The sequence below is a fragment of the Triturus cristatus genome, chromosome 1_2, assembly GCF_964204655.1.
Source record: "Triturus cristatus chromosome 1_2, aTriCri1.1, whole genome shotgun sequence".
NCBI classification, from domain to species: Eukaryota; Metazoa; Chordata; class Amphibia; order Caudata; family Salamandridae; genus Triturus; species Triturus cristatus.
Genome location: NC_140580.1, coordinates 419,519,088 through 419,663,266, shown reverse-complemented (window position 1 = coordinate 419,663,266; position 144,179 = coordinate 419,519,088).

Sequence of the window (144,179 nt, the reverse complement as noted above, 5' to 3'; positions counted from 1 at the left end):
TTGGAAACTTGGTGTTGTTTGTTTGATTGGGTCATTGCACCTACATTTCTTTGGTACTTTTCATTGTTTTTTTAAAATGTATCGTGGTGGGTGGCCTGTAGTTAAGTAAGAGCCTAGTTGTTTCTTTGTAAGTAATTTATCATCTTTTATAAAGGAAACATGTTGCACAGTTCACTGCATTTTCTCCACATTTTGAAATTAATTAATTTGCAATACTTATTTAATTCACTCGCCCAGTAGTCTGCCAATACTATAGGCATTTCAGCCAGTAGGTGCAGAGCTACTCATGGGTGCATCAAACAACTGTTTCTGTTGAATTTAAATATCATTTAGGGCCTGGATGCATTGGATTGAATAGCAAAATGTGTATTTTAGAGTATTTCACATTTTTTTGTGTGTGTTCAATAAATGCCTTTGTTGAATTTGTGCGGTGTGATTGTTGGGTAGCTTGCAAACCTTTTTTAGCCATGTGGTTTTTGTTTTTTCATTGTTGCATTAAAGCTGTGTTGGTTAGCATGCATCCTTAGTCTGGCCATATGGGGCCTGCTTGAGTTAATTGTTTTACAGGCCTCGTGCTTGTTGTGACTAGGAGTGACCATGTGGCTGGTGGCCATTTTGTGGTGTTAGTACTACTTAGTGTGCTGCTTTTGCCATAGGCCTACATGTCTTTCCTTTGTTCCTCTTGGCTTACTGCGTCCATCCCCATTGCCAGCTGCAGCTCCATGAATGCTGCATCCCACATGATGCACAATGCCAAACAGGTTCCATTACATTTGTATTATTTTTGTTCTTCTTTCCTATCCTTCCTGACTGTACACAGTACACCATGAACGCCCTTGTTGTCAAAGTCTCACAAATGACTACACTGTTGTTATGTTTTTTTATAACTAAACTGAGTTAATACATTTTTATAATATTAATAATAACACTAACAAGTGTGACCACACACTAAGTTATATATTATTATATTTATTTGTTTGTACTAGTAGGACTTGACCGTAGTCAAAACCAAATCCCCTTTAGGTATATTTCAATCAACAGAGCCAAACCCCTCTTCACATCTGGACTATCTTATTTTACTTTACCTGCATTTATGTCCATTAGTATTATACCTGACAACAATTCAATAGGGATGTTTATACACCCTAATCCAGGGTGGGTGGAGATAACATTGTCCCCCACTGGTCAGGATATTTTCATAATTGAATCCTCATGATTGATGTGTGTATGAGATTGGTTAAAGTTGTGGTATGTGAATGATAATGGGCTATATCACCAGGATATAAACACTGTATATACTTTTTCTGTATGTGAGTGTATAGATATTCCAAAGGCTAATTGATTGTTCTTTTGTATATCCCTGTTTTTTTTCAATACATGTATAGATTCATAAATCCATGTGGGAGTGAATATATCTGTCCTGAGGAAGGTGGTTTTTGAACACAGACATCCACCGAAACGCGTTGACACATACTATAAAAGGGCACACTGTAGATTGTGGTGACATATGTGAAACTACTAATTTCAAATGTATAAGATTGTCTATGTTGCACAAATGATCTTGATCTAGTGTGTGTGCTTTTTTAATGATTAGAAAGTTTCCTTTCTAGCAAATTCTCCCTATGATAAAATATGTAGATTGAATTGTGTGTATGTTTTTATCTTTTTTAATGATGTATAATTATCTTATGCCTATGAACAATTGATGATTTTTTAAATAAAATACTTTTATACTGTGCATATATTTGGCCTTTGAGGGTGTTATCTTCTGGTGATAGTCTGGATGTGAAGAGTGGTTTGGCTCTGTTGATTGAAATAGCCTAAAGGAGATTTGATTTTGACTACGGTCTATTTGGTGCCCTACCCGTTTGGTGGTTAAGGGGCCCCTCTCATTTGTTTTGACTGGTAGGAATTGAACCACAACAACACATGCCACATTTCACTGATGTTCTTCTGGCTTCTTTGCTTTTAGGTGCACAAAAAACTGAGGAGGAGGTGTCATCATCACCCGTTGTTACTGCCAGAAGGAAGTCCTGCTGTCCATGACATCACATGACGTGTGACCACAGACAGAGATCTCTTCAACTTGTGCCACTGGGTGCTGCTGAAATCTAAAGAAGATGGCCCGAAGAAAGGTACCTGGTCCTCCAGGACCAAGGAAGTTGCCAGTGATAAGAAGGAACTACTACTTACCAAGGCTGGCGTGCCACACAAGATGTTTTTGGGGAAATAAAAAACTGCGCCTGCAGCAGTGGTGTCCAGGGTGCAAGCTGGGAGCAGCACCCCCGCATCAGTGGACCCATCCCTTAAACCTAGGCCCAAGATCATGTCTGTCGCAGAAGCAGCCAGTCTAATTACGACAAACCAGATGAGCAGTGATGTTGAAATTGACTTATCATTTTTGCAAAGTAGTACCCAATCAACACAGGAAACTCAGATAAGTGGACAACAACAGCCGCAACAACAGCCACAACCACGGCCCACAATAGTAGTGTTCCTCCTGAAGTAGGGGCAGTTCAGGAGCTAGAGCTTCATGCAGAGGAAGAAGAGCAATCCACTCTTTCAGAAGATCCATTGTCTTCCAGATCCCCAGCAAGGAAAAAGATTGCTAGTCCATCCAGTTCTTCTGCAACGCCCCCTTCTGATGATCTCGATGCCAATTGGATGCCACCACCTAAGTTTGAGAGTGAGACATGCCACGAGTGAAGGCTAGGGAAAAGGAAGGTTGCAGAAAGCCTTAGAGTTATGGAGGTAGATGTAGAAGAGGAGGATGATGACGAGCCATTCATCATGGACATTAGTCCACCATGCCCACCTTCCGGTTCATCTGGCATTGCAAGTGGAACCCCCATCAGCACCAGAACGTTCACCTCCCCAGTTTGGGACTTCTTTTTGGTTAGCAGTAAGGAAGAGATTGTTGCTATATGCTCCATTTGTGGACAATGTGTTAGTTGGGGTAAGCTTTTTACAAACTATGGTACCGGAGGCCAGACAACCCATCTGAAAAAACACCACTTGATCCAGTGGGAGGCGCACCTTAAAAGCCCAAAAACTGCACCCATTGCTGGTGGTGGTGATGAAGAAGTAGATACAATCACGGTGGAAGATGGAAGGTGAACAAGAGTGAGACATTTTCTCTGGAACACAAAGTAGCCCTGTCCTTAGCAATGCGGTGGTACCGCCCACATCTTCATCGGCCTCAGCAACATCTCAGTGGCAAAGAGTAGGAGTCAGTCTGAGACACTAAAGCAAGAGAGTACAGCAACAAAAAAAACGTGCAGCTTTGAGCCTAACAACATCTGGCGCCAAAAAGTCACTGGCATCAGTGGCACCAGAAAAGAAAAAAATCCAGCTTACCATTCTTTGCATGTTTAGTTCGGAGGGGCAGCAACCACCCAACAGGAGGTTTGTACAATGCGAAGCTGGCTAAAATGTTACCACTAGACCTCCTCCCTTTTTCTGTTGTGAAAGGGGTGGGTTTTCTTGAAATTGTGACAGCCATCTGCCCCAAATTGAAGGTTCCCAGTCAGTCATATTTTGACAGAGTTGCAGTTCCAACACTACATCACGACGTGCGGGAATTGCTTGGACAAGCTTTGCACCTGACAACAGACATGTGGACCAGTTTCCAAGCCACTGATTATATGTGCATCACTGCACACTGGATCTCTTTTGTGGGGGTTAGAGAAAAGATATCTGAAAGTGTTGACACTGCTGAGATTTTTAACCCCTTCACCGCGGCACAAATTCTGCCGCGGCGCTGGGGGGGGTTTGGGGGCAGTGCGGCGCCGCTGTGCTTATGACGGAACCACGCCGTCATGAGTCACGGGCGAGCTGTGCTCATGATGGAGTGGTTCCGTCACGACTCCGCCCACTGCGCTAATCGCCCGCACAGGCAGGGAAATAGCGCCGCGTGGGCGGAGCGGCCGCCAACGGCCGCAGCATGATGGAACCACTCCGTCATGAGCACAGCTCGCCCGTGACTCATGACGGCGTGGTTCCGTCATGAGCACGGAACGGGTTAATGCCACTCACAAACATGCAACTGTAGCCTTGTTTGCCATGGAGAAATCTCATACTGCTGCAAACATTTTGGAAGAGTTTAACAGTAAGTTCTTTGAATGGCTGCACCCAAGAGGGCTTAACATTGGTTTTGTTGCCACGGACAACGGCAGCAATATAGTTAGGGCCATGTCCAATGGTTGCTATTTCAGGGTCCTGTGTTTGGCACACAGCATTAACACTTTTGTTCAAGAATTTCTGAAACAATAAGACTGATTCAGCAACTTACTGACCACCTGCAGAAGAATCTGTACACAGATAAGCCATTCTTTTAAGGCCCGGGAGCAGCTGAGGATGCTTCAACGTGAGCATAGAATGCCAGTTAAAGCACTCATCCAGGAGGTGCCAACACGTTGGAACTCAACTCATTACTTGCTTGAACATCTGTTTGAACAGTACAGACCAATCAATAACTATGTCATGCAAAGAGGGAATGCTACAGTGAAAGGCATGACCGTTGAGATGGACCAATGGAACCTAGTTAAATGCCTGACAGAAATGCTACTTCCTTTCGAGCTCTTCACACGGAAAGCTAGCAAAGAGGACTGTACTTTGGGACAAGCTATCCCATTGTTGCACTTGCTAAAGGAACAGCTGAAGGGGGTGAGTGCAATGTACGCAGGTGTCGAGGAAAAAAAGAAGCATATGATTTGGTAGAGAGCTTAACCCTTCGGTTATCTGAAAATACAAGGGTGCAAAGAGAAATTGTGTCATACAACCCTTAAATTTCTGCCACAGTTCTGGATCCATGGTACAAAGCAGTACTGAACACTAACACAATGATTCCTTTTTCAGAAGTGGATGTTGCCAAGTACAAAACTTGGTGAGCTGTGAAAGCCGGTTAACTAGAAAAAGAGCGGTCGGCAATTAGAGGCCCGCTACTCCAGGCCACAACAAGAACTGCAGGGGAGCTGGCGTCAACATCAACTTCAGAGCTTGAGGGCAGTACGGTTGGCTCACAGCAGCCAAAACCACCAACAAGACCAAGAACAACATCAACAACAGCAAGAACAGGAGCATCATCCCCACCAAAATCGGTACAGGAATGGTTTCTAAAGCAAGGGCTTGTTAGATCCAGTGCTGAAGCTAAGGCTAAAGAGGCCGATCAAAGTTGAGCACCCCTGAGCATTGAGTGGATGGTCCAGGCCTATCTGGATAATCCAACAGAGGTCTACATTGATCAAAACCCATTGCTGTATTGGAATGGGAAAAGGCGCCAATGGCCAGTGCTCAGCATGCTGGCAATAAAATATGTGGGTTGCCCTGTCACAAGTGTCTCATCTGATCGTGTTTCGTGTTTTCAGTGCTGCTGGTACTGTTGTAACAGTGAAAAGGACCAGTCTCTCACCCCAAAATGTGGAGAGGTTAACCATGATCAAAATGAATCAGCACTTTATACCACCAGATTACACCATACCTAAAGTAGCACAGCAGAAAGAAAATGACGGCGACTTAGGTCATGAAAGTAGTGTGTTAGGTGACCTACTTCTGGGTGAATCACCAGGGTTTGAGGACGAGCTCTTCTTCCCTGACAACTAGGCTTTCAACTTGTTACTTTCTTCCTTATTTACTTTTAATATTTGTGTGTGTGCCTGTCTTTCTGGTTCGAATCACAACAAATCCATCACCATCGTCTTACTCTTTTTATTGCTGTATTGGAGTTGAAACTGTATGAATTTATTAAAGAATTAAGTCCACTCCTCTGAGTCCTGCTCCATTCTGACTCACCCTAAATCCATTTCCTTCAAGCCAGACATTGGATGGAGAATAGTACAAGGAATGCGTGCCTGCCTCGTTGAGTCCCTCCAAAGAACATGTTTATAGCTATCCTCCTTTTTGAGCCGAGAGGGACTGCCCCTTAAGAACAGAACAACAGGTAATGATGGATGGCATACATTGGACACTGACTCTGAGTGATTGGTGTTTGTGTTGTTGTTGTTGTGCATGAAGTGAGTATTATTTAATCTACACACAAAAAAGTGACTCAAGTCAATGTTTCTCTTCTTGTTGCTTAATAACAAAATTGTTCTTCTACTGCAGGTCGATACATTGCATTTTTGAAAATGGAATCTATTCTGGACTCACTCGGTACACTACTGAGTTGGACACCATGATGATGATGACCATACTATACTCATCCCAGTCAGTCAGTAGCATCGGAGATGATTGATGGAATAACTCGGGGCGTTTCATGAAGTGGCCTAAAAGTTAAACAAGTCAACAACAACCACAGCAGACCTACATGTCTGAGTAGTGGTATGACTGACAGTGGTGCATTGATATAGTTTCTTAATTTGGAAAATGTTATGTTTCTGTATATGTGTGCTCTGTCTGGCTCAAAATCTAAGTTAAGTGGAGGTTGGGTGGGTGCCGTGGGCCTGCTCTGTCCTGTTGTAGTTGTCGGTTATTGCTGGAAACAGTGTAGTAGACATGATTTAGCCATGCCACCTCTGAAAGTTTTCTTGTAGCACTCCTCCGTAATTTATGCATTCTTTTCCTCCTTGATTTTTCAATATCCCTTTTGTTTTTACATCTACACCTACAGGCAGGCCTGTACCCTGTGCTATACTGGAAAAAACAGTTCACACTTACCTTACCAATCCGCATCTGCCAGGCAGGCAGTGACACCCAAGATTAACGGACAGGTTGTCCATAGAAGGAAGGACCAAGAGGAATGCCGCAATACAATTCCGCAATTTGACCAGGATTACATACGGTAACTCAGTATCATTCATCATCATTTAATTAATTTGATTCATTTTTTTCTCTTCAATCATTACGACTGTGTGTTGTTTTTATTATGCTTGCTCTTTGCTTATAATTGATCCCTACAGCTATTTTTTTATTTTCTTTGCTAGATTTAAAAGGAAACCCGGTAAATCAGAACATAAAATGCATGTCATTTGGGTCTCTTAGTCTCTGAGGGCAGACAGGCAAGGCAACTGCATAATAATAATAATTATTATTAATATACTGCTGCCCTGTGCTGTCTAGTAGTCTAGTAAGTACTACTTATCATTATCCATCAAGTCATCCTCATGCATGCATTTCCTTTATCTCCCTTAACAGATTTATGAAAATGATGGTCGTCTGCCAAGATTGTGTGTTGTCCATGTGTAGTGTTTGTCTTTGTCAAACCTTTCCCTCAAATACCCCTTCCTAACCACTCATCAAACCCTAACCCTCTTCCCCCAGGCTGTGTGTTTTATATTAAGGTGTGACTAAATTAATTTACACCAATAGTCGGTCACACACTTGCTGAGGCAGATGTGGTGAAAGTAACACTAACTCAGAGCAGAGCTAGGATCTTCTTCTGCTTGCCCACCCATGCTCAGTATTTGCAAGTCAATTTCTTTTCCATAGGAACATAATCTATCATAATTAATTGCAGGCATTGATTCATAATCCCTACAGCACTAAAGGTTACGCTTGTCCACTTCATATGTCGAGTCAACTACAGTTTGTAACTTGTACTAGGCTATCCCCACCACCATTATGTTTTATTTTACTTTAGCATTGCTAATCATTATTATGGTTTCTTGTTTGGCAGTTTTCTTGTGTACTGTACTGTAATTTGTGCTACTACTCTTTCCAGAGTCTCCCTCAGGTGACTGACTGTCTCATTTTCTTTTTTTGCAAATGCTACTGCCAGTTTCTACTACTACTACGACCACCATCATGGCATTGTGAGAAACCAAACCATCATCACCATGCAGCCATCACTTTGCCTAAGTTTAAATAAACATCAATCACAGGTAAGAGAAGAAGTTTGGGGAGGCATAATTAATAATCAAAATCAATTCATTATTTCACGCGGCCACACCCTTCCGAGTCCAGTTGCATACTGCATAGACTAGGAGGAGAGACTGACAGTACGAGTAGAACAAGTCACTCACAAGTGAGGGTACCGCATCTATCTGTTCGTGTGTTACACTATCGGCAGATTTTTTAAATGAAAAACTGGCTGCGGCCCTGCAGCAGCAAAGGAAACCATGTGAAGTAAAAGAGTAACCCCCCACAAAACATTTACATCGTATGTAAAGTTTAAGTATAAATATAATTTAATCCCCTAACAAAAGAAACTAATGTAAAAATCCCACAACACCTGACCCACCTCTCTCCCTAACCCCAACCAATGACCAAAAAGATAAAGAGAGAGTCCAACCAATGTCCGGGGAATTCAATTGTCCATAATAAATAATAAATATAAATCCAGACTTTTCCCTAACACCAACCTTCCAAATAAAAGATTAAAAAAGGGCAATCCAACGGAATTTCTATCGGCATGCTCGCTTGTTACCCTCCAAGGCCTTTTTCCGCTCCACAAGGCACCCGATCCGGAGGAGCATGCGCCGCTTGAAAGCTTTGCAATTGCATCCAGAGGGGGGCAGCAGTGTTGAATAATGAAGCGTGGCGGGCAGCTGCCAGACCGCGGCGCCGTACCACTGGAGGGTCCTGGCAGGGGCCGGGGCATTGGAGGAGGCTGTAGCTGCTGCCTCCTCCTCCTCTGCCAGAACCACCAGCCGCTGATATTCCTTTCAGATGGCCTCCAGCTTCCGGTGTCGGGCCATGGCTGCCAACTCCTTCCTGTCCGTTTTTGATTTTATTGGTTCGGAAGGATTAGTTATATCAAGAAAGAAAAAATTATATTTTAACCAATACTCTTAGCAAAACAGTAACACAAAATAATTCTATACATAGTGGTAGAGTAGCACTAGCAAGCACAGTACATAACATTTGTGATATCCTCCCACTTCCTCAGCCTCTAACATTTGTGGGAGTTTCGGGCATTATTACTACTAGGCACTATGGAGTAGACCAGTCTTCTTCTTCTCTCTCTTGTTTAGCTAAATTAACCTTGTTGTAGCCAGCATGCCAGCTCAGTCAGCTTGCGCCCTAGACAAACATACTTGTGTCACAGACTCACATTATTTTTATTTACTACTGTCTGCAGGTAGGAAAGCTGACTACACAATCATCTTATTTTTCTAATATTGGTGACCATACTCTTTTACATGAGGGCAACTGCTCAAATTCACTTTCACCCTGACTACTACAACAAGGCAGATGATATCTGATCCAAATGATCATTGATTATATATGGGACGACATGAGGTACTTTTGATTGATTGTGTAACCATGCAGCCAATCGGCCACCCACAGCAGACTGGCTAACACAGTCGAAAATAAATGATATAGGTAGGGAGTGGGCTTCGGAGTCGGAGGGAGGCGCTTCATAACATACATACACAATATATATGCTGTGCTTACAAACTACTGTAACTCAAGGGAGTATTCTGAAAATACAACTGAAGTGTCATAAATATTAAGTAATACCAACAAACAGTTAGTATTGAATTAAATATTTATTTCCTAAATATAAGACCCGCATACAGCTGATGGAAGAACGGAACCCACAGGAACCCAGTCACAGGCAGAATTGCCGTGCCCGTGAGTGACGTAGGTTAAGTAACAACCCAACATTCCAAATGACGTGAAAAGGTAACAACCAATGGGAAAACAGTACAGCCCCCGATGCACGAGGAAGAAAAACCTGTTACAATATACAACATCTCCCTTTCTCACATAAACAGACTTAATACATAATGAAGTCTCTAAATCTGTTAGGAACGCTGGTTAATCTACCAGAACTGGTACAAGACCCTTCTAAGAGATTTGAAGCAAACAATTCATTGTTCTCACTAAGGGTTACATTTGTTGCTACTTCCCTTGGCTCTTGCTTCTCTTGATCAGTTGATGCACCCATAGTTACACTGTTTTGTATTGTTTCTTTTCCAACCACCACTTGCATAGGTATACCTGAAGTTTCCTTTGGACTAAAGTTATCACTGGTAGATTCTTTTGTAACCGATGGAGCATTGTCTTTTTCGTTTAGATTACAGTCAAACCAACTATCACATTGATCAGAAACTACACTCTTATTAAGCGGACATGACATGAGTTCTTTCTGTCCATCCTTGAGCTTGATGACATCACTTTTGTTTCTCCACCCAAATTTATGGAGTCGAACAGAACCGCTTGAGACATCAATAACTTCAGTAGGTTCATAATACTTGGACTCTCCCTTATGCCTGACAAAAGGTTTCTTGACAATGACCCAATCACCCTTGCAGATCTCTTTTACAACAGCTCTATGAATCTTGTCATGGTATTCTTTAGATTTAATCTGTTGCCTTACAATCTTGTCTCTCACTTGTAGGTTGGAGTCATCTAACTTTGTCACTTCCTGAATACGATCTTGAAGGATAGAAAACTTTGGTGTAACAGCGGCGTTGCCCTGCCGTCCTCTCATGAGGAAAAAAGGCATATACCCTGTTACACTATTAATCGTATTGTTGTACATATAAACTCTTTCGCGAGTGAATTCAACTACTGGAAAACCCGCCGACAGTGCCATCTGAATACCATCTTTAAGGAAACGATTAACTCTCTCCACTTGACCATTGGATTTAGGCGAGTAACATGGAGTCTTTTCTTGACATATACCATTTCTCTTCAAAAATGTGACCATTAACTCCGAGGTAAGCTGTTTTCCATTGTCCGAAACCAAAACCTGCGGAAAACCTTCCAAAGAAAAACATGACTCCAAGAAGTCTATTACACATTTGGAGTCTATAGTTGATACAAATTTGACATATATCCATTTGCTATAGTAATCACATAATACGATTACAAATCTAGAATTATGCTCTAGTACACTGAAAGGACCTGCGAAATCAATAGCAAGCTTAATCCACGATGAACTAGGAATATCAACTAAGTGCATTTCTTGCACTCTAGGCTTCCAATGCTTATCTGACCTCAAACAAATGGAACATTTTTCTACAAATTCATTCACATCAGAGTCCAATCCAGGCCACCAATAATATTGCTTCAATATTTTTTTTGTCATGGTTGACCCTAAATGGGAGGTATGAGCTAACTCAATTAGATGTTTTCTTAGTTTTGCAGGTGGAATCAATAAATCCCCCCGCAAAACAAAACCCTTCTCAATGCTCAACTCTTCAGCGACTTGCACATACGTTTTTAATGCATCATGTACATTTCTGATAGGCGGCCATTTGCTCAATATATACTCTTTTACCTTGTTTAACACTGGATCTTCATCTATGAGACTTAACCATTCCGATTCTTTACATATCTGTTCCGATTTGTTAAAACCGTGAACATATGACACTACACACTCAGTTTCTTCTTCCATTTTGGACTCTACATTGTTCAATGGAAGACGTGAAAGGAAGTCTGCACTTACATTTTTCTTACCTGCTATATGTTTAATAGTAAAATTGTATTCTTGAAGTTTAGATAACAACCTTACTAATCTTGCAGAAACCTTACCATTTCCCCTGCCGCAACCATCCATTAAGAAAGTCAAAGGTTTGTGATCTGTGATCAACTCAAAACGTTTACCCCATAAGTACATTTTGAGTTTATCAACTGCCCAAACACACGCCAGGGCTTCCCTCTCTATGGTACTGTAGTTACACTCTGCATCCAATAAACGTCTAGAAATGAATGCAATGGTATGCACATTACCTGCTACTTTTTGGGAATAAACAGCACCTATGCCGATCGAACTTGCATCTACTGTGATGATATTGATACCATCAGGATCATAGGGTTTCAACGTTGGGGCTTTAACAATAGCTTTTTTGATTTCTGTAAAAGCAAAATCTTGACTCTCAGACCAAACATACTTCTCACCTTTGCGAAGCAACATTCGTAAAGGCTCAACTAAATCTGAGTAGTTTTCAACAAAACGTGAATAATACTCACTGAGCCCTAAAAAGGATTTAAGGGTATCCTTATCTGTAGGTTTTGGAGCATCAGATATAGCTTTAACTAAATTGAGTTTAGGTTTAATACCATTTCCACTCAATATATGGCCCAAGTACTCAATTTCAGTTTGAAGAAATTTACATTTGTCTTTAGCAACTGTCATGCCTCTCTCGTTTAACTTGTTGAGGACTGTATCTAAAATTTCATTATGTTTTTCAACAGTATTAGCATGAACGAGTATGTCGTCCTGAAACTTCTGAACACCCAAAACTCCTTCAAATATACATTCCATTAATTTTTGAAACACACTGGCTGATGAAGCCAAACCAAAAGGAAGTCTTACAAACCTATAAGCACCCAATGGAGTAATGAAAGTAGTTAGATCCTTTGATTCATCAGATAATTGTACTTGGTGATATGCTGATTTGAGATCTATCAACGAAAAATAATTAGAACCTTTAGTAGCCGCAAGAATCTCCTGGATTTTGGGGAAAGGGAAACAATCCACCAAAATATTTTTGTTTAACGATCTCAAATCAGCACATAAACGAACTTGGCCATTCTTTTTTTTAATCAGAACTATGGCAGAAACCCATTCTGCTGAATTTGTTTGTTCAATCACCCCTTCATCAATCAACTTGTCGAGAAGTTTTTGTAAATCAGCCTTTACAGATAAAGGAATTGGTCTTACCTTATGCTTTACTGGTATAGCATTTTTCTTCAACTTTATAGTATGTTCAAACCCCTTGACACAACCAATACGGTCTTCAAAAAGAGCCTCATATTTACTTAGAATTGATTCAACTTTGTCTAAAGACGACAAAGAATCAGAAAAAGAGACTGCATGAACAAAATTTTCATCCAACACAATAGGATCATCGGCACCTGGTTTGAGAAAAATTCCCAGTCGCGCCAAATCTTTCCATCCTACTATGTCTCTACCACGCTCAGCAACATATACCTTAGTAGAAATGATTCTTCCTTTGATATTCAAGTTATCTTGGAAATAACCCACCATATTTATGTCAAAATCCCCAAAAGCTTTGGGATTGACATCTGAGGCTAACAAATCAGTATTAGGCCAACATTTTTCATACTTAATATCAGAAATTATGGTAATAGGCGAACCTGAATCCGCCATGATATTAATTTCCACATTACCTATGTGTGCAACACCAAGAGGACCTTTTATGGTATCTCCAGGATCATCAATTGTCAAAACAATATTTGAGCACATGTCTTCGTCAAAATCATCAACAGAACTAACTTTTACTTTTTGAAACCTCTGAGCTCTAAAATTGTTGCACACACCAGCAAAATGTCCTACCTTAAAACATTTGGTGCATTTCCTCCCCTGCGCAGGACACCCTTGAAAATCCGCCTTATGATTCTTTGAACCACATCTAAAACAAATAAAAGCATTAGAATTTGGACTTTTACTAGTTTTCCCTCTTCTGTCGTAGTTAGGAACATGTTTCTTATGCTCTTGAACATAATATACATCATTTTTTACATTCTTATCAGAAGAAAGTTCCTTTGTACTTTCCAGAGAACGCTCTATACCCTTAGCAATGTCAATAGTTTCCTGTAAGGAAGGATTTCTACAAGCTAACAACCTTTCCTGAATTTTTTTTTCATAACAATAAAAAACAAATTGGTCTCTAATATATATATCCACCATGTCATTAAATTAACATTTTGTAGCCAAAACACGTAAACAAGCAATGTACTCTTCAATAGTCTCATTTTCTAATTGTTTCCGCGTTGTGAAACGATGTCTGCCAACCATAATGTTGGGTTCTTCTCCAAATTGTTTTTCTAGCCGTTTTACCGCTTCTTGGTATTCATTCATAGGAATAAACTGACCCGGATGTACTTCAAATTCCGGCAGACTATCAAAAATTTCTTGGCCTGCTGCACCCAACAACCCAAATAAAATGGCTTTTTTTCTTTCAGGCTCATACTTCTTTCCATCTATTGCTATTAAATAATTCTCAAATGCCCTTAACCAGTTTTTCCATTTCATAACTGGTTTACCTGGATCAGATAAGAAAGGTGCTGGTGCGCTGATATTTGAATTTTCTGACATATTATTTTTAGAATAAGTTTCCTCTTTTTTAAATTCACCAGCAATTTTGGAAACAGTTACTAGAAAGTTATTCAAAGAAAATATGACTTGCCACAATTTAGTGGAAATAAACACGATGAAAATCCTATTTGTGTGAAGCTATCATGCAAATTCTCTTCGTTTTAAAATATTTTATAAAAAACGCCAAATAAAATACTTGCAGTCAAAGTCACCTCACACTATAATGCCAGCACACGCACTTTCTTATGGAAATGTAATCCAAAATGGAGTCACGCAACGTGAATACGTACGTGTGGGCGTAGAAAACTACGTCACAAGAACTGACAGTAACTTCAGGACGTAGAGAGGAAACCGTTACAGCTGTGCGCAAACATACGTGCCAACGTGTACTAATACGTCACCTTCGATGACAGTTACAGCTGAACGTTGAAGAAAAACCGTTACAGCTGAGAAGAATTGCCGTTAACTGTAATAGCGATCGATGAAACACCTCAGCAACTACAGTGCGACAGAAAAACGTGCACATACACGGCGATTAGTAAATAATTAATCTTCCATGCCGTGAAAATAACATAGCAACTTGCCTTTGAATTAAATTCGATGCGGACATCACCCAACGAAACTTCTAAGCGTCTGTTGGCTCCGTAAATAACTACAGCGTAAAATCAAGAAATACGAATCCAATTATTTAGTGGTTAACTAGAATAAAGCAGTACACAGCAATAACTTGCCTTTCAGAATACTGTTGAAGTCCTCGAACACTGTGGACGCCAAAAAGTACTTCAGCATCACGGGTCTTCACTTGACACTCGCATCCCGTCCCTCGTCGCCAAATTGAAGTGTCATAAATATTAAGTAATACCAACAAACAGTTAGTATTGAATTAAATATTTATTTCCTAAATATAAGACCCGCATACAGCTGATGGAAGAACGGAACCCACAGGAACCCAGTCACAGGCAGAATTGCCGTGCCCGTGAGTGACGTAGGTTAAGTAACAACCCAACATTCCAAATGACGTGAAAAGGTAACAACCAATGGGAAAACAGTACAGCCCCCGATGCACGAGGAAGAAAAACCTGTTACAATATACAACAACAACCTTAAATCAAAAACCTTTCATCAAAAACAGTCCTGTTGTTTCTCTTCCCAGCAATTTTTCCATTTATCAATCATTGCATTCCTCTTCTAGCCTCATATTTTTTCTCTTCTAATCTTCTATTCTCCTTGGCTTTGCTACTCTGGCGCAGTTTAATTTTCTTTTACATTCTCTCCAAAGACTCTTCATCGAGTGCCAATCTCCACCTACTCTATGATGATTGAATACCATCCAGGCATCCATCAATTCAAAGTAAACATGCCTATCATTCTTCTTAATCTCTCAAGAATCCTTAGTTGCACCAACAACATACATTTGTTATTTTTGATAAAACCACCACCCATGCATCCTTCCTTCCTTGCTTGCCTTTGAGTTTGACCCATGAAACACCCCGGAGGATACTTCCTATCACCCATACAGTTTCACCCACCCAGGCAAGCATCTTTTCTTTCACCTTCCACCCATCCTTCAACCACCCATGCATCTAATTCCTATCAGCTACCTATGTATCATACGCATCCTTCTCTGTCAGTCATATATTACATCTTGCCCGTCCTTCCTCCTTCCATCCTTCTTTCCCTTTTCGTTCAACCCATCCATCAAGGCTGTCTGACTCTTAGTCTTTGCCATAAAACTTTCCCAGCAGAGTTGAAGTCAGATAGAAGAGGCCATTAGTTACTCAACTCCCGCCGCTAATGCTATTGCTCTAATGCTGAGTAAAGGGTGTCTTCTTCTTCAAGCATTGTTCACAACAACATAGTCGCTCTGAACATACAGTGTACACCCTTGCAGCGAGTGTGTTACTATTGTGAATAAGTAAGGAATATAAGTATAACTTACCACCACCCGCCACTGCTGCTGGCTCACCCTCCCCTGTAGCAGCTGCCGCATCCGCTGCTCCCTCCTGGCAGGCATCGCCTGCCCCGCCACTGGCCCCGGCACTGGTGGTCGGCACGCCTAGAAAAAACATTTACAAATTTTTTAGATGTCATATACACCTCCCCCTATTCTAGCAAGATTGAGAAAATAGTTAAAATACATACATACACCATATACATCACTAGTACAAATCAGGTACTAGAGTAGAGTAGACAGTAGTAGTATGTTGTATCCTATCAAATCTAGTAAAATATCTGGTTGGGCATTTTGTTGGTGGCAATTGTCAAAAAGCCTCTTAGGAAGACTAGCAGAGGACAACCCAAAGGACTGGACTCAGTGGCTAGAGCTATTGGTGAATCTGAGTTTTGAAACTTTTTAAAAATAAAGAGTGGCCAACTGGGCAAGCTCAGCTACAGACAGACTAATAGTAGTAGCACAGAGAGGCAGAGCAGAGGCAGTTAGAGGCAGGGATAACAAGGATTTAGAAACAGATAGATCACAGAGGATTTGGTAAAAAATAGAATTAGGAAACAGAAATAATAGTTCAGAAAAAATAAGCTGCAGCAAAAGTTAGGGAAATATAATTATTAATATGAACAACAGGAGGACTTACTGTGGCCAGCAGCAGAGCCCTCGGTAGAAGAGCGTTCCTGGCCCTGGGAGGCATCTTCTCCAGCTCCCGCCAACACCGACTCCGACCTCGTCTTCTTGCCCCTGGGTGCTGATCATGTAAGATATAATAAAGAAAGAGACAAACATTGATTATTGGTGGGAAACAAATAAAATATTTTTTAAAGCACTCAAAAAACATTTTTTTAAAACAGCAATTGCAATAAAATTGACCTATCTAATCTAATCGACTAGTAGTATTCGCGGACTGTCTAGTTATTATTTGTTAACTAATCCAGTGTTCCATTCTGATTCCAGAATCCTAAACCTAAGTAACACCTGACCTAACCCACCTATTCTAGATGACCCAATTGTTCACTAAGTCTGCATTTCCATTTATTTTAGTCCTCAAAAATGCATGGATGGAGGACGTATGCATAAACTTGCATACACCTAATTGTTGGTGGTTGCTGCTGATGTTCTGCTGATGATGACTTAGTTGCTATATTACTAACTCACTAACAAACTACAAAAGGTTCTACTAAGGACTGGAGTCAGCACTCAGCAGCACGTGATGTGACGGAGGATGAGTCATGCAGACCACTAAAAAATGACCAACTAATACTAAGTAACTAAACTACCTATCAATCCACCAATATGTTAGTGACAGGAGGCCAAAGGAATGGACTTGAGTCTCTCTAGCATTACCTAACTTAAGTTCTCTAAACTCTCTTACATAATCAGCCCAAGCGAATGCAAAGTTGCAAACAAGTAAGATTAGTAGTGCCGAGCACTTGTCTAGTGTCTAGAAGAATAACAATCACAGAAGATTTTTAAATGTAACTTAACTGCAATGTAAGCTGCGGCATTCTTGCTAAATAATGTTCGCAATAACAGTAACAAAGAACAGAACACACAATACCACTATAATTAGTTACTCACCAAGCCACACGACCTCAACACCTACCAACTCCAGCAGATCCTGCTCCAAGTCCAAGATGTCTGACCACCGGTGGGTCAGCTGGTTATGGGTGCGCCGGACCCCAGAGGAGCAAAACGCTGCCCGGCGCACCCTCGTCCACCGGCGGTGATGCTCCTGGGTAGCGTAACCGGAGCCGGACCTGCCGCCTGCTACCAAGGTCAAGGGGAGGTGCCGATGAACAAATATACAAGGGCAGCCACCTCCGCCTCGGTAAAAAGGGCCGGGGCTGCTCCTCTTCCGGGTGCCGTCTGCCGCAAGGAAGGTTGCTCTTCTTCGCGGGAGGCACCTTCCCCTTGCTAGTGGAGGAAGTAGTGGTACCCTTAGCCATGGTTCTGGGTGGGCAGGGAGCAGAAAAGAAAATGTAGGAGTAAAAAATAGAGTCAGGGGAAGAAGTAGGAGAGTAAAAAAGCAAGTAATATAAAACAGTGGAAAAAAGTCAGAAAAACACAGTAAAAGTAGAAAATAAACGCAAAATATACACTTAGGGAGAGAGAGGGACAGAAAATAAATAAAAAAGATCAGAAAAACAGTGTAAAAAACAAAGAATTGAAAAGATTAGAGCAGGATGAGAAACAGGTCCCAGAACCATGCAAAGAGTAGGAACACAAGATGGGCGCACCCATTGGCGACAGCGTGGTGAAGTTTGCGTGATATTTCCCCCGAACATGCAATCTGCACTGTTGAACATCAAAAACATCTTGTGAGCATACACAAGCATGCGTAACAAGCAACTCTGCATGCTCGCGTAACTCCGCGTAGCGTTGGGGAGTTTTTTTGCCACATCGCGTAGCCTCGGGGTTAATTACAAGTCACACTCCAGTTACATCTGCCGCAGTGGAAGGTGATACTGCTGCAGAGTTAAATTTAGGTCACTCACTGAGGGGGAGGACAGATATAGAGTCTGATGGGACCCATCTCTGCATCTGCTTTTTCAACCTACCGGTGCTAACCAAAAGCAGACCCCTGACCACTTCAAGCCCTGCTATACAACTATTCACTCTTTCCACTGTCCCTTCAGGCCCCCTAATGTACTGCTTCTCATGAAATATGTATTGGCAAGATGTCCGAGTGGTGCATTGATTTACTTACCGGTGGTAGCATCCACAATTGTGTCAATTTTGGGTGTCAATAAGCATGTACAGCTGCGGAAGGACGTTTACGATAGGCTCCATGCAGGCATAGGATGTGAGAAGCTGTGCACAGGTGAGCTTCGGCCTTCTATCCCACACTTTCCACCAGCTCAGATGAGATTGTTAGACTGCAACGGTTGGCTAGCAGGAAAGGTGCATAGTAATTGGGCAGGTGGTACGTAAGGTGGTCTGCTCTCCAACCAGCTCCATTGGTCCATTCCGACACCACTGCAGCCGAAATTTCCTGATGGAGTCAGAGGGACCTCGGTGGAGGGAATTCTATGAATACGAATGCATCATAATGGTGGTCAGAGTGACCAACCGCCTTCGTCAGGAATGCAAGTCCTTCGTCTTCCAGGGACTGGTAATCTCCCCTGGATCAATATGTCAGAGACACAGTGTCAAGCATGGGGTTAGTCAAACTCTGGAAAGTTCCTGGGGGCATTGGTATGCTAACTTTAGGAAATTTAAATCTGGTATGATCATGTCAAGCCTGGCCCTGGGTACTTTGATGGACTCCTTTTTAAGGCTAAAGGACATTTACAAACTGATCAGTTCCTAGTTGAAGTCGAACCAAATCTGGCCAGAAAGCTGTATGTTTAGTTTCCGCACGAGTCACTATCAATTCAATCAAGCATGTCGAAATGGGTGAGTTCAGATGAGCTGGCCAAGACGAACTGGCCATGTCGAAGAAACAGTAGCGCACACCCTGTTTTTTGGCCTCAAGTAAAGTAGAGCCAGGGCCAAATGAATAATTTCTATTAGCAGGAACCTGGGAACCACACAATGTGTGGAAGCCTGCAGAATTTTACAATCTGAAAAAAGCAGGCACATTGTATTTATGGTCTCCAGGTTCTTATTTGCTATGTGGCGAATGAGGAGAAAAATGTTTTACCTCCGGCCATTAGGAGAAGCTCACATGGGGGAATAGTGTCTTGGCAGACATTCCAAATAATCTCTTAACGCTAACCTACTGGCTTATTGAAAGCATTGGTGACTTGTATCAAGCTGAAGAACATAGTTTTAACCCTTTGAAAAGCAATGTTTCTTTTTTAACACGCAGCTTCACATTTGTGTATATATAATGTGAAATAATGTTTTACCGATTTTAACTATTTTTTATATATTTTAATGATGGTTGTTGGCCATTTGTTATCATTTTGTATATTGTACATAGCCACACTTCCTTGGTACCGTTGATTTTTTTAATTTGCACAACTCTTTTATGGAAATTGGCCAAAATAAAGAGTATTGACTGACTTATTACCCAAGCTAACTATAACGTAACTTTAATCATAATATTACCATGATTTATATTTATTTGTTTCTGATATATGTCCTTCAACTGTTCTGCTTTGAGTCAGACTCATTTTGCCATCAGTATGAGAGTCACAGCTTCCAATATTTATTTAGCTGTAATTTCCATTTTTTCCAGATATGGCAACCAAACTTACACTATTGTGCTTCGGTGTATTAAATTAACAATTTGGAATATCACACTGTTCCTTTGTTTGTCGATATCCAACTAGTACTTGGAACTATTGAACTTCCATCTGCTCTCATTCAATCAGTGGTTCCCTTCTGTTCAAATTGGTGTGTTAGGCAATTTATCCCTAGGTGTCAATAGTTACTGTACATAATGTAACAGCTAATGATGAGGGATCTTTATCTGCTATATGGTTGTGCCGTGCAGTATTTTCTTGCAGATTGTTAATCCTGAGCATCATCATAGGTTGCTTGAAATAGCATATCTGTCCCTTGAATGTTTGATTTATGTACAGTCAGTGGAGACATGGTATGACAGGCTCCATTCAAATACAAGCAATTGTCCGTGCCTGAAGTTGTGTAATGTAGTAAAACCATGCAACAAAATTAAAAGCTGGACATTTGTACACTGAACAAAATATTTGTTTAGAAAAAAAATGCCTGGCAGAATTGTGTTCACATTTACTTTTATATTATTTGGCTGTTCGGTTTGGGGAACTAATTTGATTAAGCGGGACGCTGGAAATATAATAGTGACTTCTTTTAAAAAAACTAATTAACCGAACAGCCATTTATTAGCGATGTAAATTCCAGGTGCAACTATGAGCCAAATGAGATTAAAGTTCTTTATTTGGAGGCAACATATACATACCTACGACAAAATCTTAACTAATCGAGTCACTTTGCTGGAATGAAAAAGAAAACAACTTTGAGAAAGCCAAAAGATTTGCCTTTTATATAGGTAATGTACTGAAGCATAAGCACAATATTAGATCACAAATTGAGATAAATTACACTTACGTAAATATGCAGATAGAAGTACACGCTCACAGACATCCATGCATACAAGGACCAATATAACTGCCGCCACCCACTCACAAATACTAGCAAATAGGCACCAGTGAACATAGACACAATGGCAGCAATGCACACACAGTCAGTGTCTACCATGACAGCCCCTCACACTCAGGCTGAGAAAGATGTTATACTATGGGGCAGATTGCGATGTCGGTTGGAAAGCCTCCAACCGACAGTCGTATTTCCCTAGACTGTGTCGAAACCCATCCACCTGACTCAGCAAGACTTATTACGAAGCTCACGGTCAGAATGGGAACCATTCGGACATTTCAAATTGGTTCTGACCGGCATTTGGAGAATCTGAGTCAGTCGGAGACGATTCATGCAGCCCAAAGGACAGCGTTTCCGATCAACTGAGTACAATGACGTATTCCAACAGCTTTTCCAACTCAGTCTGTCCAACACAAAAAGGATGTCTTAAACTGATTTTGGGGGCCCCTAGCGGGGATTTGGGGTTGAGGGGGTACCCAAAGGTACTCCCCTGTAAAACCATACACAGTGTGTCTGGCACTATGGGGTGCCCACTACAGGGTGCAAGGTTTTCCACAGACAACCATTTTCCCCATAGGAGCCTGTGTTGTGGGTCAGAACACTAGCTCCCATTGAAGTCAATGGAAGTCCTTTCGAACAGTGTTCAGAAGCATCATAATCAGTCTGGTGGAACCTACAACCGTGAGATGGGTGGAACCGAATCCAACAAGGAGCCAGGCGGTTTAGTTTCCGACCGACATCGTAATGACGCCCTATGTTGCATCCATAGTACTATGAAAGAAATATGAAAGGAAGGAACAAAAGCAAGAAACATGATTAACGAGCCTTGCAAATGGAATGACGTTTCCCCAAAGGCTATCCTAGGCATCTAGTTGACAAGGAGGAAGCAGAAGTGGAAAAGAAGTTGCACGAGTAGGAAGGAGGGAGCAGTTAATAGCAGTTCATGTAAATCTAAGAAGGTGTCAAAAATATGAGGAATCAGCACCTGATAGAGAGCTAGAAATTGTAGACTGCTCAAGAATTGCCAGGGACAGCCAGGTATCTATGTCCACACACCAACACACACACATACAATAGCCATGAATGCACACATTCAGTTTCATGCAACCCATCTATAGGCAAGCAACACAGTAGCAGGCATACGTTGAGGGACAGTGGGATGAAAAAACAGAAAGAAAAAATGAGATAACGTCTATAGATATTATGGAAACCTAATATTAGACCGTGCTTATAGAAGCAAATTTGAAAAGAAAATATTGATGTTAAAACTTATTCAAGACTGAACCTGTCTTCTGAAAGTTAACTTCTACTCAGTGTTGGTATACATCAGTCTTCATGCCCATTGTATCATTTCCCTCTTTGCACCTGTTAGTAAAAATGCAGCGCTCTGTGCATATCCTTAGGCCTGGGTGAAATTTTGCTGTAAATTTTGTAATTCTGCATAGTGAAAATCACCCAAAATTACAGTGATTATTCCATTAGGCGACATCACGTAGTTTTGGGAAGAAGATGAACTGTTCAGATAATGTTTTTTTTTATGTTTGAAAGCTTTTATTAAAGAGTTGATAACAAAAGAAAGATATCAGCATACATTGCAATAATACAGAAACCATTGAAAAACTTAACACTGCTAATATCACTGTTAAAAACCTACAAAGCATTTTAAGAGAATTTTAACATTGAGGGAGGCAATGGGAGGAATAGGATAAGGGAGGAAAAGAGGGGGAAAGGGAAAGGAAGACATAAAGAACATAATATAGACCATACATTATCTAATAATTACGACATATATTCAAATCGTATAAATCAGCGATGCAAAATTACCATCATAAAACAAGCAATAGTATTAAACAAAACTCATACTGGAAAGCAAGAAGAGAGAGTTCTAGACGTTCAAGGAGGTTTAAAATTTTCTGCATTGAGACATATAGGTTTCTTTAGGGCCAAGCAGTCCAAATAAGTGGTAAGAGGCAACCAGAAAAAATCAACATTACGAATAGGTTTACAAGTGGAGGCAAAGGAGACGTCCAATCTGTGAAAGTGGCATAATGAATTCCACCAGCCTTGTAAGGAAATAGAGGCTAGAGATTTCCAGTTTGAAGAAATGTGTTGGAAGGCAAGCGCAAGTGTCAGGTCAAAGAGACCGTGTAGATGAGCAGGGAGATTCAAGGAATCAGAGAGGCTACCCAAAAAGAGAAAAGAGTTTGTGAAAGAGGAAGGGAGAGGGAAGATACGAGAGAGGCATGACCACACTTTCCCCCAGAAGGTAGAAACAACTGGGCACAGAAAAAACATGTGAAAAAGGTCAGCATCAGAAGAGCCACAGGTCCAGCATTTAGAGTCAGAGGAGGGAGAAAAGCGGGATAAAGAAAGGGGAGAAAGGTAGAGCCTGTGATACAAATAAAATAAGGATTGAGTAAGAGAATCAGAGCGGGAAATTTTTAAAGATCTGGACCACAACTTATCCCACAGAGCAATCGGCCAAGTACAACAAAAATCTGATTCCCAAGAAAGCTCCACTTTAGATTTGACACGATTAGGATTAGGAGATACAAAAGATTTATAGATGAGAGATGCTTTAGGGAGTGTAGCAAGAATATTAAGAAGAGAAGGAGGAGGTGACGATGATGATGAGGAGGGAAGAGAATAATAACGATCAAGGATAATTGCCATGAGGGTTGTGAATTTCCGCAGAAAGGAACGAGGGCACCGAAATAAAAGTTGAAATTGGGGAAAAGAGCAAGGGGATACACCGTCAAAAAGTTGGTTGACCCACATTACGCCTTTTACCCTCCATGCTCTCCAAAAAATGGGTCTATTTTTGAAAAGAATAAGAGAGTTATACCAAATAGGAGAATTTAAGAAGGATGTACGTGTGACCTCGGAGGGAAGAACCAAAGGACTTAAAAGAGAAGAGGTATGTTTGAATAGGGGGCAAAGAGAAAAAGGATTCCTGGCAGAGAATCGCATCACCTCAGCAAAGGAGAAGGGTAATAGTAAAGATTGTTCAATGAGAAGCCAAAGGGGCGTAAAAGGAGAAATAGTTGATGAGATCCATCTCGAAGCTTGACGTAAAGAAAAGGATCTATGATAAAGACGGAAATCAGGGAAGTTAACCCCACCATTAGATTTAGGCTTGCGAAGGGTGGCAATAGAAATTCTGGATTTCTTACCTTTCCAAAGAAAACGAGAAAGGAGAGAATCAATTTTTTTAAAGTAAAATGTAGGAATAGGAACCGGTAACATAGAGAAGGTATAAATTAAAATAGGGGCAATCATCATTTTAATTGAATCCAAACGACCCCACCAGGAAAGAAAGAGGGGATTCCAGGCTGAGAGCGACTGATCAATCCTGGAAATAACTGCCGACAAATTCAATTTAACCGAGGATGAGATGGAATTGGAAAACAGAATGCCAAGGTACTTAATCTTGGAGCTACTCCAGGCAAAACCAGTAGCAGTGAAAAGATGGGGGAGGCAGGATGAGGTGAGAGGAAGAATTTCGGTTTTGTCCGAGTTGATCTTATAACCGGAAACCAAAGAAAAGGAGTGAAACTCGGATAAGAGGGGGGGAACTGAGGACTCAGGATCAGAAATAAATAATAAGATGTCATCCGCATAGGCAGAAAGTTTCAACTGATGAGAGCCATATGGGAAACCAGAAATGGAAGTGTTATTGCGAATGGAGGATAAAAAGGGTTCGAGAGATAAGACAAAAAGAAGTGGGGAAAGAGGACAACCTTGGCGAACACCCCTCTGAAGATTAAAAGATGGAGAGAGTTGTCCATTCACAAGTACCGAGGCCTTGGGGGCAGAATATAGGAGAGAGATAAGGGATATAAATTTGGGACCAAAGCCATGCCACCGCAATGAAGCAAACAAAAAAGACCAGTCAACCCTGTCAAAGGCCTTCTCTGCGTCAACAGAGATAGCAGCAAGAGGGGTTGAAAGTGAGGGAGCTTTATTTAGGACATTAAGAAAAAGGCGAGAGTTGTCCGAAGTAAGCCTGCCCTTAACGAAGCCGCATTGCTCTTTGCCAATGAGATGAGGCATAAGGGGGTCTAGGCGCATTGCAAGTAATTTGGCAAAGATTTTGTAGTCTACATTAACTAACGAAATCGGTCGGTAATTTTTACAAAATTGGTGATCGCGACCTTCTTTGGGGATCAGACAGATGGTAGCATCTTGAAAAGTGCCTTCAGCCTTGCCAGATGAGGAAAATGATTGAAAGAGGATTAAAAGTTTAGGTAGTAAAATGTCTGAAAAGTGCAAATAAAATTCCACAGGAAAGCCGTCAGGGCCAGGGGTTTTGCCTTTAGTAAGGGATGTCAAGGCTGCAGAGAGTTCATGGAGAGAGAGATCGAGGTCAAGGTCCAGAAAATTCAGGTGCGAATTAGACGGTTTAGGGAGTTTCTCAAAATAACTCTGAATAAGGGAAGGAGTGGGAGGACACTCTGGGGTATAGAGATTCTGATAGAACAATTGAAACTGCTCAAGGATTTCTTTGTCTTTGTGGAGAAGACTGCCAGCAGAAGAATATATAGAGTCTATAAGAGTGCGCTCCTTACGGGATTTAAGATAATTGGCCAAGAGCTTACCAGATTTATTGCGACCTCCGTAATACCGTGCACTACTGCGAAGAAGAATCGAAGAAGCATTATCCGTAGTTAATTTGTTGAATTCTAGTTTAGCTCGCAGGAGATCTGGTGACATAAGTTTATCAGAAGAAGTGTAGAACTAGTGCTCCAGAAATTTTATATGGGCCAGGGAGGACTTCCGCTTTTGAGTAAACTGTTTCTTCTTCCGAGAGACAAAGTCAATGATGAAACCCCTCGCAGAGGCTTTAAAGGAATCCCACAGAGTGTGGGAAGAAATGCTAGGGTCTGAATTAAGAGAAAAAAATTCCTCAACGAAAGAGCGAAAAGAAGAAGAAAAATTGGGATCTGTAAGAAGTGCACTATTAAAGCGCCAACGGGAGGGTTTAGGATGTGGTGGGAGTAGGTCAAAATCTGTCACGATGGGAGCGTGGTCCGAGATGACAATAGGTTCAATGGAAGAAGACAGAACATTCTGAGATAAAGATTTAGAGAGGAAAATATAGTCAAGGCGAGAGAAAGAAGAGTGAGGAGGAGAGAAAAAGGAATAATCCAACGTGTCAGGGTGTGAAAGACGCCAAGAGTCGATAAGGTGTGATTGTGAAATAGTATTAAGAAATTGTTTGTGGGGTTTGTGTGGTGTGAAACGGACTGTGGATTTACGGTCAAGGAACGGGTCAACAATCTGGTTGCAATCACCACCAAAAACAAATGATACATCCTTATATTGAACACATTTCTCTGTAATCAAAGGCCAAAAAGAACAGTCTGCTTGTACAGGCCCATAGACATTAAAAACAGTCAAAGGGATAGAGTTTAGCAGTAATTTGGCCAGTATCCAACGACCTTCAGAGTCCGTCTCCTGGGACAGAACCGTACATTTAAGCCTCTTGTGACAGAGGATAGCAACTCCATTCTTTTTGTTGTCAGAGGGTGAAAATAAAACTGTACCCACCCAACTTCTTTTTAACTTCAGAGATTCAACATCATTAAGGTGAGTTTCTTGCAAGAGAGCAATATCTGGATTGTAGGAGGCCAAATGGGACAAAACTCTCTGCCGCTTAATAGGGTTAATGAAACCTTTTACATTCCAGGTAATAACTTTGAATTAACAAATAACATAGAATCAAATAGAATAGAAGAGGTAAAGAAGAAGAGGCATACGCAAATGACAAGTCGAAAAGGAGAAAACTTTGAGAAGTATCGATAAAGTAGGTTGAGAAAAGAAGGAGAGAGGTAAGGAGAAACAAAGGAGAATCGGAATTGATCAACCAGTACAGGGAAGAGAAAAGGAAAATACTCTGAATTTAAACGCAATAGAACATGAAAAAGAGGAGATAAGAAGACAAACAAAGAGAGAGTGAAGAAAAAAAATAATAATAAATAGAACGGATACAAAGGGAAGAAAGAGGAAGGGTAAAAAGAGAAGAATACAAAAAGAGACAGTACAAATCCAAAAAGGACGACTGAAAATAACATACCTGAAGGGGACATGAAGAGGATGGTGGGGCAATGGAGAAACGAAACAAGAATGACCACCCGGAACCAGGAGATCAGACCGCACCAGGACGAAAGATGAGAGATGAAAAGAACGAACCATATAAAGGAGTAGGGGAGCACACCAATTGATCTGGATAAGAAAAATAAATATAAGAAACGCTTATAATGACACAACAGACCATCAAACAAATGAAAGGTGATATTAAGAATAGGATATAAGAGAAAGTAAAAAGAAAGGAAACCAGCAAAAATAGCAACAGACAATGGGAGGAAACGTAATAGAAACTATGAAAAGTTAGTCAAAAGGCCAATTAACAGTATAATAAACAGTATAATAAACAAGGGCAATATAAAAACACTAACAGAGAAAACCTGCAAGAAAAAAGCAGAGTTAAACATTCAACCACAAGCAGAAGTAGAAGTATCCATGCCGGCATTAGACTGAGTGTGAATAAAATTTTTAAGTTCGGCCGGATCTTGAAAAGTCCAAGTCTGATTTTGATGAGTGACTTTGAATGTGCAGGGATGGAATAAGCCATATCTGGCACCAAGAGAGCGCAAAGGGGCACGGAGGTTCAAAAACTCTTTCCTTCTTGCTGCAGTAGCCGTAGAAACATCCTGGGTAAGGAATACCCTCTGGCCCAACCAGGAAACTTGGCGTTTGGAGCGAGCCGCAGAGAGGACTAGAAGTAGATCTGTGAATTTCAGAAAAAGAATAATGACACCTCGAGGCTTAGTAGAGGTTGATGAACGAGGACCAAGTCTGTGAGCCCTTTGGATAGTGAGAGAAGTTGTAGCAGGCATGTCCAAAAGTTTCAGGAGGAAGGAGGAAAAAAACGAGACAGGGTCATCGCCTTCCAAAGACTCAGGTAAACCATAAATGCGCAGGTTATTCCTCCTATTTCTATTTTCCAAATCCTCAGTATGTTGCTGGAGGGCAAGAACGGATTTTTCCAGTGAGGAAATACGTTGAGAGTTAACTAGGATCTCTGAAGTCTGCTGCTCCACCGAAGCCACTCTGTTTTCCATAGTCGACCATTTCATTTCAAAAAGCTGCATTTTATTATTGGTCTCCTCAACAAACGGTCGTAAAGCACGTATCTCTTCCAAGAGAAGTTCCATGGAGATAGGAGACGACGATTTATCTAGAGGAGGAGAGTCCTGCTTCAAGCGTTTAGATGACGTGGTAGGAGGAGAGGACTTACTGGAAGATGGCTGGGATGAGGAGGGACGATTAGGGACTGGTGTCGCCATTTTATCGGTGGTAGAAGAAGAGTCAGTTGCTGAGGAAGAGGCAGATGGTGCTGAAGAACAACCTTTCGAGGGCACAAAAACAAACTTCGGGTTGCGTAACTTGCCCATAGATACGTGAGCGGACAGGCTGTATAATAGATGAAGGGAGTATTGCAGCACAAGCACAAGCAGAGACGTGACTAGAGCATGGAAGCGTCCACTAGAAATAGACAGGTTGAATATGTAGGAGTCACAATATAAGAAAGGATGCTGCGTATCAGAGACAAATACAAATAGGAATATGAAAAAGCTCCTCCAGATTGGTGTATTAGTTGTGTGCAAAACTGATCCCAAATATCAGAATTGAAGAGGCGCAACACAGCAGAACAGCACGACTTTTGCAGAGATTTGTCAATCAATGGCAACTGAGGAAAGATTCATGAGAAAACCAAGAGCCATCAGAAAAATCAATGAGGCAGCGCAGAAATCCGCCTAAGCACTAAAAAATCCACCTAGGCGGAATGGAGCATGGAAATCATTTGGTCCATTTAGTGGGTGTCAGAGATATGCTTCTGACAACGTGACTCAAAACACAGGAGCTTTAGTTGGTATCCTCCACGCCGTCTCAACTGCGCTGCGCTACTTAGTGAAGATCGAAATAGGATTATACATGAGGTTCTCACAAGCTTCCAGCTAAATCCATAAAGATTTCATCAGTAAATACCAGACAAAACCACAAGATGGCAGTCATAGATCAGTCAGAAGCTCACTGCATATTACAGCAGGTGACAAAATGATGAAAAGAACGATTTATAAATAGGAGGCATCAATACGTTATAGTTAACATTTCTTTTGTCATAGCGCAGTATGAAGGCACAACTTCCTGTGAGGAAAACTGAAGGAAAGAGGTCACAGTCCATTCACAGAGCGAGCCATGGAATAAAAATAAAAATTAAAATTAAAAAAGAGGAGGAAAACACACTTAGATGAGCATTTCAGCAGGCTGTGGGATTCTTCTTTGTTAAGATAGCGTTTCAGCAAGTGAAGCAATCCGAGTGAGGCGGTATTCTTTGAAGTGAGGACCACTCTGTGAGGAATACATCATACGGGGCACAAGATGGCGGTTGCGAGCGCCTCACATAACGTGCCGGTTATCACAGGCAAATTTAGGCAGGAATGCGAGCTTACCGCGGCAGAATAGATACGAAGATAAACTCGGTGGAAGTTCCGACAGTCAATTCTGTCATTAAAATCTTCCGAAAAGTCCTTTCATCGGTCCGCTTTCACTAGTGTCCTCAATATCGCCCCGGAGCAGTTCTAGCCGGCCGCCATTCTCGCTGACGCTCAAGCCACGCCCCCCCAGATAATGTTTTAATGCGAGCAGCATTTCAAATTGCTTTCTTACCAGAGAGAGCTATACAGGAACTACAAATTTGAATGCGAGCAGCAGTGTTTTGAGCCCAAGTGAACCAGAAATGACCTCTTAATTCCATTTTGAGTTGAAGTTTTAAATGAATGAACCCTTTGGCTAATTGAGTGTTAGATGCATTTGCGCAATTACACATAATTCTTTTATAATTTTGTGGTAATATACTGTAAATATGCTATAGCAATTGTTTGGTATATTTATATGTAGCACTGTGATTCTATACATTTATTCATTTATTACTAATATGTCTAACAACTCCATCTACATCATCAATTATCTATGAAATCCTGTACTTTCCCTTTACAATTCACTCCTATAAACAGGTTTGATTAATAGAGGCAGTAAAGACTGTGGTGGTGAGAGGTGTGGCGCAGCGGCAAAAGAGGCTTAGTCCAGAGCGCGAGGATCACAGTTTGATTGGCGGTGGCAGCTCAGCTAAGCATCATGTGACACTGGGCAATATCTCACTTAATCTCCCCGACAGCCCCCAGTGTCTGGATACCCTTAGGGGTCATAAGTCGTGCATTACAAATATGGAATTATTATTTCAAGTTTTCTGGTATGGTGCATTTGTGGTGGAGTTCCCTGTCTTACAAACTGATTTAGAGTTTGGTGAACCTTCATGCTTTAGTCTGCCAATCCCCCATTGTCTTTACCTGTAGAAACCTTAGATTGAGAGACCTACAGACATCAGGCCATGGGTCTAATGATCTCAGATCTGTAATCTCTTTTTTTAGAATGAACATGCTTATTTTCTTGTTCTGTACTGCCAGGAAAAACCTGATGTGCTAGAATGTATGGGTTTTTTTTGTAAATGATTAGTGTACTATTGGAGAAGACTACCAGGATGTCAGGGCCATTAGTTTTAAAAAATAAACTCTAGGTATTAGTGTTTTTAAAAAAACAAAACAGTTTGCTCAGTGGCTGCTCAGCAAACTCATAGTGCCTTCATAAGAGCCACCACCTTTGCAGCTCCAATGAAAGTACAGAGCTGTCAGCCAGGAAGGTTGAGGTATTTAAATATGGTGGGTTGTATTCCTCTAGCAAAGCGGACTAAATGCCTTCGCTGTCCTTGTGGAATGGAGTAAAGCTTGCCACACACGATGCCTGGAAAGCCTTAGCGCTGACCAAATCAGTTCCGGAAGGCATTTGGAGAGATAGAGCCCTCCGAAGCTGATTATTGCAGCTCCACGGACTAGGTTTTCCAAGTGAGCAAGTACGATGAACGATGCGGACAGCCTTTCCGATTCGGTTTGCCCAGATCAAAAGGGCTTACGGAATCGGTCCTTGGGGGCCCATAGCTGGCCCTCCTTCACCCTGGGCCCTCCAAATCGGGCCCGTGGGGATACCCATGGATCCCCTTTACCCAACCATGCCCAACCATGCACAGTATGTTGGGCACCTTGGGGTGCCCGCCACAGGGTGCGCACTTTTCCCCACCCACCCCTTTTTTACAATGGGAGCCTGTGTAAGCGTTCGGTACACAGGCTCCCATAGAGTTCAATGGGAGTCCGAGCGAACCAAGTCCGTCATTATACGGATGCATCGGAATCGGTCACACGGACTCCCGGAGCGTGATTCGCTTACGAAGCTCTTTAGAACAGAGTCGTTTGGAGAGCTTTCCTAAGGAGATCGGAATCGGGCTCAAAGTGTAAAAATAGAGAAGGGACAAGTGAAATAAAGAGTTGCACCTGAAGCCACCACATAAGGAGAGCAGTACTCTGCCCAAGGAAAAACCCTCAGCAAAGGACCACATGAAAGCCATGAGAAAAACGTATCAACTCCACAAAATAAATAAATTAAACATTTCAAATGTAAAAACATAGACCAGCATCTAAAATAATGTTATACATTAAACACCTCAAAAAATTACTTTTTAATATGAACAAAAACAATCGTGATTGCTAAATGGTAAAAAAATGGGACTGTAAGTGCCACTAAGACAACAGGCACAAGTAAAATGTAAGTACAGAATGAAAAGTATAAACAAAATTATAAATTAAAATGCTAAACGTAAAAAATGTACACAATAATTAAGGATTAAACATGAAAATAATAATTTAAAAAATACATTACGTGTAAAAGCAAATATTTGAACAACATATTTTTCATTTCAAAAGTGAACCAGAAAACAAGAAAAAAATGAAAACAAGTAGTAAAAAAGAAACAGGGCCAAATAAGAACAGATTATGCTAAATAAAAAAAATCCAGTTGATTTAAAATATGTATTCATATATTAAGAAGTATATTGCCTAGAAAGTATTTCAAATGTGAAAAGAAAATATTTTAAAAACGTCATTAAAGAAATAGGCAAATATGAATGCATTACAATATAAAAAATGTATCTATAAGGTATAAAATGTTGCATTTAATTTCCATAAATAAAAAGTAAGAACATATTACTTACACATGAAAGACAATAATGTAAGGAATCAAACATTGTCTTGTTTTTTTAAGAACAATTGAGACAGTATAAAAAGACTATAAGAACTTTAAATATATTGTATTAAAATATATACTAGGCTTCTCTTAATGGGTAGCCCATAAGCTACTGGTAGCTCTACAGCTACTTTCAAAAGTTGCTCTCCTGTGTGCAGCCCAGTCTACTAAATTAGAAACTTTTGCTAGGTTGAATTATGTATACTAAAAGTGAAAGTGTGTATGCAAGATGAAATTACGTCTATTTTCAGACACGTAAGCTGATGCTTAGAAAAAGTGTTGAATTTCCAAAACTATATTTAAGGTTCATATTTGAATGACAACCATGCAGCTCTGGGGAGACATTACTAATATTAATACCTTGGTAGCAGTGTCATTACTGCTTTGACTGTTATGTATTACCCATGTTTACACAGCTTTTCTTACATTAGTGTTGGTAACACTGCCTGATGCCCTGAGGTGATCCTTTCTGGTAATCTTGCATATGGTGGCCACTAAGGTAATCTTGTTTAGCATGGTCACTGTTACACCAGTTGATATAACTTTAAAGAAAAGTTACAACTTTAGCCTACATTGCAAAACTGCTGAATTCTAAGGGGCACATTTACTCTTCCTACTCTACTACTATTCTCCCTTCAAAGTTAGCCACATTGAGGTAAGTGTTAAGTTTACTGTTCTAACTCCAAACTTATAGCCTAATTATGAGTTATTTTCACTACATAGGACTGCCAAACCTGCGGTGGCATGGCAGCTACCGCTGCACCTGTGGTCCGACCTCCGTATTACAACTTCAGCAGTTGGATTGCCATTGGTCTGCTGGGGATCCACAGTCTTGCAGGCATTGGTGCGGCGGTCTATGGAAACAATATGATTGTTGTGCTGCTGCGCCACCTACAAGCATATTATGACTTTCCATATCTTCACACTTTTCATGATTGTTACCCAGCCATGAACAGTGTGCCAGTCAGGAAAGTAAGGGGTTCCAATAAGGCCCCTGGGTGCCCTTGTGCATGGTGTGCCCCCTGTGTGCATGCACCCCAGTTCCTGCACAGCATGGACTGCAAAGTCCATGCCTTGCAGGAACTTGCTGTGGCACTCCCTGAGCTCTGCAGTTTAAAGGCTCACATATGGGCCTTTGAACTGCGCTGCAGCATGACCCCTGTGCCGCTCACCCACCAGACCATGAAATAACTTTAATCTGGCAGGCGGGTGGCGGTTGACTTCGGCCATGTGGGAGCAGGGCACTGGTGTGGCAGCCTGCTCCTTCACCGCCAAAGTCATAATCAGTTCTTTAGACTTATTGAGGATTGTGTAGTACTCTAAAGAGGTCACAATTTCTACTCCAACTCCAAACTGAGCCACATTATGAGAGCGTTGGACAGTAAAAATGCTGGGCACAATGACAGGGTCACACTTACTATTCTCACTCCAACCTTAGCCACTTTTGAGGAAAGTGTTAGACTCTGTAGGGGTCAGATTTACTATTCACATGCCTAACAGAGCCACATTGAGAAAGTGTTAAACTTTAGAAAGATCATATGTACTATTAGCAACCTTACCATTACAGTAAGTAGAAAATGTGATTATTTAATAAACACAAAAATAAAATTAAGTATATTATAATTTAACAATATAGGGCCTCATTGCCTTGTCGGTTTCGTTTCTGACCGACTCGGGTTCGGAGAGTCTGACCGTCTGATTATGATATTTCCGAACACTGTTCGGTCGGACTCCCATTGACTTCAATGGGAGCTTGTGATCCTACCTACAACACAGGCTCCCATTGAAAAAGAGGGGGTTGTGGAAAACCTTGCACCCTGTTGCGTGCACACCATGGTGTCTGCCACACTCTGCGTGGTTGGAAAAAGGGGCCCCATTGGTACCACCACGGGCAACAACCGAATGCCTCAGGGTGAAGGGGGTCCTGCTATGGGCTCCCAAAGTCAATTTCCGACACCCATTCTGTGTCGGACAAACAGAGTCATAAAGGTTGTCTGAATCTGACATTGTAATACGTTGATCGGAAATGCAGGCTATAGGGCTGTACGATTCGGCTCCGACCGACTCTGAGACTCCGAATGCTGGTTGGAACCGTGTCGGACAGACCAAATGGTTGCCTTTCCATCGTAATCAGTCAGTTGGAAATGTTTCCGAGTCGTTTGGAAACATAGGTTCCGACACAAGTTAGGAAAATCTGAATCCCGTTCGGAGCGTTTCCGACCAACATCGTAATCAGCCCCTTAGTATAATTAAACATTACCAATAATTATAAATACATTTTTGGAATCACAAAATGACAATTTGAACTATCACACATAAATGAAAAGAATTTCAAAATGCATATTTAGAAAATAAGTAACAGTAACACATATCAAACTTAAAATTTTAATACACAACTCCCACCCAATCTCTCACTAAAAATATATTACTAGTTATAAAAAAGGGAGAAATAGAAATAAAAATGGTTTGCATTATATTTAGTTACTGTTACTGAAAATAGATAAATTTAATTAACAACCTACACCCATACAAAGTCAACAATCCATGAAAAAAAAGTTTAGACCTTAATATTAAATTATTGTATATAGCACATATTACAAACAAATTATAGATACCTCAGATATCAGATTCAAATTGTTACTATACTATTTGCTTAAATAATTAATTCACAAAATTACAGACTTAAGCAAATCTAATTTAAAAACATATATTGTTAACAAAACACCTAACCCATGTCCATACAAGCACAAGAACTTTTAATATTGAGACATCCTTTAATTCATTTACAATAAGTTAGAAATAATTTATATTACAAACCTAAAAATAAAAGATTTCACATTTCAAAGTATAATGATATAAATTAATTGTCTCTCAAACCCAAGAATCTTGCACATAAATCTAAATTGAATTTTGTTTTTATAAAATATCATACATTATTACAACAAAGCTAAATTAAATTAACCATCCAAGCAGTGACATTGGTCGTGCAGCTATCCCAAGAAATGCTGCTGAAAATACGTTTACGTACAAAACATGCATTTGGAGTTTGGATTTCTTGAATTCCTACTTTTACATGAGTTATGCATTTTTGTTATTTGCTACTACATTACTAATTATTTGCGTTTCTTTCACTATGATCACCTACCTGCATATGAATGCGACATTTCCTGACAATGGCTTCCATGCAGTTAACTACTAAAACATGGCTATCGCACTGAAAAAAGTCATACTACTAAACCCCCCCTAAGCATTATGTGGGTCATATAGATGTCAAATGTAATGTTTCTCAAACTGGTCTTCAAGCAGAGCCAGCAGGCAAACAAATGAAAAGAGCAGATAACAAATGTGCATGTAAAAGAAGTAAGCTCTTAAGCCATGACACTTGCATATCTTTTTCTTATCTATAAAATTGTAAAGTGATTCCATAGACCTGGCCCCTTGTTGTGTATTACATACAATACTGTGCTTTCAATGCAGCAATTGCCAGTATGGCATATCTAAAGAACAGCACCGGAGTCTAGAAGATGACTGTCTCTCCTCTGTCCATCTCTCTCTCTCTCTCTCTCTCTCTCTCTCATTCTTCTACTCTTCCAGTGATTATCAAGGCAATACATAGATATGTGCCAGGTATCTAAAGTCATATTAGAAACTGAAGTTGCAGTGAAGACAATATAGGTTACACCTTTAACAACTTGAACAGATGATAACATTCTGAGTCAAAGCTCAATTTCCCGCAAACAAAACAGTAGTTTAATTTTAATGTGGCATACATCTTGCTTCATAAAAAAGATATGCGGATTGAAAGAAATTCCCAAAGCATAGACAAATGTCGGTTGTGCTCTAAATTCCACTGACATTCTCTTCCATATGTATGCGGAAGATACGCAACTCTATCTGAAAATCTCCTCCCCGAATAACCTCATAGCACTCAACTCTACCCTAATAAATACTCAAAACTGGTTAACTGAGAACCACCTCTTGCTCAACACCTCCAAAACAGAATTCCTTCTCATTTCTCCCCTGAATCACATCCCCAAGATAGACCTTTGGATAAACCACAGCATTGCCTTCAACTGCTCCCCCCTCATTGTCGACTCAGCCAAATCTCTCAAACTCACCCTAGACAAGCATCTGAACACGAAAACTCATATCAGCAATGTGTGTAAGGGAGTGAATCACCTTATGAGGATACTCAGGAATCTCAAACCTTTCCTCCCACAAGCTGACTTCAAGCAAGTCTTCCAAGAGCTTGTTTTGCGGAGGCTAGACTATGGGAGTGCTACGCTCTGTGGCATCCCCAAATATACCTTGGCCCCACTAAATGCTTCACTTAATGCCACGGCCAGACTGGTCACGGGGACCAAAAGACACAAGCACTTAAAATCCCTAAATTGGTTGCCCTATAAAGCAAGAATTCAGCTAAAGATTGCCTGTTTATCTCACAAGCAGTCCATTTCAAAACTCCCAGTTATCTAGCGCAAAAGCTAGAATTATCAGGAGTGGGTAGACCTTCTCGGAGTGCTAAATCTCTCCTCCTGAAACCTCAGATCTTTCGCAAAAAGAGAACATGTCACCGAGCTTTCTCCGGCTCTGCGCCAAAGATCTGGAACTCTCTTCCACCGGAAATACGCAGAATCTCCTCCAAGGTTGCCTTCAAATTGGAAGTAAAAAGATTCCTCATGAACAAGTTCCTACCTTAAAAGGGTCTCGGATCCTCTGCTCTAATGCTTTGGACCTACACCCTAAGTCCTGCGTTTGGTGTTATTCTGCTTTACTAGTCAGTTGCTCCCCTCCCAGTTCCCTATGTTCCAGTTTTTATCTTACCCTTTACTGTCCCTTTCGATTGTAACCTTTTGTTTGATATGCATATATGATTTGTTTGGGTTGGTACCCCTTTTGACGATTGTACTGCTACTATTACCTTCCTTTTCCTCAAATTGTAAAGCGCTCAGATATCCTTCGGGATCATGTTCGCGCTATATAATACTTTGTAAATAAATAAAATAATAAGGATGTTAAAATTACCAAAACCTTTTGGTGTAAAGCCAGCTGCAATCAGTAAAGTTACATTTCTTTTTACACATGGCTTAGTAACAAAAACTACACTCAGAGGCCCATTTCAAAATAAATGTACTTTTCAAAGCTGGTAGGGAAGAATTATGTTCCAACCGATTTTAAACCTGTGATCAACAAAAAAACAGGATGCACGCCACAGAGCCAAATTGGTTGCCAACAGCCATGTATTATATTGCAGGTAACTGCAGCCAAAACCAGTCGCTAACATAACAATTGCGAATAAAGGCCACCAACACTTTGCAATATGTTTTAGTCTTTTAGGTGCAGGAGCTAGACTACATGGTATATATCTTTCTAAACTGCTAATAGTTTGCAAAATAAACTGAATAACTGCATACAATTAGGGAATACACAACATTATCTTATTGATTCTTAATCAGCTCCCAAGTCTTCCAACCAATCATAATGTGAACACCAGCTTATTGTTGTCATCCCCATGCATATTCTGATGTACAGCATATCTGACTGAAACATCCTCAAGATTTCTGTTTTAGGTACGTCACCAAAAAACCTGCACACATAAAAAACACAAAATGATATCACACAAAAAAGTACAACAATATTCAGGTATAATATGCGGTATATACATTGAGTGATTAACATACTATTAGATCAACCATTAAATCGGATTCTATGACAAAATATTGAAACCCTAAATATCGTGGCAAATATTGAGTCAAAAATATCGAGCACCAAAATATCGTTTTCCTACATTGTACATTAATACCATTCACAGAAGTATTGTTTTATAACATATATACTTTTATTAAAGTAAACATTAAATATATTAACATGTAACAGTCAAATGTAAATAAAATATTTTAAATACATTTATAAATATATATAAATATTATACTTATATTAAAAAAACACACACATATGGCATGATTACAATGTCGGTCGGACCACCACTGACAGGCTGTCGGTGGCGGTCCGACTGACCGAAAGACCTTCGGCCTGATCACCAGATTTCAATCCAGGCAGTCGGTCCTTAAATAGTCGGGGGAAGACCACTGCCTCCGACAGGATCAGTGATCCCGTAATGGTGGCGGTCAGAATCGCAATCTCAAATCGAGGTGGTGTCTAGGCAGGCACCAGAAAGACTGCCATTAAAGACTGTCGGAAACTGAACAGGACCTACTCCCGTTGTGGGATATTGTAAACCCCATTAAAAATGGATTCTAAGACACTGGAAGACCTCGATATCTGCTTCTCTCAATTCCACAAAACCAATGCTTGCATTCAAGAAGGGGCGATCACTGAGAGATTTACCAGTCTACACAAGTCCGAAGAAAAAGGAAACTCCAGGCCAAACTTTTCATACCTTGTTGAATCTACCCAAGGTAACAGGGCACTACCCATACAGGCAGTGTAACATTTGCAGTCTCACTAAGGCAACAAAAGACATAGACCTAGGCTTACGTACACACTGGGCCCTCAAAAAACATTCAAACTACAATAGTTCAAATGTGGTGTACATGCTAATATGCAAATGTGAACAAGAAATACGTGGGCAGGACCATAAGGAAGTTCAAGTTACGCATCAACGAGCACAGAAGCACCTTATGGTGCAAAAAGACAATCACAAAATTGATGCGTCACTTCAGGTCCACAGGTCACTCAGAAAATGACTTCACTTGTTATGGAGAACTGTCTCCATTTGCAACCAAACAACAACTGTTGCAATATGAGCAGAGATGGATCTTCAGATTGTCAAGTACATCAAAGAGATTAAATGAGGAAATCTTATGGACAAACTAACACAAAAAGTCTGATAACAAAATAATAATGCCCAGTAGGTATATCAAGGTAAACCGCCTAAGTCCTAGACTAGCCATGAATATGATAGCCTAAAAATGAAACGAAGCAAGAAGCATGGTATGGCAGAGGCTGTTTCTGATTACACCGGCAGGCAAAGAGAAATAAAGAAAAAAAACATGTCAAACAATAAAAGAGGTCTGAATAACACACATGATCTGACTGTCTATAGTCTAGATCAGCAATGAAAAAGCAAGTCAGACAATATAACCAAGTGAGGACTGCAATCACTTTTAAAACATGATGGAACAAGTTGGAACTGTACAACCTTACCACCGATACCACTAAGGAAAAGGGAATAACCATAGGTTCGCCCTCTTAATCGAAAAGGGGACATTAAGTTATAATCTTGTACGATACGTTGTACCCTGCTATCCGTCTCCTTTCTCATTGATGCACCTTTTTTATTTTACAGATATCTTTCAGTGATGGAAGATCACATCAGCTGAGTGCTTTAGGCCTCCTGTATGTGTATGGTATGCATGTGAAATACAGGCATGGATAAATACAAAACATTTAGCCCTGGCAATGGCCCCAGACTAGGAAGGAGCACATAGCATGGGCCGAAACATGTTGGCTTATACATACTTGTGTTGACTGAACAATTTTATTCAAGAAGAACCCCAAAAAAATGATTTTCCTATATCCCTGCCCTGGTATCCTTCAAATAAAGGAATTTATTTGGTTATACCTTGAGAGATTTTTAAACTTGATCTGTATCCCTGCTTATCCAGCCAGAACTTATATAGGAATTCCCATCCTTTTGGTTGAGTCTCCCCTGGTGGTACCGCCCTACCAGGGTGTGGATAGGTGCCAATGATGAAGCATGCCATTATAACATGAGTGAGGTGTCTCTTCAATATCTTTTGATACCTTGGTACCCTGATACCTTGATACCTCCAAAATCTTCAGAAGCAATATTTAGGGAGCTATATGTTAAAATGGAGAACGTGGAAGAAATATTATTGAAGGAAATAAAAGAGATGAAAGAACGGGTCTGCACATTGGTAAAATATATTAGCAAAATCTTAGCCTTGCTCAAGAAGACAATACATACCCATGCCATTTCTAAGGTAGTGGGCACTTCTACTTCACCTAACCCTTATATGCCTTCCACTCCTTACCCTACTTCACAGCAACCACTTCTCACGCCCTTGAGAGAGCTTCAATTTTGGATACTGCTGCTTATGTACATCATGCTTTGAACCTTCCACCGGAGGTGAACCTGTATGTTATTGTATTAAGAAATGTTCTCAAACTACAATCACGCTAATCTGAGTCATGGAGTTATTTGAAAAATAAGGTGATACATTGGCTGGCAAAACAGATTAGTGACTTGCATTTCCTATTACAAGAAGTGATAATGGTGAGAAGGTTTGAATGGTAGGCCCTTCTAGAAAAACTGGATAGGGTGACTGTATTGTTGTGTACTTTTGTTCCCTAAGGTGGTCAAATCTCTTCTTTTCGGACTTGATTGTAGGTACCTTCTGAAAGGAAATATACGTGGGGACATTATGCCTGAACCTCTTGGTGTCTTTTATAAACCTGAATTGTTTCATAACATTCACACAGACACTACACAGTGTCTCTCTCCACCTAATCTTTGTACACATGTACCTACTTCAATGGCTAAAGCTAGTTTGTATATACCAGTTTCAACTTCTAGCCGATTTGCACCCCTTTCCAACTGCGATGAACATGATTGACTCCAGGGGCCTGCTGAGCCTGAATCAACTAATAACCCAAATATAGAGTTGGATCACGCAACAATAGAAAGCCTTATGCTAACTAACACTAATAATGATAGTGTTAACTTAGTCGTCAGGTCTTGGAACATTGCAGGTGTCAAGAACAAATTAGGGAATATTGAATGGCTAGATATTATTAAGACATCTCACCTAGTTTGCCAACAGGAAACATTGGTGATGGAGGATTTTCATGGCTGAAGTCTATTCTTCTATCCTCACCCCAACCATTCCCTCAGATGCTGGACAGGCAAAGGGGGAGTCTAGCCTTATTAATATCCACAACTTACCCTCCTTAAAATAAAAAATGTCTCTTTCGAGCTCGCCCTATTTTCAGGTTTTTCATTTGCAGTCCGATGAACACTTGGATATTGTTCTAGTCAACCACTGTAACAACATTTTTGACAATGCTAGATTCAGGGTCATTGTTGACCTTGGAAAGGAGCTGGAATTGTTTATGAGTCACATTAAAGACTATAGCATTCATTTTTGGATAGTGGATTTTTGAGTCATATCAAAGATGACAGCATCCTTGTTTAGGTAGGGGTTTTTAAAATTAGTAAATGTGATATCTCAATGGCCAAAAAGTGTGTATACTTAACAGAAAATGGGGATGCACTGCCTCATTTTATCCACAGTATACAGTAGGAGGCAATTAACAAAATCAACTTTAAATACAATCTAGAGTTGCTCCCTTATGAGTTATGAGGGTTACCAATACCTACCTCCCAATGAAATGGTCAGAACTCCATCATGAACCATATTTTAGTTTCTTAAAATAGGATGCGTTTGGTGGAATTCTTTGAAGTCAATCCGAGCCTTGTAAGTGACCATCACCCCCTGTTGGTGGTTGTTAAAACTTCCCACATGAATGGCACGTAAGTTGCAAATCATAAACAGGTAATAATGGTATTAGCCTTAGATTGTTGAGTATGAATGTTACCGCCCTTTTAGAAAATGTAATGAAAGAAAATCTTAGTGAATTTAATACTTGCATTGATTAGAGCACTTCACCATTTTTTATGATAGCTGCCTTTTGTAAACTAATGGGAGATATAGCTTGTAAATTGAGACCCAGAATCAAGAGTACTGATAAAAAGACTTACGGCTGGTTCAACCATAAATGCTTGTGTGCAAATGTTATTCTGAGCAAAGCTCTGCATGATATACCAAGGGACAAAGATAAAATCATTACCCTGAGAACCACCTATAAACAAGCCCTGGTAAAGAGGAGAAGAGAGATGCAAGATGGGACCTGGGCTAACTTAGAATAGGCTGCTGATACCAATGATATCATTCTCTTTTGGAAATTTAGTAATCAGCCATTTTTTTAAAATTCATCTGCCCCAGGGTTGAGGCCCTTGTACAAGAGGAGGATTGGTTAAAACATTAAGGAGGGCTATTTAATCTAATGATCTTGATGTAGAATTACCCTCTGTTGCTATATACTCAATAGGGTCTCTACATCTATCACCTCTAAGTCTATAGGAGGTAACTTCTGCTTTGGAAAAACCTGCTAATGCTAAGGCCCTGGCCTTGATGGGGTTCCAATAGATATTTTCATATGTTACCTTATGAGCCCCAATCCTAACGCACGCTTGCAATGCTGTAGTAAGAGTGTTTCTCCTTGCCACCTGGACCAACCACAGTATTGTTCCAATCTTTGAAAGGGGAGATAGGGGAAATCCCAGGTGCCACTGCCCAATATCCCTTCTGGATTCTACTGCTAAAATTACTGGGCAGAATTCATTTAGAGAGGCTGGAAACATGGGTGTCTGAAAATCATATTCTTATGGACTCACAATGTGGTCTTAGGAGGAATGATGGTACGATGGAAGAATGCAATAACTTACATCTCCTCACTAGCAAATATATCATTGCAAAAGAGGGACATATCGACCTATGCTTTGCAGACTTAAGTAGCGCATTGTTTAAGTGAATCATGCAAGTTGTGGAAGACACTGGTAAAGATGGGTGCTCCAATTGGCATCATTGCATTCCTGTCACAATCGTATTCCCGCCTGACTGCCTGAGTGCAATATGGGCCAACGAGGGAATGCACTTCCTGCTTTCAGGTATCAGGCGGGATGCTCTCCTGTTGTTTTCATTATACATTAATGGGGTGGATTACACATTGCAAAAAGTGAAGGCTGATGGACCTAGGGTTAATTAGTGTCCAACTCCCATCCCCCTTTATGCCGATGATGGGGTTCTGATTTCTAGAACCACCAATGGGCTTCAGCTTTCATCTTGCTCTCTTGCTCTACGTGTGGAGGACACATCTCATTGTACATATTGTGTGAAAATTTTGTGTTCCACTCCATGTGGGCTAGTATGCCTCCATTCAAATGCATCTCACAGTACTTACATAATTTGTGTATATGTAGCACATAATGCCCGGTTCCTGGATACTAGAGAACAGCCTATTCCAGAAAGAAACAGCAGAGAATAGCTTACTTCATGCAGGAAGTTGCCATCCCAGAAATCCAATACATAGCATACCGTACGGAGATCTACTCAGAGCCAAACAGAATTGCTGTTCCAAACAGGCTTTTAATAAAGAAATGACCACCATAAACAGCAGATTTTTAGACATATTTGTGATAAACCAAAGGTCACATTCAGGAGAAATCTGCCGCTTCAGGATACTCTGAGACAAACCCTGGCAAGATTTGTAGAAAATACTATTAATATTCAAGGCTTTTTTACATGTGCTACGTGTAAATATAGTTAATAAAGTTGCAACTGCAAGCAAGTTCAGTTTTCAGCAGATCAGTGACCACACAAAATCACCAAACACCTTACCTGTAATTCTGATTAGTGTGTCTATACCCAGTGCTGCTCATGTAATAAGTTTGATAATTGAAGCACGATACACGAGGCAAAGAAAAGAGGTTAATAACACATAAGGGCTATTTATAACAAAGGCAAACAATATTTTCTGTTTTTTAAAGCAGGCCGTATTTCATCTTCAGAGTGCGCAATGGAAACAGTCAAACACGTTTAAATTCAGGAATATAGCATTATTCAAATGTAACACCTCAATGTTTCACGCTAAAAGCCTTATTCCCATGTTCAAATTGTTTCCATTGTGAAAATGTCCTGTGTGCCTCATATGCAATTCATCGTGTACATCTCATTGCAACTCATTGGAATAAGAAATTACTTCTTTTGCATCCCTTACTTGCCTTCCAATGTTTGTCCGAAAGGAAATGCTTACTTTTATCTGTAAGGGGCAATCAGGTCAAGCTCCCATTAATGAAACACCTCCACCAGTCGCTTCGTTAGGAGCCCTAGACTTTGACAGGGTGGCCGGGTCTCGGGAACGAAGGTTCCCGAAAATAAAGCACACACTTTCTTCTTTGTCTATCCTTAACAAACAAGTACACCAGCTCAGGCTGTGTGATTAAAATAGTTTTATTCCATAAAGATTTTTCATAATTTATGCATCACTCTATGCCTATATATATATTATCTACTGGCGGTCGCCAGTAGATAGTTATAGTTAGGACCGTGTTTCCATAGGAAATCTGAAAATTCTATTTTGAATAACTTTGGCGCCGGTTGACGAATCCTCGCGAAATTTTTAAAACTAATGGGGCGCTCCGCTCAGCTCCTACCCTGAAAGTCTTGGGGTGATTCGTCAAGCGGGGGACGAGAAAAACAGGGGGGTCCCAAAACGCGTTTTCCCCATGCATTTTCCCTTAGGACCTTTAGTCGAAGGTACAGCCCGAACGGCTGAACAGAATTACTTGAAATTTGGCAAAGAGGTAGTCCTCAGGTCAGGGAAGTGCCTTTTGCATATATGGAGTCAATCTGTTCAGTAGTTCCTGAGAAAATTGCAGTTAAAGCACATAAATATCTATATCCGTGCACCGTGCGTGCACGGTGCGCGCACCCTAACGTGCGCAAGCGTAATTCTGATTGGTGGTTACATGTCAGTCAACGTTCGAATCGGTCGAAATCAGGAAGTGTTGGCCGCCATTTTGTTTGTTTTGGGTGCGAGAGTGAAAAAGAGAGGTGGCGAACGTGAAAAGGGGGCAGGGTAGAGAGTTCCTGACCCCCTAGCCTTTGTCAGGGGGTCCCTGAAGGACCCCGAAGGGTGAAAAAAACATTTTTTTTTTTCAAAAAATCACGGGGTGCGCACGGTGCGCACACCCCAAGCCGCCATTTTGAGTTTTAGTGGTAGAAGAGAGCTAAAAACACAAGTGGAGAACATGAAAAGGGGGCAGGGTAGAGAGTCCCTGACCCCCTATGCCTTCTCAGGGGGACCATGAAAGACCCCTTAGGTCTCAATAAAAAAAAAAAGATAAAAAAATATCGCGGGGTGTGCGCACGGTGCGCGTACGGTGCGCGCACGGCGGCAAAAAAACCCATAAAAAAATAGAATTAAAAATCAAGTTTAAGTGTTTAGATGTTGGTTGGCTCTAAAAAGAGCCGTTGTGTTCATTGAGTGTTTTTTTGTACCTACAAGTAAGTACCGATGCAGAGTCTAAAGTTCAAGAGGAAGACTCTGTTGCCTTCATCTGTGAAATGAACACCGTCTCCTCTATAAATGCCTTGCATGTTGTAACGCAAGTTGTTGTGGTATATAGAACCCATATCATAGTCTCTGAGGAAAGCAGAAACAGACTTATTGATGTGCTTTCTTGCTTTGTCAATCTGCGGACAACATTGGTTGGACCAGTTCCACTTTTGCCTTTGGCATATATTAGAATATACAAAGGTAGTTTGTGGAAAAAGTGACATCAATTGCACAAAGGTGTCCTTAACAAGCATTTCCAGACCTACCCCAGTTAAAGTGCCTAGGTCATTTCCACCACTGTGCACAATTATAAGGTCAGGCTGTGGGAGATGTAGAAAGGATTTCACCAAAGGCATTAATTGGTGCCACTTTAACCCTCTCTGACCAATCCATTTAATGTCTACATTTGGCAAAGCAAGGTCTTTCAAAATACCTCTTTTCTCTGCATACTTTTCACTCCAGAAGACATAGCTATGACCTACAATCCACACTGTGAACATCTTTCAAGGAGATCTGGATGCACTCAGAAGGTGTCTTTCAGTAGAATGGCAATATGAAAAGAAAGATAGTTGTAAAATGGAGGCTTACATACTTTTTTTAAATAAAAAGAGCTCATTGGCTGTTTCAGACCATTCTACACTAAAAACTAGGCTGTATGTTTACATTTTTAAAAGCATGTTTTGTATTGGTTCAGAAAAATGTGTTCCCACAGAAGATTACTTTGGATATGCTGTTAGGTTTGAAAAGTCATGCACTCTTGCTCTTTGGATTAGAAACATTGTGTGCTGAACTTCTGACCTCTCTGCTCACACCAGTGTTCCATGACCTGTTGCTATGGTAGGAGGCAGAAGTCATGTGGGGGGTAGGGATCATTTGGAAAGGGTTGGAATTTGCAACCAATAGAAATGTGTGTTTCCATTTGAAAAAATGTGGGAGCACTGTGATTTGAAGTTAACATGTATATATGTGAAAAAAGAGAGGGAAACATTGCCATTTACTGGTTCTGCTGAGAGGTGTACAGTTCAGAAATTCTGGCACTGATAATCTGCTGTGCGAGTGCCACATTTCTTCCTCAACTAACTACTTTTAAAGGTGAGTTATGAATTTAAGAGGGGATGTATGAGGTGTATTATGATATAAAAAATAGAAATGAGATTCTTGTTTTAAAGTTGTGTTTTACATTTTATGTTTTGGAAGATATTTAACTGCCTTGAACTTGTCAGATATTATGGAGTATGTCTTCACCATAAGTAAAGGTGTACTGGTATCACCCAGGAATATTGTTTTCTGCCTAGAATCACACCATGAGTCTGTGTGCACAAAGGAATTGTTGTCAGAGATTTAATTTGTGGTGGTCTGGTTCTGTAAGACTTGCATTCGTAGGAAAGGGGCAGCTTGTTTTGTTGAAGTGTGATGGCTAGCATTCAGCACAAATCAATATTTCACAAATGAGAGGGAAATACTAACACATTTGCAAACAACAGGGTAGATTTTCCTTCCACTCCTGCAATGGGTGAGGTAGTTCCTATGTGTTGCAAACTGCAATTAAAACTTATCACACATGTACTCTAACATACATCTCTGCAGTCTTCATGCAGTTGTGCAAGCGTCCATGCAGATCTCTCTTGCACCTGGCAATTCACAGTCTCCAGAAGCACGCTCTTATCACACAGGCAGTAGCTTCTCATGCACTCCCATGCTAAGTATTCAGCACTGTGTGGTATTTCAGATAGTAGTGTGTAACGCTACCACATTCAACATCACCAAGGCTCATTTCCTTTGCTCTAGTCTAATCACTCACCCAGGTTCCACATGCTCATGCTCTCAAGTAGCTGTTAGGACATGTGCTCTTTTCTGCCTCTGTGAACTATAAGGAAAATGTGTCAGGCTGTTACAGTAATTATCACTTGTAAAACCATACCAGTAAATGTGCTTTGAAATTGCCAATCAAAAATCGTTTTCTGCCTAGAATCACACCATGAGTCTGTGTGCACAAAGGAATTGTTGTCAGAGATTTAATTTGTGTTGCTCTTGTTCTGTAAGACTTGCACTCGTAGGAAAGGGGCAGCTTGTTTTCTAGAACTGTGATGGTTAGCATTCAGCACAAATCACTATCTCACAGATGAGAGGCAAATGCAAACACATTTGAAATCAACAGGGTAGTTTTTTCTTCCACTCCTGCCATGGGTGAGGTAGATCCTATATGTTCAAAACTCCAATTAACCCTTACCACACATGTACTCTTTCATACATCTGTGCAGTCTTCATGCAGTTGTGCAAGCGTCCATGCTGATCTCTGTTGCACCTGACAATACACAGTCTCCAGAAACATACTTTTAGCACACAGGCAGTAGCTTCTCCTGCACTCCCACGCTAAGTATACAGCACTGTGTGGTATTTCAGATAGTAGTGTGTAACGCTACCACATTTAACATCACCAAGGCTCATTTCTTTTGCTCTAGTCTAATCACTCCCTCAGGTTCCACATGCTCATGCGCTAAAGTAGCTGTTAGGACATGTGTTCTTTTCTGCCTCTCTAAACAATAAGGAAAATGTGTCAGGCTGTTACAGTAATTATCACTTGCAAAACCACAGTGGTAAATGTGCTTTGAAATTGCCAATCAAAAATCGTTTTCTGCCTAGAATCACACCATGAGTCTGTGTGCACACAGGAATTGTTGTCAGAGATTTAATTCGTGTTGGTCTGGTTCTGTAAGACTTGCATTCGCAGGAAAGGGGCAGCTTGTTTTCTTGAACTGTGATGGCTAGCATTCAGCACAAATCAATATCTCACAAATGAGAGGCAAATGCTAACACATTTGAAAACAACAGGGTAGATTTTCCTTCCACTCCAGCCATGGGTGAGGTAGATCCTATATGTTCAAAACTCCAATTAACCCTTACCACACATGTACTCTTACATACATCTTTGCAGTCTTAATGCAGTTGTGCAAGTGTCTATGCAGATCTCTCTTGCACCTGACAATACACAGTCTCCAGAAACATACTTTTAACACACAGGCAGTTGCTTCTCCTGCACTCCCATGCTAAGTATTCAGTACGGTGTGGTTTTTAGATAGTAGTGTGTAACGGTACCACATTCAACATCACCAAGGCTCATTTCCTTTGCTGTAGTCTAATCACTCACCCAGGTTCCACATGCTCATGCTCTCAAGTAGCTGTCAGGATATGTGCTGTTTTCTGCCTCTCTAAACTATAAGGAAAATGTGTCAGGCTGTTACAGTAATTATCACTTGCTCTACCACAGTAGTAAATGTGCTTTGAAATTGCCAATCAAAAATCGTTTTCTGCCTAGAATCACACCATGAGTCTGTGTGCACACAGGAATTGTTGTCAGAGATTTAATTAGTGTTGGTCTAGTTCTGTAAGACTTGCATTCGCAGGAAAGGGGCAGCATGTTTTCTTGAACTGTGATGGCTAGCATTCAGCACAAATCAATATCTCACAAATGAGAGGCAAATGCTAACACATTTGAAAACAACAGGGTAGATTTTCCTTCCACTCCTGCCATGGGTGAGGTAGAACCTATATGTTCAAAACTGCAATAAACCCTTACCACACATGTACTCTTACATACATCTGTGCAGTCTTCATGCAGTTGTGCAAGCGTCGATGCAGATCTCTCTTGCACCTGACAATACACAGTCTCCAGAAGGACGCTCTTAACACACAGGAAGCTGCTTCTCCTGCTCTCCCATGCTTACTATTCAGCACTGTGTGGTATTTTAGATAGTAGTGTGTAACGCTACCACATTCAACATCACCAAGGCTCATTTCCTTTGCTCTAGTCTAATCACTCCCCCAGGTTCCACATGCTCATGCTCTCAAGTAGCTGTTAGGACATGTGCTGTTTTCTGACTCTCTAAACAATAAGGAAAATGTGTCAGGCTGTTACAGTAATGACCACTTGCTCTACCACAGTAGTAAATGTGCTTTGAAATTGCCAATCAAAAATCGTTTTCTGCCTAGAATCACACCATGAGTCTGTGTGCACATAGGAATTGTTGTCAGAGATTTAATTCGTGTTGCTCTGGTTCTGTAAGACTTGCATTCGCAGGAAAGGGGCAGCTTGTTTTCTTGAACTATGATGGCTAGCATTCAGCACAAATCAATATCTCACAAATGAGAGGCAAATGCTAACACATTTGCAAACAACAGGGTAGATGTTCCTTCCATTCCTGCCATGGGTGAGGTAGATCCTATATGTTCAAAACTCCAATAAACCCTTACCACACATGTACTCTTACATACATCTGTGCAGTCTTCATGCAGTTGTGCAAGCGTTGATGCAGATCTCTCTTGCATCTGACAATACACAGTCTCCAGAAGGACGCTCTTAACACACAGGCAGCTGCTTCTCCTGCACTCCCATGCTTACTATTCAGCACTGTGTGGTATTTCAGATAGCAGTGTGTAACACTAACACATTCAATATCACCAAGGCCCATTTCCTTTCTAGTCAAATCACTCACCCAGGTTCCACATGCTCATGGTCTCAAGTAGCTCTTAGGAAATGTGCTCTTTTCTGCCTCTATAAACTATAAGGAAAATGTGTCAGGCTGTTATAGTAATTATCACTTGCAAAACCACAGTGGTAAATGTGCTTTGAAATTGCCAATCAAAAATCGTTTTCTGCCTAGAATCACACCATGAGTCTGTGTGCACACAGGAATTGTTGTCAGAGATTTAATTTGTGTAGCTTTTATTGTGTAAGACTTGCAGTCGTAGGAAAGGGATAGCTCATATGATAGGTTTTGAAACGCTCATAAAAAATATAGTAATATATATAAATTACATAAAGGTATGTTTTTTTTAGTTTCTTTCAGGTATTGCTGAACAAGACTGAAATAAATTAAAGATGCCTATAAAATCAAGAAAGAGAAAAGAACAGCAACAACATCTATATTTGAAGACAACTGGACAACAAAGATTAGTTGAAGAACCTCATGTTGGAAAAAAGAAAAAGCCTTCTGGTAAGCAGACTAAGGATTTTTTTTTAAATATCCTCAAGCAAAGAAAAAATGAAAAAAATATATCCACTGGAAATAGTGTTTCAAGTAGAAAGCAACAAGACAATCGTCAGAATATACTAAATGCTAATGTACAATCAGAAGTAAGAAAGAATGACTTAAAAAGAAAAATAGATTTTAAAAACATTCGTAGAAAAAATGTTTCAGAGAAGAGTGATGTTCAATTTGCTAAAGGATGTGAAAAAATATAAGAAGAAAGACAAATTTTATAAGAAAAAGAAACATATTGAATCAATTGTTGCAAAGGCTTTGGAATTAAAAAGGAAACTATTCATTTTAATTTTGAACAGGATCCGTACATTAGATAAATTAGTGAATGTAATGAAAACAAAAAGAAAAAGAAAAAGAGAAGTGAAAAAAAAAACTTTTGTAAAGTGTTCTTAGGAGAATGGAAGCATAGTTCAAGTACTGAACCATTTTTTAATGAAGAGAGTTATCTTCAAAGTAATAGTTTGCTACATGCAGTTGACACCAGTGGTCGAGCATATGAAGTTAAGGATGGTTGTGCAATGGAAAAGGAGAAAATGGTTCCAAGAAATGAGGAAGAAGTGTTAGCTGATGAGGTTATGGGGAGGCGTCCTAAAGCCCCAGTGTACACTTGGAATTGTAGTAGTATTTGTACTGTACGACAGGAATCTATTGATAAATTTCGTGACTTTCTAAGAGAATATAGTAAAAAAACTGTTAAACAGAAGATTAAGGTACTTCAAAGACTAGATCCATGCAGAGTGAGAGAGAATACTGGTTTGCAAGGACATTCTCTGGCTTGTCTTTCTAGGAAAGTTTGTCAAAGTGTTTTTCACCATTTTAGGATGCTGGCAGTTCATCATACTGAAATGAGAAAGTTTGTGACAAGATTGTATTTTGCTAAAAGTCCAGTACTAAAGTTACATGAGTTGAATAGTGCTCTGTTCCGTGGATCTGTGTCAGATGTGAAGAAGGTTTGTGAGGATATTGAGTTTTGTTACTTTGGTCCAAAACAAGAAAGTGCAGGAAATGACACAGTTATTGAAGAAAATGTGGAAGAGAATGTAGAACCCACTGTTAGTAAAACATTTGAAGATCAAATGACAAAATTTACTATCATCTCTAATGAAAGACCAAATATTACTTGTATTTGTTGCCGGAGAAGCCATTATAAAACTCAAACAAGGAATGTTGATCTCTATAAAAAAAGTGAAAAAGAAAATAATTCTAAGTGGAAGGATTTTGCTACATATTTGTTTCTGGAAAATTGTTTTGATTTGGGTGAAGATCAGCATATTTGTAAATACTGTTATAACAAGTTAGAAGAAAATAAAATGCCAGCTAGAGCTGTACATAATAATTTAGAATTGGTTGATATTCCTGCAGAACTTAGTGATTCAAATACGAGTCTATACTCATTCAATGTGTCCATCCGTTTCAGACTATAGTTCGTATGGAGCCCAAAACAGGCAAATTACCTCCTTCAGGTTTACAAAGAGGTTTAAAAGGAAGAGTTGTCTATTTGCCATTAGATTTGAAAAAAATATTGAAACAATTGATGCAGATAGTTTTTAAACTGAACCATTAGTTATTCTGGTTAATGGTATACCTACAAAGAATATGAAAATTTGGCAGGAGCTGGTGGATGTACGAAAAGTACAAAGAGCAAATTTATATTTGAAAAGAAATAATAAATGGTATGAATCAATTTATATAGATGAAGATGAAGAAGATTTACTAGCAGACACAGGAATACCAACTGGGCAAATTGATAAAGTGGATAAGTCAAAAGAAGAAGAAATTTATGAACATTTCAGCATACATCCTCTTCATTCCAAAGAAGTTATGGGAAACGCTATTGATCTCTTTCAGATGAAAAAAGCAAAAGGAACTCCCGTGAGTGTATGGGAGGAGAGCTTGGAAGCTCATTGTTTTCCCCAGCTGTTTCCTACAGGAAAAGGTGGACGATATGATGAACGTCCAGTACAGATTCCTGCTTCTGAGTATCGGACTACAAGATTATATGCAGAAGATCCAAGATTTCGTCAAAGTATTCCGTATTTGTTCCATCTTTTATTTGAAAGTGACTTATCAGCACTATCTTATGCAGTAAATCACATTTTTAAAACTGGAGTACATCTACATAATGTGTCTGCAAAGGATTTTCTGAACAAAGTGCAACAGCGAGATGATCATTTGGAATCTCAATTGATTAATCTAATGGCTTGTCAGCGTGGGACTAATGAATATTGGTACCGACGCCATGGAGAATTGAAATGTATGTTACGGAATTTAGGAACTCCTACATGGTTCCTTACCCTAAGCTGTGCAGAGTACGCTTGGGATGATTTACTGGATTTTCTTCGAGAGGCAAATTCAAATATTGAAAACATCCAATACAAGACAGCAGGAGAATTGTGCTCATTGGATCCGGTTAATGTTTGCAGATATTTTAATCATAGATTTGAGGCTATGATGTCCTTCATCTGCAATAAAAAAAATCCACCTCTTGGAGAAGTTGTGGATTTCTTTTGGAGAAAAGAGTACCAAGCAAGAGGTGCTCCTCATATTCATATGCTGTTGTGGATCAAGGATGCCCCAAAATTTGGAACAGATTCTGATGATGCAGTTTTATCTTTCATTGAAGGATATGCAACATGTGCTATACCTAAAAGCACAGAAGAAAATAACTTAAAAGAGCAAGTTTTACGTTTCCAAAGTCATCGGTGTGGAAAATACTGTCGACGAAAGTAGAAGAGTAAAGATAAATTCTACACAAAATGTCGATTTGGATTTCCACAACCTGTTCTTTCAAAAGGAAGAGTAAACAGTTTTATGTCAGCTGTGCGACATACTATGACAAGAAAATCGCCTAAGAATACCTACAACCTAAGAAGAAAAGAAGAGTCAAAATATATAAATGACTACAACCCAGTCATTTTATCCATGTGGAATGCTAATATGGATATTCAGTATGTAGCTGACAATTCTATTGCTGTTGCTCGGTATGTCACATCTTACATCACTAAATCTGAGAAAACGGAATTGAAAGAAATGTGGGAAGAGATTTCTCACGAGAAGACTGTCAGTAAAAAGCTATATAGTTTCAGTTTAAAGATGTTATCGCATCGAGAAATTGGATCCTACGAATGCTCAGATAGGTTATCATCTGCAAGTCTGTACTCCAAATCCAGATTTGGGTAAGTTTAGGCCTTGCAGGAATGCGAAATCGGGTACTGAAATCTATTTGAGAAATTGAATATTTAGCAGAGTACGAACCTGAAAGTACAGACATTTTAAGAACAAACATGTTGGACACATATTACCCAAAGAGAAGTCATCATCTTGAGAACATGTGTCTCTATGAAGTGCTGCAGAACTACATTTATAAACGGAATGCCACAGAAGACATCAACAATGGAAAATATAAAGTCATTGGTGAGGAAGGATGTTTGGTAAAACAAACAAAAGGAAGTTTGATTAATCACAGAAAGCTGAGTTGCGACACTACTGACAAGAAGGAATTTTACCACTTAGCACTTTTACAGTTGTTTAAACCATGGCGCTCAGAGGATGAATTACTTGGACATTTTCAAAGCTATGAAGATTCCTTTAATGCATGCAAAGATACCATAGAATGCAGTACTTTCACAACTTATATACAAATGTTAAATGAAGAAATTGAACAAGAAGCAACAATTGCAGCTGAAGTAGCTAGAGACAGTTCTCAAGACAGTCAAAGTTCTGGGACACTCAGTCAAGATCCCCTAGGACAACCAAACTTAGAAAATGAAGCTGCAATAGCTATGACTGAAGTGGAAACAGCTATGAATCAAGCTCAGGAAGATTTAATAAACTTACCAACTTTGGAACAGCAACTGAATGATGAACAACAACAAATTTATGAGGAAGTCACAAAACAAATTGATCATGGATTACTACATGAAAATAAAGAGTGCTCATGCACATCATTTGAACCAATCAGAATGTACGTGAGTGGACAAGCTGGAAATGGAAAAAGTTTCTTGATTAAAATAATTAGAAGCTACCTACAGAAAAAAACGGATTCAACTTTGTCTTGTGTTGTTACTGCTCCAACTGGGTTAGCAGCATATAACATAAAAGGAATTACCCTCCATCGTTTGCTAATGTTACCAGTAGAGCATGAGAACAAAATACAAAACCACAAGCTAACAGGGGAAGCATGTTTTGAAGTTTCAAGAGTGTTAAAAAAAATGAAAGTTCTCATTATTGATGAGGTAAGCATGGTATCAAACTTAATGCTTGCCTTTGTGCATTTAAGAATGCAGCAAATTCTAAAGACTAACTATGACGTACTATTTGGAGGAAAACATGTTATAGTTTTTGGGTATCTACTGCAGCTCACACCAGTTTAAGGACAACCAGTATTTCATACTCTTACACATGAAGGCACGAAAAAGTCGTTAGGAAGTATAGGTAATGTGAATATTTGGACATACTTTGAGTACAAAGAACTCATTACCAATATGCGGCAAGCAAATGATGATGATTATGCAAGTATTCTCAAAGATATCAGAATTGGACTACTCACAGAACATGGAAGAAAAGCTTTACAGAGTCGATTACTATGTAATTTGTTTCCAACAGAACAAATAGTTCCAGAGAAAATATACAAGAAAATTGCTGGAAAAAATACTGTAATCTGCTTAATGCCAACACTACATTAATGCTCTATATTCAATCAAGAACTTTTGAAATTGGAAAATGAAGACATTATAAAACTGGAAGCTTTGGATAAAATACAACATGAAGGAATAACTATTATATTGACAAGCAAATTGACAACTAAATTGGATTCTCTAGAGAAAAACATATTGAAAACAGCTGGTTTAGAAAAGAATCTTTATGTATGTATGAACTGTAGAGTAATTTTAAGACGTAATTTGGATGTAGAAAAAGGTTTAGTGAATGGAGATATTGGTAATGTTGTGGGTTTTGTTAATTACCAGAAAAAGATGGAATTGAATTTAAAAAAATAAAATTTGATCAGATTGAAGAGGTTAAAGACATTAGTCGTTGTTCAGTTCGTTTCTTGCTTGTGAAAGACTTATATGTACGTAGGAAGCAGTTTCCATTTTCTCTAGCATATGCTGTAACTATTCACAAATCTCAAGGATTAACTGTAGATAGTGCTTTTGTAAACATTGGATCTAGTGTGTTTAAAGAAGGTATGGCATATGTTGCTTTGTCACGCGTGAAAAAAATATCTGGTTCATTCATGATAGACTTTGATGAGTCAAACGTTAGTGCTGATGCAAACTGTGTAAAGGAATATAATAGATTAAGAAGAAGCTATGCTCCTCATTTAGGTCAGTATCCTGTGTTTGAAAAACGTGTTGTTTGTCGGAAAAGAAGAATTGAGAATATCTGTAATGAGGATATACAGAAGAGAAAACAAAAGGAGAGTGATGTGATTGCAAGCAAAAAGAAAAAGGACAATGTTGAAGAGGTTGTTGGTTGTCATTTTGAAAATAGCTCTGGTGTCAACTGCTACGCTAATGTAGTGCTGAATGTTGTATTTTATCTTGAAAGTTTGCAAGAGCAGATAATACTAAATCATGAAAAAAGATTCTGTTCTCTGCTGAGTTTTCTTTATGAGAAACTGAGTAATGATAAAACTAAAATAGAAAGTGCTTCTGATGTTAGAAATCTTTTAGATGTATGTTCAGGATGTACACAGTTTACTCAAAATGTCCAGCAAGATGCACAGGAATTCTTAATGTATATGCTTGTGGTACTGGAAGATGAAGGGGTAGAAATAGAAAATATGTTTGCTCTCTCTTATAAATGGGAACATAGTTTTGAAAACTGTTTGAACACATGCAGCTCTAATGTTGATTCTGAAAGGTTCATATATTTAACATTACCAGAGAGTAAATCAGTGACTTTTAGTAAATTAGTTAAAGATGCAAATCACAACATGGAATGTTCTCAATGTAAATCAGAAATGTTATCAACGTTATTTTTAAAGAAATATGGACAGTATGTAATTTTAATGATGCAACGTTGTAGAGCTGATGGAACAAAATTGGACACTTTAATAAAGAAGTTTACAGGAAATCAATTATCAATATCAGGAAAAACTTTTGTTGCAGTTGCAATAATTTTCCATGATGGACCTTCTATAACTTCTGGTCATCACACAGTTTATCTAAAATGTGAAAAAGGCTGGACACTGTGTAATGATTCACAATTGATTTTCAAGCAACGTTTGCCTGCAGAATTACCAAATTCCTACTTAATTTTTCTAAAACCCAAATTTTAGATACAAATTGCAGAATATGAAGAAACCATTATTTCGAGTTTATAGGATTACCATTGGATATTTCACCAAAAAAGAATTTAAAAATTACCATTTGGCCTCATGGAAAGGTAACTGTTTCTATTGTGGACTTCTTTGACAGATATTATTTTGGCGTATGAGCTTAAGCAACCAAATTTACAGACGTTATTTATTGCAAATAGTTATTGTTCTTAGATGATATTTTTAATATATATGTTACATTTCTATCAAGGTATGTTTTAATGAGTAGAGATTCAGGGCTTTTTTTAAACAATCTTTCAGATTGTTAATTTTTTTGCCCGCTGTTAAGTGATGAATGCAATTGATTTCACAATTTGCAGTGAAATTCAATATATTCTGAAAACAGCAAAGAAAGGGCAAAAAATTACTTTGTTAAATATGAAAATATGTGTACTGTATTCTAAAATGAATTGTTAAATATTACTACTTTTTTCTTTTTTTTCAGATCGAGAAAGAAAATTAAGGAAATGTAATCCTTTTTTCTAGCAATTAAAAAAAACAACATTTATTTCTAGTTAAGTTATTTTGTTGGTCAGGTAAGTTTGAAATATCTGTATTTCTCATCCCTTCACTTTCATGCTTCATTTTCTTCACTTCTCCTCACTCTGCTTTTCTCATTCCCCTTCTCTCTCTCTTCTTCCTTTACTGCTCTTTCGTAACTCCCTTACTCCTTCTATACTACTCCCCAGGGTTTCCTGCTTCCATCACTATTTTTTCAACCATGTATCTCTCCCTGTATCCATGTGTCTCACTCATTCTAACTGCCTTACTCCTTCTCAGTTCCTTGCTCTCTGTCTCTGTTTCTGTCTCTCTCCCTTTTTCTGTGTTACCCTTAATTTGCTTAACATCTCTGGGGAAAATTACCAATGCCCCTACGCCACCACTATGTCACTTTTCATAATGTACTGGTGGTGCAGGAAGCTCCTCCATATTTACAAGGCGAGGAAAACCCACCATGCGTGACTTTTCCTTTCCACATAAATACAGCCACTTCACACGCAGCACTGTGCGTTGAAGGGGCGTTCCATGGGCGTTGTTGTGGGTGTTCCCACGCAACACTCAAAGAACTAGACACATCTCCAGGTTTAAGAGAAATCGTAACTCTGGAGATGCGTGTGAATCCTACGGTGCGCGCACGGTGTGAGCACGGCGGGAAAAAAAACAATAAAAATAGAATTAAAAAAAAAAGTGTTTAGAGGTTAGGTGGCTCTAAAAAGAGCCATTGTGTTAATAGAGGGACAGAGGAAAAAAAAGACATGGCAACATTTATAGGGTGTCACACGTGTGTTGCTGTATCTTCCTCTCTATTAGCGGAATGCTGGTGTCCGCATAACAGATAAGAGCATGATACAAGTTGCACCGCATATGCACCCTCTCAAACAGAGGGTGTATATCCAGAGGTACTGAAGAAGGTGAAGCTGCCGCCGCAGATGAAGTGCTCTGCTGAGCTGCCGATGATGTGCTCGGCTGAGCTGCTGCAGATGTGCTCGGCTGAGCAGCTGGAGGGTGTTCTCAAGCAGCTCGAGCATAAGCCACAGGATGTACATCTCTAACGTGCCTGATCATAGTGAAGATACTAAAAGAGTACTTCTTATTAGGATCTCCTCTAGATAAGACACGATTACAAAGAGTGCAGGTGACTTTGGGAGCATTCACTTTCCTCTGTCCCGGTGGAAATGTAAAATATTGCCAGATAAAAGAATCTTTCTGTTTCCTCTGTCTCTGTCTCACAAGGCTCTCCTGCTCACTCCCAGAAGATGACTGCTGCTCTGCCATTCTGAAGTACTGAAGTACTAGAAAAGCTGCTCAGCTCCTTCTCCCAGGGAATCAGAAGTAATAATGAGGGGAATGGGTGAGGTGTTGAAAGTTTCTGGAACTGAAACTAATATAAACCAATGAAAAGTGTTGTTTCTTGATCACATGATTTACAGTGCGCGCACCGTGTGCTTACGGTGCGCGCACGGTACACGCACGCATGCGCGTACGTAAGACGTGCGCATGCGCGTATGGAGCACACGCGTACGAAGCACGCGCGCATGCACGTAAGGAGCACGCGCGTACGGAGCACGCGCGTATGCGCGAAATGAGCACGTGCGCATGCGCGTACGGAGCACGTGCGTACGCATCACGCACGAAGTACGCATGCGTACGTAAATCACGTACGCATGCGCACACGGAGCACGTACGCATGCAAGCCACGTGCGTGCACCGTACGCGTACCATACCGTGCGCGCACGGTAAGCGTACGGTGCGCGCACGGTCAAAAACCCTTCAAAAAAAAGAAAAAGACAATGTTTAGAGGTTTGTAGAAGATATTAACTATGCTGTTCAACTATATCTAAAAAAATGTAAAAAAAGGTGAGCCATTCCATATTGCAGGATACAGTAAATCTATAATTATATACATAGGTAGCATATTGTAAAATAAATAAATAAATAATATAATAATACATTCATAAATTAGCATTTAAAAAACCTTTGAAATTACTGAAAAAACCATAGGTTTCACACACGTTATAGTTAGGAATTAGCATTTAAAAAACCTTGCAAATTCACTGATAAAACCACAGGTTTCACACAGGTTATAGTTAGGAATTAGCATTTAAAAAACCTTGCAAATTCACTGAAAAAACCATAGGTTTCACACACGTTATAGTTAGCTGGACATTTCACTCGTACAAAACCAATGAAATTCCCCCGTTATAGTTAGTTCAGCAAACTATAACTCGCGCGCCCGCAATCCACTGCCGATGACATCACATATTACATCACTCATGACATGGTCAGTGACATCACTCATGACATCACTGATGACAACTCAAATGACATCACTCATGACATCACTGATGACATCATCCATGTGATAAATTAGTGCATCTTCTCACACCCTAATATAACCTTTGATACACCGACTCAAAATTACAGAGTTCAATTCTCAAAACCATACATACTCCAATACCAATAACTACATACCCACTTATTAACTGTTAGGTCTACTACACCTCCACTCATTCACCTGTACAGTCACTCATATTTACAGTCACTCCATACAAGACTATCATATGCATTTATACACATATATAGACACTCACACACCGCCAATCATCCATTGAGGTACTGACACACCTAGTCAGTCGTACAAGAAATTAAACACAGTCCAATTTACTCACCTATACAGTTAAACACACTCAAGTTCACTTACTCATAAAAATAGTAACACATTCTTACAGAATCATTGATACAAGCACACAATCATCTATACAGTCTCTGTCACAATCACACACTCTCACATCTACCCACATATACTCTTACACGCATATATACTGTCTTTCACATATGTAGTTAGCCACACATGTACCACTGAGATATACATTCAATCCCTAACACACCCATACATATACTCACTCAAACATACAGTCCATCACAGATGCACTCTTAAAACCATGCACCGATAGAATCACCGACTCACACATCTATGCATAGAGTCACACACACCCTACCCACACAAACACTCAGGAACCCATACAGATACTCAGACAACTAATCAATAACCCATATAGACACTCATATAGCTATTTACAAAACCATGCAGCCACTTATACACCAACATACAGACACAAACAGACATTTACACAGTTTAGTCAGTAGTCTGCAGTAAGATACATTTAATGACTCACTTATAGAGTCAGTTACGCACCACAGAAAAACATCCATTTACACACTTGTACACCCACTTATTCTTCAACAGGCCTTTCCCTTTATATATTAAACATATTAAAATTGTTCAGAAACACATACTCAATGGATGATGTCATCAGTGATGTCATGAGTGATGTCATTTGAGATGTCATCAGTGATGTCATGAGTGATGTCACTGACCATGTCATGAGTGATGTAATATGTGACGTCATCAGCAGTGGATTGCGGGCGCGCGAGTTATAGTTAGCTGAACTAACTATAACGGGGGAATTTCATTGGTTTTGTAAGAGTGAAATGTCCAGCTAACTATAACGTGTGTGAAACCTATGGTTTTTTCAGTGAATATATATATATATATATATATATATATATATATATCCACCACCACACCCGCCTCTTTGCCAAAAAACGGGTCCGACACATGCTTTTGGACGGATCAGGTAGGTTTAATTGCCACCAAGCAGAGAAATTCAAGCTTAAAACACCTGGCAGACGCGTTTCGGCGAATGCCTTCATCATTGCCAGCTTTGTGTTTTAAAAATTAGTTGCAATGTGCAGGGACTTTACATACTGCTCGTGGTGTTCCTATTGGTACTCAAGTGTCCAATCACAGCCCTTGTTCTTCAATCACTGTGAGCAGTAAACGCCAAGGATGCTGGTAAATGAAGTCCTGCAGTCTGTAAGGGTCCCCAGAAGTAGCAGTGCATGTCAGCAATCCCACACCGCGGACTTTGGTACAGTGACCGGTCCGTACATTAAGTAATGCCCCAGCTTTTAGCCAGCCTGTGAGTCCGCTCATCCACTGCCGCAGGGACCATGGCAGCAAACAACGCCTGTCGCCGTCCAAATCAGCAGCAAACTGCTGCTGCTCTCTCCTCGATACCAAGAACATTATCTTGGGCGAGGGGGCGCCGCTTTGTGCATTCAGCACCAAACACCAACAAAGTTGTCGACTTGAAGCGGAGCACCAGATCGAGAGGTGTGCCGGTCAAGCAGCGTCGACAGCTGCGTACATATGCATAATTTATTCGTCACTCTATGCCTGAAAGGGTATTTCTTTGATAAATATATATATATATATATATATATATATATATATATATATATATATATATATATATATATATATATATATATATATATATATATATATATATATATATATATATAAGTATATATATATATATATATATATTTATCAAAGAAATACCCTTTCAGGCATAGAGTGACGAATAAATTATGCAAAAAAGAAGCAGAGAACTCTGGGTAGTTCTCAAGTTTAGGTGGAAAGCAGCTCCTGTATGGAGCACTCTCAACACCAGCGACACTCTAGATCTGCTCACCTCAAATGTCTGTTTTTCTATCAAAATCTTTAAGCATAGGATTAGCACAGTGCCATCCACGCCGAGATAGAAAAGGAAAAAGTCTTTTGCCATTTGTACAGCAAAGTCTTTAAGCATAGGACTAGCACAGTGCTGTCCTTGCCGAGCTGTAAAATGACAAAAGCCAGTTACCACTCCAGGCACAGTATTACAGCTTTGAGTTGGTAAAATACCAATCAAGCCAACCTGAAATGAGTAAAAGCAACCCCTGACACAGTGTTTCGCTCTAATTAGAGCTCTTCAGAGAGGTATAGCTTTGTCCAGACACAAGGGAGCACCCAGTATAAGTCAAAGAAATACCCTTTCAGGCATAGAGTGACGAATAAATTATGCAAAAAAGAAGTAGAGAACTCTGGGTAGTTCTCAAGTTTAGGTGGAAAGCAGCTCCTGTATGGAGCACTCTCAACACCAGCGACACTCTAGATCTGCTCACCCCAAATGTCTGTTTTTCTATCAAAATCTTTAAGCATAGGATTAGCACAGTGCCATCCACGCCGAGATAAAAAAAGGACAAAGTCTTTTGCCATTTGTACAGCAAAGTCTTTAAGCATAGGACTAGCACAGTGCTGTCCTTGCCGAGCTGTAAAATGACAAAAGCCAAATACCACTCCAGGCACAGTATTACAGCTTTGAGTTGGTAAAATACCAATCAAGCCAACCTGAAATGAGTAAAAGCAACCCCTGACACAGTGTTTCGCTCTAATTAGAGCTCTTCAGAGAGGTATAGCTTTGTCCAGACACAAGGGAGCACCCAGTATAAGTCAAAGAAATACCCTTTCAGGCATAGAGTGACGAATAAATTATGCAAAAAAGAAGCAGAGAACTCTGGGTAGTTCTCAAGTTTAGGTGGAAAGCAGCTCCTGTATGGAGCACTCTCAACACCAGCGACACTCTAGATCTGCTCACCCCAAATGTCTGTTATTCTATCAAAATCTTTAAGCATAGGATTAGCACAGTGCCATCCACGCCGAGATAGAAAAGGACAAAGTCTTTTGCCATTTGTACAGCAAAGTCTTTAAGCATAGGACTAGCACAGTGCTGTCCTTGCCGAGCTGTAAAATGACAAAAGCCAATTACCACTCCCGGCACAGTATTACAGCTTTGAGTTGGTAAAATACCAATCAAGCCAACCTGAAATGAGTAAAAGCAACCCCTGACACAGTGTTTCGCTCTAATTAGAGCTCTTCAGAGAGGTATAGCTTTGTCCAGACACAAGGGAGCACCCAGTATAAGTCAAAGAAATACCCTTTCAGGCATAGAGTGACGAATAAATTATGCAAAAAAGAAGCAGAGAACTCTGGGTAGTTCTCAAGTTTAGGTGGAAAGCAGCTCCCGTATGGAGCACTCTCAACACCAGCGACACTCTAGATCTGCTCACCTCAAATGTCTGTTTTTCTATCAAAATCTTTAAGCATAGGATTAACACAGTGCCATCTACGCCGAGATAGAAAAGGACAAAGTCTTTTGCCATTTGTACAGCAAAGTCTTTAAGCATAGGACTAGCACAGTGCTGTCCTTGCCGAGCTGTAAAATGACAAAAGCCAATTACCACTCCAGGCACAGGATTACAGCTTTGAGTTGGTAAAATACCAATCAAGCCAACCTGAAATGAGTAAAAGCAACCCCTGACACAGTGTTTCGCTCTAATTAGAGCTCTTCAGAGAGGTATAGCTTTGTCCAGACACAAGGGAGCACCCAGTATAAGTCAAAGAAATACCCTTTCAGGCATAGAGTGACGAATAAATTATGCAAAAAAGAAGCAGAGAACTCTGGGTAGTTCTCAAGTTTAGGTGGAAAGCAGCTCCTGTATGGAGCACTCTCAACACCAGCGACACTCTAGATCTGCTCACCCCAAATGTCTGTTATTCTATCAAAATCTTTAAGCATAGGATTAGCACAGTGCCATCCACGCCGAGATAGAAGAGGACAAAGTCTTTTGCCATTTGTACAGCAAAGTCTTTAAGCATAGGACTAGCACAATGCTGTCCTTGCCGAGCTGTAAAATGACAAAAGCCAATTACCACTCCCGGCACAGTATTACAGCTTTGAGTTGGTAAAATACCAATCAAGCCAACCTGAAATGAGTAAAAGCAACCCCTGACACAGTGTTTCGCTCTAATTAGAGCTCTTCAGAGAGGTATAGCTTTGTCCAGACACAAGGGAGCACCCAGTATAAGTCAAAGAAATACCCTTTCAGGCATAGAGTGACGAATAAATTATGCAAAAAAGAAGTAGAGAACTCTGGGTAGTTCTCATGTTTAGGTGGAAAGCAGCTCCTGTATGGAGCACTCTCAACACCAGCGACACTCTAGATCTGCTCACCCCAAATGTCTGTTTTTCTATCAAAATCTTTAAGCATAGGATTAGCACAGTGCCATCCACGCCGAGATAGAAAAGGACAAAGTCTTTTGCCATTTGTACAGCAAAGTCTTTAAGCATAGGACTAGCACAGTGCTGTCCTTGCCGAGCTGTAAAATGAGAAAAGCCAAATACCACTCCAGGCACAGTATTACAGCTTTGAGTTGGTAAAATACCAATCAAGCCAACCTGAAATGAGTAAAAGCAACCCCTGACACAGTGTTTCGCTCTAATTAGAGCTCTTCAGAGAGGTATAGCTTTGTCCAGACACAAGGGAGCACCCAGTATAAGTCAAAGAAATACCCTTTCAGGCATAGAGTGACGAATAAATTATGCAAAAAAGAAGCAGAGAACTCTGGGTAGTTCTCAAGTTTAGGTGGAAAGCAGCTCCTGTATGGAGCACTCTCAACACCAGCGACACTCTAGATCTGCTCACCCCAAATGTCTGTTATTCTATCAAAATCTTTAAGCATAGGATTAGCACAGTGCCATCCACGCCGAGATAGAAAAGGACAAAGTCTTTTGCCATTTGTACAGCAAAGTCTTTAAGCATAGGACTAGCACAGTGCTGTCCTTGCCGAGCTGTAAAATGACAAAAGCCAATTACCACTCCCGGCACAGTATTACAGCTTTGAGTTGGTAAAATACCAATCAAGCCAACCTGAAATGAGTAAAAGCAACCCCTGACACAGTGTTTCGCTCTAATTAGAGCTCTTCAGAGAGGTATAGCTTTGTCCAGACACAAGGGAGCACCCAGTATAAGTCAAAGAAATACCCTTTCAGGCATAGAGTGACGAATAAATTATGCAAAAAAGAAGCAGAGAACTCTGGGTAGTTCTCAAGTTTAGGTGGAAAGCAGCTCCTGTATGGAGCACTCTCAACACCAGCGACACTCAAGATCTGCTCACCCCAAATGTCTGTTATTCTATCAAAATCTTTAAGCATAGGATTAGCACAGTGCCATCCACGCCGAGATAGAAGAGGACAAAGTCTTTTGCCATTTGTACAGCAAAGTCTTTAAGCATAGGACTAGCACAATGCTGTCCTTGCCGAGCTGTAAAATGACAAAAGCCAATTACCACTCCCGGCACAGTATTACAGCTTTGAGTTGGTAAAATACCAATCAAGCCAACCTGAAATGAGTAAAAGCAACCCCTGACACAGTGTTTCGCTCTAATTAGAGCTCTTCAGAGAGGTATAGCTTTGTCCAGACACAAGGGAGCACCCCGTATAAGTCAAAGAAATACCCTTTCAGGCATAGAGTGACGAATAAATTATGCAAAAAAGAAGCAGAGAACTCTGGGTAGTTCTCAAGTTTAGGTGGAAAGCAGCTCCCGTATGGAGCACTCTCAACACCAGCGACACTCTAGATCTGCTCACCTCAAATGTCTGTTTTTCTATCAAAATCTTTAAGCATAGGATTAACACAGTGCCATCTACGCCGAGATAGAAAAGGACAAAGTCTTTTGCCATTTGTACAGCAAAGTCTTTAAGCATAGGACTAGCACAGTGCTGTCCTTGCCGAGCTGTAAAATGACAAAAGCCAATTACCACTCCAGGCACAGGATTACAGCTTTGAGTTGGTAAAATACCAATCAAGCCAACCTGAAATGAGTAAAAGCAACCCCTGACACAGTGTTTCGCTCTAATTAGAGCTCTTCAGAGAGGTATAGCTTTGTATAAGACACAAGGGAGCACCCAGTATAAGTCAAAGAAATACCCTTTCAGGCATAGAGTGACGAATAAATTATGCAAAAAAGAAGCAGAGAACTCTGGGTAGTTCTCAAGTTTAGGTGGAAAGCAGCTCCTGTATGAAGCACTCTCAACACCAGCGACACTCTAGATCTGCTCACATCAAATGTCTGTTTTTCTATCAAAATCTTTAAGCATAGGATTAGCACAGTGCCATCCACGCCGAGATAGAAAAGGACAAAGTCTTTTGCCATTTGTACAGCAAAGTCTTTAAGCATAGAACTAGCACAGTGCTGTCCTTGCCGAGCTGTAAAATGACAAAAGCCAATTACCACTCCCGGCACAGTATTACAGCTTTGAGTTGGTAAGATACCAATCAAGCCAACCTGAAATGAGTAAAAGCAACCCCTGACACAGTGTTTCGCTCTAATTAGAGCTCTTCAGAGAGGTATAGCTTTGTCCAGTCACAAGGGAGCACCCAGTATAAGTCAAAGAAATACCCTTTCAGGCATAGAGTGACGAATAAATTATGCAAAAAAGAAGCAGAGAACTCTGGGTAGTTCTCAAGTTTAGGTGGAAAGCAGCTCCCGTATGGAGCACTCTCAACACCAGCGACACTCTAGATCTGCTCACCTCAAATGTCTGTTTTTCTATCAAAATCTTTAAGCATAGGATTAGCACAGTGCCATCCACGCCGAGATAGAAAAGGACAAAGTCTTTTGCGATTTGTACAGCAAAGTCTTTAAGCATAGGACTAGCACAGTGCTGTCCTTGCCGAGCTGTAAAATGACAAAAGCCAATTACCACTCCAGGCACAGTATTACAGCTTTGAGTTGGTAAAATACCAATCAAGCCAACCTGAAATAAGTAAAAGCAACCCCTGACACAGTGTTTCGCTCTAATTAGAGTTCTTCAGAGAGGTATAGCTTTGTCCAGACACAAGGGAGCACCCAGTATAAGTCAAAGAAATACCCTTTCAGGCATAGAGTGACGAATAAATTATGCAAAAAAGAAGCAGAGAACTCTGGGTAGTTCTCAAGTTTAGGTGGAAAGCAGCTCCTGTATGGAGCACTCTCAACACCAGCGACACTCTAGATCTGCTCACCTCAAATGTCTGTTTTTCTATCAAAATCTTTAAGCATAGGATTAGCACAGTGCCATCCACGCCGAGATAGAAAAGGACAAAGTCTTTTGCCATTTGTACAGCAAAGTCTTTAAGCATAGGACTAGCACAGTGCTGTCCTTGCCGAGCTGTAAAATGACAAAAGCCAATTACCACTCCAGGCACAGTATTACAGCTTTGAGTTGGTAAAATACCAACCAAGCCAACCTGAAATGAGTAAAAGCAACCCCTGACACAGTGTTTCGCTCTAATTAGAGCTCTTCAGAGAGGTATAGCTTTGTCCAGACACAAGGGAGCACCCAGTATAAGTCAAAGAAATACCCTTTCAGGCATAGAGTGACGAATAAATTATGCAAAAAAGAAGCAGAGAACTCTGGGTAGTTCTCAAGTTTAGGTGGAAAGCAGCTCCTGTAAGGAGCACTCTCAACACCAGCGACACTCTAGATCTGCTCACCTCAAATGTCTGTTTTTCTATCAAAATCTTTAAGCATAGGATTAGCACAGTGCCATCCACGCCGAGATAGAAAAGGAAAAAGTCTTTTGCCATTTGTACAGCAAAGTCTTTAAGCATAGGACTAGCACAGTGCTGTCCTTGCCGAGCTGTAAAATGACAAAAGCCAATTACCACTCCAGGCACAGTATTACAGCTTTGAGTTGGTAAAATACCAATCAAGCCAACCTGAAATGAGTAAAAGCAACCCCTGACACAGTGTTTCGCTCTAATTAGAGCTCTTCAGAGAGGTATAGCTTTGTCCAGACACAAGGGAGCACCCAGTATAAGTCAAAGAAATACCCTTTCAGGCATAGAGTGACGAATAAATTATGCAAAAAAGAAGCAGAGAACTCTGGGTAGTTCTCAAGTTTAGGTGGAAAGTAGCTCCTGTATGGAGCACTCTCAACACCAGCGACACTCTAGATCTGCTCACCTCAAATGTCTGTTTTTCTATCAAAATCTTTAAGCATAGGATTAGCACAGTGCCATCCACGCCGAGATAGAAAAGGACAAAGTCTTTTGCCATTTGTACAGCAAAGTCTTTAAGCATAGGACTAGCACAGTGCTGTCCTTGCCGAGCTGTAAAATGACAAAAGTAAGCCTGGGCGAAGCACTACGCTACGCTCGCGTAGTTTGCGAAGTTCGCGCTACTTCGCACTACGCGAACAGCACGTAGCACAGTGCGAACACGCGTAGCGTAGTGTTGCGTAGTGCTGCGGTCATTTTTTGCTTGCTCGCGGTCCTCAACGTCAAGTTGGCGACCGCGAGCAAGCAAAATGACATCCCGGCGAGACTTTTTCCTTGTTCGCGATCAGCAACTTCAAGTTGGCGATCGCGAGCATGGAAAATAAACCTCCCGGCGAGATTCCCAACGCGAGGAGGTCAGGTTTCTCATTGCGAGTGGTCGCGTATGCTCGCGACCGCTCGCGATGAGAAACTACCAGTTCACGTTGAGAAAGCTGAAGCTCGAGTAAAAATCTACTCGAGCAGCAGAAAACTACAGCTCGCACTGTGCAAGATGCCATTTTCAATGATTGCACAGTGCCGGTTGCTTGTCCGCACTGTGCAATCATTGAAAACGACATCTGGCACAGTGCGAACAAGGTACTACGCAGTTCGCGAAGTGCTACGCGTAGCTCGCGTAGTGCGAACTTCACATTGCGTAGCTTCGCGAAGTGCTACTTCGCGAACTACGCCCAGGCCTAGACAAAAGCCAATTACCACTCCAGGCACAGTATTACAGCTTTGAGTTGGTAAAATACCAATCAAGCCAACCTGAAATGAGTAAAAGCAACCCCTGACACAGTGTTTCGCTCTAATTAGAGCTCTTCAGAGAGGTATAGCTTTGTCCAGACACAAGGGAGCACCCAGTATAAGTCAAAGAAATACCCTTTCAGGCATAGAGTGACGAATAAATTATGCAAAAAAGAAGCAGAGTACTCTGGGTAGTTCTCAAGTTTAGGTGGAAAGCAGCTCCTGTATGGAGCACTCTCAACACCAGCGACACTCTAGATCTGCTCACCTCAAATGTATGTTTTTCTATCAAAATCTTTAAGCATAGGATTAGCACAGTGCCATCCACGCCGAGATAGAAAAGGACAAAGTCTTTTGCCATTTGTACAGCAAAGTCTTTAAGCATAGGACTAGCACAGTGCTGTCCTTGCCGAGCTGTAAAATGACAAAAGCCAATTACCACTCCAGGCACAGTATTACAGCTTTGAGTTGGTTAAATACCAATCAAGCCAACCTGAAATGAGTAAAAGCAACCCCTGACACAGTGTTTCGCTCTAATTAGAGCTCTTCAGAGAGGTTTAGCTTTGTCCAGACACAAGGGAGCACCCAGTATAAGTCAAAGAAATACCCTTTCAGGCATAGAGTGACGAATAAATTATGCAAAAAAGAAGCAGAGAACTCTGGGTAGTTCTCAAGTTTAGGTGGAAAGCAGCTCCTGTATGGAGCACTCTCAACACCAGCGACACTCTAGATCTGCTCACCTCAAATGTCTGTTTTTCTATCAAAATCTTTAAGCATAGGATTAGCACAGTGCCATCCACGCCGAGATAGAAAAGGACAAAGTCTTTTGCCATTTGTACAGCAAAGTCTTTAAGCATAGGACTAGCACAGTGCTGTCCTTGCCGAGCTGTAAAATGACAAAAGCCAATTACCACTCCAGGCACAGTATTACAGCTTTGAGTTGGTAAAATACCAATCAAGCCAACCTGAAATGAGTAAAAGCAACCCCTGACACAGTGTTTCGCTCTAATTAGAGCTCTTCAGAGAGGTATAGCTTTGTCCAGACACAAGGGAGCACCCAGTATAAGTCAAAGACATACCCTTTCAGGCATAGAGTGACGAATAAATTATGCAAAAAAGAAGCAGAGAACTCTGGGTAGTTCTCAAGTTTAGGTGGAAAGCAGCTCCTGTATGGAGCACTCTCAACACCAGCGACACTCTAGATCTGCTCACCTCAAATGTCTGTTTTTCTATCAAAATCTTTAAGCATAGGATTAGCACAGTGCCATCCACGCCGAGATAGAAAAGGACAAAGTCTTTTGCCATTTGTACAGCAAAGTCTTTAAGCATAGGACTAGCACAGTGCTGTCCTTGCCGAGCTGTAAAATGACAAAAGCCAATTACCACTCCAGGCACAGTATTACAGCTTTGAGTTGGTAAAATACCAATCAAGCCAACCTGAAATGAGTAAAAGCAACCCCTGACACAGTGTTTCGCTCTAATTAGAGCTCTTCAGAGAGGTATAGCTTTGTCCAGACACAAGGGAGCACCCGGTATAAGTCAAAGAAATACCCTTTCAGGCATAGAGTGACGAATAAATTATGCAAAAAAGAAGCAGAGAACTCTGGGTAGTTCTCAAGTTTAGGTGGAAAGCAGCTCCTGTATGGAGCACTCTCAACACCAGCGACACTCTAGATCTGCTCACCTCAAATGTCTGTTTTTCTATCAAAATCTTTAAGCATAGGATTAGCACAGTGCCATCCACGCCAAGATTGAAAAGGACAAAGTCTTTTGCCATTTGTACAGCAAAGTCTTTAAGCATAGGACTAGCACAGTGCTGTCCTTGCCGAGCTGTAAAATGACAAAAGCCAATTACCACTCCAGGCACAGTATTACAGCTTTGAGTTGGTAAAATACCAATCAAGCCAACCTGAAATGAGTAAAAGCAACCCCTGACACAGTGGTTCGCTCTAATTAGAGCTCTTCAGAGAGGTATAGCTTTGTCCAGACACAAGGGAGCACCCAGTATAAGTCAAAGAAATACCCTTTCAGGCATAGAGTGACGAATAAATTATGCAAAAAAGAAGCAGAGAACTCTGGGTAGTTCTCAAGTTTAGGTGGAAAGCAGCTCCTGTATGGAGCACTCTCAACACCAGCGACACTCTAGATCTGCTCACCTCAAATGTCTGTTTTTCTATCAAAATCTTTAAGCATAGGATTAGCACAGTGCCATCCACGACGAGATAGAAAAGGACAAAGTCTTTTGCCATTTGTACAGCAAAGTCTTTAAGCATAGGACTAGCACAGTGCTGTCCTTGCCGAGCTGTAAAATGACAAAAGCCAATTACCACTCCAGGCACAGTATTACAGCTTTGAGTTGTTAAAATACCAATCAAGCCAACCTGAAATGAGTAAAAGCAACCCCTGACAAAGTGTTTCGCTCTAATTAGAGCTCTTCAGAGAGGTATAGCTTAGTCCAGACACAAGGGAGCACCCAGTATAAGTCAAAGAAATACCCTTTCAGGCATAGAGTGACGAATAAATTATTCAAAAAGAAGCAGAGAACTCTGGGTAGTTCTCAAGTTTAGGTGGAAAGCAGCTCCTGTATGGAGCACTCTCAACACCAGCGACACTCTAGATCTGCTCACCTCAAATGTCTGTTTTTCTATCAAAATCTTTAAGCATAGGATTCGCACAGTGCCATCCACGCCGAGATAGAAAAGGACAAAGTCTTTTGCCATTTGTACAGCGCTGTAATACTGTGCCTGGAGTGGTAATTGGCTTTTGTCATTTTACAGCTCGGCAAGGACAGCACTGTGATAGTCCTATGCTTAAAGACTTTGTTGTACAAATGGCAAAAGACTTTGTCCTTTTCTATCTCGGCGTGGATGGCACTGTGCTAATCCTATGCTTAAAGATTTTGATAGAAAAACAGACATTTGAGGTGAGCAGATCTAGAGTGTCCCTGGTGTTGAGAGTGCTCCCTACAGGAGCTGCTATCCACCTAAACTTGAGAACTACCCAGAGTTCTCTGCTTCTTTTTTGCATATATATATTTATATATGTATATTACCTACTGGCAGTCGCCAATAGGTAGTTATAGTTAGGACCTATTTTCCATAGGAAATCCACAACATTCTATTTGGAATAACATTGGCGCCGATTGACGAATCTTTGCAAAAGTTTCCAAACATTTGGCCAACTCCGGTCCGCTCCTATCCTGAAAATTTCACGGTGATTCATCAAGCGGGGGCCGATCAAAAAGGGGGGTCCCAAAACACGTTTTCCCCATGCATTTTCCCATAGGACCTGTTGACACAGCTACAGCCCGAACTGCTGAACGGAATTACACCAAATTTGGCAAAGAGGTAGTCCTGAGTTCAGACTCATGCCTTTTGCTTAAATGGTGTAAATCCGTTCAGTAGTTCCTGAGAAAATTAGAATTAAATAGATAGATGTATCTGCGCGGAGCCAAACCACTCATCTCATCGTGAGATCTGATTAGCTGTCAGTACTTCATCCAAGAAGTGATGGCAGCCATCTTGAGACCAATATACATGATAGCACCTCATTAAAAAGCATTGCAGTTGATAGAAGGTTTTAAGACTTTAGTTACATTATAAATCATTTGTTGATGGTACCATACTCATTTTAGGAATTGTGGTGTGTTCTAAGGTGATTTTACCATGTGAAAAAGCCTTCTGCTGTGATATCATGAATCATGTTTGAGAGAAAACTATTTTCTCATGCTTTTCCCACACAGGTTTGGAAGATGATCTATAAGCTAAACTGAGAGCATATTTTCTGTAAATTCACATTATCTTTCTCAGTCATGTGAGAATGAAGTCTGAAATTCTCAGTAAAACATGTACTTCCAACAAGGGCAGAGACTGTCAGTTGATTCCTTTGTGTTCTACTGCAGCTTCCCAGAGTATTCTAAAGAACAACTAGAGCGCTAACAGTCCTACTTATGACAAACGTATTGCACACCTGAAGCCATCTTGATTGGAATAAAGTGGTAACTCTTAAAACCTTTAATTTAAAAATGAACAATATGAGGGGGTTCATTTTGCCATAGAAAGTATGATTAGTGCTGCAGAAAGAAAAATTAGGGCACATTTTGAGTGACTTCTCAAATCCTCTTCTATTTCATAAAAACATTCTGACATGCAGACTGAAACATGCACTTTCAATACCATCAGCAGAATTCCCTGCTGAGCAGTAGCTTTACTACAGTGATCTAATAAGCAACTAGAGTGCTAATATTCTGAATGTATGTCAAATGTGTGACACATCTGAATGCCTTCTTGATGGAATCAAAGTAAAAAACGGAAAGTATTTCCTACTGAAGAGACTGTAGTAAATGAGGAAATTTGGAAACTTCATAACAAATAAGTCTCCCAAAATGGCCACCAGAGACAAAAGAGCCCAAATATAGCACAAATATCACCCAGATGTAGCCCAAGTATAGCCCAATGACAGAATGTCCCAGAGTGTTCTAACGAACAACTAGAGCGCTAACAGTCTTACTTATGACAAAAGTATGGCACACCTGAAGCCATCTTGATTGGAATAAAGTGGTAACACTTAAAACATTTAATTTACAAAGGAATAAAATGAGGGGGTTCATTTTGCCATAGAAATTATGATTAGTGCTGCAGAAAGAAAAATTAGGGCACATTTTGACTTCTCAAATCCTCTTCTATTTCATAAAACAATTCTGACATGCAGACTGAAACATGCACTTTGAATACCAGCAGCAGACTTCCCTGGTGAGCAGTAGCTTTACTACAGTGATATAATGAGCAACTAGACTGCTAACATTCAGAATTTATTTCAAATGTGTGACACATCTGAATGTCTTCTTGATGGAACCAAAGTAAAAAACTGAACGTATTTCCTACTGAGGAGACTGCAGTAAATGAGGAAATTAGGAAACTTCATAACAAATAAATCTCCCAAGATGGCCACCAGAGACAAAAGAGCCCAAATATAGCCCAAATATCACCCAGATGTAGCCCAAGTATAGCCCAATGACAGAATGTCACAGAGTGTTCTAACGAACAACTAGAGCGCTAATAGTCAGTCTTACTTATGACAAAAGTATGGCACACCTGAAGCCGTCTTGATTGGAATAAAGTGGTAACACTTAAAACATTTAATTTACAAAGGAACAGAATGAGGGGGTTCATTTTGCCATAGAAATTATGATTAGTGCTGCAGAAAGAAAAATTAGGGCACATTTTGACTTCTCAAATCCTCTTCTATTTGATAAAAAAATTCTGACATGCAGACTGAAACATGCACTTTGAATACCAGCAGCAGACTTCCCTGGTGAGCAGTAGCTTTACTACAGTGGTCTAATGAGCAACTAGAGTGCTAACATTCAGAATTTATGGCAAATGTGTGACACATCTGAATGTCTTCATGATAGAACCAAAGTAACAAACTGAAAGTATTTCCTACTGAGGAGACTGCACTAAATGAGAAAATTAGGAAACTTCATAACAAATAAATCTCCCAAGATGGCCACCAGAGACAAAAGAGCCCAAATGTAGCCCAAATATCACCCAGATGTAGCCAATGTATAGCCCAATGACAGAATGTCCCAGAGCCTTCTTAAGAACAACTAGAGCGCTTACTGTCTTACTTATGACAAAAGTATGGCACACCTGAAGCCATCTTGATTGGAATAAACTGGTAACACTTAAAACATTTAATTTAAAAAGGAACACAATGAGGGGGTTCATTTTGCCATAGAAATTATGATTAGTGCTGCAGAAAGAAAAATAAGGGCACATTTTGACTTCTCAAATCCTCTTCTATTTGATAAAGAAATTCTGACATGCAGACTGAAACATGCACTTTGAATACCAGCAGCAGACTTCCCTGGTGAGCAGTAGCTTTAATACAGTGATCTAATGAGCAACTAGAGTGCTAACATTCAGAATTTATGGCAAATGTGTGACATATCTGAATACCTTCTTGATGGAATCAAAGTAAAAAAATGAAAGCATTTCCTACTGAGGAGACTGCAGTAAATGAGGAAATTAGGAAACTTCATAGCAAATAAATCTCCCAAGATGGCCACCAGAGACAAAAGAGCCCAAATGTAGCCCAAATATCACCCAGATGTAGCCCAAGTATAGCCCAATGACAGAAGTGTGCAAAACACTTATTTCTTGTGTTTTTGCAGTTTTATATAGTGCAGACTTGCCAGGTATTGGAGTGCTTTACATGAGCATTGGTTACATCATACAAGAACAAATTCATTTTGGTTGTAGACATGGGGAGACTAAGTGATTTGACCAGAATCACAGAATGTCGAGCTGAAGCAGAAACTCCAACCTGGTCCCCAGTTGCAAAGTCTGCAGTTCTGGAAGTAACACCACATCCTCTCCCCTAAGTGCAACATTTAATCAAGTGGTCAACTGGATAAAAAAACATAAAGATAACAAATAATTTAAAAGTGCTTTGTCGCTATTTGAAAACTCTGAAAATATGTCCTCATTTTAGTTTTTTAGAGCACTAACCATAATTTTGATGCAAATAAGACCCTCTCATATATGTAATTTCTAAAGGGAATGCTCTAGGTATTACAGTTTTGATTACATCAAGATGACGCCAGGCGTTCCACACTTTTGGAATAAATATAGAATGTTAGCAATCTAGTTGTTCATTAGGATACTGTTGAGAGGCAGAGGCCAGGGGCATGGACTCTGAAAATTGAAGGCAAGTAGGAGGGTGCAAAGGCAACAATTTGACCACACTGGGCAGGCAGGAAGGGCCGTGGTAGCACAACAGACTATGGAGGGCAGTGGAAAGGGGGGCAAGGGCAACAAACCAACAATACAGGACTGGCAAGAAAGGCTGTGGCAATATATTAGACCACTGTGGGCAGAAGGAAGAGGCAGTGGTAGTACAACCATACATGTCAACAGACCTGATTCAGCCAGGAAACGTCCAATGTTTTTAAGCTCAAATAGGCTTTATTTGATCTGTCTCCTGTTTACAATCTCCTCTTTTTCAATGTAACTCAAAGGGGAAAATCAATACCCCAGTTTTTTTTCAAAATCTCCCTCTTACCAAGTTCAAAATGTTCGCAAGTATGGTACATTGGATCATGGAAGGCAGGAGGAATTGGGGTAGGGACATGGACTTGGATAACAGAAGACAGGGGGGACATTGAGAGGTGCACCAAACTGACCCTGCAGGGCAGGCATCAGGGTTTGCAGCAGCACAATACACCACGCAGGGCATGCAGGACGGGAGTGCAGCACAACAATCCATAGAAAGCAATAGGGAGGGGACAGGACCATGCACATGGACAACAGAGAACAGAGGGGAAAGAGGCAATGGTAGCTAGCTGACCATAATGGACAGACAGGAGAGAAAGCTGCAGCATAACAGACCATAAAGAGCAGGAGGGATGGATCAGGGGCATTACAATGGAACAGACAAGCCAGGAGGGAGGGAATAGGGGTCTGCACATGGAAACAGAGGGCTGGGGGCAAGGGGGTAGAGCAGGAGCAGCAAGATAACCATGGAGGTCTGGCAGGATGGGCACTAGAAGCAAGACACACCATGGAGAGCAACAGTAAGACTATGATGGCATACACACAGACCATGGAGGGAAGGTGGGAGGGGGTCAGGATCAGCTAGCTGACCACACAGGGAAGGTGGGAGGGGCTGTGGTAGCACAGAAGACCATGCATGGCAAGCGGGAGGGTTGGTGGCAGCACAATGGCTATGATGGGCAAGAAGGAGGGTGCAGGGGCATGCACAAAGGACCATGGAGGATAGAAGAGAGGGTCACGACCTGGGCACAGACAAGAGAGTTCAGGGGAAGAGGCCTCACAACAGACCGTGCGGGGCAGGCAGGAGGAGCAGTTGCAGCACAACAGACCAGGGAGGGCAGAAGGGTGTGGCAGTAAAATGGACCATGGAGGACAGGAGGAAGGGGATAGGGGCATGGCATGTGGAAAGGCAAGGTGGAGGTGGCAGGGACAGGTTACAGTCATATGACAATGCTAGGTAGGTGGGAGGGGAGTGGCAGCTCAACAGAACACTCAGAGTAGATAGGAGTGGCAGGTCCATGGAACATGGTGGGCAAAAAGGATGGAGCAGGGGCATGCACAAAGACATCGGAGAGCAGGGGGAAGGAGAATAGAGGCAGCAAGCTAAGCACAGAGGCTAAGCAGGAGGTCAATGATGGGGCATAGAATTGGGCAATGGAGGGCAGGAGGAGTGGACTGGTGCATCATGCTAAATGGACGGCAGTGGCAGCACATCAGACCATGCATGGCAGGAGGGAGGAGGCTAGTCCATGGATTCAGACAACAGAGGATAGGGAGGAGGTGGATGGGGCAGCAAACTAACTGTTCAGAGAAGGTGGCTATTAGGAACTTTATTGTTTTTAAAATGTGTGTCTGTGCAAACTACTTAAAATATGAACAAGAATGCAGCATAATCTCACTTTTATTCAGGAAGAAGAGGGCGTTTGTGACTGTGACTCCGGGCTCACTTGGCAGAAACACCCCCTGACCCTCCACCCCCATCGCAAAATGTAATGCCCGTGAAAAGGGTAGGTGGACGCAGTGTTATATAGAACATAGTCCTGAGAGCCCGATTAAAAATGAAAACTAGATATAGTATATGGTATAAACTATGCACCAAAAAGTGTGATATAAGATGAACTGGGGCATGAAATATAATATGCAATACATTGTGCGCAATTACAGGTTCATTGGAGAGCGCGAGATAGCACAGGCACTAACGCGTGCTCTGCGATATGCGCCTTGGAGTGTAATATGCACAGGGCAGTGTTGTGTAACCTAACTAGTCTCTAAAGTCGTAATATAAAATATGTGCTGGGCAGTGTAACATTGCATATGCACTGTGACAAAGATATGGATCCCAGATTATAATATGTATGGCATAGCGCTGTGCGTTATAACATAGGCATCGAGGAAGGCATGTTAGATGGGGCAATATAACCCGTGCGAAGGCAAGTGTGGCATGACATATTCACGGGGTGGTGTTACAGTGCACATGGGCTAGAGTGTGTCATAGCATACGCACTAGCTGGTGGAATACAACACAGAGGTGTGTGGCACTAGGCGGGCACTGGTGGGTGTAACACAGCATTGGGCTCATCCAGGAGCATGCTGTAACTCTCAAGTGAGGTTTGTCTCCTTTCCAGAGAGCAAAATAAAAAGTATTACACATCCGGCGGTGGATGTGTGTTTTATTAACCGTGAGGAGGGTTTCTTGCATAGTTTGGTCAAATTTTTGTCGAAACCCCTTTGAATGGCTTGGTGTGCGTGTGTGTTAAATGTGCCCGTCAATAGCTACCCATGTTTGTATAACTAAACGACAAGGGTGTCTACTTGGAGAGTACCCAACGGCCGGGGTGCCGGGATTAGGCACGGTAAGGCGTCAGACACGTCAGAGCTTCACTAGCGGTGTAAATACATTCCACGTGGATTCATTGTATGCATAGTCGCCTTTTAATGAATATCACGCAAATCGTCATGGTGATAGGTACATACGGTTTGTCCAGCTTCTCCTAGGTGTTTCTATATATATATATATGGCCTGAGGAGGGGGGCAACGCAGCCCAAATCCTAAAGAATAAATAAAAAAAAAGGCCATGACCCAGGGGTTGGGTTCCCCAGGGCCGATTAAGGCCTTGGGAGGGGGGCCATGCGGCCCCCTTCCAAATTAATTTTTTTCAACAACAAAAATTGGGGTGCAGGCCCTGGGGGATGGCGTTTACACAGTGGTGAATGGAGGGGACGGGGCCTGAAGTGACGTGTGCAAACACGCCCTGTGGCGTGTTTTAAGTTGGGGAAATAATTCCCCTTCAATCCTGAGGGCCCCTCGGGGCTAACTAGCCCACCAGGTTCTTCCAGTAAGTGCCACTGAGCTGCGTTGCAGAGAGGTGGTGCAGGCCGTGCCCCTTTTTACACCAATCTGCAATGGCGCTTACTGGACGTACCTAGTGGGCTAGCTGGACCCTAGGGACCTTCAGGATTCAAATGAACTTAATCTCCCAACTGAAAACTGCCACAGGGCGTGTTTATACAGTGGTGAAGGAAAGGGATGGGGCCTGAGTTAACGTGTGCAAACAGGCCCTGTGGCACGTTTTAAGTTGGGGAAATAAATCCCCTTCAATCCTGAGGGACCTTGGGGGCCAACTAGCCCACCAGGTGCTTCCAGTAAGCGTTACTGCACTGCATTGCAGAGAGGTGGTCTAGGCCGTGCTCCTTTTTACATCTCTCTGCAACACAGCTCTGTGGCACTTACTAGAGATACCTAGTGGTCTAGTTGGACCCTAGGAACCCTCAGGATTCAAGGGGACTTAGTCTCCCAACTTAAAAAGGCCACAGGGCGTGTTTACACAGTGGGGAAGGGAGGAGACGGGGCCTGAGGTGACGTGTGCAAACACGCCCTGTGACGCATTTTAAGAGGTAGGTTTAATCCCCTGCCCATTATATACTAGGGGCTTACAGAGGAGGTCATGCTAATCACAGGGGGACTCCAACGCATAGTTTTCCCTAGTGTATATAGGTGTTTTCACTGTATTCTGAGTGTCTTTTAACATTGCACTTGCTCTAGGACTGGTTAGCAAAACCAAAGGAAATGATGGACGGAGTGTTGAACATTGCAATAACTCACCCCCAATCAAATGATCTGGGTTTAATCCATCACTGTTCTTTAGCCCACTCTGCCACCCCAGTTCAGACATGGCCAAATGCAAATCAGTCTGACCCTGTGCCTCATGGGAACAGTCCAGCCCAAACTGCCAAGCCATGTCTTCCCTGGACCGGAAACAAGCTTCCTAGGACCAGTTTCTGGCATTTCAGCCGTCTTCAGCCAGGCTTGCTTGAATCCAGTGGCAAAGTGAGCAAGGGACTCACGTCTGAGCATACCCTGCCAACTAATGGCGAACAAAGCAAAACCAAAGGAAATGATGGACGGAGTGTTGAACATTGCACGCACTCACCCCCAGTCAAATGATCTGGGTTTAATCCATCACGTTCTTTAGCCCACTCTGCCACCCCAGTTCAGACATGGCCAAATGCAAATCAGTCTGACCCTGTGCCTCATGGGAACAGTCCAGCCCGAACTGCCAAGCCATGTCTTCCCTGGACCGGAAACAAGCTTCCTAGGACCGGTTTCTGGCATTTCAGCCGCCTTCAGCCAGGCTTGCTTGAATCCAGTCCCCAGTTGCTAGGACTGGTTAGTCAGACTCAGTTACCACCAGTATCCGTCTGAAAAAGTTGAGGGTACAGGATGATTTTGCAACAAGGCTTCTTTCTGCTCTTCTGTTTGTTCTTTCTGCACGTTATCCTTCTTCCTGCACTTTTCTTCGTCTTTGAGGACTTCTGTTACTTCTTTCTGCATTTCTTTTTTTTCTTTCTGTGCGTTTTTTCTTCACATGTCCTATCTCTGTAGGCATAGTTAGAAATTAGCATTTAAAAAACCTTTGAAATTCACTGAAAAAACCATAGGTTTCAGGCATGTTATAGTTAGGAATTAGCATTTAAAAAACCTTAGAAATTCACTGAAGAAACCATATGTTTCAGGGGCGTTATATTTAGCTGGACTTTTCACTCGTACCAAACCATTGAAATTCCCCCGTTATAGTTAGTTCAGCTATCTATAACTCGCGCGCCCGCAATGCACTGCTGATGACATCACATATTACATCACTTGCGCATCCTATCGCGTTTGGTGCACGGATCCTCTCGCGTTGGGTGCGCGGATCCAAAAACATGAAAATAAATATATAAAATAAAGTTCTGAACATATAGTTAAAAAAATATTTTGAAAAATATAAAAAAAATGTTTGAAAAACCCATTAAATTCAAATAATATTTTTTAATTTTTAATTGAATTAATTGAAAAAATAAGTTTAAAAAATGGTGATAAAAAAGTATTTTAAAAAAACATAATTAATGAAATTGACACACTGAATTGGAAAAATATAGAAATCCAATCAAAATCATTAAACATGATATCTTTAGAGATAAGTTATAGATAGGAATTAGCATTTAAAAAACCTTTGAAATTCACTGAAAAAAACAAAGGTTTCAGGGGCGTTATAGTTAGTTCAGCTAACTATAATTCGCGCCCATGCAATGCACTGCTGATGATGTCACATATTACATCACTCATGACATGCAACAATAGATGTTGTTGCCCTTTACACCTGTATTGAGCATGATCTGGGCCTGGAGGCTTGTAAATATTACTCAAGAGACAGACCAATCACCATGTATGACCACACTATGCTTTTGATGTGCATGCTACACTTCTGCCTACAAAATGACTGTTTTTTGTTTGAGGATGACTGGTATGAACAGTACACTGGTACTGCCATGGGAAGTTTCTTTGCGCCGAGTTATGCCTGTTTGTTTATGGGGTGGTGGGAGTCTGAGCACCTGTGGCATGACGGCAATATCTTCCACATGAACAATGTTGTCCTGTGGTCCGCTACATTGACAATATTTTTCTGATTTGGGATAGTCCACAGGACACCTTGGATGCACCAGTCCAATTCAACGCTTAAGGTGATAGGTTAAAAGACAATCTTTAAAGAAAGCTATCCTAGTGGTAGCTGTGGAGAGCAGCCTTCAGGCTAAGTCTTGAAGAAGTGTTAAGGTTATTGTTTTACCATGGATAACCTCTTGAATGACCAAATGAAAGAGCAGTCCACACAGGTATATATTCAAAATATATGTATTTATTCTAAGAACAAATCCCACTAGTCTCTTGTGAGGCTGGAAGTAAAGATACAATTCAATAAAGCATTTAAACAACAATAAAGAGCACTGGAATCACAGGGCCCCAGGTGGGGACCAAACCATATATTAAAAAAGTGGTATAAGAACCACGACAATTCTGCAGACAGTGCCTAGAGCACTTAGGGTCGCTGGCCCCTTATGAAACCACCCAAGGTAGTGAGGAAGGGGACCCACGGGAGACAGGTGCAGTGTTTAAAATACAGTCGGGATCTCTATTAAACCCTATGGGAAATGTCGTGGTTGGAAATTACAAGAATCTGGACACTTCTAGCAGGAGTTTAAGTTCAGGAGCATAGAGTTAAGCTTTTGTAGGGCCCACACACACGACAGTACCGAGGTACCACTGTTATCTGCCCCAGGGAAGCCGGGTGCATAGGTCGTTTTCGATGTCGGGTCGCGGTCTCGTTTTCAATGGAAAAAGGTGAAGAACTGCTGCTGGCGGGAAGCATTGTCGATGTCGTGCAGATTGAAGATGTAGATCTTGAAGGAAAGGACCTGAAAGCAGAGGGGACAGAGTCTGGGTCACTAGCCAGTGACCAGGGAGCTCAGGAGAAAGAGCCCTTCAATGTCGGGTGTTTTCAGGTTGAAGATGGGTAGCTTGGATCAGCAGCCACGGGGTCCAGGAGGCTTCAAAGAAGGCCAGCTTCTGGGGGATGACTGTCCCACAAAGGATGAAGGCTGCTGCGGTGATAGTGTCCGGATTGGATCCACTAAGCCTTGGTAACCGCAACCCATGCAAGGATCACAAAACAGCTACGGTGCAGACCCACGAGGTCTGACCAAGGTCTCCAGTGAGGAGACTGTAGAGCAGGCCTGGAGCAACCAGGGGAGCCCTTTAAAGTAAAGATTGACCTCTGCTAGGGCCCACCAGTTGAGAGACAAGGGATCATAGGAGGCAGCAATTTGGAGTGTGTAAAGATGAGCCCACAGGTCGCCGGAGCGGGCTGGAGCGTCGTCCTTTGGCACAAGTAATGCTGAGAGGTTGGCTCAATGATGGGCCAAAGCACAACTTCCCCACTGGTCGGGGTCGTGTGCTGTGCAAGAGGTGGCTGGTGTCCTGGGGTATTGGGGATCTCGGCACCCACGGGGTCCACGGTGCTGAGCTTTGATGTGCACACTCACTGGCCTCTCGGATGCTTGGAAACCCACCTCAGGGTAGGCAGAAGTCTTCGATGTCCATAGGAGCAGCAGAGTTCCAACTGGGTCACTTGCAGTGTTTTAGGTGCCTGCCAAGCAGGGGGGTAACTCCTTTACCCCAAGGGAGATTTCTTCATTCAGCTGTGCGGCAGCTCATTGAAGGTTCAAGTCTTTGAAGTCCAAGATTAATCTGAGGCTCTGGGGACCCTGCACCCACCTTTATCCAGAGATTAGGGGAGTGTCTGAATCAGAGCCCATCAATGAGAGTTCAGGCGGGAAAGGGTGGCTACACCCTCTCCCCTTTGTGTGTTTTCCCATCTGGGCAGGGGACAGGATGCCCCTGGACCGGTTCAAGGTAGTGTATGCAGAAGTAGGCACTGGAGAAGCCTACGTGCAAGTTTGAAAGACATCCTATGGTGCACCCACCGAGTTCCAATCCAAATAGTCTGTCTGGGGAGGTGGGAACACCTCCCTGCAACAAGATCCCGATTGTCCAGCTGCCGTGGCTGGAGTTCTGCCCAGCAACAGGCAGCCAGAGTCGTGTGGGTGGCAGGTAGCATCCATTTTGTACTACGTCTGCACTTTTAAATTGGTGTCTAAAATCTGTCGCTTTTACCATATCACCCCTCTAGCAGGGGGGAATCATGCCCTCACTCCCATGGCTCGATTGGGGGTATGATTCCACGATGTTTGACACCAAACATGACATGGTTCTGTGCAGCCACTCTCAAGTTATCACGCTATCGCAATTACTTATAATGCGGATAAGAGTATATGGTATGGCTGCACAACAAACAACCCAGCAATAGTTTTAACGAAGGTTGCGAGGGGCCCTACTCAGGTAGGGGTTCCCCCTCTCACATATCTCAGCACCCTGCCTTGTAGGATTAGCAAGGCCTGCCTTAGGGGTGACCTATGAGGATATATGTGTTGTATTTAAGTGGGATACAGGATACCTATATCCCTGTAAGGGGTGCAAGCACCACCTTACCCAGACTACAGTAGTGGTCTGGTGGTGTCAGTTTGTATGACTGTCCCAGGGATGGCACAATACGTGCTGTAGCCCCTGGTAGGCCTCTGAGGGACCCATGCCCTGGGTACCTAGGGTACCATCTACAAGGGGCTAATGGGGTGTCCTCAGTATCCAATTGGTATGTACCTAGGGTACTCACATCAGTTTAGAGAGGAAGCAGATAGGCAGGATCCCAGCCAGACGAGTCAAAAACCATTCAAACACCAGGAAAAAAGTTGGGGGCAACCATATAGTAAGATTCCACCTTCCTACACACCTATTATGGCATTAACAGGTCATGCAATCACAGGCACTGGCCAATCATTGTATACATTTTCATTTATTATTTCATTTCTCGTGCCCCTATTATAAACCTTGTGTTATAAAATTTAAATGGGGCTTGCATCAAAACTGTGCACAGATCAATAGCAGTGTTCACTGCCACTTGGTGTTTTTATTTTATCCTTCAGAATTTTTTGTTTTGCGTATTGTCACTTATTGCCACAATGAATTCACTTGAAAAACAGTTTCTTTGCATATACTATGAATTAACAGTGTTCACTATAACTGTTAGAAATTATTTCCATACTTTGATAACGTTTTGGCAAGTCTGTTTTTTAAACCACTAGGCAGGCTAGCAATATATGCAATATGTTTTCTATGTTTACTAACTTGTAACAGTAAATGCTTGAAGACACTGCCACTTCCTGGTCTTTGTATGACTTATTGACAAAGACCGAGTGGTCAAAACGCGTCGAGTCATTAAATATGAACTCCTGAGAAAATGAAAACCTGTGTGCGACTTTTTCTTGCGTCCTGACAGCGTGAGAAACACTTTCAAATATATATATATATATATATATATATATATATATATATATATATATATATATATATATATATATATATATATATATATATATATATATATATTTATATGCAAAAAAGAAGCAGAGAACTCTGGGTAATTTTCAAGTTTAGGTGGAAAGCACTCTCAACACCAGCGACACTCTAGATCTGCTCACCTCAAATGTCTGCTTTTCTATCGAAGTCTTTAAGGTTTAAGCATAGGACTGGCAAAGTGCTGTCCTTGCCGAGCTGTTAAATGACATCAATAATTTATTCATCACTCTATGCCTGAAAGGGATTTTTTTTTACTTATACTGGGTGCTCCCTTGTGTCTGGACAAAGCTCTACCTCTCTGAAGAGCTCTAATTAGAGTGAAACACTGTATTAGGGGTTGCTTTTACTCATTTCAGGTTGGCATGGTTAGTATTTTACCACTTCAAAGCTGTAATACTGTGCCTGGAGTGGTAAATGACTTTTGTCAATTTACAGCTCGGCAAGGACAGCACTGTGCTAGTCCTATGCTTAAAGACTTTGCTGTAGAAATGGCAAAAAACGTTTTCCTTTTCTATCTCGGTGTGGATGGCACTGTGCTATTCCTATGCTTAAAGACTTTGATAGAAAAGGAGACATTTGAGGTGAGCAGATCTAGAGTGTCGCTGGTGTTGACAGTGCTCTATACAGGAGCTGCTTTCCACCTAAACTTGAGAACTACCCAGAGTTCTCTGCTTCTTTTTTGCATAATTTATTCATCAGTCTATGCCTGAAAGGGTATTATATATACATATGTATATATATATATATATATATACATATATATATATATCACCCACAAGGGGTTCCCACAAGGACCACAGGGGTCCTTGTGGGAACCCCTGTGGTGGTGAAGGTAGGGGGTGGGGCCTGAGGTGATATGTGTGCAAACACGCCCTGTGGCGAGTTTTAAGTTGGAGAATCAATTCCTCTTCAATCCAGAGGTCCCCTAAGGGCCAACTAGCCCACCAGGTACCTCCAGTAAGCGCCACGGAGCTGCGTTGCAGAGTGTTGTAAAAAGGGGTTTGGCCTCTGAACACTTCTCTGCAACGCGTCCATTTTTGAAACGTACAAATATTCCTCTAAAATCAGTCGAACTACGAATTCCGATGTACTCACCTGTTATCAGGAGAGAGCCCAGTGCTGCATCTTTTAGCCCAGCACTGACCCTGGAAAATAATACGAAGCGTACTTACCAGTAACTTGTATTTCCTTCCATAGGAATCCATTGTGTGGTTTTCAGCAGAAAAGTTTCTAAGTGTCCATTTTTGAAACGTACAAATATTCCTCTAAAATCAGCCGAACTACGAATTCTGATTTCCTCACCTGTTATCAGGGGAGAACCCAGGGCTGCATCTTTTAGCCCAGCACTGACCCTGAAAAGTAATTCTAAGTTTACTTACCAGTAACTTGTATTTCCTTCCATAGGAATCCATTGTGTGGTTTTCAGCAGAAAAGTTTCTAAGTGTCTATATTCACAAACTAAACATATTCCTTAAAAATCATCTGTATGACTTAAACACATTCTTTCAACTGTTTACAGGAGAATCACCAGTGCTGGATCCAGGATACACCACTGAGTAAGAAAAAGTAACGATAACACTACTTACCTGCTAAGTGAATTTTCTGCCATAGGATAACATTGGTGATTCTATGTGAAAAAATTTGTGTCAACTTTTAAAATACAATAATATTCCTTAAGAATCACTACTTTAACCAAAACGCATTTACTCAACTGTTTACAGGAGATGTCCAAGGATTGAATCTAGTATCCAGTCCTGTGGTTAGAAAAGTAATCCATAAAGTAACTAATTGCATTTGACTAGAAATTCACATTGAGCTCAATGTTGCAATGTGTTTGAAATTGTGTTGCCCATTGCAACAATTGTAACTACTGTACTTAAAGTCTATTGCCTATTTGCAAAGTATTTAAACTAAAGAAATTCATTCTGACAGTATATTTTGTATTGTAATGTATAATGTAATTATAATGTAATTAAAAAAATATCTAAAAATAAATAGTTTAAAAAATGTAGTAAATCAGTATCAAAAAAATCAGTATAACAATTAATACAATAAAAATTGTCATTTACAAAACCTTTGAAATTCACTGAAAAAAACATAGGTTCCAGGCCTGATATGGTTAGGAATTAGCATTTAAAAAACCTTTGAAATTCACTGAAAAAACCATAGGTTTCAGGCCTGATATAGTTAGGAATTAGCATTTAAAAAACCTTGGAAATTCACTGAAAAAACCATAGGTTTCAGGCCTGATATAGTTAGGAATTAGCATTTAAAAAACCTTAGAAATTCACTGAAAAAACAATAGGTTTTAAGGGTGTTATAGTCAGCTGGACATTTCACTGGAACAAAACCATTGAAATTCCTCCGATATAGTTAGTTCCACTAACTACATCTTGCGTGCCTTGCAATCCACTGCTGATGATGTCACATATTACATCATTCATGACATGGTCTGTGACAGCTCAAATGACATCACTGATGACATCATCCAGTGAATGTGGTTTGGTTCGTTATTTAAATATGTATTATATATATATATAGCAATTTGCATTGAAGAATGAGTGGATATATAAATATAAATATCTAGATGGAGGATATAGTAGCAGTGTGATTGACTGTTTACTTGACTAATTTATAGTGTATCACTAAATATATTGGATAGTGACTAAATTGTGTGAATATTTGTATCCCTTTGTCAGTTGTTGTGCAAACTGCTGCACCAGTTGGTTACTAGCTACGTGAAAGTCTATATTAGTTATTGATTCGTTAACTGACTATTTGTATGGGAGAGTGAATGTGTGTGTGGTTTGCTGGGGGGGTGTGACTGCCCAAAGATGTGTGAATAGTTGATTCAGTAGGTATATGAAGTTAAAACTACATGTTATAACAGTTGTTTAGGTGAGTAAATATCTTTATGGGTGTGGCGATGAGCCAATATATGTCTCAAAGGTACATGTCCAACAAACTAGGAAAAAAAAGCCAGTGTATGTGTCAGTTGTTGTATAGAAATAAGTATACATAAGAGTCAGTGATTGTATGAGTGACTGTATGGATAACTGTATACTTGTAATAGTGTTTTTATAACACACTAAGTATGAGTTATTATTATTATATGCATAGATGAAGTGGTGTTTTTCTAAGTGTATAGCTAAGTAAAAGTAAGTATGATCCATTGTGTGCATAAGTGAGTAGGATGACTTCATAAGTGATTTGGATGTGTGCTGGTGTGTAATGTCGATATAGGTGTACAAGTTTATTTGATACTGTTCTATTGATCATTGACATCATGTATGAGTGAATCTAAAGGTAAGTGATTAGATGTGTGTATAGATCTAGGAATCACTGAGTGGGTGTTTAGAAACTTGTATTGGTGTGTCAATGGTTTTAAATCTGGCTCTCTGTATTTTACAGTGAGTGATGAAAGGTTATACTAGTGTATGATGAGGTATATCTGATTGTCATGTGGATGATGTAATCAGTGATGTCATCACTGATGTCATTTGAGATGTCATCAGTGATGTCACTGACCATGTCATGAATGATGTAATATGTGACATCATCAGCAGTGGATGACGGGCGCGCGAGATGTAGTTAGTACAAATAACTATATCGGAGGAATTTCAATGGTTTTGTTCGAGTGAAATGCCCAGCTAACTATAACACCCCTAAAACCTATTGTTTATTTAGTGATTTTCTAAGGTTTTTTTAAATGCTAATTCCTAACTATATCAGGCCTGAAACCTATGGTTTTCTCAGTGAATTTCAAATGTTTTTTAAATGCTAATTCCTAACTATAACAGACCTGAAACCTATGGTTTTTTTCAGTGAATTTCAAAGGTTTTTTAAATGCTAATTCCTAACTATATCAGGCCTGAAACCTATGTTTTTTTCAGTTAATTTCAAAGGTTTTGTAAATGACAATGTTTAATGTATTAATTGTTATACTGATTTTTTTATACTGATTTACTACATTTTTTTAACTATTTATTTTTAGATATTTTATTTTTAATTACATTATAATTACATTATACATTACAATACAAAATATACTTTCTCAGAATGAATTACTTTAGTTTAAATACTTTGCAAATATGCAATAGACTTTAAATACAGTAGTTACAGTTGTTGCAATGGGCAACACAATTTCAAACACAATGCAACATTGAGCTCAATGTGAATTTCTAGTCAAATGCAAATAGTTACTTTATGGATTAATTTTCTAACCACAGGACTGGATCCTAGATGCAGTCCTTGGACATCTCCTGTAAACAGTTTAGTAAAAGCGTTTTGGTTACAGTAGTAATTTTTAAGGAATATTATTGTATTTTAAAAGTTGACACTGACATTTTTTCACATAGAATCACCAATGTTATCCTATGGCAGAAAATTCACTTAGCAGGTAAGTAGTGTTATCGTTACTTTTTCTTACTCAGTATTGGATCCTGGATCCAGCACTGGTGAATCTCCTGTATACAGTTGAAAGAAAGTGTTTAAGTCATACAGACAATTTTTTTAGGAATATTTTTAGTTTGTGAAAATAGACACTTTGAAACTTTTCTGCTGAGAACCACACAATGGATTCCTATGGAAGGAAATACAAGTTACTGGTAAGTACGCTTAAAATTACTTTTCAGGGTCAGTGCTGGGCTAAAAGGTGCAGCACTGGGTTCTCGCCTGATAACAGGTGAGTAAATCGGAATTCGTAGTTCGGCTGATTTTAGAGGAATATTTGTACAATGGTGAAGGAAGGGGGCGGGGCATGAGGTGATATGAGTGCAAACACGCCCTGTGGCACATTTTAAGTTGGTGAATTAGTTCCTCCTCAATCCTGAGGTCACCTGGGTGCCCACTAGTCCGCCTGGTACCTCCAGTATGTGCTAGGAAGCTGGGTTGCAGAGAGGTGTTCAGAGGTCACGCCCCTTTTTACAACACTCTGCAATGCAGCTCCGTGGCGCTTACTGGAGGTACCTGGTGGGCTAGTTGGCCCCCAGGGGACCTCAGGTTTGAAGAGGAATTAATTCCCCAATTTAAAACGTGCCACAGGGCGCGTTTGCAGAGCGTGCTTGTGAGGGGGCGGGGCCTAGGTTTGATCGCGTCTTGTTTATTTATTTTTTATTTTTTGAAAGGGGGGCTGTGTGGCCCCCCTTCCTTTTACTGTTTGTGACACTGGGGACCCCATCACCCAGGGCCTCACCCACAAATTCAAATTTCCCCAAAAAAATTACGGGACGGGGGCTGCGTTGCCCCCCTCACGTGGCCAAATCCAGGCCCCGGGGACCCCATCCCCCAATCCCCCAGGGCATGGCCAACTTTTTAAATCTTTTTATGGAGGGGGGAGCCCCCCGCCTATTTTAAAGTTGCCATGGGGGTGGTGGTCCCAGGGGCTGGGGGGGCCTGAGAGCCCCCCCACCCATTTTTAAGAAGCCACGGGGGATGGCGTTCCCCGGGGCTGCGGGGGCCGTGAGCCCCCCTGCCTATTTTATGTTAGTGCCCCAGGGGGAATTACCATATGTAGCGCGGGAGTCCACGCTGATTTTTTTTTGTATCAGCAGGAAGCGCGCATCCAGCGCGCATCCTCCCGTTTTTAAAAAACCCAGGCCTAGGGGGTCAGGGTGCTTCTATCCTGCCCCCTTTTCGCGTTTTGCGCCTTTTTGTTTTGGGTTTCTTGTGCCTCGGTTCTACCGAGGCACAAGATGGCTACCAACACTTCCCGATTCAGAGTGTTGGCAGCCAATTAAAATTCAACTCGTGATCGGGAGGGTGCGCGGATCCTCCGAGGCCATAGATATATATGTACTTTTAACTCTAATTTTCTCAGGAACTACTGAACTGATTTACACCATTTAAGTAAAAGGCACGAGTCTGAGCTGAGGACTACCTCTTTGCCAAATTTGGTGTCATTCTGTTCAGCAGTTCGGGCTGTAGCTGCGGCTAAAGGTCCTATGGGAAAATGCATGCGGAAAACATGTTTTGGAACCCCCCTTTTTTTTCGGCCCCCACTTGTCGAATCACCGTGAAAGTATCAGGGTAGGAGCGGACCAGAGCTGGCCAAAAGTTTGCAAAAGTTTGCAAAGATTCGTCAATCGGCGCCAAAGTTATTACAAATAGAATGTTGCAGATTTCCTATGGAAAATAGGTCCTAACTATTTCTATCTACTGGCGACCGCCAGTAGGTAATATATATATTACCTTTCCACAAGTGCCCAAAGACAAGACTCACTCGCACCAGAAAAAACAACTTGCAGTGCACCAAAAACCAGCGTGTCAGTTCCTTTTAATGTCCGTGCCCAACTCGTTTCAAATCTTACATCCTTGTTCACGGGCCAGCAGCATTTGAATACAAGTTCATATCAGGGACTCACCATAAATAACCACATGAAAAATTCATTCTCCTCAGGTGAGTAAAATAAGATGCCATGCACTGTGATATTGGTAGTTCCTTTACAATAGTTCTCAAATGTGGCTGATTTCCCAAATACAATATTAATGACCATGAGAAGTTTGGAAAGGCACGATGTTTAAGATGCGCTAAATATCACAATCTGGCGCTCTGCCAGGCTCCATATTCAAAGGGCCCCAGAACCGCCTTCAAATTGTCAGCAACGGTGCATCTCCACGGCTTGGACTGCTGTCTATATTACCTTTCCACAAGTGCGCAAAGACGAGACTCACTTGCACCAGAAATAATAACTTGCAGCGCACCAAAATACAGCGTGTCAGTTCCTTTTAATGTCTGTGCCCAACGTGTTTCAAATCTTACATCCTTGTTCATGGGCCAGCAGCATTTGAATACAAGTTCATATCAAGGGACTCACCATAAATAACCACACGAAAAATGAATTCTCCTCAGGTGAGTAAAATAAGATGCCATGCATTGTAGGATTGGTAGTCACTTTACAATAGTTCTCAAATGTGGCTGATTTCCATTGAAATCACTGATGACATCTCAAATGACATCACTGGTGACATTACTGATGACATCATCCACATGATCATCTGATGCATCTCCTCACACCCTAAAATAACTTTTGATACACCCCCTCTAAAATACAGACTGCCATTCTCAAAACCATAGGTACAGCAATACTAGTTAGGACATACCAACTCACTGATTCATAGGTCTACACACACATCCCCTCACCTATACAGTTACTCATACATGCAGTCACTCATCAATATAGCCACTGAAATATGTACTCATACACCTGTACAGATACTCACACACTGCCACTCACCCATAGTTACTCACACACCTGGTCAGTCTTGCAAAAAATCAATCGCACTCCCTTTTACTCACCTATACAGTTATACACACACCACCTCACTTATTCATACAGATACTAACACATACTCACTCTATTATACAATCACTGACCCAAGCATACACTCATCCATACAGCCACTCTCACAATCGAAACTCTGCTCTGCTTCGAGTAAGCGAGAGCATGCAAAAGGCTCTCACTTACGCGAAGCAGAGCAGAATTGCTTTTGGACAGAGGGATCTGCATGTTCAGCGGCTCCCTTTGTCCAAAAGTAATTCTGGCTCCAGAAGGAGGCGGGGAGCTGACAGGGACTGCAGAAGGCTTCAGGCTCCCCCCATGGTCCTAGAGGTGAGTTAAATGGTCAGTCCCTGGGGCCCCATTGGTAAAAGGCTGGGCCCCAGGGGATGGGGTCCATGGGGCCAAAATTGGCCCAGGAAGGGGGGCCGCACAACCTCCCCTCCTAAGAATTATTTGTATTTGTTTAAATGACCGGCCCCGGTGGGTGGGGTCACCGGGGTCAAAATTGGCCTGGAGAGGGGGCCATGCAGCCCCCTCCCCTGTTTTGTAAAAAATATAATAATAAAGAAGTGGCCAGGCCCCGGGGATGGGGTCCCAGGGGCAAAAATCGGCCCAGGAGGGAGGCCGCTCGGCCCCCTTCCTCTACTTAAAAAAGAAAGGCTGGGCTCAGAGGGATGAGGTCCCTGGGGCTGAAATCATCCATGGAAGGGGGGAGAGGCACCCTCCTCCCCTAAAAAAAAACAAAAAACAAATGTGGGATCGACAGGTCACCGTAGGCCCCATCCCCTTTCTCCACTACTTGCAAATGCGACTCGTGGTGCAGTTCTCATTGGGGAATGAAGTCCCCATGAATGCTGTGGGTGCTTGGGGTCCAGGAACCCCTTCTATTACCTCCAGTAAGTCCCAGACAGTCGGATTACCGAGAGGACTTGGAGGCCATGCCCCCTTTCTCCACCACTCTGCAAACGTGCCTTCCAGTACACTATTGGTTGGGAAATGAATTCCACTTTACTTCTGAGAGCCTCAGGGCTAAAATGTACTTGTTCTCCCAACCAGTAGTGCACCAGGTGGTGCGTTTGCAGAGTGGTGGAGAAAGGGGGCATGGCCTCTGATGACTTCTCACCAATCCAGCTGTGTGGGTTTTTCTGGAGCTAACAGGAGGGATAGTTGTCCCCCAACAACCCTCAAGAGCCAAGGTGACTTGATCCCTCGACTAATAGTGTGCCAGGAGGGGAAACAGCCTTTACAACATAGGCATTACATCATAATGCCTTCACAACACAGCCAATACAATGAATGTGTCATCACAACCCATGCTAATACTACACATGTAATTTCAAGGCATATGCCATTACAAGGCATGCTATTACATCAAGAATTAAGCTAATTCTTTAGGTAAGTACTATGGAATCATTTATTGAAGTATTGTATGTAATAGTATTATTGGTAGTGTTTCCAAATCGATTCATTTAATTTTTTTAGAGGGTGTAATTATTATGTCTCTGACAGGGGAGGCAGGAAATTAGGCTTTTTGGGTTGGGGAGTGTATTATTTTTTAGGTATCAATTATAATACCGGGGAATTATTGAATATTAAATTTAATATACATTTTTAGTAATGTAATAATAATTAAAAATTATACTTTTTAATTGTGTGACTCTGGAAAGGGATTCAAGGGAAATAGGTGTTTGGGGTGGGGGATTGCAGTAACACCAGAGTATTAAATGTAATACCTGAATATGAATGATAGTTAAATGTTATATTTTTTAGCAATTTAATAATAATTGAATACATTATTTATAATTGTGTCACACCTTTTGTCTGGATCGGGATTGTATTGTATTGGCATGGCTACCCGGAGGCATCCCAGCGCTGTGATACGTTGCTGTGGGCGCCGATCTTTCAGGGAAAAGCCAGGTCTTGAGTTGTTTCTGGAATTTTAGATGGATCGGTTCCCTCCGTAGATGTAGCGGGAGGTTATTCCAGAGTTTGGCAACATTTAGCGAGAAGAGCCTTCCGCCACTTCTCGCCTTCTTTATCCTGGGAACCATCGCGAGATGGAGCTCATTGTAGCGAAGTTTCATATTAGCCCTATAAGGGCGGATCATGGCGTTTGTAATTATAGGCTTTCCTTCATTCAGTGCCCTATGGGCTATACAGAGAGTCTTAAAGGGTATTCTCTCCTGTATGGGGAGCCAGTGGAGAGCATGTAAAGAAGGTCTAGCTGAACATCGGTTAGGGGTGTCAGTAAGCATCCTGGCCGTGCAATTCTGCACTACCTGCAGTTTTAAGATCACCTCCTTTGGGGCAGCTAAATACAGAGCCTTTCCGTAATCAAGTCTGGACAAAATAAGAGCCTGGATCACTAGTCTTCTTGCGATCGGAGGTAGGAGTGGAAGGATTTTGCGAATGATTCTCAGTAAACCATAGCATAGAGCAGAAGTTTTCCTTGCCTGTGCTTTAAAGGTAAGATTCTGGTCTAGCCAGATTCCAAGGCTTTTGATCTCAGTTTTAGGGATTGGTGCTGAGCCCATGGTGGATGGCCAAAGATTTTTTGGGAATGTATTTACAGAATTACCAAGAATCATCAGCTCTGTTTTCTCTCCATTGAGTTTCAGCTGTGATAAACTCATCCATTTTACCACTTCTTGCAAGCAGGAAGGGAGATTGGTCTGTTGGCTAGAATGGTTCAAAGCTACATCCAACTGGGTGTCGTCGGCAGAGGTTACCATATGGATCCCGAAAGGGGTAATCACTTCAGCCAGCGGGTCCATGTAGGCATTAAAAAGAGCAGGACTCAGTGAAGATGTAGGGATGTAAGGGAAATAGGGGTTTTGGGTGGGGGAGTGTATTACTATTGAAGTACTAATTGTAATACCATGATAATACTGAATATTGAATTAATTGTTAATTTTCAGTAATTGGATAATAAGTACAAAACAAAATATGAGGGCATGACACTCTTCCTATGGAAAGAGATGTAAGGGAATTAGGGGGTTAGTTTTTGGTAGGGGAGTGTATTAATACGCAGGTATACATTGTATTACCTGGATATTAATTATTACTACATTTAATAATAATTATAAATAATTTAATAATAAATAAATATGATACTTATGAGGGTCTGACACACTTTCTCTGGCATGAGATGCAAGGAACTCAGGGGTTTTTGATGAGGAGTGTATTAATATGCGGCTATACATTTTAAATACCTGGGTATTAATGAATAATTGTAAGTAATTTAATATTAATTAACCATAATACTTATGAGGTTGTAACAACCTTTCTCCGGCATGGGAAGCAAGGGAAATAGGGGTTTTGGGTGGCGGAGTGTATTAATACCCGAGTATTAATCTTAATACTTGTTTAGTAATGTAATTGTATAGAACTAATAATTTTAGAATATATGCAACACATAAAATGAAAAATTATGAATGTTTAATATAAACAATCTTGTATGGGATGATACAGAAATAGATTTTTTGTGCAGTGGTGTGTAGTATTTTTAAAACATTATTGCTTGAATACAGTTGCTATAAAATAAATTAACAAAACATTTAAACAAAAGTAAAAATGGTTATATGTACACTCATAATTTTATTTTTTTTAAACTGTACATTAGATAATAAAAAACCTTCATTTACAAATTGTAAATGAAATAAGTAGATAGGACACAAAAGTATTTAATATAAAGATTGTTTTCGTTTAAGAAATATATAGTAGTGTGTTTGAAATAAAAAAAATAATATAAACATGGTAAATTATTTAAAAAGAAGTATGTTAAACAATGTTATACATAGATAATTATAATGTTTTACCATTGAAGTGAATGGGTGAAATTGTTCTTTTTTACTTTTTACTTTCACAGATGACTTACGCAGTTGTACGTTTGGGCGTTTGTTTCTACAGTCGGTGGAGCGTTGCGTTCAAGATCCGAAGGAAGGAAAAGCTGTGGTCAGGTAAGACAAACTTTATTAATTAAATAGAGATTGTGGATGGAATACTTTATTGTAAGGAGAGAGGAGGGATGTAGTTAGATATATGTTAGTATTTGAAGTATGTTTTGGATGTTTTAACAACATTTTAATTTCTAGACAGGCAGTGATTATAGGCCCACATCAGGTTGATTGCTTTTTTTACACTTGTGGTTTAAAAAAACAAAGTATGGGGAAAGAATTGTTAACATTTCCTTTAAAATAATGATTAAAGGTAGCAATATTTTTTTTAACTTTTTGGTGCTTCTATTTTTTTTAAAAAAGAATAGCGGATTCATGGATTTTCGAACACGTGGACGTTTCGAGAACACAGATGGCATGGATGGACAAATGGTGGTTCTGGACAAATTGGAATTTGTTCAAATGGATTTTAACTTAATGCAGGATTTTTTCTGGTTGTTAGTTTGGATTTTTGATTTTGTTACACTTTTGACAGAAAATGGATGCAACAATGGATTTCCAGTTGTGTTTTTTGCCCAAATGATCTCATTTTTCAGGATTGTTTGATAGTTTTGCATAGGCTTTGGATTCAATAGTGGTTTATGGCTGTAAGACTTTGGGAATTTGGTGATTCGAAGAAGTAAGACAACTGAAGACAGGAAACCGGACTTTGGGCCTGCTTTATGATGACGGTAGGTCGGCCACCAACAGCACATTAGGATGACAGGTGGATGGGTGGCGGTCGGAGATTCGATAGGCTCAAGGAGCCAATTAGACGACCAGAGGGAGTTGTATTCCCTTTAATGGTGGCAGTGCCTGCCAGGCACCGCTGTAGGGATTACAATGTCCCTTTCCACAAGCAGTTTCATGGTGATCAACCCGCATGAAAAGGGAGGTGAAATGGGAATTTGGGGGCCTGTAGCAGGCCCCCTTCCTCCTGTCCCTCAGCTATGGGTTTTGGGGGGCACCTATAGGGGTCCCCTACATATCCCTGAACCATGTGGCAGGCAGCGCATGGTGCCTGCCACATAGTGCTAGGATATGTGTAGTGTCCCCTTTTGTACTGCGGCTTGTGATGCAGCCAGCAGCACCCGCCACAATACAAAATAAAGACATGTGACCGCTGTGGTGGTAGTCGCATCCTAATGAGTATGGTGGGACCGCCAACAGCCTGTCGGGTGGTCCCATTTACAAAAGGATGGTGGTCGGACGAAAGTCTGACCGCCATCCTAATGAGCCCTTTTATTATTGGGTTTTGATTTCTTTTTCTAAAATGCCAATTTAATTTAAAAAAATAAAAAAACAGGCAGGTAAGATAGAATAGGTGTTAGTGTTAGCTAGAAATGTAGTATGTGTACAATATTGCTAGGTAGTCTGAAGCCACCATCAACTAAAACTGCTTAATTTGTGCTAATAGTCTCTCGGGCATTTCTTTTGGCAATTCGTGGGTATTGACTGCCAGTCAATGATTGCGCTATTCTTATTTCTTGAAAACTTTGCTCCTTCTTCAAAATTTCTAAGAAATGATAAAAGTTTGGGTGATGTTTTCCGTTTGTTTATTGAAGGAGTTGTGCCATCCCTCTATTGCATTTTTGGTCTTTGTTTCTCCCTCTAAGCAGGTCGTGTAACAGTTCTACCACTTCACAGAAAACCTTGGCTTCCTTCTGCAACCCAACCTGCTTATATGGCTAATCCAGGTGTCCTCAAAGTAATTTATTAGGGTGCCCAATTTGTCTTCATTTGTAGTAAATAGGCAGATTCAGTAATTGATGTGTAGCATTCATCCACACAGTCAGGAGGAACAAAGCACAAGGCAGTTAGACATACAACTTACTACATGTCTAGGAATATGTTGGGATACCTCCCTCAAAGCTGCACCACAGGGTTCATTGGAGGTGGATGCAAGTTATTTAATTTGATTTATGTTTTCTCTAACCTCAATTTTCATTACAGAGGCCGAGTGGTTATGCTCTGTGGTCCTTTCAACAGTGTCCCGAAGAGTAACCGCTCATCCTGTGCAGTGCAATGGGAAGATTATTACTGCACACACCTCCAATGACTCCTGGCCTCAGTTAATCTCTCCTTTCAATAAAGGTAGGCACTGTGTTTATGAGTCGGTTTCCTCTTTGGGATTTTACATAAGTAGCTTGTCTTGCTGATGACAATTTCTGAAATGTCTGCAAACGAAGGGAGAAAAAGAGTTTCTGAGTTCTATGTTTTTAAATGAACATTAAAGGGCTGATTATGATTTTGAGCAGAGTTGCCCCTGCCTGACATTGTCTCAGTCATGGGACTGACTGACACCCGGTTAGCGGTCCCGACCAGACCATTGGATGCTACCGAACACTGTTCAGTCGCATTCCTAAATTTTAGAATGGGAGCATGCATTCTGGCCATAAGCCAGCCGGAATGCATGCTCCCATTGTAAAATGGGAGGTGCACTTCATCCCTGCACCCTGTGGCAGGCTCCTAAGGTGTCTGCCACAGGGGTGCAGGGATTAACTGGGAGGCACCATAGATGCCCCCTCGGCTTTTAACAGGCAGCCATGCACCCAAATGGGGCCATGCTGTGGGCCCCTAAGTGTGAGTTCTGACAGTCTTTAAGTGTCGGAAAGGCCGGCATGGAAAGGCTGCAGAAACCCGCAATCAGAATCCCAAGGGCAGAAAGAGCCACCCTTTCAACTGGCCGAAGCGCTCACCGAGCCCTTCGGAAGCCAGCCGGAATGACCGGTCGGATTCCTTTCTGAACGCCTCTGTTGTAATGAGGCAGCCAGAAAGGAATCTGACCGGCATATTACAGTGTGGTTGAAAAGGCTCTGACCAAGGGTTGGAGCTTTTTACGACCACATCGTAATCAGCTCCTTAATCTGCAAAGAAACATTTATTAGTCATACATGTTTGACCAGTGACATTTCAGAAAACATTTTTTACAATCTATTTCTGTTAATATGTACTTTTGGAATTTGATATTGTTTATTGTTTTGAACCTGCAAAAAAACTGGTTAAAAGTTATTTAGTTCTCAATTGGCTTTTTGAAGAACATGTCCTTTGTAATATTGTTTGATTTGGATTCTACGAGCAGTGATTTTCTATATGGTTTGTATCCCAATGCTAGGGAAAGTGCATCCATGCAAACAATCTAAGGTTGGACAGTTGGCCCTGGAGGAACTGGGACATCTAAACCTAAGAGTACTAAATGGCACATCAAAAGGAGACAACCCATACTGGACTATACTTTTGTCTCCCTAGAGTTGTTCCATCAAATTATCTCATTTCAACTCGGTGATAAAGGGGATAGCCATCACTGGCCACAAGAAATCGAGCTCAGAGCAATTGTTCATATGTTTGAGCGGTGCCGGGCTCCTTGAGGATCAGTTTTCACCATTGACCTTAAAAGAATCATATTGGGACTGCTGCAGATTTCAGAATGCTGGAAACTGCAAAAGAACAATTTGACTTGAGAGCTGGGCAAGACGAAGTCAGAAAGTGGGAACATTTCACGGAAGCCATGGCAGTTTCTGCAAACCAACACTTAGGTTCAGATCAAGTTGGGCGATGGATCATTCCTGTCGAGACACATACCAACTGACAAAGGGTTTAAACACGGATGTGTTTTAGTCCCTACACTCTTTAACTTGCTTATAGCTGGTCTTGTACCATTATTAAATGCCTGCAACTCACACGCTTCAAAATTGGGAGACATCTCATTGCCATGCCTCCTATATGCGAACGATATAGTCCTGATTAGCCAAACGAAAGAAGGCCTTTAACATCTTGTAAACGCTGCACAGGACTATTCCAAAGAAAATGGCCTAACAATGAATCTTGACAAAACAAGAACCATGACAGTCAGGAAAAAAAGGAAAAACTTGCAGCATGGTTTTGGGGGGAGACCCGAATTGAGGACACTTTGGAATATAAATATCTTGGCGTGAAGATAGACAAAGGCGGCTAATTTCTTGCGCAGAGGAACAGCATCAGGCATAAAGGCATGGTCCTGGGCAACTTCTTTAAAAGCTTTGAACTCCAAACTAAATGGTCCATCAATTCTGCCTATAGTGCAGGTGGTTTGTGCAAAGCTACTGCCAACAATTACTTATGGCAGTGAGGTGCAGAAAGGAAGAGACGCCAAATTACTTGACTCCAACTACGTATAGGGTCATATTTGGGCTGCCTAAATATACTTCACCCTCGCAAATCAGACTCGAGTTTGGCATACAGAAGCAATCTATCACAAGACATGGGGCATACATCATTACCTGAGATAAAGTATGGAAAGCCACTCCGGGAACTTTAAATGATAAAACGCCATATCGCTTCACCCGCTGCGAGATATCTTAAAAACGGCTTACTCAAATTGGGATTGAACCAACTCTGGGAAACACCTACAAATACCAGTGTCCTCAAGAAACTGGTTTGGAAAACAGTCAAACATCTTTCATGGCTGGAGGATAAAGACTCACTCTCAGAAAGGGCTCACGGATGGATGACTCTGAATACCTACTGCGAGCCAGCTGCACAAAAGTACTTCAATTTGGGCTATACCAAGCATATAAAAATTTGCTTTATGAAGTATAGATTTGGCCTGCTACCCTGCATACAGCATCTTCCACCCTGGCTAAAGGAGATGGCAGACCCCAGGTGCCGCTTATGCGGTTCAGCACCGGAAGATCTGCTGCATCTACTATGCTACTGCAAAGAACTTTTACAAGAGCGGAAACAACTGCTGTAAGGTAAATTTAATCAGCGAGGGGTTCAAACCAGGAGGCAGTCAGTTCTGGCATGTTTTACACCTAGCGACCCACAACTGTACTGTTCCTTGGTAACGTTCTTGAGGGTATGCGAAAAGAAAATGCCGGGAACTTAGTTGTTAAACAAAATTAAACTGCATACTCCATCCAGTCACTGTGAAAGGTCTTCTGGTTCTTAAGGTTCTGGTGGAGAGGATATTTTGCAGTCCAGAGGATGGTTTTCTGTTTATTTAGGCTGAGCAACAAAAAAAAGGATAATGACTGTATGTTACATTTTTTTTTATGTGCAGTTATTAAAGCAAGAACTGATCAACACCTTCGCTGAGGCAAGCAACTGGTAGAGTCAGAATCGTAATTTTGCCCTCTACCACTGACCAGCTCCTTTCCTGAGGCTAGCACCTGTCACAGTTAGAATAGTAATTTTGAACCCCACCACTGATCAGCACCTTCCCCAAGTTAAGCACACCAGGGAGTTAGAATAGTAAATTTGCTCTTCTGCACTGACTAGCAGCTTTGCTGAGGCAAGCACCCTGTGGAGTTAGAATAGTACTTTTGCCCCAACCACTGACCAGCACCTTCCCTGAGGCAAGCACACAGCGGTATTAGAATAGTAAATTTGCTCCCCTGTACTGACCAGCACCCTCCTGTGGCAAGCACCCTGTGGAGTAAGATTTGTAATTTCCCACCACCAGTGACCAGCACCTTCCCTGAGGTAATCACCCAGTGGAGGTAGAATAGTAATTTTGGCCCCCACCACTGACCAGCACCTTCCCTGAAGTAAGCAACCGGTGGAGTTAGACTAGTAATTTTGCCCCACAGCAGTGACCAGCATGTTCCGTGAAGTAAGCACCCTGTGTAGTTTGAATAGTGATTTTGCCCACGACCACTGACCATCACCTTCGCTGAGGCACGCACCCTGTGGAGATAGAATAGTAATTTTGCCCCCCCCACGACAAAGCAGCACGTTCCCTTTGGTACACACCCCGCAGAGTTAGAATAATAATTTTGCCCCCCACCAGTGACCAGCACATTCCCTGATGTAAGCATCCTGGGGAGTTAGAATAGTAAGTTTACCCACACCCCAGTGACGAGCACATTCCCTTATGTAAGCATCCTGGGGAGTTAGAATAGTAATTTTACTCCACAGCAGTAACCAGCACCCGGCAGAGTTATAATAGAAATTTTACCCCGTACCACTGACTAGCACCTTCTCTGAGGCAAGCACCCAGCAGAGTTAGAATAGTAATTTTTCCCCCATGTGAGAAGTTGGCCTGGCATATGCCACCTTCCACCAGTCCAATTCGACTCTTATGGTAGATAGGTTTAACACAACCTTTTAAAGAAAGCTATCCTAGTGGTAGCTGTGGAGAGCAGCCTTCAGGCTAAGTCTCAGAGGAATGTAAAGCAGCTTGTTTTACCTTATAATCTCTTGAATTACCAAATGAAAGGACACCACACAGGTATATATATCAAATATATATGTATTTATTTCTAGACACACTCTACTAATCTCTTTATGAGATTAGAAACCAGGAACACATTCAAATATCAACGTTTCACAATAAGTTAAGCACAAAAATTCCTGGGGCCCTAGGGGCGTAACAGACCATATACTAAAAAAGCCGTTTAGGAAAGTCGACTTGCAGAATGACAAGGCCTAGGGCCTGTAGAATCGCTGGGGCTTCACTAATGCAGTAAAAGCAGGTAAGTAACAGACCCACGGGAGACGCATGCAGTGTGAGAACACAGCCGCGGGTTCCCTATTGATTACAATGGAGCAAGTCGCGGTTTGATTTTTAAAGTTTTAGGGTACTTCGAGGAAGTCTACAAGCAAGCCACTTACAAGGTAAGTAATTCGAGGGCCAACACACACTAGGGCACCGTGGTGCACGAGTTACCTTACCCAGGGAAGCCGGGTGCATAAGTGTCTTTTGGTGTCGGGTCGCGTCGCTGTTTTCTATGGAGACCAAAGAAGATTTGCTGCTTGCGAAGAATGAAGAAGTGTCCGGTGGAATCCAAGGCTGGATTCAAGATGTGGAAGACCTGAAAATTGAAGGGACAGTGTTCACAGTCACTTGCCAGTGACCCGGGGCAGGAAGATGGATGCCCACGGATGTTGGGTGATTTCAGGTGATCAAGGGTGTTTAGACTCTTCACTCACAAGGTCCAGGAGAGATCGACGATGACCAGCAGCCGGATTCGGAGTGTCCCAAAACTTCTGCAGCTAACTGCGGTGTCGGCAACCAGATTGGAGCCAACAAGCATTGGCAACAGCAAGTCTTGTGGAAAGTGAATTTAGTCAATAGTGCAGATTAGCAAGGTCTGAGGGACTCACCCAGGTAAGTGAGGGCAGGCCTGGAGAAACCAGGGGAGCCCTTTGAGTTGATAAGAAAGTCTTCGGGGGACCCACAAGCCAATGGGCAAGGGATCGCAAAGATGCCTCTTGAGGAAATGCTTCACAGGAGCCCATGATCACTCGGGACGGGGTAGGCCTCTAATTTTTGCTGCATAACCTGCTGGATGCTTGGGCCAGAAGTGGTTTAAAGCACAAGTTCGTAGAACGTCGTGAAGGGGTTGCACTTGACAATAGTGCAAGGTTCCCAGGTATTGCAGTTCCTCGTCACTGGTGGGGTCCACTCACCTCAGCTTTGCTGGGGACTCACAATGGCTGCCGAGAAGTCAGGAAATCTACTTCCGGGGCTGCAGGGACTTCGGACTCTAGCGGGAGCGGGAATGTTTGCGACTGTTGATTCAAGTTTTGGTGCCTGCCAAGCAGGGGCGCCACTCCTTGACTCCAAGGGAGATTCTTCCGTCTTCCAAAGGTAGTGGAACGTCGAAGGACCAGGATTCTTCTTGTAAAGCGTCGTCCAGGGTTATCTGATTTGCAATGGCAAGGTTTCCCTATCTTATACTGAAGATAGGGGAGGAACTAGCTTCATGACCACTCCTCTAGGAGGGTCAGGGTAGGGGGTGGTTACAACCACTTCCCTTTGTTCAGTTTCACACCAGAACAGGGGCAGGTAGCCACTGAACTGGTTTGAGCTGGCTTATGCACAGAGGAGCCTACTGCTCCCCCAGTGCAGGACTTCAAAGCACTCTAAGAGTGCACCCACCCAGCCCCAATACACTAAATCCTGTCTGGAAGGTGGTGACACCTCCCTGTGACAGGATGCCTATTGTTGGGCCTCCTCCACTGCGAGTTTCAGTCAGCAGCAGGAGGTCAGCCCAGTGTCTGTGCTGGTGGCATCCATTTTGTGATGCCAGGGCTCTTTCAGATTTCTACCGTGTTACCACAGTAGATACATGTCGTCCCCTCTAGGAGGGTGGGATCATGCTCTCACATCATGGACTGATGTGGGGGTATGATTCCAAGTTGTTTGACACCAAACACGACATGTTTTGATGCAATCATTCCAAAGTTAGCATTTATAATGCACTTAAGAGTATATGGTTTAACCGCATCCACAAACAGCCACAGAGAATAGACTCTGCCAGCTGCAGAGGGGCCCTGCTCAGGCAGAGGCACCCCCTCACATTGTAAACCAAGCACCCTGCCCTCAGGATTGATAGGGCCTGCCATAGGGGTGACTGATAGGTTTATATGTGTGTGTATGGTGAGATATAGAAACCTATACCTCAGTGAGGAGTGCTAACACTACCTCATCCAGGTTGCAGTAGCAGGCCTGTGGTGTCAGATTGAGTCTGCTTCCCAGGGGTGGCATAATACATGCTTCAGCCCCTGGTAGGCCTGTTAAGTGCCTACGCCCTAGGTACCTAAGGTACCATACACTAGGGGCTCATAAGGTAGCACAGTATCCAATCACTAGTGCATCTAATATGCACACCAAGTCGTTTAGAGAGAACAGAGAGACTGGTGCCCTGATTAGCAGGGACCCAGCCAGACTATATCCAGAAACCAGAGTATACATCAGAAAAAAAGTGGGGGTAATATAAGTGCAGATCCTACCCTCCTACACCCCACCACTGAGCAGCACCTTACCTGATATAAGCACCCAGCGGTGTTAAAATAGTAATTTTGGCCCCCACTACTCTCCAGCACCTTCACAAAGGCAAGCATCCAACAGAGTTAGAATAGTAATTTTAGCTCATAGTATTGACCAGCAAGTTCCCCAAGAAAATGTATTTATTTAATACTGGAAATATGATTGTCTTTGTAATACAAATATATTACTGTGTACTTATAGAAGAATTTACTCTGAAATTTGTTTCAATTTTGATATTGTATGTCTATGGTCAAAGTCTGTGAGTGGTTGAAAAATTAAAATTAAATATTTCACTTAGGGTTTTATTCAGTTAAAGTTCCATCAGAATTATTTTAAACATCCACTTACTTTTGACAGAATATGGGTATTGTATTGCAGGATCTTTTTTCAAGTTCTGTGAATATATTAAAAATGTAAAAATATTTTGTCAATTAATCTAAATGTGATTTATTTTCAACTTACACTTACTTTAGTCAATAGATGGCAGTGTTTGAAGTCCAAGCTGGCAGTTTTCTCCTCTTACTGCAGATGCATGTGGTTACCGGGGAAGTCAGTGCACAACAGAGCACAAAATGGTGGTCAGCTTGATTTATACATTGGTTATGGGTAAAAGAAAATATGTTTTAAAAATAATTTTTCTGTGTTATTCAGAACATGACACAATGTATATTTATTATGGTGTGTGGGAAATCTTTGCTTACATGTTCCATTTCAGAATGACAGCCATTTTGAGTAGATGATGGGTGAGTTGCTCTAGTGGAAATAGTAGAAAGACACTTTTTTCTACTGCTTTGTATGTGGATGCATCTTTTGCCACCTAGTGTAGAGTGTTTTTTTTGTAAAATGTGATGTTTATCCAGGAGACTTCTATATATACAAATTATTTTTTTTATGTTTTGAGATAAAATTAATTTTCAATTATTAAATATTTTTTTCAAATAACTTTTCAGTTACATTACTTATACTTTAAGATAGGAGAATTACTTTGTGTTGTAATGGTATGTATTGTATTTGTAGACATAGTAATGGTATGTGTTGTAATGGCAGTTTCAATGTAGCCTATGAACATGCATTGTAAAGTATTGCATTGTAGAAACATGCATTATAATGGCAGTTGCATTGTAAAATCTGTGTTGTAAAAGTATGAGTTGTAATGGTATGCATTATAACGTCATATATTCGGCCAGGAGGTGCATTTGCAGAGTGGTTGAGAAAGTGGGCGTGGCCACCGAACACTCTCAGCAAACCTACTTTATGGAGCCTACTGGAGGCAACAGAAGTAGTAGCAGGCCCCAAGGACAGTCAATAGTCAAGGGGACTTCATCCCTCTACTAGTAGGCTGTGGCTTCTGACAACCTCTCAGCAGTCCTACTATTTGGGACTTACTGGAGGTACCAGGAGGGGTAGTTGGCCCCCAAGGATGCCCTTTGGAGCCAACAACCCCTCCTGTTACTTCTGTTACCTCCTTGAAGACCATGCCCCCTTTCTCCACCTTACTGCAAACGCACCACCTGGTGCACTACTGGTTGGTGGATGAAGTCCACTTTACTCCTGAGGTACCTTGGGGCCAAGAAGCCCTCTTGGTACCATCTGTATGTCCTACACATTAGGATTCCTGAGAGCTGGTCTGAGGCCCAGCACCCTTTCTCCACCACTACTTTAAAAATTGGTCTCGCTGACAAACTGCGCTTCACCGGTGGAGTTTGCAGAGTTTTATAACTCTGCACTCCAGTCAGAGTGAAAAAGCAGATCTTACCGGCACAAGAAAGCCCACTCCTAGAAACAGTGCACAGACAATCTGGATCAGGCCATTATGAAAGAAGCGCTTTAAAGCCGAGACATACACTCGCACCTAAAAGCGAGCATCTGGTGTTAATCTTTGCACCATGTCCCCACCCCCTAAGGAAAAATATATCGGCACGGTAAGGTCAGATTTTTTCAACTAAAGATAAACCAGTGGTGGGTGGGTTATTTTACGGGTCCTGTCCCCTTTGCACTGTGTTGCCTCCATGATCATCCACAAGAATGGAAATGCTGCAGTCCATTTAAAAATATGTCAAGGAGTGATGCAAAATTTGGTATACTCAATTAAACAGTCCATCAGTTGGAGGCAGAATCGATTTGATGTGGCCATGAAACAACTATGAATCGCACAATAGCTTCTCCTCATCTTTGCCACCTTGCCCTGTCTTCTTGAGTTCAAAAGTGCTTATTTCTCTCTCTTTGGTTAAAAGCTTTGGTGGCAATTGGCGTGACAGACAAACAGACCACGGTCTGTTGGGAGTTAACAAACTGTCTACAAATAAGAACCCACACAGTGCTTCCCAAAAACTGCCAATGGAAGTCCGCAGACTTTTTGCCGTCTGCTAATCCGAACCCGTACTGCTTATCAGGAGCAGCCTCTCAGCCAATGCGAGCCCATAGAATACAGTAACTCTGCGCTGCAGGGTCATGGGAGGCAGAGCTGTGGGGCAAACCAGAGGGAGTGGACTTCAGCAGAAATGGTGAGTAAGTCCCTGTGCTGTTGCTGCAGTGGTGGTCTGGTGGATTGAGCGGAGTTGTGGTCGCTAGGGTGGGGAACATGTATGTCAAGATGCACAATGTTCAGATGTTGAAACTGACCCACTTCTGTCTTGAGCTTGCTCTTGTAGGGACAGACTAGTTTCTATTTTCTGGTGCGAGGTACACAACACAAGTGCAAGCATTGATTTTGTATTAGAGGCACTCCCCAGCTTAACACTACTGTTGGTGCTTGGTGGAGCAGCCTTGTAGTTCAGGTGCGGGTGCTGTGTCATTGGCCTGTCGGTTGCTGTGGGTGGCCAAGAGGTGCTCCGTCAACATGCAGCACTGTGTAGAATTTAGTAGAGTTTCCAGTAACTCCACAGAGTGAAACTCCGCAAGCTCCGCCCAGGCCTATTAAAAAACATGGAAATTTGCTGAAAAAAACAAAGGTTACAGGGACATTAAAGTTAGGAATTAGCACTCAAAAAACCTTTGAACTTCCCTGAAAAAAAAATCAAAGGTTCCATGGATGTGATAGTTCAGAATTGGAAATAAAAAACCCTAAGAAATTCATTGAAAAAAACATAGGTTACAGGGACATTATAGTTGGCTTCACTCATACAAAATCATTGCAATTTAGCAGTTATAGTTTCTGAGTGTACTATAACTCGCACTCCCTGCAATGCACTGCTTATGACCTCACACATTACATCACTCATGATATAGTCAGTGACATTATGATGACATTTCAAATGACATCCCTGATGACATAATCCACAGAATCACTGACACACACACTCACACCCAATATACCCACTCACAAACAACCCATACAGCCACTCACACACCCAATCAGTCACTAATATAGCCACTGATATATCCACTCATACAGCCACCATAGAGTTAATCACACACCTAGTCAGTTACACATATAGTCAAACACACAGCCACTCACTCGACCATACAGACACATACCCTCTCACTTACTTTTACGGATACCAACAAGTACTCACTCACCTATACAGTCACTGACACAAGCACACACTCACCCATACAGCCACTCTTGCATTCACTCATACAGTCTCTCATTTACTCCATCACTCTCATATACTGCCTTTCACATACCCAGTTACTCACCCATATACCACTGATTCATCCACGTACTCACCCACACACTCATCTCCCCGTACAGCCACTCACAGATGTACTCACTACCCCATATAGCCACTGACTCACCCACTCACTCATCCATACAGGCAGTCCCCCTCCCACTCACCAACCCACACAGACAGTCGAAACAGCCATAAAGGTATTCAGACAACCAATCCCTCACCAATACAGCCACTCACATAACCAATCACACCCCCATACAGCCACTTAGAAACCCACTGACAGGCTGATACAGACATTCACACAACCAGTCACTCACCCATACATTCACTGAGACACCTATAAAGACTCACATATATAGTCAGTTACGCACCCACTGAATCGTCCATACAGGCACTCTTACACCCACTGATTGACCAGTACATCTTGGTATATATATATTTATTACTCATGGCATTTTAAAAAACACTGACAATCATCGTATGATGCAATCAGTGATGTCATTTGAGATGTCATCAGTGAAGTCATGAGTGATGTCAATGACCATATCATGAGTGTAAGAAGTGCTCAGCTAACTATAACTGCTGAATTTTACTAGTTTTGTATGAGTGAAACCTGAGCCTAACTATAATGTCCCTGTAACCTCTGTTTTTTCAATGAATGTCTACATTTTTTCATTCAATTTCCGAACTATAATGTCCTTGTAACCTTGTAACCTTTGTTTTGTTCAGTGAATTTTAAAGGTTTTTCAAATGCTAATTCCTAACTACAACGTCACAGTAACCTTTGTTTTTTTAGTGAATATTTATTTGTGTGTGTGTGTGTGTGTATATATATATATATATATTTATTTTTTTTCTGAAAAAAACATAGATTTCAGGCTTGTTATAGTTAGAAATCAGCATTTAAAAAACCTTAGAAATTCAATGAAAAAAACCACAGGTTTCAGGGACGATATAGTTAGTTGGACATTTCACTCATACAAAACCAGTGAAATTAGTCCACAATAGTTAGTTCAGCTAACTATAACTCACTCCCCCAGAATGCACTGCTGATGACGTCACATATTACATCATTCATGACAGGGTCAGTGACATCGTTGATGACATTAGTGATGACATCTCAAATGACTGAGTCTGTGGACCTGTTGCGCCAGCTGTGTGTGGGCCAGATGACTCTCATCAATGCCTTCCTAGACCACGACAAAAAGTTGGCACAGGTCGTTGCTTTCATTCAGACGTTGGTGGGCTACACCGGACTGTCCAGTCTTTGTCCTCTACAGTGACAGCAGCCATTCAACTGGCACAATCTCAGAGTCCAGCTTCAGTATATTTGGCCACCCCCCTGCCGATGACTACATCTGACGTTAGTGACCACACACCACAGACCTCAAGGGCAAGATACAGCACACGCAGCACACAACAGCAGCAGCCCAAGTGGTCCAGGGCACAGACACCATCCCCACAGAAAACTAAAGCCACCCCAGAGCGCAAAGGCAAAATCTCTTCAGGTGACACCCAGGGCCATAAAGCCAAGAAGCAGGCCTCAGGCTTACATGCCTCAGAGGCATCCCTGTTAGAACTGGGATTTCTGGTTGGCTAGGGCTTGCTCCAAAGCCAGGCAGAAACCACCACACTAGTCAGGGTTGGGGAGTTACACGCCAAAGATAACCCCTGCTCACCCCCTTGGTAGCTTGGCACGAGCAATCAGGCTTATCTCTGAGGCAAGGTGTAAAGCGTTTGCGCGCGCACCCAGCAACAACACCCAAGGCCCACCACAAAGGAAACTCCACACAAGGTATTCTATAAAAATAGCCTTTGTATTATACACGACTCATCAGATAAAAACACACACTTTACAATGTGCCAACAGGCATGGGCAGAATTTACAAGGGATTATATGTACATGGGACAGGGCCACATGGACCACTGTCCGGAATTAGCATTTTTAGATATTTAGCACTTAGCACCAAATATAAAATTACTGTAGCACAAAAATAACATATATAGCACACAACCAGTAACTACTGGTAACAAGAAATTACCACCTACGCAACCCTAACCACCTTAGGAGACTATCACGCAGGGACTCAGAACCTCCCTAGTATCTCCGGTACTAGGGGAACACAACCACCTAAGTATAACAATACCTGTAGGGGAAAACGTACATTACACATGATGCCTAACACATTCAGAGGTGTAGAACATGGCACATGATGCATAAACTCATTCAGAGGTGCCGGGCAGGTAAACACATGATGCATAAAACATTCAGCGGTGTTAGGAAGAAAAACACATGATGCATAAAACATTCAGCGGTGCTAGGAAAGAAAACACATGATGCATAAAACATTCAGCGGTGCTATGAAAGGAAACACATGATGCATCAAGATTCATTCAGCGGTGTAAAACAAGGCACATGACGCATAAACATACATTCAGAGGTGCAGGTTAGGAAACTCACATAAGCCACCACCTGTGGCAGTCCCTAGGCCAACTGGCCTTGTCGGGGCTAGGACGCTCTGTCCCAGTCAGGCTGCGCCAGCTGCGCACACCAAGCGTAGAGTACCCAACCTAAACGTTGCAGCTGCCCACTAAGTGCTGGGCAGCTGTAGAACTGAGCGTGGGCACCACGGTGCCCCTCAAAGCAAATCCGCCACTCTCGTGGAGCCTCTCCTGGGCTCAGGGACACAGTCAATGCCCCCTAGAGCCTCTCTGGGCTCTAACCAAAGAAATGCCCCCGTTTGGAGCCCCGTGGGCTCGAAAAGGATGGTGCCCCTAATGTTGGAGTCCCACTCGGGGGACTCGTGGCCACACCGCGGCCCGCGTTGGAGCCCGACAGGCTCAAGAAGCACTGCCCCCCCCTCGATGGAGCTCTGCACCCAACACTGCTGCCCCCACTCACCGGGATTCTGGCAGAGGCGGCGCTGACGTCTTCAAAGGCGGCGGGGCTCTCCTCTTCCTCACAAGAGCCCCGCTCGGGCAGCCAGTACCTCAGGGACCCTTCTCTTCTCCGGCGAGGGCAGGAGCGCGGGGTAGGCTCCCGTAGCTTCCTGCTTCAAAGTCCCGCCCCCGTCCCAATGAAGGCTGCCTGACTTCCAGGCTTCCCCGGACTGGGCTGCAGCGGTGATATAAAACTTCAGCAATCAGAGGGGTAGGCTCCCTCGTCATTGGAGCTAAACGGCGGGGTGGGCACCCGCCGCGATATACCACAAATAAGCGGGGTGGCACCCGCCAACGGCAAGGACAGGGCAAACGCCAGGTGGGCACCGGCTTGCAGCAAGACAGCGCTCCCGAGCGCTAAAGGCGGATAAAAGCGCTTCCAGGCGCTTAGGGCTACAAATAAAGCGCTCCCAGCGCTTTAGGGCACAAATAAAGTCCAGCCAAAGCCTTCTGGAGTAGGGGGGCAAAGACTGGGCCCAGGGGCCAGCTCACAGGGCCCTCCAGCAGGGAGGCAGTCCCCAGTGGCGGTCACTCCTGGCGCCCAGCAGCAGCAGGCCCCCCCTCAAGTTGGATCAGCAGAGAACACCTTGTAAGGGGACACAGCCCCTTTCTATACAGTAAAAGTCTTTGTCTGAAGGTGCAGGGGAGGGGCGAACCAGTTAAATCTGGTTCCTGAGCACTTTGTTTTGCTCAGCCCCTCTCCCTATTCACTGGCAGGCCAGGGTCATCAGACGCACCACAGGGGCCGGAGCCAGCAGTGTGTGGGGAAAGCCCTGTCCTATTCAGGACCCAGGTATACTCCTCCCCAGCCATCAGTATGCTAAACTCCCATTCACCACTGGGTGACTCCTCCTGACTCTGGGGATTTCCCTAGTCCGTCACATGACCTCCACCAGCCAATCGCCAGACAAGCCACACATTTTACACTGCACACCGAAGTGCCCACTTCTAGAAGTGGCACTTCCACACTAGGTACATGCACGCCGCACACATCATCGCGCAGCATTCAATCACACGAGTCCGCACATACCAAACTCGGGCCTGCACACCCCACGCATCAGGAACTACCAGGACACATACATTCCCCCATGCATTCCTATGGGAGGGCAGGCCAACCTCACAACACGCACGCACTTTACCCTGGGACACAGCGGTAAAGTGCGCAGAAACCCAAAAATCACTACACCAAGTCACCAATAAAAAGCAAAAAGTTTCGGGGTGAACCTGCCAGAAGGGCCGGGTCCAACACAACCCCCTTCCAGCCAAAACGCAGGGTAGACCAATCACCGCCGTGAAGGTCTTCCCTGCTTTGGGCGATAAAACACGGACGCAGGCCCGCAACGGCAGGGACACTCTCCGGTTTTACGCCACTCTGAACCCACGTGGTTCCCTCTGGAAAAACCCGGCGGACCAACTGGGCTACCCCACTGGTACTCCTCAGCTGTCCGCGGCCAGGACCAGGCCCTAGGCCATCTAGGCGCCACTGGTCCTTGCCTAACCACAGAGTGGGGGGTAGTAACCCCGGGCACGTAGTGACCATTTTCAACCCTTCCCCTCATCAGGGCTGTTCTAAACATCTTTTTCACGTGTGGAGAGTGAGAGAATGAATCTAACAGTTGCGTTCTCCCAATGCAACTTTTTTTTCCACTAAGAACAACTGTAGCCTGAGACTGTATTCCCCATCCGGGGGTACAGTTTTTTCGAGATGGTCCTACTGTACTTGCGTCAGTTGGAATATCAAAGATATTGACGGAAACGCCTCACTCACATAATAGTGACATGCTTCATCATCGGCGTTACCTCCACACCCAGATAAGGTGATACTATCTGGGCGGACTCAACCATAGATATACCGGGAGTTCTGATAAGTAGGTCACTGGTTTAAGAGGCGAACCAGATTTTTTGGTGCATACGTTAAAAATACCTACAAGTGTACCTCCTCTTGATCCTTTATTCTGAGGCACTTGTGATATCGATAAAAGCCTAATGTTGGGGTTTTTTTTAACATTAGTGTGTTCAATTTTACCCTCTGTTCAATGCCAACATGTTTCGGCCCTCCCTAAATAGCCCAGTCGGGTCTGGGGCCTTCGTCAGGGCGTGGTGTTTATAAAGCCTACTTATGAGTCCTAAATCGGGCTTCTTACATGTGTTCCATGCACACCAAATGTGAGGCTTAGTGCACTCACCTGTATGTCTTTTGTTCGAACTCCAGTAGTATTTCTATAAGGAGTAAAAAAGATCTCTTTAATATACACTCTCATCTCTAATTCATGTATTCCATGACTTCTGTGCAGCTATAGTGCTCATAAGTTTTTCAATGATATTGAGTGATTTAGTGCCAACTGACTACGTGCTCACTATTCATTTGTATGTGAGACTATTTGTTCGTTTTACATATATTTATGCCATCTCCATTATATTTGCAACCTCAAAAAATGACTTCCACCGCCTATAGTGATGGTCTAATCCATAATTGTGATGTTTATAGAAAAACACGAAGTTCTTCTTAGTTTGTTGGGGACATAGCGATTGTTTAACCTTGGGATCCGAACCATCGGTGTGTAATAGACCCCCTCGGGTTTCAGTTGTGACCACACATGCCCTACTTCTGGGTGGTCTTTATGTGCTCTTATCCTTAGGTTCTAGCAGCGTGTTGAGTGCTCATATCACTATTATTGTGTGTGAATTCAACTAACAATTCTTTAAAATATAGCACCCTGCTTGGTGCATTGCTCACCTACTGGTGGATGCTATTAAGCATCATGCAGGCTGGAGTGTGTCAAAGGTGGCGTCCTGTAGTCACACACTGCATTAAATAACAAGGGTTTTAGTTATTCAAAACATCCTGTCTTTTCCCTTCCATTATTATGGCTGATTATATGCTTTCTCTGTAATTTCCGCCCTCGATTTGCTACATCTTGCGGACTATTCTCCCCTGACCATGTCCCTCTAGGTCATGGGAGTAGTAAAGTCCCGCTGTCATTGTATGTTCTTGATTTTGGTTGTCAACATATTACAAAACCTTGTGGGTCTTCTATGCGTTCTGAGCACTCGTTGACATCCCCATTCCGGTTGTCTAGGTGAACCGTTTTCCCGTATTACTCGTGATTCGCTAGGGTTAACGTTTACATGCAAACAAACAAACAGTGGGCGTGTGACACTTATTTCCTCTTAAATACAAGCACCCGTTCACGTCCCCTTTTCCCGTTTTACTATGCGAATCCGGTTTTAGCATACTACTCAGTAACCCGCTTTGGTCTATGTTATATCATAAGCTATTATAGCAGGATGTTCCAAACTTACTTCGTCAAGGATCCGCCACCGCCGATCTGCCTAGTACACCACTCGCCTGCCGTCGAATGATGATGGCACTTCCTCGGCTTGTTTTAAACCTTGCTCCTGATTGGTTTGTCTGGCGCTCTATCCCGTCGCGTGTTTCCTCTATCGTCAATCGGAGGACTACTCGGCTCGCGGGAAGTGCTGCGTTTGTATTCTGGGTGATCATGGGTATTGTAGTTTATAGCGGTTTTTTACGCGTTTTATGTGGGACCCCTTTATTCCGATCACCTGTCTCATATGTTAGCGTGCTCCTGTTAGTGTTCAGGGACTAAAGCGCTTCGTTGGGATTATGTGCATCAATGTAATTCTGGTGTTAAACCACGTGTTTTTTTTGTGTATACACCAGCACAACAAATTCACCCTCGCTTTTGGAAATGTACTCAGAAAAAGCCCGAATCAATGTATAGCCAGTTTGATATCTTTCCGATCCTGTGGACCTGGGCCATTTGTTGTTTTCAATGTTTAGTTGGTGGTAGGTCTAAATTGTCTTTCATGTTCAGTTTCTCACTCTCCGCTCCTCGTTGTTGTTCCTAATCCGGTATACGGGAGCCAGCCTACTTTGTGTCCTGCATTAAGGTCTACGTACTTTGATGTTGTTTTTAAACAAGTTTTTTTTACCCATTGGCCTCAAGCGTCTGCCATCAGATAATGGTTATTTAGAGCTAACTCAAGGTTGTCCACCGTATTTCTTCATTCAATCCTTGTGTTGTGCTAGACATGCGGTAGATCCATCGCTGTTCCAATTTAAATAGTTGTTTCTCAGTACTGTTGTTCGGTAACTTTTCGATTACTGTCCATGTGAAGTCATTTTCATTATGTTCAGTAGTCAGGAAGTGACGCATCATTTTTGTTATCGTTTTCCCACATCTGAATGTGCTCCGGTGTTCATTAATACGGACCTTGACTTTTCTAGTCGTCATTCCTACATACTTCTGGTTACAAATGCAGGTCATTACATACACCACATTCTTGCTGTTACAGTTGCTAAAGGAGCGTTGCTCCCAAGGGGTTTGTAAACCCACGTCGATCGTCTTACTGGCTTGTATCAGCCGACACACATTACATGTTCTAAACATCCACTGATCTTCCAGCCCAGGGTCCGTACCCTCAAGCTGACCAACAGTCACGGGTGAGGCTCTCCTCCCCCTACCTCTCCTTCTAGGGTTCTGTCCTCTCCTCCTCTGAGAGGCACCCTCAGAAATCAACTTTCCCACCAGCTCAGGACCTCTCCCTGAGAACTGGTCTCCCAACCTCTGGTCTAGAACCTTCGGTTGCATACTTGCCTGGCACTCCAGGACTTCTGGGGACTCACACAGTATCCCCCCAAGAGTAACATATGCCTCATATGTTGCATGACAGTCTGCCTGGCGCAGATCTCCCGTCCCCTGCCCACCTGACAGTGCGCGAAGATCCCCCAGGACAGACGTGTAGTCGCCATGGTCACTTATAGGAGACTCAGCCCTCCCGGCTGGTCCCTGACCCACTGGCTCCTCCACCGGGGAACACAGCCCCACGCCACTCCTCTCGCCGGACTTCTGTACCCTCCCTACCGGAGCGGTACTGCCTGACACCAGAACCACTGGAGCTCCATTTGCAGAGACTCCAGGTTCTCCATACCCTAGGCGAGCTTCCTCAAGTGACCTAACAGGACAGCCTAGGCCCCCAACCTGGTGTTCCCTTAAGAAACCATCCAGGTTCTGAGACTGGGTTTCGGGCCTCTGGGGACTCAAAGTCACCCACTCACTCCCACTCCACTGAGATAGGCCGTGAGCCCCTACACCCCTCTCACTACTCTGGGACCTAGATGGGCTACTCTGAACCTCTACCCCCATCCAGGACGGGAAGATCCCTGAGCCACTGCTATTGGAAGTACTCTCCCATACCTCATCAGAACCTTGGGCACCCTCCCAACGGTCTGCTTCCTCTGCCAGCTCCCATGGGCAAAAAGAGCCATACCTCAACAGGTGTTGGCGCAACCCGGGATAACAACTACCAAGCAGCTGCTCCTTGATAACCAGAGCATACAGTCCGTCAAAAGCCCGTTTCGTGTGTACCCTTAACCAATCGTCCAGTGCATCCTCACATTCACCCACAAACGTGCCCCAAGACTGGTGAGGCAGTTTCTTACTGCCCCTGAACTTCAACCTACATTCCTCCTCTTAGAAAATAGGTACCAGACTCTGGGAATGGGGAATGGGACTCTCTGCACTGGGCTCTCTATCGCTGCCACCACTGGACTCCACCCTCCCTGGGGAATCCAGAAAACCAATGCGCTCAGGGGACAAGTTACCCTCTAGAGCTACTTTCTCCCTGGCGAAGGCCCTCTCAGCCTCCGCCATCCTCTCTTCCGCCAAGACCCTCTCGGTCTCACACTTTTTCTCCTCCACCCCCAGCTGCGCCATCGCCTTGGCATGCTCTAACCTGAGCTTCTCCATGGCCAGCTGATGCTCCCTCTCTTCCCTCCTATCTATCCACTCCTCTGGGGACAGGGAAAGGGATGGGGTGCTGCTCCTGACACTGGACCCAGCAAGGGACTCCCTATCTATGGGGTCTTCACTGTCTACTGGCGTCCCTGTCAGGTAACCTTCCTCCTCTTCTGAATCTTCAGGGCTCCCCTCAGACCCACCACCCTCTCGGCGTGCGGCCCAGGCCCTATCTTCCTCGCTGCGCTCTCGCTCCCACTCATCCTTTTGCCATAGGATCAGGTTGTCCCTCAGTTTGGACTGGGTATCTGACTCACCCACCTCTATGTCTCTCTCTTCACAGAACCTTACCAACTCCAACCTACTGTATCTAAACAGACCACAGAAATTAAAAGCAGGCTCCATTTTTGCGGACGTTCCCGAGAAGAGTTTAACACAAGGAACCTGAGTGTCTGAGCTAGCACAGGGGTACATAATTCACAAAGGACACCTTTATGAGAAGAAATAATGGAACTCCAAAAAAAACAATAATCCCCAAAATGTGATTTATCTAAATGCAGAGTTTTGTAGTGTAGCCAGTCGCTGCTGCGGTACAGCGCAAACGCAAGTCCAAATCCCACCGCTGATCACCAATGTTAGAACTGGGATTTCTGGTTGGCTAGGGCTTGCGCCAAAGCCAGGCAGAAACCACCACTCTAGTCAGGGTTGGGGAGTTACACGCCAAAGATAACCCCTGCTCACCCCCTTGGTAGCTTGGCACGAGCAGTCAGGCTTATCTCTGAGGCAAGGTGTAAAGCATTTGAGCGCGCACTCAGCAACAACACCCAAGGCCCACCACAAAGGAAACTCCACACAAGGTATTCTATAAAAATAGCCTTTGTATTATACACAACACATCAGATAAAAACACACACTTTACAATGTGCCAACAGGCACGGGCAGAATTTACAAGGGATTATATGTACAGGGGACAGGGCCACATGGACCACTGTCCGGAATTAGCACTTTTAGATATTTAGCACTTAGCACCAAATATAAAATTACTGTAGCACAAAAATAACATATATAGCACACAACCAGTAACTACTGGTAACAAGAAAGTACCACCTACGCAACCCTAACCACCTTAGGAGACTATCACGCAGGGACTCAGAACCTCCCTAGTACCTCCGGTACTAGGGGAACACAACCACCTAAGTATCACAATACCTGTAGGGGAAAACGTACATTACACATGATGCCTAACACATTCAGAGGTGTAGAACATGGCACATGACGCATAAACTCATTCAGAGGTGCCGGGCAGGTAAAAACATGATGCATAAAACATTCAGCGGTGTTAGGAAGAAAAACACATGATGCATAAAACATTCAGCGGTGCTATGAAAGGAAACACATGATGCATAAAACATTCAGAGGTGCTAGGAAAGAAAACACATGATGCATAAAACATTCAGCGGTGCTATGAAAGGAAACACATGATGCATCAAGATACATTCAGCGGTGTAAAACAAGGCACATGACACATAAACATACATTCAGAGGTGCAGGTTAGGAAACTCACATAAGCCACCACATGTGGCAGTCCCTAGGCCAACTGGCCTTGTCGGGGCTAGGACGCTCTGTCCCAGTCAGGCTGCGCCAGCTGCGCAAACCAAGCGTAGAGTACCCAACCTAAACGTTGCAGCTGCCCACTAAGTGCTGGGCAGCTGTAGAACTGAGCGTGGGCACCACGGTGCCCCTCAAAGCAAATCCGCCACTCTTGTGGAGCCTCTCCTGGGCTCAGGGACACAGTCAATGCCCCCTAGAGCCTCTCTGGGCTCTAACCAAAGAAATTCCCCCGTTTGGAGCCTCGTGGGCTCGAAAAGGATGGTGCCCCTAACGTTGGAGTCCCACTCGGGTGACTCGTGACCACACCGCGGCCCGCGTTGGAGCCCGACAGGCTCAAGAAGCACTGCCCCCCCTCGATGGAGCGCACGGCGCTCTGCACCCAACACTGCTGCCCCCACTCACCGGGATTCTGGCAGAGGCGGCGCTGACGTCTTCAAAGGCGGCGGGGCTCTCCTCTTCCTCACAAGAGCCCCGCTCGGGCAGCCAGTACCTCAGGGACCCTTCTCTTCTCCGGCGAGGGCAGGAGCGCGGGGTAGGCTCCCATAGCTTCCTGCTTCAAAGTCCCACCCCCGTCCCAACGAAGGCTGCCTGACTTCCGGGCTTCCCCGGACCGGGCTGCAGCGGTGATATAAAACTTCAGCAATCAGAGGGGTAGGCTCCCTCGTCATAGGAGCTAAACGGCGGGGTGGGCACCCGCCGCGATATACCACAAATAAGCGGGGTGGCACCCGCCAACGGCAAGGACATGGCAAACGCTGGGTGGGCACCGGCTTGCAGCAAGACAGCGCTCCCGAGCGCTAAAGGCGGATAAAAGCGCTTCCAGGCGCTTAGGGCTACAAATAAAGCGCTCCCAGCGCTTTAGGGCACAAATAAAGTCCAGCCAAAGCCTTCTGGAGTAGGGGGGCAAAGACTGGGCCCAGGGGCCAGCTCACAGGGCCCTCCAGCAGGGAGGCAGTCCCCAGTGGCGGTCACTCCTGGCGCCCAGCAGCAGCAGGCCCCCCCTCAAGTTGGATCAGCAGAGAACACCTTGTAAGGGGACACAGCCCCTTTCTATACAGTAAAAGTCTTTGTCTGAAGGTGCAGGGGAGGGGCGAACCAGTTACATCTGGTTCCTGAGCACTTTGTTTTGCTCAGCCCCTCTCCCTATTCACTGGCAGGCCAGGGTCATCAGACGCACCACAGGGGCCGGAACCAGCAGTGTGTGGGGAAAGCCCTGTCCTATTCAGGACCCAGGTATACTCCTCCCCAGCCATCAGTATGCTTAACTTCCATTCACCACTGGGTGACTCCTCCTGACTCTGGGGATTTCCCTAGTCCGTCACATGACCTCCACCAGCCAATCGCCAGACAAGCCACACATTTTACACTGCACACCGAAGTGCCCACTTCTAGAAGTGGCACTTCCACACTAGGTACATGCACGCCGCACACATCATCGCGCATCAATTACACGAGTCCGCACATACCAAACTCGGGCCTGCACACCCCACGCATCAGGAACTACCAGGACACATACATTCCCCCATGCATTCCTATGGGAGGGCAGGCCAACCTCACAACACGCATGCACTTTACCCTGGGACACAGCGGTAAAGTGCGCAGAAACCCAAAAATCACTACACCAAGTCACCAATAAAAAGCAAAAAGTTTCGGGGTGAACCTGCCAAAAGGGCCGGGTCCAACAATCCCCAACCAAAGACTCTCCTGTCCGAAAAGCGTCTCGCAAAGACAAGCAGACAGTTGCCGTGCCCACTGAGAAGCTGGTGCCTGCTAAGAGTACACATAAAAAGAGCTCCAAGGGTGATTTACCCACAACTTCAACTCCCATCCAGAGCCCTGTGAATCAGGGAAAGGAGGCCACTGTAGTGAGTACACCTGGTAAACAGGGAATGGAGGGGCACAGGCAAGGCCAGGCCAAGCGTACCACTGGATCCAGCAAGTCACCAGAGGAAGGGCCACCGGCTGCAGCTGATGCAGCTTTGGTGGAGGGTGTGCCTGTCGTGCCTGCCTCACTTAGCACTCCTACCAAGACAATAATTCCCTATCGAGTCCCCAAGAAGTGGAAAGGCACCCCTCCACATTCTCCCACCCACACTGTATCTCACGGCAGTATGACTCCACCTCCATGTGCCACCACACCACCGGGTCCCAGCAGCCGTCCGGCTTCCAAAGCCACTGAGACCTCTACCTCAGCTGGGCCTCTCTCTCCCCGGTCCAGTCCTCCAACTGTCCCCGACACTCAGCCACCTCCCAATCCGACTGACTGCCAAGTCTGAGTGGAAGTCCCCCTCACACACTTGTCTCTCCCACAGCAGTGCCTGGACTGCCCATTGTTACCCACTGACTGTGTTTCTGACTATGGCAGGGTACAGTCTCACCCATTCCCTGTGCAGGATCTCATGTACCTCATCTGCACTTTGGACTGGCCACTGGCCTTGATGTTCACTGCTGTTTGCCCCTTTCCTGTGCAGGATCTCATGTGACTACTCTGCACCTTGGACTGGCCACTGGCCTTGCTGTTTGCCCCTTCTCTGTGCAGCTTCTCATTTACTTACTCTGCACCTTGGACTGGCCACTGGCCTTGCTGTTTGCCCCTTCCCTGTGCAATTTCTCATGTTCTTACTCTGCACCATGGACTGGCCACTGGCCTTGCTGTTTACCCCTTCCCTGTGCAACTTCTCATGTACTTACTCTGCACCTCGGACTGGCCACTGGCATTGCTGTTTGCCACTTCCCTGTGCAGGATCTCATGTACCTCATCTGCACTTTGGACTGGCCACTGGCCTTGATGGTCACTGCTGTTTGCCCCTTCCCTGTGCGGGATCTCATGTGAATACACTGCACTTTGGATTGGCCATTGGCCTTGATGTTCACTGCTGTTTGCCCCTTCCCTGTGCAGCTTCTCAGTTACTTACTCTGCACCTTGGACTGGCCACTGGCCTTGCTCTTGTCTACTTCTGGTGCCTATTTGTGTAATATGTGTATAAAGACAGTTAATCCTGTTGTCTGCCTTGTCAGTGTCCTTTTTAAATAAAGGGTTTTCAGTGTGGTTATGGTTTGCTGTGACACATGCTTTATATGCGACTTTAACATTGGCAATGGCTTGTTTCATTTTTTCAGGGTTTTACAGAGGTGACAGGCACCTCCGTTCTTCTTGACTCTGAGGCTTGGGGGTGCAATGATGTTGGTTTGTGATGAACTACTCTTATCATATTCACTGTTTGGTCAGGTTAGCTATATTGTACACGTCATGTTTGTATGCAATGCCAGCACAAGGTGGGATTCTATCCACAGTATTTCAGGCTGGCTGGCCAGGGTCATCATGTCTGTGTGATCTTTCTTGATGTGTGACCAGCAGTGTTGGTATATGCTCATCTTCTGATGGCCAGTCATCCTAGTTACATGGGTGAATTTCAATGTGTGCACTTGGGTGGTCAAGAAGTGTGCAGCGTGAAGGGGTGACTTTGTCAGTGGTGTTGATGTGTGTGTGTGTGCCCCTGCAATGTCAACTGCACACATGTGTCGCCCAGGAGTTGAGTGCCTGTTATTTGGATTGCTCAGCCCTGTGCTTGTGATTGTGTGCTCATGTGGGAGTTGTAGGTTGTACACTGTGCAGTGTGTTGGTGTGTCCTTGCACTTCTGGGGGACACCTACTTGTTTTTGGTGACAATTGTGAGTATGCAGAGTGTGTGACTGGCAAGTCAGTGTTGTGTTTTGGTGATCAGCCATGTGTCTTGATACTGTTTGTACTCACTGTGCAGCCCTGCTCAGCCACACTGACATTGTGGGTGTGTTCTCTCGTGCATTGCTGTCACTTGGGACTTTTTTGGCTCCATTAAGGCATGTAGGGTGTGGAGTCATACCATCCCCTATCTGTGCCTCTGATGCCTACCCATTGTGAGTCTGCACTCTATCTATTTTTATATGGTGCACTCCATGCCTGTCCACTACTGACGTACACACCACTTCACTCTTATGTCAGCTGTCCCCTTGGGTTGCCAGTGTGTGTGCCTCTCCATCACTTCATTTGTTAGACTATGCTTTGTGGTGCTGATCTGTGCACAGGACCAATGTGCCAGTTTCCCAATTGGTTATACGTGATTTTCTTGTCTTGTTTTGCAGCCATGGTTGCTCATATGCAGTTCAACTGTTTGTGCTGCACTGTCCTCTGGTCATGTTGTTGTCACCTGGGGATCCCAGACTTGTGCATCTGTTGGTGTTGGGTTAGCTGTATGTGTGTTTGCTGAGGTACTGCTGCCCTTCCTGAGTGTGATGTTGTATGTGTGCTGTGCTGATTAGTGTTGTGGGGGTTCATGGTGTGTCACTCATATCTGTGTGGAACTGGTATGTTTGGTATGCACACACGGCTTTTCGTGCATGCAGTGCTGTGAGTGTATGTTGCCTTGTCCTTGCCTGCTGTGCACCCCCTGATGTCCTTCTGTGTTTGCAATGTGACGTATTGGCATGTGCATCTGTTGTGTGTTTGATGTGGATTTGTGCAATTGTTGGCCTGTGTTGTCTCTTGCAGATGACAGATGCTCTGTGTGTGATGTTCTATTTGCATGTCAGTGTGTGTGTTTTGTTAGTGGGTTGTGATTCATTCAGATGTGTGTTGCCAGTGTAGTGCACCTTACTTGTGTGTCTGTCACATGCCTTTAGGGCTACTCTTGTACCTGGGCATGTTTTAGGTGCATCCTTGGGGTTTTCTCCTCTTATATGTGAACTGTCATTTGTCAGGATTGTGCATGTGCATGCATGTGGTAAACTATGACACCATGTTGACTTGATAGGTGGTGTGGTATGTCTGTCTGTGTTTCATTGTAGGCCCATATTCCCAGTTTGTGCCCATGATTGTTTTGAGATGATGCACTTCTTGTCTGTGTTGGGGTATGTTGTCTGTGCATTGTTCCTGAGTGATGATGTTGTGTACTCCTGATCTGTCTGGGCTCCCATTGCCTTTCCACTGTTTTACTGCACAGGTCTGGTCTTGTTATCCTTCTGTGTATATTGTTATTGACTTTTGTGTTTGGCTGTTGTTTTTGTGCCAGCATTGGTTCAGGCATCCCTGAATGTGTGTGTGATGTTTGCGGATGCCCCCAGGGAGTGTGATTCTTTGTCAGTGTATTGGCTGGACATTATTGGAACCCTTCTGTGTGTTTGACACTGGTGTGTGCTGCAGGTGTGAGTTTGGGGGGGTATGTGTGAAGTATCCTACTTATGTTTGACAGTCAAGGACTGTGTCCATGGGCCCTGTGTGTTGTGCTGCTGGCATACACCTGCCAAGTAGTTGGATGCAGATGTGTAGCTGTTCACTGTTTGACTTCAGAGACTTCCTTTCATCCCTGTGCCTATACATGGTGTGCCTTGCTGTCTTCCTGAGTTGTTGCACGGAGGTAACTGTGGTATAATTTCACTTACTGTGCCAGCCATGTGTGATTTGATGTGCTAAGGGTGTTGTTATATGTTCCTTTTCTTGCATATGATGTACACATGCTTAGTGGTTGGCTCCTTGGCCTTCCATTTGTGTGCACCTTACTTTAGCTTTCCTATGTGTTGTCCTCCATTGCTGCTGACATCTGGTATGAGTATGTGGCTGTGAGTCAATGTGGGGTATGTTTATGTGACTTGACAGGCTATATGTCCAGTTGGATGATTGTTCATATTCTGTGTGAATGTTCATTTTGTGCTTGGACTCTGTTTTCTTGCCATGAGTGTAGTGTGGGTGGGGTGTGTGGGTTGCCCTGGCCCTGAACTTCTGTGCTGTGTGTTCCTCTGCAGCCCCACCTGCTTAGACTGTCTCCCTGGTTGATTGGTGTGTGGTGCAGGGTGTGGGTTCACCTGGCTGGTTCTTGTGCATGGGGGAGCACAGAGCTGGCACAGAGCATGTCCCTTTATGTTTGGGGGGTTAATGTGTAGAGGGTGGAGGTGTGGCCCTTTGTTCTTTGTTCACTGCCCATGCCTGGCGCTGGCCCTGCCTTCTACATTGTGCGCATGTTTTCCCGCGTCTTCACTGCTGACGTGACCGGGACATTGCATCAATATCACGGTTGGTGGGTGACCTGGATGCGGCGGGGTGATTTAGTGACAGGTAGGACATGTGTGGGTACACTAGTGGATGTGTTCCTGTCCCCACCAGAGTGTCTGGTGTGGACAGGAACCCTATATCTGCCCAGGTATTGTGTGTTGTTGTTGTGTGCAGAGTTGTGTTATTGCATACCTGCGGCGGCGTCCGCGACGGTACATGAGTTGCTGGTAGTGTATTAGGTACAGCACCGGAAAGACGTGTTGAGCTGGATCCATTGCAGTCGGGACTTGCCGGAAAGGACCGGGACTCTGGTTTTGCGCTCCGCAGTTGTGCTTCCGCCATCTCTGGTTGGGCGGTTTCTCCGCTGATGTGCAACTGGCTGTTTGGGGGCATCCTGATTTGTACAGCAGACGGGACGTCATACCGCACGGCGGTGGTTCTGCAATGGGTCCCTAGCGTGGTGGCGGGTGCTTTTTGATGAGGGTTTGCGTCGCACCGCGGCGGACGGGAAATGGGCTATGTTTGGCCATACTAATATGCGGGCGTGAGGACCGCTGCTGGAATGCGGAAAATGACATTTTCCGCCACCGCCAGCCCTGCGGTTGTGTCTCCGTCCGCCATCCTAATGGACCCCTTTATTTGTTAATCACGTTATTTACAACTCAATAATTCTGCATCCTAATATTTTTTCTCGATATTTTATCCGAACACCCTCAAATTGTTAGTCTTCATCTAGGCCTACATTGCATGCTCAGTACTAAATGTTGATACATGTGCAAATATATGTACACAGGGATCATAATTTCAAGTTTTGTGGTAATTATCACACCCTCACAGTTTTCCCCTTGTATATTACGGCAGGTCAAACTCCCAAATTGTATTAGGAAAAGGCCACAAAAATGTATTAAAGGTGAAGAATTTGGTGTGTTAAAAATGGATCTTGCATATTATGCCTTATATTTCTGCTAAAGATTAGGAATAAGAGATATTTAACACACATGGCAAATACCTCATCCTATTCTGACAAACCTCTGATAAGAAACATAGAAAAACTACAATCTATTGATTTCCACTCATCTTTCTTTAACCCCTTCGATGCTCATGACGGAACGGTTCCGTCATGAGCATCGGTTGAGCTGTGCTCATGACGGAACCGCTCCGTCATGAGCACAGCCCCTGGGGGAAGCGCTGGCGCTCCCCCCCTGGGGCACCGATCGTGACCCCACAGATGGGGATGGCAGCGGAAGAGTTTCCGCTGCCACCCCCGAGCCCCCCCACGCTTTCTGGTAACGTCAGCGCGCACAGCGCGCGCTGGCGTCATCAGGAAGCGTTGGACGCGCTGGAATTCATTTCTTCCAGCGCGTCCAACGAGGAAGGTAGGTGTTTTGCTGCGGTGTGGCGGGGGGGGGCGGAATTCCAGGGCCTTGAGGCATCGGGGGAGAAGAAAGAGTATTTCCTCTCCCCTGATGTCTCAATGCTGGGCATTCCTGTTCCACGATCGCGCACAGCGTCGCGATCGTGGGACAGGAATGCCCCCACTAGACCCCAGGGATGTTGTTTTCGGCCATTTGGGAAGCGACCCCTTGGGCAAGGGTCGCTTCCCTGGGGGACAATATTGTGACAGACTTTTCTGCCCCCCCTGGGGCAGATCGGTCCACTTTCGTTCCGTTTCTGCCCCCAGGGGGGGCAGAAAAGCCCACTAGACACCAGGGATGTCATAATGGTGAATTGGGAAGCGACCCCTTGGGCAAGGGTCGCTTCCCTGGGGGTGAAATTTGGCAAAGACTCTTCTGCCCCCCCTGGGGGCAGATCGGTCCTCTTCCTGTCCGTTTCTGCCCCCGGGGGGGGCAGAAAAGCCCACTAGACACCAGGGAATTTTGATATATTGATATGGGAAGCGACCCCTTGGGCAAGGGTCGCTTCCCTGGGGGTGAATTTTTACAAAGACTCTTCTGCCCCCCCTGGGGGCAGATCGGTCCACTTCTGGTCCGTTTCGCCCACTAGACACCAGGGATGTCGTAATGATGATATGGGAAGCGACCCCTTGGGCAAGGGTCGCTTCCCTGGGGGAGAATTTTTGCAAAGACTCTTCTGCCCCCCCTGGGGGCAGATCGGTCCACTTCCGGTCCGTTTCTGCCCCCAGGGGGGGCAGAAAAGCCCACTAGACACCAGGGAATTTCGATATATTGATATGGGAAGTGACCCCTTGGGCAAGGGTCGCTTCCCTGGGGCTGAATTTGGGAGAATTTGTGCACAGACTTTTCTGCCCCCCCTGGGGGCAGATCGCTCCACTTTCGCTCCGTGTCTGGCCCCAGGGGGGGGGTAGAAAAGCCCACTGGACACCAGGGAAGTAGTGTAAATAAAAATGGAAGTGACCCCTTTGGCAAGTGTCGCTTCCAGGGGGCAATTTTTATAATATGTATTTGGCCCACCCGCCCCGGGACAGAGTAGCCTTTTTTTTCCTGCTGTTTTCTGCCCCACCTGGAACATAACGATTGACCATTTGGGTAGTAACATAGAATGTTGTTATGTTTATTGTTTTTTTTTTGTGAATTGCAATAGTAATGTTTTTTTTTTTTTACTTTTTTGTTCTAGGTGAAGGCTTTTGCTCTTTTGAGTTTGCCGTGTTTCTGGCGGTTCTGCTGTTTGTGTAGTTTGGTAAGAGACTCTTTTTTGTACAATGTAAATGTGTTTGATTTCTCTGCATGAATTTTTTTTGCAAATGGTGTAATAATAGCAGTATGTTTGTTTTTTGAGTGTCAAAAACTTTTTGCATTGGTGCTCGATGTGTATTTTGTTGTCTTGTGAGTAATGTGTTTTTTTTCTTTCTTCTTTCTAGTTTGATATCGTTGGTTTTTGCTGTGTCACTGCAGAGTTAGTTTCTGGTGAGTGCAGCTGTCTCTTGTAATTGGATTGTATAGTTTTTGAGTACATTGATCTTTGTGATAAAGGTACACATTTCTTTACTTACTTGGTTTGCACATTGTTGGTTGTTGTTGACTTGTTTGTGCAGTCTTCTATCTTAGTAAGTAAAATGGCTAGCCGCAGGATGACTGCTCAGCAGGTTGTTGGTTTGCTGTTTGAGTCTTCCTCTGATATTGGTTCAGAGACTGACTCTGCATCTGAGGGAGAGGAGGCAGGGGACGATTCTGGCAGTGAGTTGTCTCTCCGTATGGAGTCATCGGATGATGAAGATACTCTTAGTGCGGATGAAGTGCCTGTGTTAGAGGAGGAGACTGATGTGCCGCTAGTGCGGCAAGAGGCATCTGGGTTGCGGGCTGGGGCTGCAAGGCTTCCCGTTGGTGTAGTGCGGCAAGAGGCTTCTGGGCTGCAGGCTGGGGCTGCTAGGCTTCCCTTTGAAAGTGATGACCTCTGGGTTGCCCCTGGCATGGTGCAGCCGGCATTGCTAGAGTTTACTGGTGTTCCAGGGTCTAGAGTGAATACTGAAAACTTTTTGCCGGTCAATTTTTTTCAGTTGTTTATGGATGATGTGTTTTTTGCAGAGATTGTTGAGCAGACTAATTTGTATGCCGAACAGTTTTTGAGGGACAACTGTGCCAGTCTTAAGCCACACTCTAGAGCTACCCGGTGGACTCCCACAAATGTTGAAGAGATGAAGAAGTTCTTGGGTTTAACTTTTTTGATGGGCTTGCTAAGGAAGCCATCAATGGCTTCATATTGGTCTAGCAGTCCCTTGATGGCAACGTCTATTTTTCCGGCAGTCATGACTCGTGACAGGTATTTGCTTCTGCTTCGGATGATGCACTTTGTTGATAATGGTTTAGCGTTGCCACGAGATCACCCTGATTGTGACCGTCTTTTTAAGATTAGGCCTGTCCTTGATCACTTTGTTGTTCGATTTCCTGAGATCTATGCTCCTGGGAAACAAATTGCAGTGGATGAGTCTTTGGTGTTGTTCAAGGGCCGCTTGGTTTTTAGGCAATACATTCCTAGTAAGAGGGCACGCTATGGAATAAAGCTGTATATGCTGTGTGACAGTAGGAATGGATATGTCTCTAATTTCAGGGTGTACACCGGTAAGGAATCTAGGTTTAATCTCCCAGGTTGTCCGTCCACTTTTGGAGTGACTGAGAAAATTGTTTGGGAACTTGGAAGAGGATTTTTTAACAAAGGCCACCATTTATATGTAGACAACTTCTACACTGGTGTGCGGTTGTTCAGGGAATTGGCCAAAGTGGACACTCTTGCTTGTGGCACAATCCGCTCTAACCGTAAAGGTTTCCCGAAAGAACTTGTGTGTCAAAAGCTTATGCGGGGACAGTGCAGTGCGTTGCGTTGCCAGGAGCTTCTTGCTGTGAAGTTTACTGACAGGAGAGATGTCTACATGCTGACTACCATCCATGATGAAAGCACTGCACCTGTGACTGTTTGGGGTCAGGTCGCTGAAGCGCGCAAACCTGTGTGCATTTTAGACTATAATAGGCACATGGGTGGTGTTGACAGAGTAGATCAGAGGTTGGAACCTTACACTGCTCTTCGTAAGGCTTACATTTGGTACAAGAAGTTGGAATTTTCCACATGGCAATGTTTAATGCTTTTGTTGTGTTCCAGGATTCTTGCCCTGAGTCAAAGATGACTTTTGCTAAGTTTCAGGAGTCTGTAATAGGCAGCCTTGTTGTAGTGGAACAGGCAAGTGTTCCTATAGTTGGACTGGTGGAGGATGTTGCTAGATTGAAAGAACGCCACTTTCCAGATCACATTCCTCCCACACCCGCAAAAGATTTTCCCAGTAGGAGATGTAGAGTCTGTTGGCGAAAAGGTTTGAGGAAGGAGAGTCGTATGTACTGCCCCGACTGTCCTTCTCATCCTGCACTGTGTCTCTCTGCTTGTTTTAGAGCGTACCACACCCGAAAATTTTTTAGGGAGGATTCTTGAGTGGTAAAGTGAACTGCCTGGTCTGTATTCTTTGGATAATTTGATTCTGTTTCAAGGTTGGTGTTAGTGCAATGTATTTAGTTGCTGATTTTCTGTTAGAAGATTTGTATCTATTTGCAATTTGTTTGTGTTTTTTAAAAAAAAAATCCTAAATGTGATGGCGGTGTGTGTTGGCTTGCGCTTGGCTGTTGGTGTGTGTGGACTGGCACTTGGTTGGTGGTGTGCGTGGAATGGTGCTTGGCTGGCGGTGTGCATGGACTGGCGGTGTGCGTGGACTGGTGCGTGGCTGGTGGTGTGCGTGGAATGGTGCTTTGCAGGCGGTGTGCGTGGACTGGGACTTGGCTGGCGGTGTGCGTGGACTGGTGGTGTGTGCGGACTGGTGATTGGCTGGTGGTGTGCGTGGACTGGAGCTTGGCTGGAAGTGTGCGTGGAATGGTGCTTGGCAGGCGGTGTGCGTGGACTGGTACTTGGCTGGCGGTGTGCGTGGACTGGTGGTGTGTGCGGACTGGTGCTTGGCTGGTGGTGTCCGTGGACTGGCGCTTGGCTAGCGGTGTGCGTGGACTGGTGTTTGGCTAGCGGTGTGTGTGGACTGGTGCTCTGCTGGCTGTGTGAGAGTATTGACTTTCTGCTGGTCACTACACACACTGCTAGCTGAGTGCCACTCCACGCAATCCATCAGCCTGTGTAGTTGCTGTGTCTGGATTGTGGGCGTGTGAAAGTGATGGGCCCTTGAATGGCGCTGTGTGCTGGTGTGAGTTTTGTTATGTGATGGGCCCGCGGCTGGCGGTGTGAATGGTTTTGTATGTCTCACACGTATGAAAGGTGTGTGAATGGCCTGTAAAGAGGTTGGTGCCTTGTCGTGGCTTTACAGCTCACGAGCTGTGAGTCAATGGTTCAGTTTCTCGCCCTTTCAATTATTACCAGTGCATTTCATTTCTGTGAAATCACTTGCTAATACAATTGTATCTACTGAACCATCACTCACCCTCGTGCCAAATCCAACCAGTATGTGTGTGTGCTTGCGGATTAGATGGCTGTGCAGTAATATTTGTCTTTCTGAAGCAGGGTGTACCTTGTCCCTTTTTGGTGAATTTTGTAATGTGTTGCTTTTGTGCCTGGTGGTGCGAATGGTCTTGTTTGTATCACGTATGAAAGGTGTGTGAATGGCCTGTAAAGTGGTTGGTGCCTTGACGTGGCTTTACAGCTCACGAGCTGCGAGTCATTGGTTTGGTTTTTTGAGAATTTAATTATTGACAGTGCATTTCATTTTTGTGAAATCTCTTGTTAATAAAATTTAATACACTGAACCATGACTCGCCCTCGTGCCAAATCCAACCAGTATGTGTGTGTGTTTGAGGAATAGATGGTTGTGCAGGAATCTTTGTCTTTAGTTTCTCTGGCAAGGTACACTTTCCATGCAAGAATAACCCACCAACTGTAGATATTGTCGAAAACCCTTGGGAGTTCATGGTGATGTCTCTCTAGTGAATTGAAAAATATTTTTTATCCCCATTGTCCTGTAAACCTCAAACTGTCTGCCACATTTTCTTTGCAGTATTATTCCAAAATTCTCACGCTGTAGTAACAATAGTTAATCTGGTTTTGCAAGGGGGGTTACTTTGGTTTTTTGCCCGGTGCTCGGCGGCCATCTAGGAAAACCTACCAAATCCACACATTTCTGAAAACTAGACACCCGGCGGCTTCCAGGGAGGTATGGCTTGCGTGGATCCCCCAACGTTTCCTTACCCAGAATCCCCTGCAAACCTCAGTTTTTGCTCAAAAAAATCACTTTTTTCACACATTTTGGGGTGGGAAAGTAGTGGCATCACCGGACTCACACAAATTTACCACCACCCAGCGTTCCCCCAGGTCTCCCGGCAAAAATGGTGCCTCACTTGTGTGGGAGGCCCAAGTACCCGCGGCAGGCAAGGGCCCAAAACGTAGTGAGGCGACATCAAAATGGCCTATCGCAAAACCACCTGGTTTTGCAAGGGGGGTCACTTTGGTTTTTGGCCCGGTGCTCGGTGGCCATCTAGGGAAACCTACCAAACCCACACATTTCTGAAAACTAGACACCCGGCGGCTTCCAGGGAGGTATGGCTTGCCTGGATCCCCCAACGTTTCCTTACCCAGAATCCCCTGCAAACCTCAGTTTTTGCTCAAAAAATCACTTTTTTCACACATTTTGGGGTGGGAAAGTAGTGGCATCACCGGGCTCACACAAATTTACCACCACCCAGCGTTCCCCCAGGTCTCCCGGTAAAAATGGTGCCTCACTTGTGTGGGAGGCCCAAGTACCCGCGGCAGGCAAGGGCCCAAAACGTAGTGAGGTGACATCAAAATGGCCTACTGCAAAACCACCTGGTTTTGCAAGGGGGGTCACTTTGGTTTTTGGCCCGGTGCTCGGCGGCCATCTAGGGAAACCTACCAAACCCACGCATTTCTGAAAACTAGACACCCGGCGGCTTCCAGGGAGGTATGGCTTGCGTGGATCCCCCAACGTTTCCTTACCCAGAATCCCCTGCAAACCTCAGTTTTTGCTCAAAAAATCACTTTTTTCACACATTTTGGGGTGGGAAAGTAGTGGCATCACCGGGCTCACACAAATTTACCACCACCCAGCGTTCCCCCAGGTCTCCTGGTAAAAATGGTGCCTCACTTGTGTGGGAGGCCCAAGTACCCGCGGCAGGCAAGGGCCCAAAACGTAGTGAGGCGACATCAAAATGGCCTATCGCAAAACCACCTGGTTTTGCAAGGGGGGTCACTTTGGTTTTTGGCCCGGTGCTCGGCGGCCATCTAGGGAAACCTACCAAACCCATGCATTTCTGAAAACTAGACACCCGGCGGCTTCCAGGGAGGTATGGCTTGCGTGGATCCCCCAACGTTTCCTTACCCAGAATCCCCTGCAAACCTCAATTTTTGCTCAAAAAATCACTTTTTTCACACATTTTGGGGTGGGAAAGTAGTGGAATCACCGGGCTCACACAAATTTACCACCACCCAGCGTTCCCCCAGGTCTCCCGGTAAAAATGGTGCCTCACTTGTGTGGGAGGCCCAAGTACCCGCGGCAGGCAAGGGCCCACAACGTAGTGAGGCGACATCAAAATGGCCTACCGCAAAACCACCTGGTTTTGCAAGGGGGGTCACTTTGGTTTTTGGCCCGGTGCTCGGTGGCCATCTAGGGAAACCTACCAAACCCACGCATTTCTGAAAACTAGACACCCGGCGGCTTCCAGGGAGGTATGGCTTGTGTGGATCCCCCAACGTTTCCTTACCCAGAATCCCCTGCAAACCTCAGTTTTTGCTCAAAAAATCACTTTTTTCACACATTTTGGGGTGGGAAAGTAGTGGCATCACAGGGCTCACACAAATTTACCACCACCCAGCGTTCCCCCAGGTCTCCCGGTAAAAATGGTGCCTCACTTGTGTGGGAGGCCCAAGTACCCGCGGCAGGCAAGGGCCCAAAACGTAGTGAGGCGACATCTAAATGGCCTACCGCAAAACCACCTGGTTTTGCAAGGGGGGTCACTTTGGTTTTTGGCCCGGTGCTCGGCGGCCATCTAGGGAAACGTACCAAACCCACGCATTTCTGAAAACTAGACACCCGGCGGCTTCCAGGGAGGTATGGCTTGCGTGGATACCCCAACGTTTCCTTACCCAGAATCCCCTGCAAACCTCAGTTTTTGCTCAAAAAATCACTTTTTTCACACATTTTGGGGTGGGAAAGTAGTGGCATCACCGGGCTCACACAAATTTACCACCACCCAGCGTTCCCCCAGGTCTCCCGGTAAAAATGGGGCCTCCCTTGTGTGGGAGGCCCAAGTACCCGCGGCAGGCAAGGGCCCAAAACGTAGTGAGGCGACATCAAAATGGCCTATCGCAAAACCACCTGGTTTTGCAAGGGGGGTCACTTTGGTTTTTGGCCCGGTGCTCGGCGGCCATCTAGGGAAACCTACCAAACCCACGCATTTCTGAAAACTAGACACCCGGCGGCTTCCAGGGAGGTATGGCTTGCGTGGATCCCCCAACGTTTCCTTACCCAGAATCCCCTGCAAACCTCAATTTTTGCTCAAAAAATCACTTTTTTCACACATTTTGGGGTGGGAAAGTAGTGGCATCACCGGGCTCACACAAATTTAACACCACCCAGCGTTCCCCCAGGTCTCCCGGTAAAAATGGTGCCTCACTTGTGTGGGAGGCCCAAGTACCCGCGGCAGGCAAGGGCCCACAACGTAGTGAGGCGACATCAAAATGGCCTACCGCAAAACCACCTGGTTTTGCAAGGGGGGTCACTTTGGTTTTTGGCCCGGTGCTCGGCGGCCATCTAGGGAAACCTACCAAACCCACGCATTTCTGAAAACTAGACACCCAGCGCCTTCCAGGGAGGTATGGCTTGCGTGGATCCCCCAACGTTTCCTTACCCAGAATCCCCTGCAAACCTCAGTTTTTGCTCAAAAAATCACTTTTTTCACACATTTTGGGGTAGGAAAGTAGTGGCATCACCGGGCTCACACAAATTTACCACCACCCAGCGTTCCCCCAGGTCTCCCGGTAAAAATGGTGCCTCACTTGTGTGGGAGGCCCAAGTACCCGCGGCAGGCAAGGGCCCAAAACGTAGTGAGGCGACATCAAAATGGCCTATCGCAAAACCACCTGGTTTTGCAAGGGGGGTCACTTTGGTTTTTGGCCCGGTGCTCGGCGGCCATCTAGGGAAACCTACCAAACCCATGCATTTCTGAAAACTAGACACCCGGCGGCTTCCAGGGAGGTATGGCTTGCGTGGATCCCCCAACGTTTCCTTACCCAGAATCCCCTGCAAACCTCAATTTTTGCTCAAAAAATCACTTTTTTCACACATTTTGGGGTGGGAAAGTAGTGGAATCACCGGGCTCACACAAATTTACCACCACCCAGCGTTCCCCCAGGTCTCCCGGTAAAAATGGTGCCTCACTTGTGTGGGAGGCCCAAGTACCCGCGGCAGGCAAGGGCCCACAACGTAGTGAGGCGACATCAAAATGGCCTACCGCAAAACCACCTGGTTTTGCAAGGGGGGTCACTTTGGTTTTTGGCCCGGTGCTCGGTGGCCATCTAGGGAAACCTACCAAACCCACGCATTTCTGAAAACTAGACACCCGGCGGCTTCCAGGGAGGTATGGCTTGTGTGGATCCCCCAACGTTTCCTTACCCAGAATCCCCTGCAAACCTCAGTTTTTGCTCAAAAAATCACTTTTTTCACACATTTTGGGGTGGGAAAGTAGTGGCATCACCGGGCTCACACAAATTTACCACCACCCAGCGTTCCCCCAGGTCTCCCGGTAAAAATGGTGCCTCACTTGTGTGGGAGGCCCAAGTACCCGCGGCAGGCAAGGGCCCAAAACGTAGTGAGGCGACATCAAAATGGCCTACCGCAAAACCACCTGGTTTTGCAAGGGGGGTCACTTTGGTTTTTGGCCCGGTGCTCGGCGGCCATCTAGGGAAACGTACCAAACCCACGCATTTCTGAAAACTAGACACCCGGCGGCTTCCAGGGAGGTATGGCTTGCGTGGATACCCCAACGTTTCCTTACCCAGAATCCCCTGCAAACCTCAGTTTTTGCTCAAAAAATCACTTTTTTCACACATTTTGGGGTGGGAAAGTAGTGGCATCACCGGGCTCACACAAATTTACCACCACCCAGCGTTCCCCCAGGTCTCCCGGTAAAAATGGGGCCTCCCTTGTGTGGGAGGCCCAAGTACCCGCGGCAGGCAAGGGCCCAAAACGTAGTGAGGCGACATCAAAATGGCCTATCGCAAAACCACCTGGTTTTGCAAGGGGGGTCACTTTGGTTTTTGGCCCGGTGCTCGGCGGCCATCTAGGGAAACCTACCAAACCCATGCATTTCTGAAAACTAGACACCCGGCGGCTTCCAGGGAGGTATGGCTTGCGTGGATCCCCCAACGTTTCCTTACCCAGAATCCCCTGCAAACCTCAATTTTTGCTCAAAAAATCACTTTTTTCACACATTTTGGGGTGGGAAAGTAGTGGCATCACCGGGCTCACACAAATTTAACACCACCCAGCGTTCCCCCAGGTCTCCCGGTAAAAATGGTGCCTCACTTGTGTGGGAGGCCCAAGTACCCGCGGCAGGCGAGGGCCCACAACGTAGTGAGGCGACATCAAAATGGCCTACCGCAAAACCACCTGGTTTTGCAAGGGGGGTCACTTTGGTTTTTGGCCCGGTGCTCGGCGGCCATCTAGGGAAACCTACCAAACCCACGCATTTCTGAAAACTAGACACCCAGCGCCTTCCAGGGAGGTATGGCTTGCGTGGATCCCCCAACGTTTCCTTACCCAGAATCCCCTGCAAACCTCAGTTTTTGCTCAAAAAATCACTTTTTTCACACATTTTGGGGTGGGAAAGTAGTGGCATCACCGGGCTCACACAAATTTACCACCACCCAGCGTTCCCCCAGGTCTCCCGGTAAAAATGGTGCCTCACTTGTGTGGGAGGCCCAAGTACCCGCGGCAGGCAAGGGCCCAAAACGTAGTGAGGCGACATCAAAATGGCCTATCGCAAAACCACCTGGTTTTGCAAGGGGGTCACTTTGGTTTTTGGCCCGGTGCTCGGCGGCCATCTAGGGAAACCTACCAAACCCACGCATTTCTGAAAACTAGACACCTGGCGGCTTCCAGGGAGGTATGGCTTGCGTGGATCCCCCAACGTTTCTTTACCCAGAATCCCCTGCAAACCTCAGTTTTTGCTCAAAAAATCACTTTTTTTACACATTTTGGGGTGGGAAAGTAGTGGCATCACCGGGCTCACACAAATTTACCACCACCCAGCGTTCCCCCAGGTCTCCCGGTAAAAATGGTGCCTCACTTGTGTGGGAGGCCCAAGTACCCGCGGCAGGCAAGGGCCCAAAACGTAGTGAGGCGACATCAAAATGGCCTATCGCAAAACCACCTGGTTTTGCAAGGGGGGTCACTTTGGTTTTTGGCCCGGTGCTCGGCGGCCATCTAGGGAAACCTACCAAACCCATGCATTTCTGAAAACTAGACACCCGGCGGCTTCCAGGGAGGTATGGCTTGCGTGGATCCCCCAACGTTTCCTTACCCAGAATCCCCTGCAAACCTCAGTTTTTGCTCAAAAAATCACTTTTTTCACACATTTTGGGGTGGGAAAGTAGTGGCATCACCGGGCTCACACAAATTTACCACCACCCAGCATTCCCCCACGTCTCCCGGTAAAAATGGTGCCTCACTTGTGTGGGAGGCCCAAGTACCCGCGGCAGGCAAGGGCCCAAAACGTAGTGAGGTGACATCAAAATGGCCTATCGCAAAACCACCTGGTTTTGCAAGGGGGGTCACTTTGGTTTTTGGCCCGGTGCTCGGCGGCCATCTAGGGAAACCTACCAAACCCACGCATTTCTGAAAACTAGACACCCGGCGGCTTCCAGGGAGGTATGGCTTGCGTGGATCCCCCAACGTTTCCTTACCCAGAATCCCCTGCAAACCTCAGTTTTTGCTCAAAAAATCACTTTTTTCACACATTTTGGGGTGGGAAAGTAGTGGCATCACCGGGCTCACACACATTTACCACCACACAGCGTTCCCCCAGGTCTCCCGGTAAAAATGGTGCCTCACTTGTGTGGGAGGCCCAAGTACCCGCGGCAGGCAAGGGCCCAAAACGTAGTGAGGCGACATCAAAATGGCCTATCGCAAAACCACCTGGTTTTGCAAGGGGGGTCACTTTGGTTTTTGGCCCGGTGCTCGGCGGCCATCTAGGGAAACCTACCAAACCCACGCATTTCTGAAAACTAGACACCCGGCGGCTTCCAGGGAGGTATGGCTTGCGTGGATCCCCCAACGTTTCCTTACCCAGAATCCCCTGCAAACCTCAGTTTTTGCTCAAAAAATCACTTTTTTCACACATTTTGGGGTGGGAAAGTAGTGGCATCACCGGGCTCACACAAATTTACCACCACCCAGCATTCCCCCAGGTCTCCCGGTAAAAATGGTGCCTCACTTGTGTGGGAGGCCCAAGTACCCGCGGCAGGCAAGGGCCCAAAACGTAGTGAGGTGACATCAAAATGGCCTATCGCAAAACCACCTGGTTTTGCAAGGGGGGTCACTTTGGTTTTTGGCCCGGTGCTCGGCGGCCATCTAGGGAAACCTACCAAACCCACGCATTTCTGAAAACTAGACACCCGGCGGCTTCCAGGGAGGTATGGCTTGCGTGGATCCCCCAACGTTTCCTTACCCAGAATCCCCTGCAAACCTCAGTTTTTGCTCAAAAAATCACTTTTTTCACACATTTTGGGGTGGGAAAGTAGTGGCATCACCGGGCTCACACAAATTTACCACCACCCAGCGTTCCCCCAGGACTCCCGGTAAAAATGGTGCCTCACTTGTGTGGGAGGCCCAAGTACCCGCGACAGGCAAGGGCCCAAAACGTAGTGAGGCGACATCAAAATGGCCTATCGCAAAACCACCTGGTTTTGCAAGGGGGGTCACTTTGGTTTTTGGCCCGGTGCTCGGCGGCCCTCTAGGGAAACCTACCAAACCCACGCATTTCTGAAAACTAGACACCCGGGGGGTTTGGTAGGTTTCCCTAGATGGCCGCCGAGCACCGGGCCAAAATCCAAAGTGACCCCCCTTGCAAAACCAGGTGGTTTTGCGATAGGCCATTTTCATGTCGCCTCACTACGTTTTGGGCCCTTGCCTGCCGCGGGTACTTGGGCCTCCCACACAAGTGAGGCACCATTTTTACCGGGAGACCTGGGGGAACGCTGGGTGGTGTTAAATTTGTGTGAGCCCGGTGATGCCACTACTTTCCCACCCCAAAATGTGTGAAAAAAGTGATTTTTTGAGCAAAAACTGAGGTTTGCAGGGGATTCTGGGTAAGGAAACGTTGGGGGATCCACGCAAGCCATACCTCCCTGGAAGCCGCCGGGTGTCTAGTTTTCAGAAATGCGTGGGTTTGGTAGGTTTCCCTAGATGACCGCCGAGCACCGGGCCAAAAACCAAAGTGACCCCCCTTGCAAAACCAGGTGGTTTTGCGATAGGCCATTTTGATGTCGCCTCACTACGTTTTGGGCCCTTGCCTGCCGCGGGTACTTGGGCCTCCCACACAAGTGAGGCACCATTTTTACCGGGAGACCTAGGGGAACGCTGGGTGGTGGTAAATTTGTGTGAGCCCGGTGATGCCACTACTTTCCCACCCCAAAATGTGTGAAAAAAGTGATTTTTTGAGCAAAAACTGAGGTTTGCAGGGGATTCTGGGTAAGGAAACGTTGGGGGATCCACACAAGCCATACCTCCCTGGAAGCCGCCGGGTGTCTAGTTTTCAGAAATGCGTGGGTTTGGTAGGTTTCCCTAGATGGCCACCGAGCACCGGGCCAAAAACCAAAGTGACCCCCCTTGCAAAACCAGGTGGTTTTGCGGTAGGCCATTTTGATGTCGCCTCACTACGTTGTGGGCCCTTGCCTGCCGCGGGTACTTGGGCCTCCCACACAAGTGAGGCACCATTTTTACTGGGAGACCTGGGGGAACGCTGGGTGGTGGTAAATTTGTGTGAGCCCGGTGATTCCACTACTTTCCCACCCCAAAATGTGTGAAAAAAGTGATTTTTTGAGCAAAAACTGAGGTTTGCAGGGGATTCTGGGTAAGGAAACGTTGGGGGATCCACGCAAGCCATACCTCCCTGGAAGCCGCCGGGTGTCTAGTTTTCAGAAATGCGTGGGTTTGGTAGGTTTCCCTAGATGGCCGCCGAGCACCGGGCCAAAAACCAAAGTGACCCCCCTTGCAAAACCAGGTGGTTTTGCGATAGGCCATTTTGATGTCGCCTCACTACGTTTTGGGCCCTTGCCTGCCGCGGGTACTTGGGCCTCCCACACAAGTGAGGCACCATTTTTACCGGGAGACCTGGGGGAACGCTGGGTGGTGGTAAATTTGTGTGAGCCCGGTGATGCCACTACTTTCCCACCCCAAAATGTGTGAAAAAAGTGATTTTTTGAGCAAAAACTGAGGTTTGCAGGGGATTCTGGGTAAGGAAACGTTGGGGGATCCACGCAAGCCATACCTCCCTGGAAGCCGCCGGGTGTCTAGTTTTCAGAAATGCATGGGTTTTGTAGGTTTCCCTAGATGGCCACCGAGCACCGGGCCAAAAACCAAAGTGACCCCCCTTGCAAAACCAGGTGGTTTTGCGATAGGCCATTTTGATGTCACCTCACTACGTTTTGGGCCCTTGCCTGCCGCGGGTACTTGGGCCTCCCACACAAGTGAGGCATCATTTTTACCGGGAGACCTGGGGGAATGCTGGGTGGTGGTAAATTTGTGTGAGCCCGGTGATGCCACTACTTTCCTACCCCAAAATGTGTGAAAAAAGTGATTTTTTGAGCAAAAACTGAGGTTTGCAGGGGATTCTGGGTAAGGAAACGTTGGGGGATCCACGCAAGCCATACCTCCCTGGAAGCCGCCGGGTGTCTAGTTTTCAGAAATGCATGGGTTTGGTAGGTTTCCCTAGATGGCCACCGAGCACCGGGCCAAAAACCAAAGTGACCCCCCCTTGCAAAACCAGGTGGTTTTGCGATAGGCCATTTTGATGTCGCCTCACTACGTTTTGGGCCCTTGCCTGCTGCGGGTACTTGGGCCTCCCACACAAGTGAGGCACCATTTTTACCGCGAGACCTGGGGGAACGCTGGGTGGTGGTAAATTTGTGTGAGCCCGGTGATGCCACTACTTTCCCACCCCAAAATGTGTAAAAAAAGTTATTTTTTGAGCAAAAACTGAGGTTTGCAGGGGATTCTGGGTAAGGAAACGTTGGGGGATCCACGCAAGCCATACCTCCCTGGAAGCCGCCGGGTGTCTAGTTTTCAGAAATGCGTGGGTTTGGTAGGTTTCCCTAGATGGCCGCCGAGCACTGGGCCAAAAACCAAAGTGACCCCCCTTGCAAAACCAGGTGGTTTTGCGATAGGCCATTTTGATGTCGCCTCACTACGTTTTGGGCCCTTGCCTGCCGCGGGTACTTGGGCCTCCCACACAAGTGAGGCACCATTTTTACCGGGAGTCCTGGGGGAACGCTGGGTGGTGGTAAATTTGTGTGAGCCCGGTGATGCCACTACTTTCCCACCCCAAAATGTGTGAAAAAAGTGATTTTTTGAGCAAAAACTGAGGTTTGCAGGGGATTCTGGGTAAGGAAACGTTGGGGGATCCACGCAAGCCATACCTCCCTGGAAGCCGCCGGGTGTCTAGTTTTCAGAAATGCGTGGGTTTGGTAGGTTTCCCTAGATGGCCACCGAGCACCGGGCCAAAAACCATAGTAACCCCCCTTGCAAAACCAGGTGGTTTTGCAATAGGCCATTTTGATGTCACCTCACTACGTTTTGGGCCCTTGCCTGCCGCGGGTACTTGGGCCTCCCACACAAGTGAGGCACCATTTTTACCGGGAGACCTGGGGGAACACTGGGTGGTGGTAAATTTGTGTGAGCCCGGTGATGCCACTACTTTCCCACCCCAAAATGTGTGAAAAAAGTGATTTTTTGAGCAAAAACTGAGGTTTGCAGGGGATTCTGGGTAAGGAAACGTTGGGGGATCCATGCAAGCCATACTTCCCTGGAAGCCGCCGGGTGTCTAGTTTTCAGAAATGTGTGGGTTTGGTAGGTTTCCCTAGATGGCCGCCGAGCACCGGGCCAAAAACCAAAGTGACCCCCCTTGCAAAACCAGGTGGTTTTGCGATAGGCCATTTTGATGTCGCCTCACTACGTTTTGGGCCCTTGCCTGCCGCGGGTACTTGGGCCTCCCACACAAGTGAGGCACCATTTTTACCGGTAGACCTGGGGGAACGCTGGGTGGTGGTAAATTTGTGTGAGCCCGGTGATGCCACTACTTTCCCACCCCAAAATGTGTGAAAAAAGTGATTTTTTGAGCAAAAACTGAGGTTTGCAGGGGATTCTGGGTAAGGAAACGTTGGGGGATCCACGCAAGCCATACCTCCCTGGAAGTCGCCGGGTGTCTAGTTTTAAGAAATGCGTGGGTTTGGTAGGTTTCCCTAGATGGCCGCCGAGCACCGGGCCAAAAACCAAAGTGACCCCCCTTGCAAAACCAGGTGGTTTTGCGGTAGGCCATTTTGATGTCACCTCACTACGTTTTGGGCCCTTGCCTGCCGCGGGTACTTGGGCCTCCCACACAAGTGAGGCACCATTTTTACCGGGAGACCTGTGGGAACGCTGGGTGGTGGTAAATTTGTGTGAGCCCGGTGATGCCACTACTTTCCCACCCCAAAATGTGTGAAAAAAGTGATTTTTTGAGCAAAAACTGAGGTTTGCAGGGGATTCTGGGTAAGGAAACGTTGGGGGATCCACGCAAGCCATACCTCCCTGGAAGCCGCCGGGTGTCTAGTTTTCAGAAATGCGTGGGTTTGGTAGGTTTCCCTAGATGGCCACCGAGCACCGGGCCAAAAACCAAAGTGACCCCCCTTGCAAAACCAGGTGGTTTTGCGGTAGGCCATTTTGATGTCGCCTCACTACGTTGTGGGCCCTTGCCTGCCGCGGGTACTTGGGCCTCCCACACAAGTGAGGCACCATTTTTACCGGGAGACCTGGGGGAACGCTGGATGGTGGTAAATTTGTGTGAGCCCGGTGATGCCACTGCTTTCCCACCCCAAAATGTGTGAAAAAAGTGATTTTTGGAGCAAAAATTGAGGTTTGCAGGGGATTCTGGGTAAGGAAACTTTGGGGGATCCACGCAAGCCATACCTCCCTGGAAGCCGCCGGGTGTCTAGTTTTCAGAAATGCGTGGGTTTTGTAGGTTTCCCTAGATGGCCGCCGAGCACCGGGCCAAAAACCAAAGTGACCCCCCTTGCAAAACCAGGTGGTTTTGCGATAGGCCATTTTGATGTCGCCTCACTACGTTTTGGGCCCTTGCCTGCCGCGGGTACTTGGGCCTCCCACACAAGTGAGGCACCATTTTTACCGGGAGACCTGGGGGAATGCTGGGTGGTGGTAAATTTGTGTGAGCCCGGTGATGCCACTACTTTCCCACCCCAAAATGTGTGAAAAAAGTGATTTTTTGAGCAAAAACTGAGGTTTGCAGGGGATTCTGGGTAAGGAAACGTTGGGGGATCCACGCAAGCCATACCTCCCTGGAAGCCGCCGGGTGTCTAGTTTTCAGAAATGCGTGGGTTTGGTAGGTTTCCCTAGATGGCCGCCGAGCACCGGGCCAAAAACCAAAGTGACCCCCCTTGCAAAACCAGGTGGTTTTGCGGTAGGCCATTTTGATGTCGCCTCACTACTTTTTGGGCCCTTGCCTGCCGCGGGTACTTGGGCCTCCCACACAAGTGAGGCACCATTTTTACCGGGAGACCTGGGGGAACGCTGGGTGGTGGTAAATTTGTGTGAGCCCGGTGATGCCACTACTTTCCCACCCCAAAATGTGTGAAAAAAGTGATTTTTTGAGCAAAAACTGAGGTTTGCAGGGGATTCTGGGTAAGGAAACTTTGGGGGATCCACGCAAGCCATACCTCCCTGGAAGCCGCCGGGTGTCTAGTTTTCAGAAATGCGTGGGTTTGGTAGGTTTCCCTAGATGGCCACCGAGCACCGGGCCAAAAACCAAAGTGACCCCCCTTGCAAAACCAGGTGGTTTTGCGGTAGGCCATTTTGATGTCGCCTCACTACGTTGTGGGCCCTTGCCTGCCGCGGGTACTTGGGCCTCCCACACAAGTGAGGCACCATTTTTACCGGGAGACCTGGGGGAACGCTGGATGGTGGTAAATTTGTGTGAGCCCAGTGATGCCACTGCTTTCCCACCCCAAAATGTGTGAAAAAAGTGATTTTTTGAGCAAAAATTGAGGTTTGCAGGGGATTCTGGGTAAGGAAACTTTGGGGGATCCACGCAAGCCATACCTCCCTGGAAGCCGCCGGGTGTCTAGTTTTCAGAAATGCGTGGGTTTGGTAGGTTTCCCTAGATGGCCGCCGAGCACCGGGCCAAAAACCAAAGTGACCCCCCTTGCAAAACCAGGTGGTTTTGCGATAGGCCATTTTGATGTCGCCTCACTACGTTTTGGGCCCTTGCCTGCCGCGGGTACTTGGGCCTCCCACACAAGTGAGGCACCATTTTTACCGGGAGACCTGGGGGAACGCTGGGTGGTGGTAAATTTGTGTGAGCCCGGTGATGCCACTACTTTCCCACCCCAAAATGTGTGAAAAAAGTGATTTTTTGAGCAAAAACTGAGGTTTGCAGGGGATTCTGGGTAAGGAAACGTTGGGGGATCCATGCAAGCCATACCTCCCTGGAAGCCGCCGGGTGTCTAGTTTTCAGAAATGCATGGGTTTGGTAGGTTTCCCTAGATGGCCGCCGAGCACCGGGCCAAAAACCAAAGTGACCCCCCTTGCAAAACCAGGTGGTTTTGCGGTAGGCCATTTTGATGTCGCCTCACTACTTTTTGGGCCCTTGCCTGCCGCGGGTACTTGGGCCTCCCACACAAGTGAGGCACCATTTTTACCGGGAGACCTGGGGGAACGCTGGGTGGTGGTAAATTTGTGTGAGCCCGGTGATGCCACTACTTTCCCACCCCAAAATGTGTGAAAAAAGTGATTTTTTGAGCAAAAACTGAGGTTTGCAGGGGATTCTGGGTAAGGAAACGTTGGGGGATCCACGCAAGCCATACCTCCCTGGAAGCCGCCGGGTGTCTAGTTTTCAGAAATGCGTGGGTTTGGTAGGTTTCCCTAGATGGCCGCCGAGCACCGGGCCAAAAACCAAAGTGACCCCCCTTGCAAAACCAGGTGGTTTTGCGGTAGGCCATTTTGATGTCGCCTCACTACTTTTTGGGC